Here is a 144,179-nt window from a genome sequence, read left to right as displayed (position 1 = left end):
GCAGCAATGTGAGGAAGGTATCACGAGGGAAATTGTCTTGGCCTCAGCATACCTTCCTTACAAAGACAGTTCTCCCCCTCCCTTGGAGGTGAGGAGACTGGTAGAGACTTGCCATTGGCAAGGTGATCAACTGCTGGTGGGGTGCGACGCCATTACCCACAACCTAGTGTGCAGCATAGACACCAACAATAGAGGTCAGTACCTTCTTGAATTCCTCTTAGCTAACAACTTAGAGGTCATGAATAGGGGCAATGAACCTACATTCAGGAACAGCAGAAGGGAAGAACTAATTGACATAACATTTGGTTCCATGACGATGGGTAGCTATTTCAAACAATGGCATGTGGTGTTGGCGCCATCCTAATCGGACCACATGTACATTAAATTCAAGGTTGAAATGGGAAGCAGACAGACCATGACTTATAGAAATCCCAGAAAACAGACTGGGAGCCATATAGGAGGGACCTTGACTTAGGCTTATCGGAAATTAAAACCACTATAAGGGAGCCAGTAGAATTTGAGGAGTTTGCAGAGGCTGTTGTTACCTCTGCCATAGTGACCTTATGTCAGGACAACTGCACAATCACGAGGAAGTGCACAAATAGGAGTGTTACTTGGTGGAACAAGAAATTGGAAACGCAAAGAAAACAGGTACGGAGGCTGTTTAATATTGCGAGACGTAAAGGACAATGGGCTAAATATTGGGAGACCCTTGTCAGTCACAATCTTGCAATAAGACAAGCAAAGGAGGCATCCTGGAAGGCATTCTGTGAGGAAGTGGAAGGCATGGCTGCACAAGCCAGACTTCACAAGATTCTCACTAGTGTACCAACTAATCCAGGAGGTACGTTGAGGAAGGAGAATGGGGAATATACAAAGACGGCACATGAGACGCTGGAATTGCTCCTCAAAACTCACTTTCCTCAATATGCTCTGCCGAATAACACAGACCAGTATGTGACCCTAGAGAGACAACGGTTCTCAGGCACTCGAAGAGAGGACTGGGAATCGGACAAGGAGTGTGTGAACTTCAACAAAATCCAGTGGGGTCTGGGAACATTCCAGCCGTTCAAGTCACCTGTCCCAGAGGGAATTTTTCCAGCTCTCCTGCAACAGGCAGTAGGAAAGCTTATATGAATCCTATGCAGGCTATTTAGGGTTAGCTTAGCAGTAGAAATCATTCCCAATGTTTGGAGGGCAGTGAAGGTTGTCTTCATTCCAAAGCCAGGGAGAACTGATCATACCAAGGCCAAGGATATGAGACCAATCAGTCTGTCCTCCTTCATTCTCAAAACAATGGAAAAACTGGTTAATGTATATTTTGGGGTTGTTGTTGTTGTTGCTGTCTTCAGTCCTGAGACTGGTTTGATGCATCTCTCCATGCTACTCTACCCTGTGCAAGTTTCTTCATCTCCCAGTACTTACTGCAACCTACATCCATCTGAATCTGCTTAGTGTATTCATCTCTTGGTCTCCCTCTACGATTTTTACCCTCCACGCTGCCCTCCAATACTAAATTGGTGATCCCTTCACACCTCAGACCATGTCCTACCAACCGGTCCCTTCTTCTTGTCAAGTTGTGCCACAAACTCCTCCCCAATTCTATTCAATACCTCCTCATTAGTTATGTGATCTACCCATCTAATCTTCAGCATTCTTCTGGAGCACCACATTTCAAAAGCTTCTATTCACTTCTTGTCCAAGCTATTTATCGTCCATGTTTCACGGCAATACATGGCTACACTCCATACAAATACTTTCAGAAACGTCTTCCTGACACTTAAATCTATACTCGATGTTAACAAATTTCTCTTCTTCAGAAACGCTTTCCTTGCGATTGCCAGTCTACATTTGATATCCTCTCTACTTCGACCATCATCAGTTATTTTTCTCCCCAAATAGCAAAACACCTTCATTACTTTAAGTGTCTCATTTCCTAATCTAATTCCCTCAGCATCATCCGACTTAATTCGACTACATTCCATTATCCTCGTTTTGCTTTTGTTGATGTTCATCTTATATCCTCGTTTCAAGACACTGTCCATTCCGTTCAACTGTTCTTTCAAGTCCTTTGCTGTCTCTGACAGAATTACAATGTCATCGACGAACCTCAACGTTTTTATTTCTTCTCCGTGGATTTTAATACCTACTCCGAATTTTTCTTTTGTTTCCTTTGCTGCTTGTCACTATACAGATTGAATAACATCTGGAAGAGGCTACAACCATGTCTCACTCCCTTCCCAACCAATGCTTCCCTTTCGTGCCCCTCGACTCTTATAACTGCCATTTGGTTTCTGTACAAATTGTAAATAGCCATTCGATCCCTGTGTTTTACCCCTGCCATCTTTAGAATTTGAAAGAGAGTATTCCAGTCAACATTGTCAAAAGCTTTCTCTAAGTCTACAAATGCTAGAAATGTAGGTTTGCCTTTCCTTAATCTATTTTCTAAAATAAGTCGTAAGGTCAGTATTGCCTCACGTGTTCCAACATTTCGGCGGAATCCAAACTGATCTTCCCCGAGGTCGGCTACTACTAGTTTTTCCATTCGTCTGTAAAGAATTCGCGTTAGTATTTTGTAGGCGTCACTTATTAAACTGATAGTTCGGTAATTTCCACATCTGCCAACAGCTGCTTTCTCTGGAATTCGAATTATTGTATTCTTCTTGAAGTCTGAGGGTGTTTTGCCTGTCTCATACATCTTGCTCACCATATGGTAGAGTTTTGTCAGGACTGGCTCTCCCAAAGCCGTCAGTAGTTCTAATGGAATGTTGTCTACTCCCGGGGCCTTGTTTCGACAGGTCTTTCAGTGCTCTGTCAAACTCTTCACGCAGTATCGTATCTCCCATTTCATCTTCATCTACATCCTCTTCCATTTCCATAATATTGTCCTCAAGTACATCGCACTCGTATAGACCCTCTATCCACTCCTTCTACCTTTCTGCTTTCCCTTCTTTGCTTAGAACTGGGTTTCCATCTGAGCTCTTGATATTCATACAAGTGGTTCTCTTTCCTCCAAAGGTCTCTTTAATTTTCCTGTAGGCAGTATCTATCTTACTCCTAGTGAGATAAGCCTCTACATCCTTACATTTGTCCTCTAGCCATCCCTGCTTAGCCATTTTGCACTTCCTGTCGATCTCATTTTTGAGACGTTTGTATTCCTTTTTGCCTGCTTCATTTACTGCGTTTTTATATTTTCTTCTTACATCAATTAAATTCTATATTTTTTCTGTTACCCAAGGATTTTCACTAGCCCTTGTCTTATTACCTACTTGATCTTCTGCTGCCTTCACTACTTCATACCTCAGAGCTACCCATTCTTCTTCTACTGTATTTCTTTCCCCCATTCCTGTCAATTGTTCCCTTATGCTCTCCCTGAAACTCTCTACAACCTCTGGTTCTTTCAGTTTATCCAGGTCCCATCTTCCTAAATTCCCACCTTTTTGCAGTTTCTTCAGTTTTAATCTACAGTTCTTAACTAATAGATTGTGGTCAGAGTCCACATATGGCCCTGGAAATGTCTTACAATTTAAAACCTGGTTCCTAAATCTCCTTCTTACCATTATATAAACTATCTGATACCTTCTAGTATCTTCAGGATTCTTCCATGTATACACTCTTCTTTTATGATTCTTGAACCAAGTGTTAGCTATGATTAAGTTATGCTCTGTGCAAAATTCTACCAGACGGTTTCCTCTTTCATTTCTCTCCCCCAATCCATATTCACCCACTATGTTTCCTTCTCTCCCTTTTCCTACTCTCGAATTCCAGTCACCTATGACTATTACATTTTCGTCTCCCTTCACTACCTGAATAACTTCTTTTATCTCATCATACATTTCATCAATTACTTCGTCATCTGCTGAGCTAGTTGGCATACAAACTTGTACTACTGTAGTAGGTGTGGACTTCACGTCTATCTTGGCCACAATAATGCGTTCACTATGCTGTTTGTAGTAGCTTACCCGCACTCCTATTTTTTTATTCATTATTAAACCTACTCCTGCAGTACCCCTATTTTATTTTGTTTTTATAACCCTGTATTCACCTGACCAAAAGTCTTGTTCCTCCTGCCACCGAACTTCACTAATTCCCACTATATCTAACTTTAACCTATCCATTTCCCTTTTTAAATTTTCTAACCTACCTGCGCGATTAAGGGATCTGACATTCCACGCTCCGATCCGTAGAACGCCAGTTTTCTTTCTCCTGATAATGGCGTCCTCTTGAGTAGTCCCTGCCTGGAGATCAGAATGGGGTACTACACTCCTGGAAATGGAAAAAAGAACACATTGACACCGGTGTGTCAGACCTACCATACTTGCTCCGGACACTGCGAGAGGGCTGTACATGCAATGATCACACGCACGGCACAGCGGACACACCAGGAACCGCGGTGTTGGCCGTCGAATGGCGCTAGCTGCGCAGCATTTGTGCACCGCCGCCGTCAGTGTCAGCCAGTTTGCCGTGGCATACGGAGCTCCATCGCAGTCTTTAACACTGGTAGCATGCCGCGACAGCGTGGACGTGAACCGTATGTGCAGTTGACGGACTTTGAGCGAGGGCGTATAGTGGGCATGCGGGAGGCCGGGTGGACGTACCGCCAAATTGCTCAACACGTGGGGCGTGAGGTCTCCACAGTACATCGATGTTGTCGCCAGTAGTCGGCGGAAGGTGCACGTGCCCGTCGACCTGGGACCGGACCGCAGCGACGCACGGATGCACGCCAAGACCGTAGGATCCTACGCAGTGCCGTAGGGGACCGCACCGCCACTTCCCAGCAAATTAGGGACACTGTTGCTCCTGGGGTATCGGCGAGGACCATTCGCAACCGTCTCCATGAAGCTGGGCTACGGTCCCGCACACCGTTAGGCCGTCTTCCGCTCACGCCCCAACATCGTGCAGCCCGCCTCCAGTGCTGTCGCGACAGGCGTGAATGGAGAGACGAATGGAGACGTGTCGTCTTCAGCGATGAGAGTCGCTTCTGCCTTGGTGCCAATGATGGTCGTATGCATGTTTGGCGCCGTGCAGGTGAGCGCCACAATCAGGACTGCATACGACCGAGGCATACAGGGCCAACACCCGGCATCATGGTGTGGGGAGCGATCTCCTACACTGGCCGTACACCACTGGTGATCGTCGAGGGGACACTGAATAGTGCACGGTACATCCAAACCGTCATCGAACCCATCGTTCTACCATTCCTAGACCGGCAAGGGAACTTGCTGTTCCAACAGGACAATGCACGTCCGCATGTATCCCGTGCCACCCAACGTGCTCTAGAAGGTGTAAGTCAACTACCCTGGCCAGCAAGATCTCCGGATCTGTCCCCCATTGAGCATGTTTGGGACTGGATGAAGCGTCGTCTCACGCGGTCTGCACGTCCAGCACGAACGCTGGTCCAACTGAGGCGCCAGGTGGAAATGGCATGGCAAGCCGTTCCACAGGACTACATCCAGCATCTCTACGATCGTCTCGATGGGAGAATAGCAGCCTGCATTGCTGCGAAAGGTGGATATACACTGTACTAGTGCCGACATTGTGCATGCTCTGTTGCCTGTGTCTATGTGCCTGTGGTTCTGTCAGTGTGATCATGTGATGTATCTGACCCCAGGAATGTGTCAATAAAGTTTCCCCTTCCTGGGACAATGAATTCACGGTGTTCTTATTTCAATTTCCAGGAGTGTATTTTACCTCCAGAATATTTTACCCAAGAGGACGCCGTCATTATTTAACCATACAGTAAAGTTGCATGCCCTCGGGAAAAATTACGGCTGTAGTTTCCCCCTGCTTTCAGCTGTTCGCAGTACCAGCACAGCTAGGCCGTTTTGGTTAGTGTTACAAGGCCAGAGCAGTCAATCATCCAGACTGTTGCCCCTGCAACTACTGAAAAGGCTGCTGCCCCTCTTCAGGAACCACACGTTTGTCTGGCCTCTCAACAGATACCCCTCCGATGTGGTTGCACCTACGGTACGGCCATCTGTATCGTTGAGGCATGCAAGCCTACCCACCAACGGCAAGGTCCATGGTTCATGGGGGAGAAGAGGCTAAGTAGGGTCACTCTACACCTGAACCAACACGCATACCAACCAGGTAAATCATATGAGACAGCTGTCCACCAACTCGTCAGGAAGGTGGAAAAAGCATTTCACTTCCAAGAAATATCCCTCTGCATCTTCCTGGATATCGAGGGGGCCTTCAGTAAACGACCTTCGATTCCATGGTAAGGGCAGCAGAGGTGCATGACATGGGGACCACTATATGCAGGTGGACAAGGGCCATGCTTAGTGGAAGGAGAGTACAGGCTACCAGGATGAATGAAAAGATGGTAATTAACACCGCTAGAGGCTGCCCATAAGGAAGAGTTTTGTCTCCTCTATTGTGGAATCTAGTGGTGAACGGACTCATTGATGAACTAAATTACAGACAATGCTTCTGCCAAGGATACGCAGGTGACCTTGTCATAGTAATAATTTGCAAATTCACTGACACAGTCAGGATTATGGCACAAGGAGAGTTGGACATTGTGCAAAAATGGTGCATTAAACAGGATCTGAGAGTTAATCCTAAGAAGACTGTTGTGGTCCCATTTACGAAGAGACATATTCAGCATGCAAGTTGGAATCCAAAGCTCTTCGATGAAATTCTACCTGTGAAGGGGTCAGTGAAATATCTAGGGGTAACCTTGGATGAGAAGCTAACTTGGACCCCTCATATTAAGAGTATCTGCTCCAAGGCAAAAAGCACTTTAGTGAGTACCTGGAGGGCTTGTGGCAAAAACTGGGGCCTAAGCCCCAGGAGTATGCACTGGATATACACCACAGTGGTTAGACCTAGGATTTCCTATGGGGCTATAGTGTGGTGGAAGAAGGTAGAACAGCGGGTTGCTGCTAAAGAGCTTGCTAAGGTGCAGAGATTGGCCTGCTTAGCCATAATGGGCGGAGTTAGCAGCACATCAACCGCTGGAATGGAAGCCATGCTGGATATGTCTCCACTTCACTTTTGGGTTAAGATGGAGGCAGCAGTTGGGGCATACAGACTTAAAACTGGCCAAAACTGGGTCTCATTCGAATATCCAGAATCACACACTAACATAGTGAGTGAGGTAAATATAGGTATGGCTGGGGAAATGCTCACCGACTATATAATAACTCCGAACTGCTTCGACAAGCCTTACAACATAATAATTGGATGTTGGGAGCAGTGGGAGAAAACAGTTCGACACCGTACGGGCGACATCGTTTGGTTCACCGATGGGTCGAAAACAGACCAAGGCGTTGGGGCAGGATTGTACGGGGTTCAGCCAAGACTGAAGAGCAACATCTCTCTAGGGAAACTGACCTTTGTATTCCAAGCCGAAATTACTGCAATTAGGGCATGTGTGGAGGAGAATATGAGTAGGTGCTACAATGACCGTAGCATCTACATTTACTCAGACAGCCAGGCAGCCCTGAAGTCATTGGCAGCTCCTGAAACAAGATCTAAGATTGTTGCAGATTGCCACAGTGCTCTGGTGGAGCTAGGGAGAAGCAATAGGGTGTAGCTAGGGTGGGTCCCTGGCCACTCAGGGATCTATGGCAATGAACAAGCCGATAGATTGGCTAAGATGGGGGCAAAAACTCCATTTATTGGACCGGAACGTGTCTTGACAATCACTAAGACTATGATCAAATTAGAACTATGGAACTGGCTTAGGAAACAGCACGTATGATATTGGATCAAGGTCCATAAACACAAACATGGTAAGGTAAAGATGCCCAAGCCATTTTTTAAAGGAAGCTCTGTAATCCTGGGATTGAACAGGAAAGAGATCAAACTCATGATTGGATTGGTGACCGGCCATGGGAACTTCAAAAAACACCTACACACAATGGGTATAACGGAAGAGGACCCTAAATGTAGGATCGGTGATGAGGGTGAAGAAACTGCATCACACCTCATCTTTGAATGCATGGGACTGAAGAAAAAAAGATACAGAATCTTCGGGACAACTAGACCTGAAGAAATTGTGTCTAACAAAAAAATTGGTAGAGGGACTCCTTGCAGTATTTAAAGGCACCAGTTGGCTTTACTAGATATACAGGGAGCGATACCGCACAATAAACCTAGTTTCAGTGCGGGCAGTGGCGGGTTAGACCTAAGATGTTTTAGCTGTCCTGTTAAAATCAATCAATCAATCTATACTCATTTTGTTTTTGTTGATCTTCATCTTATATCCTCCTTTCTAGAAATTGTCCATTCCGTTCAACTGCTCTACCAAATCTTTTGCTGTCTCTGACAGAATTGCAATGTCATCGGCGAACTTCAAAGTTTTTATTTCTTCTCCATGGATTTTAATACCTACTCCGAATTTTTCTTTTGTTTCCTTTGCTGCTTGTCAACATACAGATTGAATAACATCTGGAAGAGGATACAACCCTGTCTCACTCTCTTCCCAACCACTGCTTCCCTTTCGTGCCCCTCGACTCTTATAACTGTCATCTGGTTTCTGTACAAATTGTAAATAGCCATTCGCTCCCTGTATTTTACCCCTGCCACCTTCAGAATTTAAAAGAAAGTATCCCAGTCAACATTGTCAAAAGCTTTCTCTAAGTCTACAAATGCTAGAAACGTAGGTTTGCCTTTCCTTAATCTATCTTCTAAGATACGTCGTAGGGTCAGTATTGCCTCACGTGTTCCAATATTTCTCCGGAATCCAAACTGATCTTCCCCGAGGTCGGCTTCTGCTAGTTTTTCCATTCGTCTGTAAGGAATTCGCGTTAGTATTTTCCAGGCGTGACTTATTAAACTGATAGTTCGGAAATTTTCACATCTGTCAACACCTGCTTTCTCTGGGATTCGAATTATTGTATTCTTCTTGAAGTCTGAGGGTATCTCACCTGTCTCATACATCTTGCTCACTAGATGGTAGACTTTTTTCAGGGCTGGCTCTCCCAAGGCTGTCAGTAGTTCTAATGGAATGTTGTCTACTCCAGGGGCCTTGTTTCGACTCAGGTCTTTCAGTGCTCTGTCAAACTCTTCACGCAGTATCATATCTCCCATTTCATCTACATCCTCTACCATTTCCATAATATTGTCCTCAAGTACATCGCCCTTGTATAGACCCTCTATATACTCCTTCCACCTTTCTGCTTTCCCTTCTTTGCTTAGAACTGGGTTTCCATCTGAGCTCTTGATCTTCATACAAGTGGTTCTCTTTTCTCCAAAGGTCTCTTTAATTTTCCTGTAGGCAGTAACTATCTTATCCCTAGTGAGATAAGCCTCTATATCCTTACATTTCTCCTCTAGCCATCCCTGCTTAGCCATTTTGCACTTCCTGTCGATCTCATTTCTGAGACGTTTATATTCCTTTTTGCCTGCTTCATTTACTGCGTTTTTATATTTTCTTCTTACATCAATTAAATTCAATATTTCTTCTGTTACCCAAGGATTTCTACCCACCCTAGTCTTTTAGCTACTTGATCCTCTGCTGCCTTCACTACTTTATCCCTCAAAGCTACCCATTCTTCTTCTACTGTATTTCTTTCTCCCATTCCTGTCAATTGTTCCTTATGCTCTCCCTGAAATTCTGTACAACCTCTGGTTTAGTCAGTTTATCCATGTCCCTTCTCCTCAATTTTCCACCTTTTTGCAGTTTCTTCAGTTTTAATTTACAGTTCATAACCAATAGATTGTGGTCAGAGTCCACATCTGCCCCTGGAAATGTCTTACAATTTAAAACCTGGTTCCTAAATCTCTGTCTTATTATATAATCTGTCTGATACCTTCTAGTACCTCCAGGCTTCTTCCATGTATACAACCTTCTTTATGATTCTTGAACCAAGTGTTAGCTATGATAAATTTATGCTCTGTGCAAAATTCTACCAGACGGTTTCCTCTTTCATTTCTCTCCCCCAATCCATATTCACCCACTATGTTTCCTTCTCTCCCTTTTCCTACTCTCGAATTCCAGTCACCCATGACTATTAAATTTTCGTCTCCCTTCACTACCTGAATAATTTCTTTTATCTAATCATACATTTCATCAATTTCTTCGTCATCTGCAGAGCTAGTTGGCATATAAACTTGTACTACTGTAGTAGGCGTGGGCTTCGTGTCTATCTTGGCCACAATTTTTTTATTCATTATTAAACCTACTCCTGCATTACCCCTATTTGATTTTGTATTTATAGCCCTGTATTCACCTGACCAAAGGTCTTGTTCCACCTGCCACCGAACTTCATTAATTCCCACTATGTCTAACTTTAACCTATGCATTTCCCTTTTTAAATTTTCTAACCTACCTGCCCGATTAAGGGATCTGACATTCCGCGCTCCGATCTGTCGAACGTCAGTTTTCTTTCTCCTGATAACGACGTCGTCTTGAGTAGTCCTCGCCTGGAGATCCGAATGGGGGACTATTTTACCTCCGGAATATTTTACCCAAGAGGACGCCGTCATTATTTAACCATACAGTAAAGTTGCATGCCCTCGGGAAAAATTACGGCTGTAGTTTCCCCCTGCTTTCAGCTGTTCGCAGTACCAGCACAGCAAGGCCGTTTTGGTTATGGTTGCAAGGCCAGATCAGTCAATCATCCAGATTGTTGCCCCTGCAACTACTGAAAAGGCTGCTGCCCCTCTTCAGGAACCACACGTTTATCTTGCCTCTCAACAGATACCCCTCCGTTGTGGTTGCATCTACGTTACGGCTATCTGTATCCCTGAGGCACGCAAGCCTCCCCACTAACGGCAAGGTCCATGGTTCATGGGGGGGCTGTTACTACTGTTTACATAAATTCCATAAATGAAACCTCCTTTTGATTATAAAGCAGCTGCGCCACACATGTTCTAAAAAACAACAATCAAGAAGTTGTTTGCATTGTATACTTACACGAAGAGATGTTTTTATAACTGAGCAGATGTCTTCTATATTATTTGTGCGAACACCCGTTTCTGGATTCTTAAGTGTCACTTTGTTATTGACAGTAACACATTTTTACGACTTAAAGCAGTCGGAAATGACTGCCGCTCCTCGACAGCACTAAGCAACACCTTCTTTGTGCGACTCTGAAAATTTCTGAAGAAACACTTGTGGTTTCGTGTTACGATTCCTAAAAACCAATCTTCCAATTGTTATTATTATTATTAGTATTAGTATTAATATTTCTCTCTGATCAGTTTTCTCCTACGCAACATAACCTCCTCGATTTCATCTGTAACTCCGTTGTCACCAACTTTCTCACTTACTTTGAAACATATTTTAATACACACTTCTCTGCAGATAATTGTAGTTCATCAGTAATACGAAAGGATCTGCACTTTTTCACCCAGAGAAAGGTGAACTGAAGATATTTTGCTAGATTTGACTTGCTTCCTCCAAACCAAGAATTTCTGCGCATGCTGCAGACTGACTCTATGAACAATCTTTTTGTCGCTGCATACCAAAACATATGTACCTCTGGTACATTCGGCGATTTTCCGCTACTGGCAATAATCCATGAGACATTTGTCAGGTAACTACGTCGCCTTCGTGTTCCATAAGGACAAACTCCCTGTAACGAACAAATTCGCACGCCATGGCTCAAAGAACAATGGAGTGAAATCGAATTTTACGTTCAAAAGAGAGCTTTTTTTAGCCTGAATTCAAGTGTTTCAGATTTTTCGTTGGCTACTTACGAGAACACCAAATGCAGCATTAACATCTATGGCTACCTTCCAAGGTAGACCTCGGGCTACGCTACAGATTAGTCTGTCATCACAGGCAGTTGTTTTGCTTTCACAAAGACTAATAAAGTCACCTAACTAAAAGTCAATACCTGTAAAAACGTACATGCTGTCAGTAAACTTTACCTTGGGTTGGCGGAACATAATACCCATGACACAGCTCCACCTCTTTTCGATATACTCCGATCGGAAGAACTTATGCACCAGCAGAAGAAACTTGTTAATGGAACCTAAATCTGCCAGCACTTTTACGTGTTAAGGAGCCATCATATTTACATGGACGTGGACTACGTTATATGCCATTTTGTCAGCTTAACCTACATTTCATATTCACATTCGTTGGTTTCACCAACTCTCAGCAGACTGTTGCCTTCCAGCCTAAACTAGAGCTTGGGTTACGCTGCAGATCAGTCTGTCATAACAAGTAGTTGATTTGCTTTCGCATCTTTTTTTTTTCCCCAACTCAAAACCAAACTGTTGCCTTCCAAAATAACCTACACCTCCGGTTACGCTACAGATCAGTCTGTCACCACAGCCAGTTTCTTTGCTTTCACATTCGTTGTCTTCACAAACTCTCAACGAAACTGCTGCCTTCCAACCTAACCTAGACCTCGGGCTACGCTACAGATCAGTCTGTCATCACAGGCAGTTGTTTTGCTTTCACATTTCTTGCCTTCGCCACTCACAGCCAGACTGTTACCTTCCAACCCAAACTAGACGTCGGGGTACCCCACAGATCAGCCTGTCACCACAAGCAGTTGTTTTGCTTTCACATTCGTGGGATTCGCCAACTCACAACCAAATTGTTGCCTTCCAATGTAATTTGGCCATCGACCTAGGCCACAGGTCACAACAGAACTGCTAGGATTCTGCAATAGCAGAAAATAGCCGGTCGGCCATCCACTCACCGGAAATCATTCGGTACTAACGGTATTCGTAGTTCAGACGTGTTCATTAATAGTTATTTACATACAAAATCATTAAATTGGTGCACACAACTATAAAAACGCCCAGGACGAATGTTTATTTATATCATGCACGGTAATACCTACGAACGCAAGTAATTCGTATCTTCCAGCTAACAGGTCGTATTTCACTGTACAAATGCATGCCTCCAATTACCTGCCACCACCCATACAAGCACAACCGTTGCCATCCTTTGCGCTATGCCACAAACAAGAACAGCGCGTGGACGGCCTATTGTACAGTCAAAGTCTAACGTAACAGTCGTGACACTGTATCGTTTTTGTTACCATCTGCGAAAGGCAGCGCGCCAAGCGGCCAACAAGCTAAACTGTTGGGTTCAGCGAGATCGTGTGAAAGTAAATACGAATAGTAATTGTTTATATAAGTTTGTGGAATGGTTTTTAGAAACGGGAGTGTGTCGCGCAATAAACTGCAAACAACAAAAAGACCACAAGTGTTTTTTTTAGGTTCCCTAATTACCTTGGGAGGTATGAAACGGAACATTACAGGACATTTTATTTACAACTCCCTTCTAACCTACAGATATTTACTGAAAAATGTCGTTTTCTTTTAAGAACTACAAAATTGCTAGTGAGCAATAGAATAGCTGATCTTTCCTACAGAGACCTTGCATATACAAGATGGTCCAAATAACTCACGAAATAAGCATCAAACGAAAAAACTACAAAGAACGAAACTCGTCTAGCTTGAAGGGGGAAACCAGATGGCGCTATGGTTGGCCCGCTAGATGGCGCTGCCATAGGTCAAACGGATACCAACTCCGTTTTTTAAATAGGAACCCACATTTTTTATTACATATTCGTGTAGTATGTAAAGAAATATGAATGTTTTAGTTGGACCCCTTTTTTCGCTTTGTGATATGGGGCGCTGTAATAGTCACAAACGTATAAGTACCTGGTATCACGTAACATTCCGCCAGTGCGGACGGAATTTGCTTCCTGATACATTACCCGTGTTAAAATGGACCGTTTACCAATTGCGGAAAAGGTCGATATCGTGCTGATGTAAGGATATTGTGATCAAAATGCCCAACGGGCGTGTGCTATGTATGCTGCTCGGTATCCTGGACGACATCATCCAAGTGTCCGGACCGTTCGCTGGATAGTTACGTTATTTAAGGAAACAGGAAGTGTTCAGCCACATGTGAAACGTCAACCACGACCAGCGACATTTGTGGGTGTTTTAGCTGCTGCCGCGGCTAATCCGCTCATCAGTAGCAGACAAATTCGGCCAGGATCGGGAATCTCAAAAACGTCGGTGTTGAGAATGCTACATCAGCATCGATTGCTCCCGTGCCATATTTCTATGCACCAGGAATTGCATGGCGACGGCTTTGAACGTCGTGTACGGTTCTGCCACTGGGTACAAGAGAAATTACGGGACGATGACATATTTTTTGCACGCGTTCTATTTAGCTACGAAGCGTCATTCTCCACCAGCGGTAACGTAAACCGGCATAATATGCACTATTGGGCAACGGAAAATCCACGATGGCTGCGACAAGTGGCGGGTTAATGTATGGTGCGGCATTATGGGAGGAAGGATAATTGGCCCCCATTTTATCGATGGTAATCTAAATGGTGCAGTGTATGCTGATTTCCTACGTAATGTTCTACCGATGTTACTACAAGATGTTTCACGGCATGACAGAATGGCGATGTACTTCCAACATGATGGATGTCCGGCACATAGCTCGCGTGCGGTTGAAGCGGTATTGAATAGCATATTTCATAACAGGTGGATTGGTCGTCGAAGCACCATACCATGGCCCGCACGTTCACCGGATCTGGCGTCCCCGGATTTCTTTCTGTGGGGAAAGTTGAAGGATATTTGCTATCGTGATCCACCGACAATGCCTGACAACATGCGTTAGCGCATTGTCAATGCTTGTGGGAACATTACGGAAGGCGAACTACTCGCTGTTGAGAGGAATGTCGTTACGCGTATTGCAAAATGCATTGAGGTTGACGGACATCATTTTGAGCATTTATTGCAGTAATGTGGTTTTACAGGTAATCACGCTGTAACAGAATGCGTTCTCAGAAATGATAAGTTCACAAAGGTACATGTATCACATTGGAACAACCGGAATAAAATGTTCAAACGTACCTACGTTCTGTATTTTAATTTAAAAAACCTGCCTGCTCCAACTGTTCGTCTAAAATTGTGAGCCATATGTTTGTGACTATTACAGCGCCATCTATCACAAAGTGGAAAAAGTGGTCCAACTAAAACATTCATATTTCTTTACGTACTACACAAATATGTAATAAAAATGGGGGTTCGTATTAAAAAAAAAAAAAAAAACAAAAAAAAACGCAGTTGATATCTGTTTGCCCTATGGCAGCGCCATCTAGCGGGCCAACCATAGCGCCATCCGGTTTCCTCCTTCTAGCTAGACAAGTTTCGTTCTTTGTAGTATTTTCGTTTAACGCTTATTTCGTGAAATATTTGGCCCGGTCACGATCAATGGACCACCCTGTATACTCAACTACGTGAAGTTTTCTGCACTACACTTCTAGTCAGATCAATGTATGTGGAATGTAAAGAAACTTGTATGGAATACAGTATCTACATTATTTAGGCTGCCCAGAATTCGAAGAGAAAAAACAGGGACACGTGTGTTTGTACTTTAAACTTAACTTCACAACTATACTTATGCTTACTTTTCTAGTCAGTAATTGTGATATTTTGAAATCCATAATAGGCCTACGATTAGGCAGCAGCTGAAAAACCCGTAACAAAAATGCATCTTCGTGTTGTGAATTGGAAAGGAAAATATAGGTACGTTAAATACAAATAAAATTCTTTGCCTCAGAAATAAAAAAGTCTGATACATACTTTTTTGCCATAGTAAGTTGGACATATTTTCTGTATTATTTAGTCATTATTTTAAATAGGTACAATTTGTTAATAATAAAAACTGTACACTGTTACTAATCAGTAATCAAATATAAATTATACATTTCATCCTAAAACTGAATATTTTGTTTAACAGAAAAGTGTTAGGGCAAGCGAGTATACCTGCCAAACAATATTCAGTATGCACTAATGACAAATGCCGCATCGCATACATTATTCACAAAATTAGCTTCCAAATGGCTGCAGTACCGTTAGGAAAAATGTTTTAAGCGATATTTCTTTATATTTTCTTTGGTTTTGGTTTTTTATTGTCTTGAGAGCCATAAAGTGGAAGGTCGGCATGTTAGGGGCACTCGCAGTTAATACCTGCTTTCCGTTTCAACTTACCTCTTACGCTTTTTTTGGCGTAAAACGAGTGAAACCAAATGCGGTACGTATTGTGAAAATATGTATTATTTCTGTAACGTTCTACTGCTAGAAAATTTTGTTTTTCACATTTATTTAACTAAATGAAAAATATTATTGCGTTCATTTTGTTCCCAAATTAAAAACCGTGACTATTATGTACCCAGAATAATTTTCTCGGGACATCAGGACATTCTACATCTACATTCATACTCCGCAAGCCACCTGACGGTGTTTGGCGGAGGGTACCTTGAGTACCTCTACCGGTTCTCCCTTCTATTCCAGTCTCGTATTGTTCGTGGAAAGAAAGGTAGTCAGTATGCTTCTGTGTGGGCTCTAATCTCTTTGATTTTATCCTCACGGTCTCTTCGCGAGATATACGTAGGAGGGAGCAATATACTGCTTGACTCCTCGGCCGGCCGCGGTGGCCAAGCGGTTCGAGGCGCTACAGTCTGGAACCGCGCGACCGATACGATACATCCTGCCTCGGGCATGGATGTGTGTGATGTGCTTACGTTAGTTAGGTTTAAGTAGTTCTAAGTTCTAGGGGACTGATGACCTGAGACGTTAAGTCCCATAGTGCTCAGAGCCATTTGAACCATTTGACTCCTCGCTGAAGGTATGTTCTCGAAACTTCAACAAAAGCCCGTACCGAGCTACTGAGAGTCTCTCTTCCAGAGTCTTCCACTGGAGTTTATCTATCATCTCCGTAACGCTTTCGCGATTACTAAATGATCCTGTAACGAAGCGCACTGCTGTCCGTTGGATCTTCTCTATCTCTTCTATCAATCCTATCTGGAACGGATCCCACATGAGAAAACCAGGACTGTCCCGGCAAAATTGGGTCGTCTGGTCAGGCTAACATTATTTAATGTGCCAAATAAGCCACCACAATTACAGCCGAAGGAAAAACCGCACATACGAGATAATAAAAGGCTAAAACTGTTTTCCACCACAGAGGAAACCAATTGCACAATTTATTGAAACTGCAGGTGAGCCACAAAATTCATGAACTTTTACATATTCGCTTTTGATGCAAAAGTAATTACATTTACAGATATATTCGTGTATTAGAAAGTTGATTCAAGTATAAGAATGTGTGAACCATTAGACATCACATAAAATTGTTACGTGTCAAGGAAAATGCATATCATAATAAGAACAGGCAACAACAAATATATATATTTCTCATTAGGGCTGCTGATAAAATATCGATGTATCGGCATTTTTCCAAAAAGTATCAATATACAGAGGCGATATTATTTTCACCGATATATCGATGTCAAAGTGGCAATATCGAGCGCCGATATTTTTATTTTATATTATATTTTCTCGCAATTTTCTTTTGAAGTTATAATACAACATTATTAATACAACTAAAACCGCATGCTTGTTCTGAAAACTGGGCGTCGGTGTGCGGATACCGTCAGTCGTACCTAGCCACGAGCGAAGTTGAACCACCTAAAGATGTCGGACGGTTGCTCCGAGGAAACATTGTGGAATTTGCACGTGATCCGGCGGCAAACCCGTGAAGACTATTTACAACATTATTTTACTTTCCCTGTGTGAAACAGTCTTGCTACTTTTTGAGCTTTCCCTACGTCCAGTCTTTCTCTTTGAGTGTGTGAAGTAAGTATAGATGGCACAAAAGAAGTCCGATTGCACTTGGGGAATGGCGATGTGAATGGCATGACAAGATTTCCGGTGTGAAGAAGCAGCACACCATTTGTGTTAAAAAACAATTTGTAACGCAAATAGTGTGCTATTTCTTCATGTCAGCATTCTTCAAAAACTGTTGCCGAAACTGATGAACAAAAATCTAAATGGCAAGATTGGTCTTTGCGGTGTACGGAGACGTGTGAGGGGAAATGCTGACGTAATCGGTGCTCGGTGTTACCAACAGAAACTGAAACGTTTAGCTTCACCATGCAATTTTTAGGTCGCCCGCATTGGTAGTAATGAAGAAACAGGGAAGTCGACATGAAGACGTGTTCGGGACAAATGCGGTATGTGATGAAACTGAACGATGGGCCCATCGAATATCTTTTATTGTGCCACTTATATGCTGTTACCATTATTAGCAAAGTGGTTATCGCCAAACGTGGATGTGCATTGTTTTCCTCTCAGTTCCTGCTCTGAGAGGGATAGGCAAGCTGCTAGCTTGTTGACGTACAGAATAGCTAATAATAAATCAATACTTAAATATACAGCTCTAAAACTGCCAGTATATTTACAATGTTCAGCTGGTATTTTTATAGGCTTGTACGGCGAATTTCTTCCGTCGATAATTTGATATACCGATACTACTTTTCCATATGTCGAGGGCCGATAATTATATTTTTTAAACATAGATGTATCGGATGCCCGATATTTATAAAAATATCAACAGTCCTACTCCTTGTCCATGAAATATCTGTTTATATTCTCTTGCTTTAAGCGGCGTAAGCTGCAGTTGTAGACATATCAGAAAGTATTTCTTCATGAGTAAGTTGTAGCTTATGTTACTGAATCACTGAGATTCGGTTGTTTTCACTTTTCTCTCGCCACTATTCATGTCTTCTGATATTACACAAACTCTAGGAGGCAATAAATAAATAAACAAAATAAAATAAACAAATATTTCTTAGATTACCATCAAGTACAAATGAGAGGAAAAACAGACATTATCCTTACGACGCATGTTACTGTACTGTCCCACCGCTTCTAGCGCTAGTCTCACTCAAGTTGTCGAAAGGTAAAAACTTCCACAGAAGAAGGTGCATGACATCCATGGTCGTGACTGAATGCAAATAGCGTATAAACTATTTGCAGTAAGTATTAGATCGTGGTAAAGTTTGGTCACTTTGAATGTGAGGACATATTAAAGTGTAGCTCAAATTATTTTGATTCGTCAAGTTGAAACCTAAACACATTTGCCTTACGTTGAATTCCTTGTAACAGAATTAAGTGCCGATGAGCATTTATACAACTATTAAAAGTATTTAAATGTGTATAATTACATCGTGTTCCTATCACTTGTAGAGTATATACCAGTTATGGCGGTTATACGGATAATACCCGAAGGCCTTCTAAATGAAAAAGCAATCTCTGACCAAAGTATCGGTTATTTTGTGATTTACAAACATGGACCCAAAATTTCAAAGTTCATTCATCTGCGAATTAGCTTTTCCCAGAAACTGTGTTACATTACCGAGAAGAAGTACGTGAAACAGACTTCGTTTTTAGGACAGTATTTGTGCTGTCAATTTAATACAACATCCTCTGCAATAAATTTCACAGTAGTTTTCAAGCATCGGTAGGGCTACGAAATATCAGTATATACTGTGGTTTTAGCTGGGAATATGCTACTACTGCTTCAGTGAAGAAGAAAATTGCACCTAGACGGAGTATCAGACGTACGTACATTACTTCGCACCTAGTGCGTCGTGATGATCACTTTATTCTATGACAATGAAGATGATGAGGTGAGAATCGATAAATACAAATAACGTAACTTAAATCGTAGTTTCATCCTCATAGATCGATGCATGACGCGAAATTTATGCTTTCATTCGTTAGATGTATGTTTACATAATGACGCTATGAAACTGCTTTGCTTCTCGTCCAAATAGATATATTTCATATCATGCAGTAGTTCCGATGATAAAACACATCCTCGAATTAGCTTTGTTGTTGAACTGGTACCACAATCAACTGCCTCCTAATTACTAGAAATCTGGACGTTCCATTTAACTATCACCTCTTCTACGATCAAGGAAGTTATAAATATTAAGCAGATCTTTCTATAAAATTTTTGACTTGTGATAAGCACAGAGAGTTCCATTCCAATTTGGAGAATTAGTAATATACTTTTCAGCTGAAGAGCAGGCTATCTTTGAATGAGTCTGTCTTCGTCACATTACACACATGAATGTTTGTGGCATATTTAGGAATTCTAGTAAAGTCCTTCTTGGTAGAATGCTCTGTTGGCCGTACGTCAGATGCAAAGGCGCCCATGCCTGTGGAAAGGGAGAGGGCGCCCTCGCTCTCAGTGAAAGGAAAGAAAATATGCCGAATCAGGTGTCTTTCTTTCAAGAAAGCCATTTAAAAGTCGGTATTACGTAAAATTTTTAACAGAGTCTGACTTCTACAGGTTGCCAAGCGTCCTCCTAAATATTGAAAATATTCCGTAACCCTAGGTATACTCCCCCCCTCCCCCTCCCTACCCCCCCCCCCCCCTCCCCTGGAGCGGAAAAAAACAATCCCATGGACGCTCGTAGTGAAATATATAGCGTAATTAACACCAAATGTATACTTAAAAAAAAGAATCATACGTCATATGGTTTAATTTTTATATGCCGGTATTGCACTTTGAGGCACTATAGCACAACAAACCGAGAAGAATAGGTCGGCTCTTCGATGGATCTTTAACGCACTGTACCACTGAAACTGCATATTTGCGCAATAAGCAATTATAAATACGAAATCCACCAAATACGGAATGATGGAAACTGTGCAATCGGGATTGTGCTGTGCGATGTGCTTTTGTTACACAATCTGAACAAAGGACACATGATCTAGTTACTGAATTACAGCGAGCATAGCAGACGTGAACTACTCAGTCAATGGTAACGTGACTATTTCGTCGCGCGCCAACACAAATTAATACACATACAGCACAGAAATGGTGGAGCTATGGCTTCATATATAATTTTAGTTCTGCTTTGTTTTCGACAGAGCTATGGCTAGGCTAGAATGTGAGACGACGTCTTAAACTGGTGCAAATGAGGCAACTTTGCTACTCTTGTGTGCGAAAAATATATGACTCTTTCATTCCAAATGTTTCGTGGATTCTGTATCGCGATTTCCGAGGGTATTGTACTGCTTGGACGCAACAACAGAACTTATCCTAGAACATTAAAGAAGGGGGGAGGGGGGGGGGGGGACTGTGAGATTCTTACTAAACTATCTTAAATTTCATTATTCAAATTTTGTTTTCAAATGAAGTCGTAATTTATAGTTTGTACACTAGTTAATTACAATTATAAGGCCTTCTGTGATTTGTCACAAACAAAAGAAGGACAAATTGTCTGGTCTACACCATATACCGGCACATATATTGCTCAAAATGTTGGTGAGAACCACGAATTTGTACCAGCTGCAATCGTAAATTCTTGGAGGGTATAGTGACCTAGGATTAAATTATTTGGAGTGAAACAGTGACTTCTATATTCTTTGTTGCTACAAATACGTCGCTGTTGTTCTACGAGTAGCTTACGTTGTCCAGGAGTGTAGTTCTTTCCGATGTATTTTCGTAATATATCGCGGTTTCCTATGATTTTGTTAGGCTGGGACATAAGAGCACGACTTGGATTGGCAGAAAAATCTGGTTGTTGTGACAGACTGCCAGAGGTCTAGGTTAGGATGGAATGCAACAGTTTTGGTTTTGAGTTGGCGAAACCAACGAATGTGAAAGCAAACAATGTGGGTGTGGTGACAGAGTGATCTGTAGCGTAGCCAGAGGTCTAGATTCGGTTGGAAAGCAACAATTTGTTTGTGAGTTGGTGAAGCGAAATTTAGGAAAAGGAAACACAACACAGGCCGTGAAATCGAAGGAAATTGGCTGTTAGCTGGAATTCAGCGTTGGTCGAAATAATGCTTCCTTGAGCCCATTGAATTTCGGATCGAGGACGTATTCAGAATAATAAAATAAAAGACCCTCCCTGTTACGACGGCCGTCAGTAACTACTTCCGTTCATACAACACTCTATGTACTGAAGGTTTCCGGTATCTCAGCGTGAGTCGTAGTGTGCACTTCGTAGATATGAGAAATGGTTCCCTTCGCACACAGAACGTGGACAGAATGTTGCGTTGCGGGACATCAGAGGTGGTATCAGACGATATGACAGAAAGACCAATCACTTCGCCATGTTACATATCTGAGTATATGTTCCGTCGAGCACATGGCCAGAAAGAAATATTACTTCTCTTTTTTGTCGAATTGGGTAAACATTACCCGCACGGCGGAATTGTGATGCAATAATTCTTTCAAAGTATGCTCGAACTAGCGACTACAGTTCCCTGGCTTTCGGTGAAATCGGCGCTTTCAGTTTCCTACACATTACAGGATATTACAGCATTGCTTTGCTTGGTTCTGTACATTACATTAGAATATCTACTTCGTTTGCGTTTCATTCTCAACATTTTTTCGTCGTTTGTTTGTTCGCGCATTGAAAATGTGATAATTTGATTGGCTGATTACATAACGTGTAATGTGCTCTCATTCTGTGTTCTGATTGGCTGAGAGGTTCACGTTTCGTGTGCCCACACTTCGTGACAAAAGCAAATCGCACAGCGCACTCTCGATTTCACAGTTTCCGAAGTATTTGTTGGATTTCGTATTTATGCTTGCTTACTGTTTCAGTGCTACAGCACATTAAAGATCTATCCAAGAAACGTCCTTTTTTTCAGTTTGTTGTGCCATACTGCTTAAAATAAATGGTCTGTTCTGATTCATGCTTCAATGTAGTTAAAACAAGTAAGCCCTCCTCCCCCCTCCACCCCTCAAATGGAATGACGTTTTAATACCTACTCCAGGATGTCACTGTATTTTATAGTTATGCTGATAGAAAAATCTATGTTCTGTGTTTCTGAGTGAGTTATAGTACATTAAGTTTTGGACATTATCATACAATAATTCATTTGACGTGCTGAGAACCATAAAGCGCATCATCGTCGTCTGCAAGATTGTAGCATTTATGCGTGCTTCTGACAGCTGTTCGTTATATGTTGAGTCAGATTTATCTGTGCTGTAGGCCCACATTGAAATACGAACATTCACGAAAAGATGTGCCACTGGTTTTTCTTATATTTAATGAAATATGAGATCGACGACGGTGAGCTTTAGACTCTTATGGTTGTCAACTCCTCGGTTGTATTCTAGTCAAGTGAGCATGTTGGTAGCTGAATTTGATCACTTGCACAAATGGCAGTTTGTGTTTGTAGTTGGTTGTTCACTAAGTTTCGTTAACTCTGTAGAATCTTTTTGAGTGCTAAGAGAAAAGTAAATTACGACGAAAAGTTAGGCACAGGGGAACTAAGGCGTCCCAGACCAGATCTGTTGACTGAGAAAGTTATGAAATCAAATAAGCGTGACTATAAACAAACATTTAACAAAAAAGTGTACAATAAAAGTTTTGTGTAGGTGTAACGTAAGAATGATTTTCAGCCCGAAAGTTAATTCGTGGACTAATGCATGTATTAGGGATCTTGTACATTTGTCCGAAAAAATAAAAAAGCACGAAATCTGCTAATGACACGAAAATGTGAAATGGTGAGTAGCGAAAGGTTAAACATTATTTCGTTCGTGCCCTGAACTATACTTCATTACGGACGAAAAAACAAATTTCCACAGAAACAATTCTTTCATCAGTCAAGTTATTCATGTTAATTATTATTATTATTGTCATTACTATTATTATTATTTTTGGCAGTGGCTGTAGATTTAAAAATATGTTGATAAGCATAACCGTTAGACAACAGATGTTATTAATTCCACACTTTCAAATTTATCTAAATCTAAAAATTTGTGAACACCCAGAAGGCATACTCATGAGCTTCCAATGTGTCTTTGTTGCTGTAGTGTTCCAACCGTACAGTTTTTTATGTTTCTTTTTACATCTGACATGTATCATTAATTTTATACTTAGATGCAGCAGTAGATGGAGTGGGTGCAATAGTAACCAAAAGAGGCCTTCCAGATAATATACTTTTCTTCGCCTTGCATTACTGCTTTCTTCTGCGTTTGTTGGTTCAATAGGTGGCAGTTAAGATTCCTAAGGTGAGCATAAGCGCTTACATGTGTAAAATAGTTGGCAGAAAAAACTGTAATCTTCAAAATAAATTTTTAGATTTACTGGTAGTCACCTTCAGTGTCAATACGCTTTGTCGAACGGTGTTACAGTGAGTAGTTTCTGTGTCTGGAAGTCCAATTCTGCAAGACATGCTCAATACCCATCTACGACAGTCAGAATATCTTCACGTTGCTCAAAATCTTATCTGCGTCTACATGCTACCCTGGAATTCAGACTTAAATGCCTGCCAGAGGGTTCTTCGAATCACCTTCAGACTATTTCTCTACCGTTCCACTCTGTTGCAGCTTACATCTTTCTGTACGAGTTCTGATTCTCTAATTATATTACAATGATCATTTCTCCTTACCTGTGTGGCGACAATAAAATATTTTTGCATCCAGAAGAGAAAGTTCGTGATTGAATATACGTAAAAAGACTCGCCGCAACGAAATGCTCCTTTGTTTTAATGACTGCCATCCCAAGTCGCCTATCATATACGTGGCACTCTCTACCCTCTTTAGCGATAATACAAAACGAGCTGCTCTTCTTTGAAGTTATTCGATGTCCTCCGTCAATCCTATCTGGTAAGGGTTCCATACAGCACACCGGAACTTTAGCAGAAGACGAACAAGCGTAGTGTAGGCAGTCTCTGTAATGAACCTGTTGCATCTCTGAAGTGTTCTGCCAATGAAACGTAATCTTTGACTTGTCTTCCCCACATATTACCTATATGATCATTCCATCTTAAATTATTCGTAATTATAGTTCCTAAGTATTTAGTCGAATTTACAGTCTTGGGTATGTATGATTTATAGGGTAATCGAAATTTAACGGATTTCTTATTGTACTCATTTGGATGACCTTACTTTTTCCTTATAATGAGACCACGGCCACTTTTTACACGATTCAGATATCGTGTCTAAGTCATATTTCAATTTGTTTTGATCTGATGACTTTACTAGACACTAAATGACAACAGCATGTGCAAACAGTTTAAGAGGCCTACACAGTTTATCTTCTGTCCTTTATTTAGGTAGGGAAAGCAGAGGGTCTGTAACACATCCTTGGGGAACTCAGGATGTCACTTCTGTTTTGATGATGATGAGTCCCATACTTCTTTACGGAGCGTAGGGGAGCGATGCGGGAGACCCGCGCCGCCTTACTAGGCAAGGTCCTAGTGGAGTTGGTTTGCCATTGCCTTCCTCCGACCGTAATGGGGATGACGATGATGACGAAGACGACACAACAACACCCAGTCATCTCGAGGCAGGAAAAATCCCTGACCCCACCGGGAATCGAACCCGGGACCCTGTGCTCGGTAAGCGAGAACGCTACCGCGAGACCACTTCTGTTTTACTTGACGATTTTCCGTGAATTACTACGTACTGCGACCTTTATGAGGGTAAATCACGGATTCAGTCACACAGCTGAAGCGATACTTCATGGGCACGAGAATTAATTAGAAGTCTCTCGTGAGGAACGGTGTCAAAAGCTTTCTGAAAATCTAGAAATTTGGATCCCCTATCTATAGCACCCATTACTTCGTGTGAATAAAGAGCTAGTTGTCTTCACAAGAACGATATTTTCTGAGTCCGTGTTGACCGGGTGTCAATAGACGGTTACCTTAGAGATAATTCATAATGTTCGAACACAGTATATGTTCCAAAACCCTACTGTAAATCGACGTTAGTGATATGGGTCTGTAATTCAGCGGATAACTTCTATTTCCCTTCTTGAGTATTGGTGCAACTTCCCAGACCTTTGGTACAGATTCTGTCAAGCGATCGGTTGTATATTATTGACAAGTATGAGACTATTTCATCAGCATTCTCTGAAAGGAACCTTTTTAGTATGCTATCTGGACCGGAAGACATACCTTTATAAAGAGCTTTTTAGCTGATTCATTACACCAACAATATCTAATTCTAAGGAAAGCAAAATATGTACAGGGTGTACATAAAGTCCGGTAATACTTTCAATTATTTATTTCACAAGAACTAAACATTGTGCAGATGTCATACATATTGCATTTTGAAGAGAAACCCTGCAAGTTTTTTTACAAGTATTCGATAAGCGAACCACGAGTAACCCGGCAGACGTCAATGCGTTAATCGAATTCTTGCCATACTCTTCCTAACATGGTATCGTCGACTGTGGCAGTCACTTCCCGGAGCTCTGCTTCATCACGTGGTAGAGGCAGTACATTTACCAGATCTTTAATGTGTCCCCACAAGAAAAAAGTCACACGGGGAAAGATCTGGTGATCGGAGAGGCCATTTCATGAAACAGCTGTCCCCTTCTGTAGCACAGCCAATTCATCGATGCGGCAGCTCCGTGATCAGGTACCCACGAACATCACGATGAAAATGGGGTGGAACCCTATCCTGCTGAAAGATGAACAGAGTGTCCGATTGCATTTGAGGCATCAGTCATTGCTGCAACATGTCCAAGTAGGAACATCCAGTAACAGTGCTCTCAGCGAAGAAGAATGGCCCATACAGTTTTCGGCGTGACAAGGCACCAAAAACATTTACCTTAGGGGAATCACGCTCAAATTCAATGCATTTGTGTGGATGCTTTGTACCCCAGATTCGACAATTATACCTGTTCATTTTCCCATTAGTGAGATAAGTGGCTTCGTCGCTAAAAATCAATAATGCAATACCCATCCTCATTGTTGTTGGAGCTGCGAACAAAACTTAAAACGCTTGTCTTTGTCGTCGTCATTGAGCTTCTGCACTAGCTCCCGTTTGAATGGTTTCATAGAGAGCTTCTGTTGCAGGACATTCCACATTGCCATTGGAGCCATTTAGAGTTGACGAGACGCACCGATTTCTTTGTACTCCTTATGAATGTCTCTCATACGCACTCCACATTCACTTTACTCACACTGGGACGTCTGCTTCTCTTAGCCGGGCACAAGCAACCCTTCGTAACGAATTTATTGTGCCAGTGGTTAATGACCATCCTTGTTAGTGGCTTCTTACCGTGCTTGGTTCTAAACATCTGTTGAATAGCTGTAGCACATTTGTTTTTGTCGAACTCCAACACACAGAAAGCTCGCTCCGCCCCTGAACTCGCCATGTTTGCGACTAGCGCTGGCTATCGGCAAATTCCCAAAGTACACTGTGGCGGTTACATGAAAAAAATTTCCAGGGTTTCTCTTCAAAATGACATATGTATGATATCTCTACAACGTTTGGTACTTGTGCAATAAATATTTGATAGTGTACCTGGACTTTATGTACACCCTGTATTTAAACGTACGTATAACTGGAAATTAAGAGATGTTGAATGTAATGATTAGAGTGAATCTTCCGACGACCCGTACTTAAACTCGCTCAGTTTTACCATTGCCAAAGCAGTTTTGTGAACAGGTACAGTTTTTTTCTTTTCCAGTGTACTCCTATTCGCACGCATTTTCTCATCCACTTGATCTCAAAGAAACGCATGGAACACTCAAGCTGTTGTTTAATGCTGTGCAATCTAATCAGTTAACAGTATGTCTTTTGCATACGGTAAAGTGGCTCTGAGCACTATGGGACTTAATTGCCGTGGTCATCAGTCCCCTAGAACTTAGAACTACTTAAACCTAACTAACCTAAGGACATCACACACATCCATGCCCGAGGCACCTTTCGAATCTGGGACCGTACCGGTCACGCGGTTCCAGACTGTAGCGCCTAGAACCGCACGGCCACTCCTTCCGGCTTACGGTAAAGTACTGTTAATAGTCACTCCAGCAAGCTATAATCTAATTCGCCGTTTTTTACGCTTCTAGATAGTGATTTAAATGATATTTGGTTTCTGCAGTGTAATTTCGCCCACTGTAGCAAATCGGCGTCAGAACAGATTCAATTCTTTTTTTTAAATGATACTGATACCGAAGAAGTGCGCGTTTGCTGCTGATTTAGGTCAGTATTCAACAAATGCAGCATCCGCATTGCACAAACTTTTCTCATGGGTAATTCTTCGTGCAACATGAATCATGTTTCTTCATCTGATATGACTATACATTTAATTGTTGATTGCTTCTCGTCCACTTACGCACTTCTTCCATCCTTTCATGTATGGTAGAAGTTTTGGGGCTATCTTTCGCATTGCTCATCAGAAACGCACTGCACATTAGAGTTCACCCACCCGTTTTTTAAATATTAAAAACGAAGGAACAGATTCTTTATAAATTTTAATCATTATATAATCATCCAAAACAAAGAAACAGAAAACACGATTACTTTAACCTTTGCAATACCAAAAGGGGAACGTTGGGTACTTCCTGAAAATATTACAATCTAGTCAGTTACTTAATACCTTAAAATTTTGAAAAAAACTATTTTTTTTTATTTTAGTGAATTCTTCTGACAGATTCCATATACATTTTAACCCTAGCAATACCAATGCATTTTCCATAATGCGCATTACCAAGGGAGAGCTTACTTTATGCCCACCGAAAAGAATCGTTAATTGTTGTTGACTTATACTAACAAAATACTTTTTAAAGATTTAAAGATGTGTTTTGTAGTGTCCTCAACAAGAAAATATTTTTTGCACATTCTAAGCAACATGAGAAAACATTCAATAGCGTGTACTACTGATGAAGAGTTTATTTATGCTCATTTTAAAACAAATTTAAAAATGCTAATTTCATTATTTGTTGTCGACTTTTAATCACAACATAATTTTCAGAGAGATACTGATGTGATTGATTCGTAAGGTTTTGAATCTGAAAATAATGATTATGATATTGTTTGGAGAAGTGCCATATGCGACTAAGACTTAAATCTTTGGATTAAGTTTGACTGAAAAACTCAAAGTATTTTTGGAATCTGCGAGAAAAATTCATTAAAGGAAGTATATAATTTCTTTTCAAAATTTTGGAATATAAAGTAATTGATTAGATTACAATATTTTAGAAACGTGTGCATGAAGAATGCCCCCACCCCCCACCCACCCACCCTGGTAGTGCGAGGGCTAAATAAGTTAAACTTAACCCAAAAATTTATGTCCCAGTAATCTATGTCACTTTCTGCATTGTACATCGTACTCGGTATTTCGAAGTTCTGGGCCTTATTTACACATCAGTAGCTCTTTAAGAAGTATGCTCAGAGCAAAAGTCAACAACAGTGAACAAAATTTGCCTTTTTAAATTTTTTGTGGTGGTCATAAAGTCGGCAGAAAGCTATATTGAAAGCTAATTGTGTGCTAGGGCTGTTGGTGTATGTTGGAATAACCGTGCTGTGAGGCAGTCCATCAGCTAACACAAAAAGTATGAATCAGCATGAAATTTATGCAATGAGAGATAATTACTACTTGCAGTACAGGAATTAAAGCGTGAATTCTTGTTGAAACTAAACTGGTGTCATGAACAGTCTTCCACGCAATGTAAGAAAAATACGATGCTACGCACCAATACTGAAGTCACACAAAACATATTTGTAGCGAACTTGGTGCTTAAAGTAAGTCAATTGTTCAATTAACACACACACACACACACACACACACACACACACACACACACAGACAGACACACACACACACACACACACACACACACATATATATATATATATATATATATATATATATATATATATATATACCGGCCAAACTTTCAGGAAACATTCCTCACACACAAAGAAAGAAAATATGTCACGTGGACATGCGTCCAGAAACGCTTACTTTCCATGTTAGAGCTCATTTTATTACTTCTCTTCAAACCACACTAATCATGGAATGGAAACACACAGCAACAGAACGTACCAGCGAGACTTCAAACACTTTGTTACAGAAAATGTTCAAAATGTCCTCCGTTAGCGAGGATACATGCATCCACCCTCTGTCGCATGGAATCCCTGATGCGCTGATGCAACCCTGCAGAATGGCATATTGTATCACAACCGTCCACAATACGAGCACGAAGAGTCTCTACATTTGGTACCGGGGTTGCGTAGACAAGAGCTTTCAAATGCCCCCATAAATGAAAGTCAAGAGGGTTGAGGTCAGGAGAGCGTGGAGACCATGGGATTGGTCCGCCTCTACCAATCCATCAGTCACCGAATCTGTTGTTGAGAAGCGTACGAACACTTCGACTGAAATGTGCAGGAGCTCCATCGTGCATGAACCACATGTTGTGTCGTACTTGTAAAGGCACATGTTCTAGCAGCACAGGTAGAGTATCCCGTATGAAATCATGATAAAGTGCTCCATTGACCGTAGGTGGAAGAACATGGGGCCCAATCAAGACATCACCAACAATGCCTGCCCAAACGTTCACAGAAAATCTGTGTTGATGACGTGATTGCACAATTGCGTGCGGATTCTCGTCAGCCCACACATGTTGATTGTGAAAATTTACAATTTGATCACGTTGCAATGAATCCTCATCCGTAAAGAGAACGTTTGCACTGAAATGAGGATTGACACATTGTTGGATGAACCATTCGCAGAAGTGTACCCGTGGAGGCCAATCAGCTGCTGATAGTGCCTGCACACGCTGTACATGGTACGGAAACGACTGGTTCTCCCGTAGCACTATCCATACAGTGACGTGGTCAACGTTACCTTGTACAGCAGCAACTTCTCTGACACTGACATTAGGGTTATCGTCAACTGCACGAAGAATTGCCTCGTCCATTGCAGGTGTCCTCGTCGTTCTAGGTCTTCCCCAGTCGCGAGTCATAGGCTGGAATGTTCCGTGCTCCCTAAGACGCCGATCAATTGCTTCGAACATCTTCCTGTCGGGACACCTTCGTTCTGGAAATCTGTCTCGATACAAACGTACCGCGCCACGGCTATTGCCCCGTGCTAATCCATACATGAAATGGGCATCGGCCAACTCTGCATTTGTAAACATTGCACTGACTGCAAAACCACGTTCGTGATGAACACTAACCTGTTGATGCTACGTACTGATGTGCTTGATGCTAGTACTGTAGAGCAATGAGTCGCATGTCAACACAAGCACCGAAGTCAACATTACCTTCCTTCAATTGGACCAACTGGCGGTGAATCGAGGAAGTACAGTACATACTGACGAAACTAAAATGAGCTCTAACATGGAAATTGAGCGTTTCCGGACACATTTCCACATAACATCTTTTCTTTATTTGTGTGTGGGTAATGTTTCCTGAAAGTTTGGCCATACCTTTTTGTAACACCCTATATATATATATATATATATATATATATAATATAGTCACTATTAAGTTAAGCTGAAATTAATTTTCTGCTAATTTTCTGTGGTTGCGATCATACAGTCCATCCACTAAATCTTGATGATAAGCACATATATATTTTAAGATGTCTTGCAGGATGGAAGAAATTACTACTTATTATTTCAGGTAGAAGTCATGCTTTTGAACGAATATTGGCGTAATAAATGAAAATATTCTTGCCTCTATGATAAGTCTTAATGTATGTATTTTCTTGCATTTTTTAATCACATATATCATTTACTACAAATATTGTTGATGCACGAGTAAAAATTACGCGTCCTTTTTGTGTGAGATCTAAAACGTAAGTACCCTCAAGCGAGACTGAAACAAAAGTTGTTAAAAAAAATTGAATATTCCCAGACATTGTTCTTTTGTTACAAAGATAATTTTAAAAGCCTATCTTTGCTGTCTTCTGCGGCAATATTACACAACTGATGTTCCTAAGAGAGAGCTAAAATGTATTTTCAGGATCTGGAGCCTACTTACACATCAGTATCTCTCTAAAAAGTACGTTGCTAATATAATTCAAGAACAATTAACAGATTTAGTTTCTTTTTATTTTTGTTCGGGTGGGCATAAAGTGATCCGCCCCCCTCCCCTCACCCCCCACCCCTCCAAACTTGGTAATGCGTGTTGCACAAAATGCTTTGGTACTGGTAGTGTTAGACAGCTCTATAAGCAAGGTTATTTGGCAGTTCAAGTGGACCCTTCAGCTACGTTAACAGCCAACATGTATAAACACCTTCTCTAACAACTTTTTCCTTGACCCACGTCGTGTTTCCCTTTCAGGGCAGAAGAACAGGCGGCACCCGGCTAAAAGAGCGGCCGATGCTATACCAGAGGTTGAACGATGACGAACAGATACACCGTTTCTACGATTTCGGTGACGAACTCGGTCGTGGAAAATTTGGAGTCGTTATGAGGGTACGCGCACAACTCACCGGACTCTGCTGGGCTATCAAAGTCATCGAGAAGAGTCAGGTAGATCTGTCAAGTGCGGGCGAATCTGTGCTCACGTGCAATTTCCTGAATGTTAAACTAACTATCGAAATCAACACTGTTTTGCACTGTTGTCTTGGGGAAAGACACAAACATATGTTATAAATAGAGCTCGAACTTATACGAATATGTGCATGCATTTCTGCACTAATAATATGAGAAATATGCTCTAAAACCAGAATGAAATTTTCACTCTGCAGCAGAGTGGAAGCTGATATGAAACTTCCTGGCAGATTAAAGTTGCGTGCTGGACTGAGGCTCGAACTCGGGACCTTTGCCTTTCGCGGGGAATTGCTCTGCCATCTGAGCTACACAAGCACGACTCAGGACTCGCCTTACAGCTTTACTTCCGCCAGTATCTTGTCTCCTACCTCCCAAACTTCAGGAGAGCTTCTGTGACGTTAAAACATGCATAAAATATAATATACATTACTATAACTTTCTCAGATTTATTAATCTTCATGAAGTAATCCAATTAATTTCTAAAGACATTCATTGAGAAAATAAATATTTATAACATTGCCTCTCTTTCGATTACTCAGTCTATTTTAGTATTAGTCGTTTTTATTGCAATAAATAATTAAATATTTTTCTCGGTTTTCTGGAAGAATCGACTTCATTGTGTGAGTTAACATGTTTTTATATAAAGATAAAGATCACTCTACACGAAGCCACAGGGCGGTACCGAAAAGAGGCTATTCTCCTCGTAGCACCTTATTCACATTTCGAAGAGACTTTGAATCTGGATATCTTGCTTCAGTTTTTTCAATTTTATTTGGAAGGCACTTTCCTATTTCTCCTGGTACATCCCAGGCGACAGCTGTTTCTTGTACCTGCAGGGCAGAAGACAGAGGTCCCTTTTTTCTTCCAAATGTGTGATTGCGGCTGGGAGTTTGGTAAAACAGGCCGTAATAAACATTCATTAATTCTGAACGCACTTTTCATTGCAATGATAGACTGTAGTAAGGGTACTTGCTGCTTCATTCATTTCCATCACGTTGAGCACGTTTTCCACATATTCTAAATGCTCATTGTAATATGCCTGCTTCAATCCATGGTCCCCATCTTGCCATCTTGTGAGGATTGGCTTTCGGGGTAAACGAGTATCATGTATCATATCAGGAAATAAATTCACTCTTGATGACGCCTTCACCGACACCTTTTTCACACAGGAAATTAAATCATTTATTTCTGGAAAATTCACCCGAATTTCCTCTCCCAGTCAGTGAAGAGCATATGCTAAACAAATCGTACCAACTACCTTACGATAAAATACCCACAAAGCCTTAGCAGCCTTAATCATGTATTCTACTGCAGCAATTACTACGGTATCACCAAGAGTTTTCCTTAATTTTCTCCAGCAGGCCGCAAAACACGTAATGCAGCAGGAACAACCCTAGCAATCGTTGAATGGTTTGTTTCTTTCAGTACCCTGGAGAGAATGAAATGGGGCGTTCCTGGTTCAGTTTCCGTCATTTTTATCACGACGACCTTGGCAGTAAATCTCCCGCAAGAGTCAGTTATTTCATCTACAGTTAACCACAAGTTTGAGTCGATAATATCGTATCTTATTTCTTATATTACCCGAAAAGAATTATTTTATTGAAAATTAGTAAGCACTGTGTGTGTAATTTGGAGCCTCATTTTTGGAAGAACAAGTTTAAAAAAATTATGAAAGAATGTTTCTTTATCACAAACTAAACTAAACCAAATTCCATGGCACTCTAGGTCATATATAATTTTGTATTTTTATTTTAAGATATTTTTGTATAATATATTTAAAAGTTTTAAATAGTTGTGCACTCGAGGGTCCTTTGACCCACTCAGTCATTTCTTCTTGAGAAAGTGGTAATAGAATGTTGGGACAAAGTAACCTCAATGAGTCTCTCTGGAATATATATTCGAGATCATGAGAGGCAATTTAAGACTACTGTGCAGTATACATATGAGCTGTAATACACAAATCACTAAAATCTGAAAATAGCCACATTTCATTACTCATGTTGGACTGATAATCTTTATCAAATTATTCCATGGATAAAACAGTTTTTGTTTTTTGTTCTACCCATTTGCAGTAGGACTTTGTCTTTCCCATATAGTTCACATTGTCACACTCTTCAATCACCTCACTCCTAGTTCTGAAATATTCTTCTTTGTTGTACAAGATGGTATAATATTGCCAAGCTCCTAACTTATCTTTCAAAACTTTGTGGTGCTGGACGTCATCTTGCACATCAGAGAAACTTTCAGAATCATCATCAGATTCTAACCTCAATTCATCTTCATTTTGCGGTTGTTTTTGTGTGGACCAGAGTAATCCCACATTTTGCAAAAATGTGTTCCATTTTACAGAAGTGTTAAATATATTATCTACATTAAATTTCACACAAATGACAGTTATTACCCAGTAATGAGAGAATGCAAAGTTACACTCACTGAATTTTTAGCTTAACTGATATGAACCTTCTAGGTAGAAGTTATTGTGGTGTAATACTATTTATTTCAGAACTTTTTTGATCAAGATTGAGTCCAGTGCTATCAGCACAGTATTACTTCATTGAACTCACGATCTTCTACGTCGTTTTTTACGCACTGTAAATGTATGCTACCTTGTTTACTCCAAGTTAATGATGCAATTTTAGCGAGAAAAAAATTTAAAACTTTTTCTGACATATAGGACATACAGGAACCCAGCGTAGTTGCAATAACGTATGTAAATGAACGACTGATGTGGATAGATTTGACAGTGCCTAGCAAGAAAATTAGGATTGTGTCAGTATATTCGCATTGTGAAGGGACAGATCAAGATAAGATGGATAGTTTTTATGATGCACTCAGTGATGTAGTTGTTAGAGTAAAGGACAAGGACAGTGTTCTGCTCATGGGTGATTTTAATGCCAGGATTGGAAAGCGAAGAGAAGGGTATGAAAAGGATATACGTAAATTTGGAGAGGATATGGAGGCCAACAGGAACGGGAAACAACTCTTGGATTTCTGTGCCAGTATGGGCTTAGTAATCACAAACTCCTTTTTTAAACATAAGAACATTCACCGGTATACTAGGGAAGGCAGGGGAACCAGATCGGTAATTGACTATATAATAACAGATCAGGAATTCAGGAAGGCTGTGAGGGACACACGTGTATTCAGGGGATTCTTTGATGACACTGATCACTATTTAATCTGCAGTGAAATTGGTATTGTGAGGCCGAAAGTGCAAGAGTTCAGGGCCATATGTAGGAGGATAAGAGTGGAGAAACTTCAGGATAAGGAAATCAGGCACAAGTACATAACAGTGATCTCAGAAAGGTACCAGTTAGTTGAATGTAGTCAATTACAGTCATTGGAAAAGGAATGGACAAGGTACAGGGACACAGTACTAGAAGTGGCTAAAGAATGTCTTGGAACAGTAGTGTGTAAAGGTAGGATGAAGCAAACAGCTTGGTGGAATGACACAGTCAAGGCAACCTGTAAAAGGAAAAAGAAGGCGTATCAAAAAATGCCTAAATGCTATAACTCAGTTAGACAGAGAAAATTATGTTGAAGAAAGAAACAAAGCCAAACAGGTAATTGCAGCATCCAAGAAGAAATCTTGGGAAGACTTTGGAAACAGGTTGGAGACTTTGGGTCAAGCTGCTGGAAAACCATTCTGGAGTGTAATTAGCAGTCTTCGAAAGGGAGGTAAGAAGGAAATGACAAGTTTGTTGGACAGGTCAGGAAAACTGCTGGTGAATCCTATGGATTCCTTGGGCACATGGAGGGAATGTTTTGAAGAGTTGCTCAATGTAGGTGAAAATACGATCAGTAATGTTTCAGATTTCAATGTACAATGGGATAGGAATGATGATGGAAATAGAATCACATTTGAGGAAGTGGAGAAAATGGTCAATAGATTGCAGTGCAATAAAGCAGCTGGGGTGGATGAAATTAAGTCGGAACTCATCAAATACAGTGGAATGTCAGGTCTTAAATGGCTACACAGGATAATTGAAATGGCCTGGGAGTCGGGACAGGTTCCATCAGACTGGACAAAAGCAGTAATCACACCAATCTTTAAACATGGAAGCAGAAAAGAGGTATCTCTTTAATCAGCGTTGTGGGTAAAATCTTCTCAGGTATTCTTGAAAGGAAAGTGCGAGTATTAGTTGAGGACCAATTGGATGAAAATCAGTGTGGGTTTAGGCCTCTTAGAGGTTGTCAGGACCAGATCTTTAGATTACGGCAAATAATGGAGAAGTGTTATGAGTGGAACAGGGAATTGTATCTATGCTTTATAGATCTAGAATAGGCATATGACCGGATTCCTAGGAGGAAGTTATTGTCTGTTCTACGAGATTATGGAATAGGAGGCAAACTTTTGCAAGCAATTAAAGGTCTTTACATGGATAGTCAGGCAGTAGTCAGAGTTGACGGTAAATCGAGTTCATGGTTCAGAGTAGTTTCAGGGGTAAGACAAGGCTGCAACCTGTCTCCACTGTTGTTCATATTATTTATGGATTATATGTTGAAAAAAATAGACTGGAAGGGTAAGATTAAGATATGTGAACACAAAATAAACAGTCTTGCATATGCAGACGACTTAGTTGTGATGGCAGATTCGATTGAAAGTTTGCAAAGTAATATTTCAGAGCTCGATCAGAAATGTAAGGACTATGGTATGAAGATTAGCATCTCCAAAATGAAAGTAATATCAGTGGGAAAAAAATATAAACCGGTTGAGTGCCAAATAGGAGGAACAGAGTTAGAACAGGTGGACGGTTTCAAGTACTTAGGATGCATATTCTCACAGGATGGCAACATAGTGAAAGAACTGGAAGCGAGGTGTAGCAAAGCTAATGCAGTGAGCGCTCAGCTACGATCTACTCTCTTCTGCAAGAAGGAAGTCAGTACCAAGACTAAGTGATCTGTGCACCGTTCAGTCTTTCGACCAACTTTGTTGTATGGGAGCGAAAGCTTGGTGGTTTCAGGTTGCCTTATCTACAAGGTTGATGTTACGGATATGAAAGTAGCTAGGATGATTAAAGGTACTAGTAGATGGGAACAATGGCAGGAGGGTGACTACAATGAGGAAATCAAAGAAAAACTGGGAATGAACTCTATAGATGTAGCAGTCAAGACGAACAGGCTTAGATGGTGGGGTCATGTTACACGCATGGGAGGAGCAAGGTTACCCAAGAGACTCATGGGTTCAGGAGTAGAGGGTAGGACGAGTCGGGGCAGACCAAGGAGAAGGTACCTGGATTCGGTTAAGAATGATTTTGAAGTAATAGGCTTAACATCAGAAGAGGCACCAATGTTAGCACTGAATAGGGGATCATGGAGGAATTTTATAAGGGGGACTATGCTCCAGACTGAACGTTGAAAGGCATAATCAGTCTTAAATGATGATGATGATGATGATGATGATAGGACCAAGTTATCTACAAAGACCCAAAGTAACTCTACCTTACAGTACCTGACGGTATTTATGTGGATAATAATTCTCTTTAACAAATATGTGAGTAGAAAAACTTCACAATCAATTAAGAACAATAAATGAAAGTGACACAGAATGAAATGTCTGTTAATTTCAATGTGTGCCAATTGTCATCAAATTATTCACTTAATATAATCTGTTTTTTCGAGAAAAAGTTACACTTGTCAAATAATGCTGTTATTGTTATGGTGGTGGCGAAAAGCAAAGATGCAGCAGGAGTTGTAATATGTTTGCAATTTTTTTGATTAACTCAAGACTGTATAGTTTATAAAAGTTTGGTTTCCTCATCAAACCTAAGGATGTAAGGAATATAAAAAGTATAATGATAACAAAGGCATTATGAAGCCAATCATATATATACACATATATGTCTCATTTGTGTTCTTCATTATTGTAGTATGTGGGTCTGCATGTGAAGTTAGGAACAGATGTATTGCCAATATCAATTATTATTATGGAATCGTTGAATACAATGAGTAATTCTGTGCAAAATTACATATGAATTATTTGTTTACTTGTGTGTTTATCTGTAGTTTAGTTTTTCCTGGCATATTCATTAACAAAACTGTCCACCTGAAGGCGCCCACTGCCAAGTCAGTGGCTGTGTTTGTGACGACGGCGTTGGCAGTGTAGCTGTTGGCACTCCACCAGCCTTGGAAGTCATCTTGTTGTGCGTGCTGAATAGCTAATTTTTCTCCTTAACGGTACTGAGGGTCCATACCTAGGCTTTGCTGAAAATGTAGCCTCAGCCATAGAAGCCATGTTACCTCATCCATAATAGTCGTTTCTTATTTAGATGTCTTCTATAACACACTATCAATTTATTTTTTTCTTTTTGGCAAAATCTTGGTGCGTTTATATTCCATTTCGAACAAGTTATGCTCTGCAGCAGCAGGATTGTTCGGCTGTAAAACACAGTTAAGCTACTAGTGCACTCGGCAGTGACCATTGACTGTGCACATGATTTGACCAATGTCTTTCTGCAATAGCCGTTGATTTGGTAAAAAAAAACGCCCTAACATAAATTGAGATCGTGGACAGAAGACACTCTTAACCCAAGATTTTCTTAGTATCCATTCGATCTCTCTTGAAAACCGTCAATATATGATGCAAGTCCGGTCACGAAAACTGACAACAGCAGGGAGGGCGGTGTGCTCACTACATGCCCCATCATGTCCACATCCAATAACGTCTGTCACTTCAGGATGCTACACCGTATGGTCATGTCTTTGGGCTTCTGAGACCAGTTCAGACCGAGTCTTGGAACAAAGGCTGTGGTCACTTCTTTTCTCGCTCTTCTGTCTCTATAACTCGTGCTGCCATTGTGGAGTACAGAGTACACAAATCTGTCATTGGGGGTAACCATTTTTCCAAAACCATTTTGATGAACTTTTACACTTCAAAGAGTATCAATTGTAATTTTAGACCGTCTTATGATACCTGATATCGATTTTCAGTAGAAATCTGGAGTCCAATCTGTGAAATCACTTATTAAATGTGATATTGGCCAAATAGTACTGACATTTGAGGAAATGACCATACTGGAGCTATATATAAGCACCAAATTCAAGGTCATGGTGTTAGTTGTTATCCCACCCAAACCTCTAGGACATTTGCATGTGGTAAATTCAAGGTCACCATGTAATATGATACCAGTCATTTGTAAAACTAACCCCTCCCAACCACCCTCTGCCCACACCTCTTGTGTAACTGTATGATATAAAAATGGTGGTGGAGATTAAATTCGCCCATCCAGTGTTGGCATATGAGCACCAAATTCAAGGTCAGTGTCCCTCCATTGATCTAGGCAGTTATATGCCTTAAAAGTTGGAGGGCGAATCAAATCTCCCTCTCCTTCCCCTTTTCAAGGTGTGGCTTTTTTTTAAAATAATAATGCTGAGCAGTGATACTGGAAAAGAAGAAGGCAAGAAAGAAACTGTATACCGCATTTCATGACATTCTTTAAAAATATTTTTCGCGTTTTCTATTGCAGTTCTTCCATAATAGAGACTTTTTTCATACACTTATCATTTTGTCATACACTGTTTCAATGAAGATGATTTTACTTACATGGGAAGTGAAACGTGTATTTAATAGTATTGACTTCTACAAGTAGCAGAAGGTGGAAGGAACTAGGCACTGCACACACACACACACACACACACACACACACACACACACACACACAAACACAATAAACTCAGATGTGTGTATAGCACAAACATAAAACATATACAGTAAAGATAGTGCATACAGATAGTATCCAGTGGAATGAGACATACACATGCATGCACAGTTATTTACTCTATGACAAAAGATCAGTACTATTCCACATACTCTATCTACAAATAAATACCCATCGACTCTTTGCTCAATCACTCAACTGAATAGTATAAGTATGAGATGGTTTTGACCCAATCTTCACAAATGAACCATTCATCATCGTGTTTTGACAGACTGACTTTCAGCTGAAGTACAGTGTGCACCACATGATCTCACTATCAAATACTCAGTTCATGCACAATATGTATAGATTTAGACAGAGTACTGTCAACACCACTGGGCAAGCACTCCTTGTAAACCAACAATTATGAGAGCCATTGAGGCATCATGTCATACATCCTCAGCCCAGCTTTGGGTGGCACCTGTGGTTGTATAGTATGTGTACATTTCCTATCTAAGATCCAAAAACTCTACCATCTGTGATCCATCCACCTTGTCTTTAATTAGACCGACAACCTTTGTGTTTTGAAGCGTTATGCCATAAGAATTATCAGTTACATATTTAGGTATATCGAATCTGGTGGGGTGGTGCATTATTACTTCACAGGGGTTGCAGCCTTTCCCCCAATAGTTGGAACTGTCCATATCTATATAAAATAATTTTGGATCTACAAAATGAGTTTTTACGAACTTGTGATGAAAGTGGTGTGGATGGAGATTTGTTACGCCTGGTCTACATACACCTACTTTATAAGGTTTTGTGAACTCCATCAAAACCTTGGCCATCGCCATAACGATAAGTTCTTTATTGAAAATACTGGCTCATTTACAGTTTGGCTTGACAGTATCTCTTGCCTATATGCTAGCATATAACTACGTGAATTTCGTAACTACGTGCAAAATATCGCATTATTCGTGAATTTAAAGAAATCCGTTTCAAAATCACATGTCAGAAGGGCCCTCTTTTCGGTGTTAACAACAATAAAGTCCTTCGACCATCGTGACCGACTGAAGGAGATAGTGCCAGTGACTTTAATAACTTTTGTTCTCAAAGTGAGACACTGCTGGAGATTTCTGTGCATATCTCTTTTTATCCCCCAGCACCTTCATCAGCTTGGGCAGAGGGTAGGAGCGGAACCATTGTGAATAACTAGTCTCTCCTGACACAGCAGCAAATCACTGTGTTTCTTATACAAACTATAAGTATGTGCCAGTTCTGCCTCCACGACGTACATTATGCCAAGAATCCACAGTCATATCCTCAAATTCGCCCAACCTGCCGACTTCAACACATTGAAACCCTGCAGTCAGAAGATATTTGATGGTGTGGCCTTGCAAGTAGTTTACATCCAAGTATAAGGTGTAGCTCAAATCGTCGAATGCTTTGTACTCATCCCCACTCATTCATGGGTTATTTGCCTTGGCGCACCTATGTACATATCATCCAAGTCCCAAGCAAATCGCAGAGTTTAAAATGAGAAGCGTGTCAACATCAGTCATCAGTGTCAACAGTTCGATATTGATATCTTTTTTACGTGGCATCCCATGGAAGCCCTGACGCAGCGTAATAGAAGGCTGGTATGTTCTGTGCATATACTCTGGAACTTCTCAAAAATATCCGCAAGGAAGTGTACATCTGTGCCAATGTAAATTCTTACATACACCCCTAAAAGAGTTTCATTGAAATCCTGCCAACCATTCGCCACGTAAGACCATACTCTGCATCCATTATGGCATGGCCTGTAAGATTACCGTGGAATGTGGTTATGCTGGGTTTATTGAGTCTCTCCATTGACTGTAGATATTCGTATGGGAAGACACACTTCTTCTTCAAAAGTTGTAACTTCACATAATCAGGATATGCAGTTGTAACGAGCTCCATATCCTCCTGACACTTTGTTTGAGAAAGTTTCTGAAGTGGTGACTACATAAAACATAGTGAGTCCAGGAATCGAAGTGTTATTTTCTGATTTATTCACTTGGAAGCTGGAATGTATTTTTCAATACTTTCTAACAGGACACTAACTTGAATATTTCTCAAGCAAAAATCAGACAAATTCTCAACAAGCAAGCGAGCATCATAATCGCTCAAACTGTGCAAGATAACATGTATGTGTCACAGCAGTTGGTAGTTCAAATTTCATATGTTGTGTGCTGCACCATGAAACTTCCCTGTTAGGTGGCAGTAGTGTTGGAGTAGTTACTTTTCTATCCAACAGTAGTCCACAAACGAGTCAGTCAACTATGTTGTTCTCCTGGTGTATAAATTGAAGTGACAAGCTGGACCTGAAGCCTTACTGAGTCACTAAGAATATTATTCACAGACAGATGCTGAGTGATTTGGAGAAGTGATGGGTACAAGAGAGATTGGACGGTAATTATTAGGACAAGACTTATCAAGTTTTTATGCGCAGAGGAGGAACGAATGTTTTTTTTTTTCTTTTAAGGATGAAGCGAAACAGCCACCGACAAATATCTGCTTTAGAAGAGAACATGGTGAATGTGCTATTACATCCACAATTTCTTTGAATACAAAATTGGTGAGAGGAGAATCATATGAGCACACAACTAGATATGCGACCACATACGACACATGTTCTGTGAAACAAGGTTGGGATGCAGTCAGGTCACCTTCACAATACATCACAGGAGCTAGCAGGCACTCAAAATCTGCGTTTACTGCAAAGGTGCAAGGCTCTTGGTGGCGGATGTCCTTAAACTTTAAGAGCTTTTTTGCCTTGGTTGTCATTTCCACATGTACCGGTTCCCAGCTAGGGCAAACTGCCAGATGCTTTACTTAATATGCCCTCGAATTAAACAAGTAGAGACATCTAGGGCAATAATGCTACCTTGTTTTGGTGAACCGGTGGAAGGTAAGTGGGACATGTTTTTGACCCATAAATAGTGCTGTTTCTCCCCTTGGAGAACAAAAATAAATTCTTTGTGTGTGGGATACTGACTAGTTACTTTAGAATAGTTGAGGAGTTTGAGGAAGTTAATGTTTGACATATTTTTTTCTGTGCACTGTGCTTTTCTTTCTCTGGCTTTCTTACTTCTTCCTTCCAGCTGAAATGTGAACTAATATGCAGATTCTGGTTCTCTAATTTCGGTACATTCTGAAGTGTACCGGAGAGTGTGATGGTACCGAATTTCCTATCCTTACATCCTCAGCTGTTTGGTAAAATCTTGTAAGTTATGCATTTCTCATATAATTTCTTCTGCAAGATGGAAGTGGCTACACAAAACAAAATTCGCCATCCTCATCAACATATTGGACATTAATACAGGTCCGTTTGCCAGCAACATGCTCTGGAAGAGGGATAAAACTGGACCTCCCATTTACTGGTTCAAAATCATGTGAGTGTATGTTGAGGTGGATTACCGGCTGAGTGCTTTGCAAGACCCTCATTTCTGCATTTTGGAAAGTTAACCTAATATGACATTCAAACTAATAGAGTGGAACCGCTTAGCGATTGAGGTGCTCCACGACATCACACCATTTTATCTAAAAATATAGACAATGGATTTCTCTTTAACACCTAAGAGTGAAGAGTAATTGGATTTGCAGTATAGAACTACACTATATTCAATGGCAAGATACCACGCATCACTAGCGATTTTAAGGAGTTCCCTTTCGAGGAAGACACATGTAGACACATGCTTACGAAAGTGGTAGGGCATTGGTAGTCGGCAGCGGAGTTATTTATGTCAGTGTAAGAGATCCTGTCCCCAAAAGTGTCTGCAACTCCACAGTAATTTAAAGATGATGTATGACTAACATGGTGCTCACTGACAAGACAGGCGAGAGAACTGTTACTAGCCCAAGAATAGAAATCCCATTCAGCCTAAAACATATGTTTCCACATCAGCTTCAGAATGGAAAGTTAAGAGGAGCTGGAACGATCCACCTCCTACATTAATTTTAGCAAATAGAAGGAACATTTTTTCTAAAACCATTTAACATATTGCTCTGAAATTTGGACTACATGTTCAGTGAATTTTTTTCTATAAAATTATAATGCCATGTTAAGAAATATTTATTGGTTTTTGTTTTACAATTTTTTTAAACAGACGCTTATTTTACCTCTAAAATTTTGCACTTTTTCTTCCATAACTCTTGAGTTATACAATATTTTTTACAATTTGTTACAAAAATGAAGGAAAAGAAGTAAACAATATTGTGTATAAATTTCATTGATATACTGTGAGCAGTTTTTGAGAAAATGTTCCTAAAAGATGAAAATTTTAAAGTTATGGGAAATGGCTTCCTAAGTTTTTAATACATTCCTGCCCTATATGATGGATTATCAGCATCATCTTCTTTTTCCAGTGTTAGTTTCCTTTTCACTGTTCTTTTCTTCCCTTTTGCTGCATGTTGTAGGCTTTTGTCTCTTCTTCCTGCACCTCTTACTCTTTCTTCATCAATTAGGCGCATTGTGGAAATGGTGTTGTGTCCTGGTTGGAAACCTAAACGTTTCAGCACATCACATTTCATAATGGTTTCTTCATTGTATGTTGCCACTGCATCAAACACTTCAAAATGCAATGTTTTTAACTGTACATACACTCTTTTTGGAATCCTAATCCAAATTAAATTATTTACGCTTTCATTTGGATTTTGTGTTTTCCCATGTAAACGCTCTTTCAATAAACTTGGCTGTGATAAATCTGTGAATATGGGCTTAATTACATCAATTACAGCGTTTGGCAAACTGTTTTTGTGGGCATATTCCTTTCCTTATTGGTACTTTCACCATGAGTCATCACTTGTGGGACACAGTGGATGTTGTGGGTACTCATTTGTTGATGCAGTATAAAAAATAATGCCCATACTACTCTCCTCATACGCTCAATGCTTCTTGTATCTTGCCTAATTGCACACCCATAATACCTCTGCAATCTATCAATTGCTTCATCTGTCAATCTTCCTCTTCCTCCAAGGGTCTTACCATCACTATGCTTCTGGGCTCCTAATATCTGCTTTAGTTTGTGCAAGCTAGCCCTCATGTGCTTCTGCACATGTCCAATTCACTCCTGTTTTTTAATGTGAATTGCATTGCCATAAGGTTTGAGTTCCTCTATAAACTACATCCCTTAGAATGACCATCTCCTAGACAGTTAGTGTATCATACATTATACCACTCCTGTGATCTGGAAAAAATTGCTTTCACTCCCTCTACTTCCATCACTCCACTCGTGCTGTGAAAATTTGCTTCACAACTTTCACTATGTTCGTCCTTGGTATTGCCCTTACATCTATAATGTTTTGAGAGAATAGCAACATCAGTTACTTTGCAACTGTCTCCACTGGTAGCTGTCACAACTCCATTTAGAGATTTATGACCTCTACATTGCCATGATCCATCTAAAGCAACAGTTAAATCTCTACAACTCCCATTATCTGTCACAGCTTCTTCAACTGCTTTCTTCATTGTTGCTTGAGCAATATCTTCAGCAGAAGATCCCACGAATTCATTGTAAAATCCAAACTTGGTTGGTGGCTTTCGCAAGTTCATAACTCCACATAACATTGTCCCTGCAGCACTGCCCTTGCCAACGCAACACAAGCCATACACTAGCCTACCATTTATATCATGCACCTTCTTTCCACTATTACCACTACAAGGAGTACTGTTAGAATTAGAAAACGAAACTTCTGCAGCACGTTTGTTACACTTCAATGACATTTTATGTGCCAAACCAATGTGTGAAGTTATTTTAAATTCCAGTCCAGTCCTCGTTCTTTGCAAACTTGGCATAATGCATTATGTTTCAAAATACTAGAGAGCAACGAAATGTTAATTATTTTATTGACATAATTAATGTCACTTTCATTGTTTTCAAATTTTTCTTTGCTGTCACAAAGTTCTGTCACATTCATTCATTTGGAGCAGTTGGTGAAGCAGTCTGAGCAGCATCTCCCTATGAAACAACAAAAGATTTCTTCTTCCACTCATTGTGCCTTTTCTCAAACACTCGATTCCTCAAACAGGCCATATTGATAGCCACAAACCAAATACGTAAAACAGGTATGAGCAAAATTCGTCAAATATGCAAAAGTGAACAGCTAAACAACACAAAGCAAACTCCAAAAGTCAACACGCACAGTATGGCGTTTATGTTTACCGATATTAACAGTCATTTGCCACAGAGATAAAGCCATACAAATTTGGAAAACAAAACACTAATTCTGCAAAGATACCCTGCTTGCAAACCAGCGAGCGGCGCTGTCAGAGGTGACACACCAAGTCGCTACAACCGTTTATGCAGTGGGCCAACTTTTCAGCGATAAAAAACACACTTAGAATTCACTTAGAAGGGTGAAACTTGATTTGTTTTACTCAGAAAACTCCATATATTTTTATAATGAAAAAACCAAAAAACGTTAATTTTGTCATTTTTATCGTTCCGGCTCCCCTTAAAGGCAGTTGAATATTAGAATGCAGTGCTCACAAAAATTACAAATGTTGCTCGTCTCCTACAGCAACATGAGACAATTTCCAGACCATTTTCTTCAATATAGATTTATTCTTTTTGAGGTCATTTTGCTGTATGAGTTATTATCATCCATACTTCATACCAGAATTAGTTCTTCCTTCGCATTTGGGATAACACATTTAAAGTCCTCAAAAGCAACCCATAAACTTCTGAAGCAGGATACACACACTAATGCAGTCATAGTCACTTACAGATCCACCAATAAATTGTAAATTTGTGGCAAGGTGTTATGGGACCAAATTGCTGAGGTCGTCAGTCCACAAGCCTACACACTATGTTATCTAACTTAAACTAACTTGGAAAATACACACACCTATGCCTGAAACTCCGATGAGGGGAGCCACGCAGACCATGACAAGGCGCCTCAGACAGGGCGGCTAATTTTGCAGACCAGTAAGTTCAGATGATGATGAGGATACGTATGTTTTAAGGGTCTATGAGATTTCCACACTTCTGATGTCGTGGGTCTCGACACCATTCAGTTCTCGTCTGATTTCTGAAAACAGCACAATGTCTAACATGCAATGTCGATGTAAGACTTCCATCCTTCTTCACAAATTGTCCTTTCAAGCATGGGAGACTGTATCTCGGAATTGCTGTATGACCTTCATGTTGAACAAGAATCCTAATCTTATCATTATTATTAAATGTCACTGAAGCAAAAAATATCTGGAAGAAATGTTCCTAGAGAATGATTCTTTTATCATATTGAAGTGGAACTGGTATATTAAGTGACACCATTGTGTGGTTTCAATCAGATCAGTTTATGGAACATTTAATTCTACCATGTTATCCCATTGTGCTTTCACTATGAAGTGGTGTACTAATAGCTGTATACACCGTGCTTTAAGTAAAGATGTATCATGATTTCCTCACCATGTAAAATGACTCTAATCCTGTCTTGGTCCACAGTATTCAACTAGAGATCATCTAATGTCTGAACAGTCACTGGGATTTATAAAGTGTAGTTTGGTACCTCACTGATTTTATATCCTGGGTCCACTAGAAGGAAGACTGTGTGAATGACTCTGTCACTGAGATACAAATTTGGTGTAATATTACATTTGACACAAATTGTGCTAAGCAGTAGTATATCCATTCGTTGTTCAAACTCACAAATACTCTCAGAACTGTTCAGCAAAACATAACAAACCTAATAGTGCTCCTACTGAAACTTCCTTATTAAATCTTTGTTTTATTTCAGTTGCAAACGTATTAACATTTGTGTGTAACTTAAATCCTTTCCCTAATTCTTTATTAAATGCATTTAAATTGTGAGTATCATATGAACAAGGGGGTATTCCACAACATCATCGTTTTCTAGATTTATTTTATTGTTCTCCTTGATGGTATTAGTATTAGGAATTCTGTTGTATGTCTTCAATCCATTCCCCCTTGCTTCAATTTACTAGTGAAAAGTAGAGCAGACGATTATTCTTTTGAAGTCAGAGTGTACAATATCACATCTAAACTTAAACTAACACAGTGATGTCTGCGCTCCATGTCTTTATGCAGACACCAGGAGGAACATAAGGCAGAAATATCCACAAATATATGTATCAAAGCCTCGGTAGTGCGAAAATTATATAACACACAGTTATTGGTAAAGTAGCAGCATAATGTTTCAGATGGGGGTAAACCCTCAAGTGAGTCACCGCAGTAGATGCTATTCCACATTTTTTTTTTTAGTTTTGAAAACTGGTCGGTACGAGATCCTCTTACAACATCAAAATTTACGATCCCACATTCCTTAGATTTCCACTTCGTCTTTGGCCTCATGTTCCACCTAAACATTCCTTGAAATCTCTGAATGGTGAATTGTTTGACAAATTTGTAGTAGAGTTAAGAGAGGTTTTTTCTACGCAAAGTTCGTGTTCTTTCCTGTGCAGTCTTGAATGTAACCCTTTTCTGGTAGCAACAGATAGCATCATCCTATTACATCTTCGAATCTTTTCAGATTTTTCTTCTACACTTTGTGCAGTTTTCAGTGTTTAGGCTATGGCTGCTGCCCCTCCAGCTAAACACACAGGAGTTAGGAATGGGTAATTCCATTAGATGTCATAAATATTGGTAAAACGAAAGATCTTTAACCTATCTTGTTACCCTTTTCAGCTTCAAGATCATTTTAGCTGCTGGCAACGATGTTTCGATGCCGTTTTGTAAACGTCCTGTAGGTGTCTTGTTATTCTTCTGTAGCGTATGGCGAGCTGCATTTATAATTAGTCTGAAATTTTTACCAACACCAAAGTTCGATTTGGCATGCATTGCAGTATGTTGCCCTATGTTCGTTCTTCTGCACATTTTCATGACCTTATCAGCTAAACTGTGTTCCTTGTAGGCCTCGTCCAGCAAGTAAATTAGTAGTGGTGTATTTTGTAGCGATTCATTATTGTCTTCAAATACCTCCTGTAAAATTCGCCTCCATGGTCGGTTTGGAGACTGACTGTCTAGCGATTTGTCCCCATCTGCTGCAGTAGTTCCAGCAGCTGTACAATATACTTAACAGACTTTTCTGCTTTCACAGGTAGCTAGTTACTTTTGCAGTTTTGTTCCAGTTCTGCAGTGGCTATATCTATGGATGTGCAGTTCAGCTGGTAGCTTATCAAGAACACCGCTATCACTTCTGATGTGCTTCCTACCATTCGTGTTTTGCTACTTCACTGTCTGAGATTCATGTGGCCTGTTCTATACCAAACCATGAGTGTTCATGCCACTGTTGTGCGATCATAGGAAGCTAAGCCACATAACTAAAGACTTGTCCCTCAATGTATTATGACATGCTCTACGAGAAACACGTCAGGTTTAGAGGTTCTCTGTAATTCTTCTGTGTAAAAACTCCCAGCACTTTATTTAACTTCATCACCCTTTAAGATGTAAGTTGTTAGACTTGTTAGTTGCTCTTCTGAAACTAAAAAAGAAAGAAAAAGATAAATCCATTGACCAGTTTTGTAGGTAGGACTTATCAAACTCCGCCATGTATTTTAAAATGTGTACCAAATCAACTATATTAAATTTCTGTTTGCATAGATCCACCATTTTAATGCTGCTGTATACTGTACTTAGAAGCTCACTATCACAAACATCAATCAGCTTCATTTTTAGCGTATGAGGTTTAGTTTGGTTGTACTGGTCGGTTATTTTTGGGAGAGCAGCTACCCATTTATAAGAACAAAAAAGTTTAAAACGCAGTCAGATGTGATTTTTTGTCGTTCTGTTTAAACTATCCATAATTCTCGCTGTCATGTGGGAGAATATCGAGTAGTGGTGTATTCTGTAGTGGTTCATTACTGTCTTGAAATACCTGTTGTAGAATTCGCCTCCATGGTCGCTCAGGAGATTGTCTGGGTAGCCATTTGTCCCTGTCTGCAACAATTGTTCAAAAACCCATGTAACATGCTTTCCAGTCTTTGCTTTCACAGGTAGGGTCCAGGCGAATTTTGCATATGTATCTATAACCATCAAAGTACATTTGAAACTTTTATTCACTAATAAATACCGCCTTATATCTATGAAATCTGCCAGCCATAAATCAGCCAGTCCTCATATTATAACACTTCTATGCAGGAATGTAATGCATACTGGTTTGTGGAGGTCCCAGACTACTTTCTCCTTAATTAGTCAATAATGTATCTTTCCAAAGTGACTCATGTTTCGTTTGTTGGATTTGTATTCTCTGCAATCGCTGATGCCGTGAACAAACCAAGACATTTTATTATTTTATTGAGGTCATCGTGATATATATACTCCAGAGGTCTAATGTTCATTCTCTTATACTGAATGTCAACACCTTCATTTGTGCTACGTGTATGAGATAATGCAAGTCTAATAATATTCTTGCGTTTCCTATAATTCAGGCTTTGTATTCGTCCATCTCAAGTGTTGTTTCGCCTATGTAGGTTAGATTAGCCACATGTAATATTTCAGCACGTTTGCATATTTTTTTCAAGTACCTGTCAGGGTTAGAAGTTTTTGAGTATATTAGATCCTTTAAACCAAACTTTTTCTAATTATTTATCCCCAACCTGTGTTGTGTTCTTGGTTAAATGTATAGAACGCTTTCCCGGTTTATTCAGTTTACCACTGCTGACCCCATACATTACATCTATTTCTCTAACACTGCCATAGGTAATGTCATTGGTAACAGTATATCCTTGGTCTCCTTCATTTCCTCTATGGCCTCCATCTGTTCTGATTGAGGGTCGTTTAAGACTTTAGGTGTGTGTTTTTTAGGTGTCTGATAGAGAAATAGTAATTTCCAATGAATAGCCTTGTGTGTCATAATGATCTCGTGTGTTGTTGAGATGCTGTTGCGTTCTATATTAGATTAGAGATAGTACACAACTTATACAGTTTCACAGATTTATGCTTATTAATGGGATTTTCGTTTCATATGTCTGAAACTCCTTCAGTCTTGTCATTCTCTGGGTTTACTACATTGATTTAACTCAGAAAGGCTCTCATAATTCCTTCGTGAGCATTTCTTTCCTTAATATTTACAGCAGAAATTTGTTTCATATCTTCAAATGGTTCTTCGATTTTATGGACCTCTACAGTAACTGTTTCCCGATATGGCATATTTATTAAAAGCTGTAACACATAAATATGCTTTTGGATACTACAATAAGTGTCAATGCACTTAATAATTCAAGGGAATTACAACATGAAAGGACCTCCAAAAGGAAATAATAAATCATTGTTGAGCGAACAATCGAGAACTGCCGAACTGGCCACAAAATAAGAATAAAAAAGAAGTTATTGTGCTACTAGAGCTTTCGTAACCTAGGGGTAACGCAAAGTTTCCTAGCCACTTGATAGCTTGAAACGGCTGTAGTACTACACTAATTAAATCCAAGTCACAGAAGACAACAAAACAGACGATAAGCAACATTTTAACGTAGAGTATCTAATACAACGATTTAGGCACTTTCCAAAGAAGCTGCCATCACTGGAAAAGCTGCTTATTAATACAAGTCGTAGAAAAGGACTGACAATACTAATGGTAGGTAGCAGATGAATTATCAAGTGAGTTAATTGGTTGGTAGGTAGTAATCACTGTAATATCAAAATAAGTTACGTGCATGATACTTCATGCAGATGTTTCGTAATATACGAGTATGTCATCTTCCTGATTTTTGTAGATGACAAGATAAAAAAGATTTGTGTGTAAAACAGAGGGCACATAGTTTCATAGGAAATATGTGGGTATTTAATGCCATATACACACAAAGGATAAAACATATGAATAAATTATTCTTTCCCTCATTCTCAGTATTTAGAGTCTGTGGGCTGAGAAATATGCTTCGGAATTTATGCAAAGATAATGTGATGAGGACTTTTCTTTTATCTTGCTCTGCTTGATTACCGCTGGGAATTAGGAGTGGCTTGAATTTCTAATGCATATTATGAAAAGTATTTCACGTCAGAGCCTATGACACTTCATGGTAATACAAACGAGAACCACTGTATGAGAATGTAGCTTAGTTCCAAGTCATGGTAGTGCTATTGCAATCATATCATCTTTTTTACCTTGTCTTTCATATTTGCAATGTAGTTGATTATTGTCAATATAACAGTCGCTAGGAACTGTAAATACGTTTATTACAGGCTAAGAATCAAGGCATGAAGTTACTGGAACGAGAAATTAGAATCTTGCGCCTCATATCTCATCCAAACATTATTTACCTGGAGAAGGTCTACGAGACACCAAAGGTATTTATATAAATTAAAATTTCCTACTGCAGTAGTTACTGTGAAAGCAATCGATCCAGAAATTAAAGAATATATTGTATCCAGAGTCTATTACACTTTGAATTTCTGTGTATAATAAATTCTAATGAACATTATGCAATTTTAAGTAAACATAAAAAATCGAAATAAGAAGATAAAAATAATTTCCAGTTGAGTAAATGTACTGTGTATTATATTCCATGGAAGTTTTTATGTAACTGAATGGAGGTAACTTCTGTGTATAATTGTGTTCATTTAGATTTATGCAGATAGCTGTCAAAACAGAATCTGAGGCATTTGTGCATTTGATGAGAGATTTGTCAGTATTCTGGATGTAAACCAGTAGTATGATCTCACCTTCCTAAAAATTAATAAGCTATAAAATTTCTCTTGTTGGTTCATATTTTATCCAGAAGGTGTGTAAGTTATGGTGTTCACTCAAGCTGATGTGTTACGTAAGAGAGAGACATTATAGCTATGATTACTGGCCTCAGTTCTCCCACGAATGCAACGTCATGTGTTTGTAATTACTTAGAATAATGTAATCTTTGCGTTTTACATCTTTTGCATAAAAACTGGGCTGATTAGAACGGTGTGAGAATGTTTCTTGTTTTTCCACTATATAGCTGTTTCAACTAGGGCAATAGTACTGAAGTGACAGATGCCAGATAAACATGGGAAGGAGTAATAACAATGATTCTGTAATCTGAAATGGCTTAGCTTTGATATAGTGGGTGCTTGTTGGTAGCAGCAACAGCAGAGGGCAAAAAATTATCTGAAATGTGAACTTAGGCTTTAGAAAGTCAATGTAACATGAATTTGTTAAGTAGAAAAGTAAACCAATGTGGAACAGCTTGATATATATGTCATTACAAAGCACGCTGCAAAATACTAAAAACAGAAATCAAAGTAAATGACTAACCAGAAAAAGAAACATGATTTATGGAAATGAAGATAACATCAGATAAGGTTATAATGAATCAAGAGACTCGCAGAGCCAGAAGTGAGGAGAAGTAAATCACACATCAGTAACAAATCTGTGGAGTTTCGCAGAAGGGCTTGACATAACTGATACTGAAAAGATGGGGTTGTTGAGTTCAGTACATGGAACATCCGAGGCTAGCCATTACAAGAGAATTCAATAATATGAATATTTTATTAAACCAGAAGATATTTATTAATTGAAATCTAGTGGTTATAATAAAATATCAGTGAAGTTAATTAAAGAGTCTTTTTCTGAGTTTACTAACAGATAAAGTTGTCTATGTAATCAGCTGTTTGTCGCAGGAGAACTTCTCAATTGTCGGAAATATGTTGAAGTTAAGCCTCTATATGAGAAACGAGATAAATAAATGCCTTAAAACTTCTATCCAGTTTTACTTTTACTGCCATACTCTAAAACTTTAAAAAAGTTAGCATAAAAGTGGCTTGTTAACAATCTGACTACAAATAATCTATTGCCAAAGTCACTGACTGAATTTCTAAAGATGTCCAATACTGACAAAGCTGTTTACACATACAACGGATTGTGCCTAATTCATTAGACAATAAAATTACAGGCTACTGGTATATTCTATGATCTATCAAAAGCATTTAACTTAGTAAATCACAGTATCTCTTATGTAAGTTAGAATATTATGGTGTTACAGGAAACATCACAGAATGGTTCATATCGTATCTATGTTACAAGAAATAAAGGTGTCCCTAGTAAAGAGTCCTGTATGAAGCTACCCATCCCCATCAGACTGGGAACTAGTTACATGTGGTGTTCTACAAGGCGCAGTCTCAGGCCTTTTACTTCCTCTAGGACTCACAACTTGATAAAAAAATTTAATTGAGATGAGTATACCACCCAACTTCCGAAGCCTCTACACAATGTTGTAGTTATTAGGCATAGGTGATACAAAAATAAAAACTCTTGCATATGTAATCTGCTTTCGTTCCATAATCTCAAAAGAGTTCAGGTTTTTGGGTATCTTCCTTGTTGTTGTTGTTGTGGTCTTCAGTCCTGAGACTGGTTTGATGCAGCTCTCCATGCTATTCTATCCTGTGCAAGCTTTTTCATCTCCCAGTACCTACTGCAACCTACATCCTTCTGAATCTGCTTAGTGTATTCATCTCTTGGTCTTCCTCTACGATTTTTACCCTCCACGCTGCCCTCCAATACTAAATTGGTGATCCCTTGATGCCTCAGAACATGTCCTACCAACCGATCCCTTCTTCTGGTCAAGTTGTGCCACAAACTCCTCTTCTCCCCAATCCTGTTCAATACTTCCTCATTAGTTATGTGATCTACCCATCTAATCTTCAGCATTCTTCTGTAGCACCACATTTCGAAAGCTTCTATTCTCTTCTTGTCCAAATTATTTATCGTCCATGTTTCACTTCCATACATGGCTACACTCCATACGAATACTTTCAGAAATGACTTCCTGACACTTAAATCAATACTGGATGTTAACAAATTTCTCTTCTTCAGAAGCACTTTCCTTGCCATTGCCAGCCTACATTTTATATCGTCTCTACTTCGACCATCATCAGTTATTTTGCTCCCCAAATAGCAAAACTCCTTTACTACTTTAAGTGCCTCATTTCCTAATCTAATTCCCTCAGCATCTTCCTTAGCAAAGCTAAATTTTTGAAATCTAAATCTGTGTAATAAAAACTATTTGTGGTATGAACTCAAGAACATCGTTGAGAGACCTGTTCCATGAACTGGGGATGGTAATTATTGTTTTCTTAATGAAATTTACCATAAGTAACATAGCTTTCTTTCAGGTCAACAGCTTAGTTCGTGGAAATAGCACTAGGAACAAGAATAACTTTCACAAAAATTTTAAATCATTTACTTTGGCCCAGGAATGTGGTTAGTTATTCAAGAGCACACATTTTTAATAACATGCCAGCAGTCATAAAAAGGCTAACTATCTGTGAAGTTCAGTTTAACAGAACCGTGGCGTATTTAATGGTGGCCAACGGCCAACTCCTACTCTATTCATGGATTTCCAAAGAGCTCATCTGCTCTTTTTCAGTGCAGTGATGTGATCATTATAAAAGTGCACTGCGAACTGGTTATCTGTTTGTTGATGGATCACTGCAATAACATAAGAGTTATCCAATGCACATCTGTGTATTTTATAAGTTCGACAACAAGAGTCTTACTACCGTTTAAATGTAAATATGTTCAAAAAGATTAGACTTATTCCACATCTATGACGACCATTTCTCATAGTATCTGAGGCAGGATGTCAGCATCTTGCTTTTTTTGTAAAAATGAATTATTTGTTCTTATTTTATGACATGTTCTACATCTTTGATGACATTCTCACAACAGATCTACTGGAACGAAAAGTACATCCAAACGAATTTATAATTCTGTGTAACTCTTCTTCTACATCACCTTTCTGTTTGAGGTACAGAATATTGTCCATTATTGAATGGTTTATCGTGCTTTATCTTCAGTCTGTATTCCATCTCTTTCGTGATAACTGGCTGCTGATCTACCTCACCTTTCTGTTTGAGACATGGGATATTGTCCATTATTGAATGGTTTATCGTCCTTTATCTTCAGTCTGTATTCCATTTCTTTCATGATACTTGGCTGCTGATAGATCACTTTGTGATGTTTATATAATACTGCAGCTCGTTTCCTCCAAACATCTTCAGTCAAGTGTGCCCATCATATCGTCCCTATGTTGATTCCTCACATGCTAATCTGTCACTGAATATATTCACATCTTCCTCCTTTGTTTCCCTGCTTAGCTGCTCTACTGTAGGCTCCTTTTCAAAACATAAACCCACACACTTAGATCCTTCATCCACTTCTTCTTCATTACCTTCAACAGTGCTTTCATCAAAACTCATTATCACTCAGCTTCGTTCATCCAATCTATGCCTAAAACAATTGACATGCTCAAACCTGGCACTACTAAAAATATTATTCCCCCAACTATTTCAAAGGAAATCAGCATTCACTCTTCCATCTATTACCTCCTGCCACCTACACCATTTATGATCCTCACACAAGTCACTGGTAGACTGGGTAATCTGACGTTTGTGTTCAACATTTTTTCACATAGTTTATGGAATACAGCACACACTTCCTGTGTATCGCAAAGCATCAACATTTACTCCACACATCTTGCATTTAATCATAGACAAGGTTTCTCTGGACGTTTTACCATTTTCTTCTGTTTGTATCCTCTTAGATCTCCACTGTCATCATGTTTGATAAGTTTAAGTCTGGTCCTTGTAGCCTCACGCCTTCTGCTGTCTCATAATCTCTTGAATCCTTTTCTCTGCTCTTATAGTTGTGAAACTGATGAAAATTTCCACGAATCTTACATTGACGACTACTGAAACTTCTTCGTTATTATGGTAGGTTATTAAATTACATTTGTTGGTTCTTATTTCTCCCATAATTTTGCTTGTTTGTTTGTTTGTATTCCTGTGCTAATATTGATTCTAACTGCTCCAACATCACAATAAATGTGTCTCAGTTCTTAATCAGATTCCCAGATGAGTTTCCTTGCATCCTCTTAGATAATCTTCTCTTTATTGCACATTTCATTGTGTCATCATTTAGTAGTTGCTCTAAGGTCTCATTCAGTTCCCATAAATGCTTGGAAAATTTTTTCAAGGTACCCATTCATGTATTAATAGATTTGTGATGTATAGCTCTTCAAGTATTGTAGACTGACAACTCATGGACCAGTATTTCTTCAGAAATTTCCACTTGAATTAAATGTAATTAACATGTTTTTCTTTCTTCTTGACTCCCATGTGAACGCTTTTCCCTTCAGCCTGTATACTGTGAACAGACTTTTGTCTGTATCTTTAAAATACGCTGAGAAAACTTCTTTTAATCACTTGGTAAGTAATATTTGGTACAATTCCTCTTTTGGTTTACACTTCCGCCCCATGTTAGACTGGGTGTAGCTATTATAACTGTTCGCTGATGTAATACTGTCAAGTTTGCATTGCTAGTTTTACTATCAGTCACTCTGAATTATTCTGCAGTTGTAATTCTTCCTGTAGGTGGTTACTCTAATAGTGATATTGCACCCTTGTTGAATCTCTGTCACATCTTTAATCTCTTGGTCATGACTGCCTCAACTTTTTGAACCTGCTTCTCTAGTACATCTTTTACTTCCACAACATTTTTCTTAACTTTTCCTGCACCATTCACATGCTATTGTATCTTCTTGGAGTTGTGACCAAACAAGGTTATGAAGGAATTAGCACATTGGACTCAGTCAGGAAGATGATGATTCAAATCCATGTCAGAACATCCAGATTTAAGGTTTCTATGATTTTCCTAAATTGCTCCAGCAAAGGGAAGGCTGGATCTTTGAAGGGGCACAGACGATCTCCTTCCCCAGCCTTGATAAAGTTCAAGCATGTGCATCAAGTAGATATAGTTTGTCTTTGTGGCTCAGTTTCAAAGCAAATGAAAAATCGTGTAATTTCAAGTAAATATTGCTGAAAATAAATCAAAATTACATGGAAAACTTTTGCTGTGTTTTTCATAAAATATCAAGAAACCACAACAAGAAATAGTTATTACATATGCACAAATAAAATTACTCGTTTTTTAACCCATTTACATAATTTTATGCTCGTTTTACTGGAATATTTCCATGACTTTTTCCAATATTCTCACTACTTTGAAGTTTATTCAGACTTTTTCGAAATTATTTTATGGTAAATTATTCTTCTACTATTTTGTAAAATTTTCGACCGTTTTCCACAATATTTACTTGAAATTTAGCGATATTTCAAATTCTTGGAAACTGGGCCAAAAATTTTAAACTACATATCCTCAAATAGTTATTTTTAAACGAAAAATAGCTAAAATATACTGGGCATAACAATTGTTATATTAGAGATGCAATTTGATCAAATTTACTAACGATTGTGGTTTTTTCTTTCTTTGTGTCTGAGTTGAATACTTCCATCTTCAAAAAAATTCAAAATCATACCCACTAACTAATTTCAAATATCTGTTTGGCAAAATAGTTTTAATTTATTATTGATCTCCATACAAAATATTTAGATAATCAGATTCATTAATGTTGTCTGAAAGATATACTTCAGCTCATTAATTTTCTTAAACAATTTTTCACTATTATACTGCTGAGCGTTTTACTTGAAGACTCCATTTATGTGACAAAATTATTAATTAGAATATTTGAATATAAAAAAATGTTTAAATTAAATAAGTAAATTCATTCAGTAAGGAAATATAAAATAGTATTTTTTCTAGTTATTTTTTTGCCATAATACTTTCTCATTTTACTTACTGCATCAAATTTGGCTAAACTTCCAAGCTTTCAATGATATCCACCATTCTTCATGTGCAATAAGATGATAGTTGATATCATCAAAAGCATGGAATTTTATCAAAATTTGTCACAGCAAGTGAATCATCGGATTTTTATAGAAGAACTCCGCCATGAAAAACTTCGTAGCCATAAATTTTTTGTTATAAATTGACTCAAAAAATAACAACAAAAAATGAAAACTAAAAATTTATACAGCTGAAGAGATCGATTTGTTTCATAATTTGGATATCGTCAGTTTATAACGAAAACTGATAAATCTAAAAAACTCTTTTTTGATGTGATGTTGAAGAATATAAAAAATTAAGAAAAGATCATAATTCTAAAGACTTAATAAGAAATCCAAATTCTCAGATAATCATCTATGTTGCACATAATATGTTTTCCCATACATGTTGTGTATACTAGTGTACCAGCTGTTATATTAGCACTGAAACTCAACCATAATTTCATTTTCATTTTTTGTGTCATTACAACATTTTTCCATGTGTCATGTAATGACATAAACAGGATAATATGTTATAAAATCATATGGATTTATATCAGTATTCCCTTTTAATTGTGTAACTCTTTTAGAATCACAAAATGAATCATAAGCTTTCAAAAAATTATCTGGTGACTCTAAATTTCTTATTTCTTATTTACATTTTTTCAAATCAAAGGTACTTATTTTTTATCGCTTAATTTTGACATTTGATACATAGATATCAATTAATTTCTTATTAAATTTTCCATCACATGTTGGATAATCTGTACCATCAGTTGCAACAATTTTAAAATTCATGTACAGAGTTTAATTACAACAACATTCATTTTAATTCCTGCACCTTTATTACAAATATTTAAATTATTTTGACCTTTTCCATTCACATGGAAAGAATAAAACTGATAGCTCTCAGTCTTGTTCATTTATAGAGAAATTTATTAATTCACTTCTAAAATAACTGATACAGCAAAACTGTTGAAATCAACCAAGTTAACATTTTCATCATTAATATTTGTTTTTAAATCCTCAATTTCATCATGAATTGAAATAAGTAAAGGATAGTTTGGTTCATAAATTATTGGAGCACAGAATTCAACATCAGGCTTAAGTGAAGCTCTAATTTTTTTTCGTTGTGAAAATAACCATTATTTTTAGAGACTTTCCATCAGCTTAATTAAAATTAATATTAATCAATTCAAATTATATAGTTCCTTGAACATTATCTGCAACAATTTTGCCATTAAGTTGAATAATTTTATTCTTAAATCCTAATGCTTTTCTAATACAATATTTTATATCCATGTATATCACATCACTTTCAATAGTAATTCTATCCAAATTTTCATTTGCTTAAATGTATATATTTGGCTTTCTTTTAATGCAAGAATTAATATTTATTAATTCAAATTATATAATTCCTTGAATATTATCTGCAACAATTTTGTCATTAAGTTAAATAATTTGATTATTAAATCCTAATGCATTTATAATACTATCTTTTATATCCATGTATATCACATCACTTTCAACAGTAATTGTATTCAAATTGTCATTTGCTTAAATGTATATATTTGGCTTTATTTTATGAAAAAAGTTTTCTAATTCTTTGAACTCTATTGACCAATTTCTGTCTCCTTGTCACGACATAGTTTATTATGCACAATACAACAGTTGAAGATGGTGTTGTGTAAGAACCAACTAGTGCAAAATTTTTATAACTACATCTTATATGTACAGTTAATCTTTTCCTGAGAACTAATGAATTACTGAATTACCACTTAATTAAATTAAGTGACTCATTTATTACTAATACTTTATTACTAAGTACATGTAAACAAAATGGGATAAAATCTATGAATTTGAGAGAAGAAAAAATGAACATGGGAAACGCTTACCTAATTCAGTTTGATGCAAAGTAACTGAGCAAAGTGGATGAGAAAGACAACATTAATGATTGACAGTTATATTTGAGCTCCAGGATTGTTAAACTGGAATATAATCAATCATTTATATGTTTTTTCTAAAGGTATAGATCAAAAAAATTTCAATAATTTATAAAAAAAGTTTGAAAAAGTTAAAGAGACCACTGACAGATTCTTCAGCTTTGTTAGTTTTATTTAAAATAATGATGAAATTATACCATTTGAAAAGGGTGAAGATAATTCAGTTGTTTTATTTGATGATTTCATTCTTGGAAATCAAAATATACTTACGAATTTTTTACTAGTTGTAAATGCAAACTCATTAATGGTTTGCTTGTTGCTCTGGTGATCACTTGATCTGTCAACGTCTTATTCATTCAGAACATCTAAATTTGCAATCATCAGGCAATATGGCTTACTGACAGCGTCAGTGCCAAAATTATTTAGGCTAATAGTTAAGTATAAACTCTCCATTTTATTGCTAATGCATCCTGTGCTTCAGCAAACAGAACTGTGCATTTTATCTAACTAACCAGTAATTTGTACTGGTTTTACATTACTTAACACTTTTTGGATTACATCAGCATCCACAGGAGTCCAAACCAGCTTTCCTGTACCTGATGGTACGATATCATGGAAAACAATGTATAGCATAAATGTTCGCTGTTCAGATGGTAACACCTTTAGTGTACCTTGTGACATTGCCTCACTTGTAGTTGTTGTTCGCCATGGGAACATAGTTCCACTGAGTTCAACTGTATAGCAAGAAAGATCGATTTTTGCTTGATATTCGCCCAGAAAGTCTAGTCCGTGAATCGTAAAATAACCTTCACCGGCATGTGGCAACACTTCCAAGTATTGCCGGAAACTGTTAGGTCGAGTACTAAAGTTGATAAGTATTGCCCCTATTACTTCACATCATAGCCACCGGCTCTACATAACCTGTATATTGGAAACGTAGTCTCTTCCTGACTAAGACGTCCAGAGTAATGACTGACAAATTAGCATCTGTGTCTCCTGAAAATTTATGTATCTCACTTTCGATTATACGTAAGAAGCAGTATTCCATCTCTACACACATATGTACAGTGTTCCATTCTAATGAGAATGTTTTTCGACAGTCGAATCATTCCCGTTTGTGTTTAACAGACGCTATTTCTCGTAATGTTTCCGTTGATTCTTATTCCTGCAAATTCTCAATAATCCGGTTGGCAACACCACTTCTAGGGATGACACACGTTCACACCTGTAACACCTGACATGTTACTGTCGTTATGCCTTTCCATAGCACAATACCTATTTGCTCTAACGGTGTGGCGACCCAAATAGCTTCAGCTTCAGGATTCTCCATCCTGTGCATAACATTTCGGAGGCGACTACACAGTAAGACATCAGTGGAAGACCTATTTCTAGCTTCATGCAATGTAACTGCATCGGCTTTGGCTCTGTGTGTCAGCTCGTATGTTTGTGCTTCTATCTTCTGGATTCTTTCCGAAAATGATTTCACTGACTCATTCGTCTTCTTCATTAAGCTACTCAGTTTTCCTTTTTAAAAAATTTCGCACTGTTTTGCTTCCAGTAACATTGGCGCGAATCATCGACTTCCTCCTGGAACGCTCCTGCCTTACAAAGGACCTCATGATACACTATATACACTGATAAATCAAAACGTTATGACCAGTGCCCATCGCGATGTTGGATGTCGCCTGGTAGCATTGCGTGCACGTGACACGGTGACAAAAGTATGTTAGCGGAGCAGACACGGACGGGGATCACTTTAGCGTAGATATAAGCTGCAAAAGGGGAAATTCATTGAGATAAATGACTTTCACAAAGAGCAGATTGTTTTTACGCAGAGCCACTATTGTTGTAAGGTGGCGTTATTTTACATACCGCGTTTACATCCAATACGACAGAAGTAAGCCCACCCAATGATAGAAAAGACAGAGATTTTCACTCTGCAGCGGAGTGTGCGCTGATATGAAGCTTTTCTGGCAGATTAAAACTGTGTGCCGGACCGAGACTCGAACTCGGGACCTTTAATATCAGCGCACACTCCGCTGCAGAGTGAAAATCTCATTCTGGAAACATCCCCCAGGCTGTGGCTAAGCCATGTCTCCGCAATATCCTTTCTTTCAGGAGTGCTAGTTCTGCAAGTTTCGCAGGAGAGCTTCTGTAAAGTTTGGAAGGTAGGAGACGAGGTACTGGCAGAGGTAAAGCTTTGGGAACGGGGCGTGAGTCGTGCTTGGGTAGCTCAGTTGGTAGGGTACTTGCCCGCGAAAGGCAAAGGTCCCGAGTTCGAGTCTCGGTCCGGCACACAGTTTTAATCTGCCAGAAAATTTTCATATCACTTGTACGTTCTCGTGGCAAGTCTCCGCCACCAATAGCCAGTAGTAGATGAGGGAGAGGTACGTTAGGTTGTGAGCGTCTACGGAAAGATGTAGAATGACAGAGAAACTACTACTAGGTGTTTGATGGTTGGACGTCCATGACTCTTCACAGAACGTGGGTTTCGAAGGCTTGTCTGGTCTGTAAAGTAGGATGGATCGTCATCTATGCCATCTTTGCCGAAAATGCACAATGCTGGTGCACGCACAATTGTTTTGGAGCAGACCGTTCATTGTAAGTTGGTCAACATGGAGCTCCGGTGCAGATCACCCATACGTGTTCACATGTTGACCCAACGACAATGCCAGTTAGATTGCAGTGGGCCCGGGACCAGTGGGATTCAACAGTCGATCAATGGAAACGTGTCGGCGTTTCGGGTGAACCGCACTTTTGCTACATTAGGTCGATAGTCATCTCCATAAACGTCATCATCGAGGTAAACGGCGGCTCGATACGTGCAGCGCGCCACACATGCAGGCTGGTGAAAGCGGTGTTATGCTCTGGAAAACATTCTCCTGCGCTATGGTAGAAGTCGAAGGCATGCTGACAGCTGCGAACCACCTGCATCCCATCATGCTTGATATCTTCCGAACGGCGATGTTATCTGTTACCAGTGTGACTGACGGTGTCTCGAAGCCAGAACCGTGCTATAGTGGTTGAAATGGTTCAAATGGCTCTGAGCACTACGCGACTTAACTTCTAAGGTCATCAGTCGCCTAGAACTTAGAACTAATTAAACCTAACTAACCTAAGGACATGACACACATCCATGCCCAAGGCAGGATTCGAACCTGCGACCGCAGCGGTCACGCGGTTCCAGACTGAAGCGCCTTTAACCGCACGGCCACACCGGCCGGCTATAGTGGTTTGAGGTGCATTATAGAGAACACACGTTGATGTCTCGGCGTCCAAATTCGTCTAATGTAAATCCAATAGAACCCACCTGGGTCGCTATCGAGTGCCATCACCGTGTACACAAATCAGCGGCCCGTTATTTATGCTAATTACATGACCTGTGCGTAGACATTTAGTGCTACATAATACCACAAACCTACCAACAAACTGTTGGATCCCAAATACACGGAATCTGTGATGTATTTCGTTCCAAAGATGGGTAAACAAGCTATTAAGCAGTTGGCCATAATGTTTTGTCTCATCTGTGTATGCTTCAGCTTTGCCCATTAGCTGTACTCGTAAGGCTAAGCGCACGTGCGACGTGACTCAACACTACAGCATGATGCACATATTCCACGCTTGCCTCGCTGGTCCTGCACATATTGTGATGTGTTCACATTCTTTGCACGCACCAGTTAGTGATGCTCTGCTGAAACAATTGAAGAGCACCTACCCTGTAATCTTTCTCAAACGATTTTACAGAAAATGTTCGTTAAAAAGATTTTATTTTTGTGTTACTTGTAGTGTTATAATATATCAGCTCCGTCGCGAAGTGCGCATCATCTCGCTAATCGTTATACTTATTGTATATACCCATTTACGTAAAACACTGGGCATAATTCGAAAAGTTTGCAACGAAAAATGGTGGTCGCTATGATTTTGCATTTGGTGCATGTTTCACCATATGTTGCTGCATATGAAATTCAGCAACATACTAAATTTTTCTTTAGAGTTGGAAGGAGCTGTCTATCTGCCTGTAATCTCGAGAAAAAAGATCACACGAAGCGCATTCACTCCAGATCGCACGCCAGCGAGAAAGAAATATTCATAACATCCTTCATATCTCTTAAACTGCTCGAGACATCGAAATGAGTTTGTCAAATGACAGCACCCAAGGAGGAGAGCGTTTTGTGAAATTGTTAATACACGGAACGTTTTTTATCTATGGCGATTTGTCAGAAGTTATAGTTCTTATTTAATTTTTTTCACTCCAGCTAATGAAACGAGGGTTTCTTATTATGGAAATAAACATGAAATTTCTTCTCTTATGTTACCGCAAACCGACACAGTGAGGTTTTCTGCGAGCTGTTGGTCTCTCTGGTCGCCAATTGCTTTTTTAATGAGACACTGTTTCAGAATTTTGTTGCGATAAGTGCTGCAAGGTGAGTTCTGGAAGCTATATTGTGTTTTGGCAAAAGAAGCACAGTTAAACATGTCAACAAAAGGAATTTAGCTATTACTCTTAAACTGTAATATTTCCTCGAATGAGGAAAGGGTAACAATTCACACAAAAATAAATCGTCGATTCTGTTGCAATTTTGGTTGAGTCCTCTTAACCCATCATATTTTGAACACGAACGACTGGAATGGAAATTAACTAAGGGATTTTATTCCTGTTCTTCATCTGAGCAATATTAAAACAATGACGTGCGTATGCTCTGAGCACTATAGGACTGAACATCTGAGGTCATCAGCCCCCTAGAAATTAGAACTACTTAAACCTAACTAACCTAAGGACAGCACACAACACCCAGTCATCACGAGGCAGAGAATATCCCTGACCCCGCCGGGAATCGAACCCGGGAACCCGGGCGCGGGAAGCAAGAACGCTACCGCACGACCACGAGCTGCGGACCCCGTAGTACTGGCGGAACGTGTGGCACGCGGCGCTAGAAACTGTACCGGTTAGGGTCGCTATGATTTTGCGTTTGGTGCGTATTACACGATATGTTGCTGCGCATGAAATTTAGCTAACATGTTGAATTTTTCTTTACACCTTGGGGAAGGTCCGTATCTACCTTCGATCTCGAGAAAATGGATCCTATGTAGCGCGCTCCCTCCCGATCTTACACTCCCGAGAATGAAATATTCACAATGTCTTTCATATCTCTTAAACTGCTCGAGACATCGAAATAAGATTTTAGCAAATGGCTCAAATGGCTCTGAGCACTATGGGACTCAACATCTTAGGTCATAAGTCCCCTAGAACTTAGAACTACTTAAACCTAACTAACCTAAGGACATCACACACACCCATGCCCGAGGCAGGATTCGAACCTGCGACCGTAGCAGCCTCGCGGTTCCGGACTGCAGCGCCAGAACCGCACGGCCACCGCGGCCGGCTTTTTAGCAAATGGTAGCACACAAGGAGGATAGTATTTTGCCAATTCCTAAACACATGCGAATTTATTATCTATGGCCATATATCAGTACTTATACTTCCATTTTTATTTTTATCACTCCAGTGACAGTAATTTTTTTAAGAGTTATTTACGGCTAATGAAAGAAGAGTTTCCTAGTATGAAAATAAAGATGAAATTTCTTCTCTCATGTTACTGCAAACCGACACTATGAGGTTTTTCGTAAGCTATTTAGCTCTCTGATTGCCAATTGTTTAATGAGGCGCTCTGGCTCAGAATTCTATCGCAGTAGCTGCCGTAAGATGAGTTTGTGCAAATTATGCTGTGTTTTGGCAAAGGAACTGCAATTAACCTGCCAACAAGAGAAATGTGGCCGTACCTCATAAATGATGATGCTTCATCGAATAAGAAAAGGTTAACAATTCACACAAAAATAAATTGCTAAATCTGTTGGAATTTTGGTTGAACCCCCGTAACCCGTCTTATTTTTAACACTGAACGACTGGAATGGAAACTTACCAAAGGATTTTATTCCTTCTCTTGATCTGAGTAGTATTAAAATAATGACGAGAGTTCCCTTCAGGCGGAATGATAGGCACATGCCAGATGCTGGTTACCCACTTACGGCTTGCTAAACCGCCAATGTGTGATTCACGAATAAAATAGTTGTTATTGAAAAAAATAAACAATCGATCTGTCGCACAACACATTGGTCAGTGTATGGTCAGCAGCTGAGAATAATGTGCGCGATAGGAATGTGGAAGCTAGCCATGTGTGCCTTGTGAGTGGGAGTTCACATCGTTCGAAAAACATTGTCGTGAAAGTAGATGTGTCTTTGTCAGCAATACGTTTTAACAAATTAAATATATCTAATCACCATACTATTTCAGGATACTTATACTTTCGTAATGATGCCGACCATTTTTCTCATTTGTGTAGCCTGTTGTATAATTAGTTTATTAATGCTGATAATGTGTATGCAACCACTGAAATGGATTTTCTCGTCACGGCGAGCCAAATAAAACATCGTTATTCGTGAGGGCTTCTCCACTGTTTCTAGTTTGCAGTGGAAATGTGATGTCCACTTGTACATACTATAATGTTTCTTATTACGATAGTGAAGCTTCATATCTTGGACGCTTTGTACCAGAAGCTTAAAGGAGTCATGCCTGTGAAAATTACGCCTTTTCGACTTTTTGCAACAGATCGTAGAGATACGTCAGCATAAGAAGCAGCAAGTTGGTAACCTTGTTTTACTTTGCGGCCTTGCTTCTAGATCATATGGTTTTATAATATTCCTGACTTCCTTATTCACTATCCTCACGATGAATCGCCTGTCCTTTCTTACGATTTGAAGACATTGTGGGGGGCAGAAGATATAACCCCAGTGACTAATGGCTCACCAGTTATTGAAATGTGCATTGTTCATGACAAAAGATAAACAAAACTTAAGAACTGTACAGATATACAGGGCTACTACAAATGATTGAAGCGATTCCATAAATTCACTGTAGCTCCATTCATTGACATGTGGTCACGACACACTACAGATACGTAGAAAAACTCATAAAGTTTTGTTCGGCTGAAGCCGCACTTCAGGTTTCTGCCGCCAGAGCGGTCGAGAGCGCAATGAGACAAAATGGCGACAGGAGCCGAGAAAGCGTATGTCGTGCTTGAAATGCACTCACATCAGTCAGTCATAACAGTGCAACGACACATCAGGACGAAGTTCAACAAAGATCCACCAACTACTAACTCCATTCGGCGATGGTATGCGCAGTTTAAAGCTTCTGGATGCCTCTGTAAGGGGAAATCAACGGGTCGGCCAGCAGTGAGCGAAGAAACGGTTGAACGCGTGCGGGCAAGTTTCACGCGTAGCCCGCGGAATTCGACGAATAAAGCAAGCAGGGAGCTAAACGTACCACAGCCGACGGTTTGGAAAATCTTACGGAAAAGGCTAAAGCAGAAGCCTTACCGTTTACCATTGCTACAAGCCCTGACACCCGATGACAAAGTCAAACGCTTTGAATTTTCGGCGCGGTTGCAACAGCTCATGGAAGAGGAAGCGTTCAGTGCGAAACTTGTTATCAGTGATGAAGCAACATTTTTTCTTAATGGTGAAGTGAACAGACACAATGTGCGAATCTGGGCGGTAGAGAATCCTCACGCATTCGTGCAGCAAATTCGCAATTCACCAAAAGTTAACGTATTTTGTGCAATTTCACGGTTTAAAGTTTACGGCCCCTTTTTCTTCTGCGAAAAAAACGTTACAGGACACGTGTATCTGGACATGCTGGAAAATTGGCTCATGCCACAACTGGAGACCGACAGCGCCGACTTCATCTTTCAACAGGATGGTGCTCCACCGCACTTCCATCATGATGTTTGGCATTTCTTAAACAGGAGATTGGTAAACCGATGGATCGGTCGTGGTGATGATCATGATCAGCAATTCATGTCATGGCCTTCACGCTCCCCCGACTTAACCCCAAGCGATTTCTTTCTGTGGGGTTATGTGAAAGTTTCAGTGTTTAAACCTCCTCTACCAAGAAACGTGCCAGAACTGCGAGCTCGCATCAACGATGCTTTCGAACTCATTGATGGGGACATGCCGCGCCGAGTGTGGGAGGAACTTGATTATCGGCTTGATGTCTGCCGAATCACTAATGGGGCACATATCGAACATTTGTGAATGCCTAAAAAAACTTTTTTGAGTTTTTGTATGTGTGTGCAAAGCATTGTGAAAATATCTCAAATAATAAAGTTATTGTAGAGCTGTGAAATCGCTTCAATCATTTGTAATAACCCTGTATGTATCAGAAAACTATTATGTTCTAACGAAGGAGATGGACCACTCGTGTCACCATCGCGTCGTGTTCCAATTTGTGCGGCCGCACTTGAATCTGTTGAGTTACAAACACTGGCCCTGTGCTGCGCCGCGCCGTACGCGCTGTACGCGTCTCAATTTGCGCGTAGCGTAAGTTAGTCATATGCAGACATGTTTCATTCGCCCATCTGCACATTTCACCTGTTGGTAATACATCTCTAATGAAACCAGTGACATTCTCCATTATTGTTCCGGAAAAAGCCATTATTAAATATGCTGCTGTCAGATCGAGAAGAGGGGAGGGTGCACTTAACACGATCTTAGTTTCTACTGACCCTGACTGCAACTATTGCACCGCAGATTGTAAGGTTTCAGTTTGTTTACGCAGGTGTTTATTTTCCTACTCATACGTTTTTGGTCACCCTGTTAAAGCTCTGACAGTTTCACCTGTAGTAACAGCACATAATTCCACCATGTTGCGGGTTCTACTATTGCAGTTAGAAATTAAAGATGTGGGAAAACTACACTTATACTACACACAACAATACAATAAATTAATTCCTACGACAGATCATGACCAAACGTGATACTCAACAGTCCTGCACCAAGTGTCTAAAGCTTCTACAAATCTCACACGTAAGTGATGCTGACTTAGTGCATTGTCACTTATGTCCTGGTAAATTGCAAAATTTGCGTCTGACTGGGCTTAAATATATTTCCCTGGAATTTCCCCTAAACAGTAATAAGTCTGCTGGTTCCCGCAGTTTCACAGACGACACTCTGAGAGTGGAATTAATGTTCTTGCGCCTTGACAAGGCCACAAACAGCAGTACAGCCAGAAAGTCCAAAAGAAAAATGCACGCTCACAACAATGCATTTCAACAGGATGGAATTGTATATGGTGATGGTGATGCTGCATATCTGCTCTCGTTGTGATGGCAGCAGCCGATGTAAACACTTCTGACGCCAATTTTGTAGGGGCCTGGGTTGAGACCGCTGCTGTGCCAGGACCACAGTGTGTAGAGTGTTGTGGAGCAGGCCGGACAGAGTGCTGGGCACTAATGATGCAACATTAATGCAACAAGTATTTATTACGTTAAACCTCAGATATGTGTACACTTCTCTGTGTGCCAGGTAGATGGCAGAGCAGTACGTGCCCTCGGGACTTTTGACAATATCTCAGCACTCACTGACAGACGCCACCCTGCGGCGTCCTGGCCGGCCGCTGTGGCCGAGCGGTTCTAGGCGCTTCAGACTAGAACCGCGCGACCACTACGGTTGCAGGTTCGAATCCTGCCTCGAGCATGGGTGTGTGTGATGTCCTTAGGTTAGTTGGGTTTAAGTAGTTCTAAGTTCTAGGAGACTTTCAAGATTTTAAACATGGCTGCAGCAGCAACTGTTAAAATTCTTCACAATAAAGGATGGCAGCCAAAGTTGCAGGATAGAATTTTTTTTATTAAAATTCTTGACCAAGGTTTCGGTACATATAAATATACCTTCATCAGAAGTAAAACTTCTAAAATTACATCATGCACTGGAGAATAATAAAACAATTATGCCAAAAGGCGTCGTCAATAATTAAAATATCATCTCCATTTGTACAACATGTGTAATGGGCACAGGATCAAAGCGAACAGTTTAACAATGTTACTTCGCCTGTCGAAGGCGAAGTAACATTGTTAAACTGTTCGCTTTGATCCTGTGCCCATTACACATGTTGTACAAATGGAGATGATATTTTAATTATTGACGACGCCTTTTGGCATAATTGTTTTATTATTCTCCAGTGCATGATGTAATTTTAGAAGTTTTACTTCTGATGAAGGTATATTTATATGTACCGAAACCTTGGTCAAGAATTTTAATAAAAAAAATTCTATCCTGCAACTGTTTTTGGCTGCCATCCTTTATTCTAGGAGACTGATGACCTCAGATGTTAAGTCCTATAGTGCTTAGAGCCATTTGAACCATTGGAACCTGCGGCGTCCGGCTCAGATACACCCGGTGTTGGGTGGGTAGCAGGCTGCGTTGGCGATCAGCATAGCCCGTACAACAACCCTTGCTGCTGAGGATAGTGATTGCGTTTTTACTGTAGCACCCTCATATACACCTAAGTGCTGTACTTGGGTAATATCTCAGCAGCTCTGCAGTTTGTAGGGATCAGCAATCTTTACTCTTCTTTACGAAATTAAATTGTGATGTTAAAATGACATAATGTGGTCTCCACGTTGATGGCATGTTGCTGACTTTACGATTGAAGCCTCTCGCTCATGAGAGCTGAGGCGGTATGTTCTGGGTTTGTTCTGCTTTCCGCAATGTCAGTATGGTGCCTGTTTGTCGTTTTCATAGCGAGACAGGCTGTTGGATCAAAGAGAATCCTTGGCGGAACTTGGTCCAAATGGCTCTGAGCACCATGGAACTTAACATCTGAGGTCATCAGTCTCCGAGAACTTAGAACTCGTACTTAAACCTAACTAACCTAAGGACATCACACTCATCCATGCCCGAGGCAGGATTCGAACCTGCGATGTAGCAGTCGCGCGGTTCCGGACTGAAGCGCCTAGAACCGCTCGGCTACCGCGGCCGGCTTGGTGGAACTATCCACCACTAAACACAGGAGCGTCATTGAATGTGTATAATATTTCCATTCCCATTATAGTGAAACAGAAGGGCCTTGTCTCTTTGCAGAACCTGTACCTGGTGCTCGAACTTTGTACGGGCACTTTGGCGAAGGAGTTCTACGAGCGCCGGCCGTTCAGCGAGGCGGACACCCGCGAGGTGATCCGCAAGCTGGCCAGTGCGGTCGCCTATCTACACAGCAATGGTGAGCCGGCTGCACCTAGCATGTTCGTTAACTATAGCTTTCTGATATTCTAGACAGGGAGCTCCAAAATATGGGTCTATAATATTTCATTTCAAAATATCCTAATAAAAATTTCATAATTTTTGGATATGACAACTGGCTTTCTAGAGTGGTTAACCTTATTGGAGGAAAGCAACATAATCTCATATGACATATCCTTGCGATTCACTGTGCATGTTTTCACGTCGAGACACTTCCCTAGTGTCCAGACGAAGTGAAAGACTTCCAACGAAAGATTATACAGAGTGGTTGTCATCACAGAATTTAAAGAATACAACGAATTCCCTAAAGGCTTTTGTTGCTGTTATTGTTCCCAAAGATATTCTGACATGTAGCGTAAATTGTAAATACGGATGTATTTAGCAAATAGCGTGAGTGTTACTTGAAACCTGACTTCCACACATCTGTAGTGCATTAATATGATGAATGTAAATAAATGTTGTCAATTACTTTCTTTATAATCATTTACATCAAGTTTATTTAATTGTTGAATGGCAATGTTTCATATTTTTTATTTGTTCCATATTCATGACGACTATTTCACTTAGGGTCTTTGGAAGGAACATCACTGTGTCTCATTCTTTTTACAAATACATATTACAAGTTCTTGTTTTATGACTTGTTCTACATCCTTAAGGATCTCTTCATTACAGCTCTATGTAAAGAAAATTGAATCCGATCTAATTTATTTCTATGCTTTGTTACTCTCCGGATGGCTGTACGGTGCAACTCTATTAGTTCTACATCTCTCCTTGCTGAATGCATTGCATATGGTTTCGTAAAGAAGAGCTTGTGTCGTATCAGTTTCAATCACTTTTTTAATTTCTTACTACTCTAGGTTTACTGGCAAACTCCTGCATCTCTTGCTTCTGTTTGTACCTGTAGTAATGTTTTTTACTTTTCCCACTTTTTATTCCATGTGGGGTTTTCTCTTTCCTCTTCCCAGCCGTCTTCTTCGGCCTTCATTCCTTCCTCTAACATCATTTTAATACAATTTCATTTCAGCTGTATTTGTTTTACAAACAGATGTTCTTTCCTTGTTCTTCCAAGAAATAATACCTTCTTAATTATTCCTTTACTTGCAGTTCTAAAAATTCTTGGCCATGTTGAAATCTCACATTCAATTTATTTAATAATTCCACCCCCACAATAATGTTGATGTTGTCCTGTTTGTACTGCTGGCATTTCTATGCCATGATCACTTATCTACTCACTAATTTGGTCAACATGCTGTTTACACCCGAACTTAGTCACTGACAGTACTACTTAGCCTTCCTTCTCTGTCGACTGCTCCTAAAACGATTCAGACTTTGCCATTATCTCACTACCTGTGTGAATTGGACACTCCTGTTTTAGTCCTCCAAACTTTGCTCTCACAAAACCGCTGACAGTCTTCCACTTTCCCTCTTGCATATTCTCTTTTTCACACGTTCCTGTTCAAATCTTCATTTACCCACAGACCATTTTTCCCTTCTAGCATTGCAGTGTCTAATGGCCACTTCTTTCTTGTTTCTTCCAAAATCTTCACATCATTATCCAAACTCTTTCTACACTCCAACTTTTTGTATGATGGTTCCCTTTATTCTGATCCTTTATCTGATATATCTACTTACCCTAATTTTTCCTATATTCCTTGTTATCTGTGGTAAGATTCCTGATTCCTTTGTAGAAGTGTAAGGTTCTCCCACATGGTGTGTGGCACACTCCTCACTACAAATTCTATAGTTTTTTCCTACTTCGTCACCTCCTTCCCCTACGATTATAATAACGTTCTGCTCATTCTAGAAACTGTCTTACCATCTGACTGTAGCTACTATGCTATTGCAGCTGCCCTACTTTACCTCCACTCCTCACTTCATCAATTAGTTCATCACTGTCTTCATCAATTATTTTAGCACTTTCTTCATTATAACCCTGTTTATTCACAATGACATAAGTATATTTCACCTCATGGTTCTTCATTCGATCCATCATCTCTGGCATCATAAATCTGTCATCTGTCAGGTATTAGCCCACTTACATGCATTTCATCTACCACTTGTAGACTGTGAGTGTCATTCAATCTCTCCATAGCTAATTCACTTATTGTTTCCACATCGATCACATCCTTTTTATCATAACCCATTTTGATTAGATGCCACACCATGGCCTGTATCATATGGTCTTCCTGATTCAATTTATATTATGGTATGTTTCTAACATTATTTGCATGTTCTAAGAATAGAGAAGCGTCTCCTTCTCATACATCAAATTTCCGTCCAATTCCTGTTTTTATAAACTTCTGATTTCAATCTCACCAATGTTCATCCTTTTTTCTTCCACCATTCCCACCCTGTTATTCACCTCTTAACTCTTTCTGTTTCTGCACTCATCATTTCAATCATTTCTTCTAACAGTGACATCCCTTGTGTTGTTTTTAAATGGCATGCTTCCATAGCCTTCCTCTACATTTCTCTTTGTATTCATATTACAGTACTAACTACGCCTACAAATGACAATTTAGACAGTACAACTGTCCAGCTACAGGACAGGATATCACTGTCACAGTTCTCTGTTTTTCCACCACTGCCGTATCTCCTCAAGCCATAAGATGTAAATGGACTACCGTCTCTCGTATTAACTTTTGAATATTCTCTACATCTGCCTCTGAATTCTCCACGTTCTCTCATGATACTCATAGCTTCAATGGTCTCCTTCCTGTTCACAAGGGTTTTCGATGGAATTCCTTTCCTAAAATGTAATAATGATACCCATTATTGCACAATTCTTTTTGGAAAATCATGATTTGAACACAGCTGTTTTGTCATTTTATTAAATAATCAGTTACGGTCAGAAATGGCTCACCCTCAGGTGTCTATACACCTACGTGAAAAACACAGAAATTTCGGCACATTAAGAATTACAAAAACAGTCATAATATACTAATCAACATTCGTGACCTATTGAATACGCACAATAAACCATTAACTAGATCCAAGCAAATCGTAACTTCTAACATCCATCATGCCCTAAACCAACACGTAAAATCCAAAAATAATACTGCAGTACATAAAGCACATAGCAGGTAATGTGGCGAAGCACACGCCAACACTGAAGAGTCCTGTAATTTTCAGTCATAAAACACTGTCAAACATGATAGAATCACAACCAAAGATAGGGAGGGTAGTGTATTTAGGAGCACATGATTTTTTCCTGGTCGGCATTATAATCTAGTATCTGATTTTAAAATCACATGAAGGAATGCTCATTAACAACTACCATAAGCGGTTTCTGGAATTTCTACTATTTTTGTTGCTATGAGACATTAGGTTATTTTTGTGCAGCGTTTGTAAGTATTACGAGTTCTACATACTAATTTTTGTGTAATACATAACAGCTGTTTGTAGAATATTGGTATTTCTTCCATTATACAAAGTTATTGTAAGTAAAATTCCATATATTTTTACAATTAGTTATGTAAAGTCTGGATATAAGCCATACTTCGTCGCTTCTGCGCTATCTACTACCTCGAAATGGAAAAAGGCCCTCTACCATTAACACCTGATGAGTGCAAATGAACCGAGTTTCTTTAATGTGTGAACGACTGTACCTGTCTCGGAAATCGAAATTTGTGTAGTCGCCAATACCATCTATTTAAAAATGTTTTTAACTTCTTATTAGTTTTTGATACTACTTTTTCTATATTTGATTTCTTTTAATAATTATTGGTGTGTAATAGAGGAATAATGTAAGGCATAGACTATTAGATGTCCTACTGACAAACATTTTCTCAACTGCAACACTTTTAAATTTGAATAAAATATTTGATCGTGCGTACAGCACCATGTTATACCTTGGAAAAATTTTTCACGTTTGGACAGACCTTCCTTTTTTGGAGTAATTTTCGTAATTTCAGAAAGAAACTCTTATACACATAAAATGAAAGTTATCATTTCAAAACTGAATAAGAAAATACATTAAACTTCCGTTACAGCCCTGGCTAGAGGGGAAAGTCTGAAAAATTTTCGAATGTGCCGTTCGCGGGCAAGTGCTCTACCAACTGAGCTACCCAAGCACGACTCACGCCCCGTCCTCACAGCTTTACTTCTGCCAGTACCTCGTCTCCTACCTTCCAAACTTAACAGAAGCTCTCCTGCGAATCTTGCATAGCTAGCACTCCTGAAAGAAAGGATATTGCGGAGACATGGCTTAGCCACTGCCTAGGGGATGTTTCCAGAATGAGATTTTCACTCTGCAGCGGAGTGTGCGCTCGTATGAAACTTCCTGGCAGATTAAAACTGCGTGCCGGACCGAGACTCGAACTCGGGACCTCTGCCTTTCGTGGGCAAGTGCTCTACCAACTGAGCTACCCAAGCACGACTCACGCCCCGTCCTCACAGCTTTACTTCTGCCAGTCCCGAGTTCGAGTCTCGGTCCGGCACACAGTTTTCATCTGCCAGAAAGTTTCATATCAGCGTACACTCCACTGCAGAGTGAAGATCTCATTCTGCAAATGAATATTGTTTGAAATTAAGTCACAGGTACCAGCGTGGCAAATAACCTTCCTAACATTGACTCACTCATCAAATTAATAGGACTAATTGAAAGAATGAAGACATTATTTTACTAACAGGTATATTGAACTTATCATTTTGTCTAACCAAACAAAACTGGATATTACGTTATATCATTATCTGCTTGCATCCAATACATGAGGCCAGGAGCCTCCACAGCTTCTTCCAGCCACATGGATAAATTGTGGATGGCTTCAGAAGCCAGGTGAGAGCTGTCATTGGTATCAACGAGAGCACCAACTTGCAGGTGACTGCACCCTGAATGCTCGATAGCTGTAGGCAAGGTCTCCTTCATATCTCGGGTGAGGCCTCCCAGCAGACATATCCGAGTGCACATTAGCTTCTTTCTGGCCCTGAACGCTGTCTTCCTATGTGACTCCATAACACACCTAATGTTGGAGCTCCTGATAACTTGAAAACCCTGTGTGCCTACTGGGTCCTTGCTGAAGGAGCAGCCATCTGTCCGTTCATAAAGCAAATAGGCGAGAGCAGACACCCAGTCACCACATCCGTCCTCCATCTCGAGTGATGTCAACAAATTACCAACCGCACATTCCTTGTTGTGAGTGCAGATCCGTCGCATTGAGTAGAGTAGGGAGTGCCTTGCCAGCAGAGACCATGTGCGAAACAAGCGACACCTGAGGTGCTCCATGCGACGCTCCAGATTCCCCACCTCTGCTACACTCTGAGGCAGCAGCCTGAAGATGGCTGACTATAGCCAAAGGTGTAATCAGCTATTCGCAAGCTGTGGCCATCTCCTCCTGCATCCACACACAGCAGCCACATATCTTACCCATCCTAGCACGACGTAAGGAAGAATTAAAGTGTAGACGCACAGACAGAAACCTCGATATGCAACTGGTTACCCCCTGAAGTGTCAAAAATTGGAGCTGACGCCATAATGAGGTAGCTGGATGTTCAGAAGAAATGACAGCTGTTCTATAGACTGCCTGACTTTACAGTCATAAAAACACGAAGTTACACCTTTTAACACCTCGTAAATAGTATAACATATGCGGAATTCAAGAAATACACTACTGGCAAAACACAGAAATAGCTTAACACGTAACTTGCTGCCCTGCAGATGTATAAAAGTCGACAGCTGGAGCCCGACTGACTAGCTTACTAAGCTGGCTGGGTCTTTAAAAGAAACAAATGAATAACTACTGCACTGCAGACTGCCTGGATTTACACTTACAGTTACAGAAAGAGAGATGAGATTTCTTAAATAGAAAAACACGTACGAAATTTAAGAAATATATTAATAAAAAAATACAGAAAAAGCTAAATACTTATCTTGCCACTCTACAGGTGTTTACTAGACAACAGTTGGAGATTGAATGATCATACACATCGAAAAGACTTTTCTGTAGTATTTAAATATAATCTTTATTAAAAAGTTAATTAAAGACACGTGTTCATTTGTAGATGACGAGGATACAGGAACTTCGCACCTCTAGCGCTTTTGCAATAATATAGGTTTTAATGCAGCTGAATTCTGTAGCTGTACACATGCTATCTCACATACATGAGTATGTGTGTTTCTGTTCTCAAAGTATTCTAATATGAACCATTACATAACGAATAATTTTTTAAATACAAGTTACATCAATTATTTCAATAGCAGTCTTATTTGCCTTCCTTCCTCATTAATTATTTATCGTTGTGCTCACAATATTCGTACCACTTGATTTTGCTTAGAAAACTACTGGTTTGTGAGTTACATCTCGTAAGTACATGTTAGTATCATTATTCAATATTATTGTTTTTTTTTTCTTTCAAAGTCAAAGCATTATTGTGTTCTTAATGAAATCAGTTCAATTAATTAATGGAATTAATTTTTTCTATTCATTTATAGTTGTCTTTTCTTCAACACTAAAGCTTAAAGTGTGCTATACAACTAGTTTCTATTTAATGGACCAGTTACACCTGACTTACTATAATTTTCTACTTTACAACAATAGGTTCTGTTTTCTTTTCAACGATGGTACTAGAATCTTCTACTTAATACTAAAAAAGGCGATAATGACCTATCTATGTCGAAACCAATTGGTATTGATGTAATCCATTAAACTTTTCAGAAAATATTTAATTTGTGTTTGGTTTTCAGTAAATGTTACTTTCCTTCAGTGTCAAAAGCCCATGAAATAACTCAACTAGAAATTGCTTGGACATTCTTCCAAATTAGCCATTCATGTGGCCCACTCTGAAGTTAATTAATTATGCCCAAATAACAATAAGCTTGATTATTTATTTTATAGCTATGCTAATATCTCTTATAAAATTATGCAAATCCAGTCATATTATCATTCAGAACATTGTACAAATTCCCTTTGTACAAAACCGGTGCCACATTAATGTTACAACCCTGTAAAAACACAGTACACATCCTTACCCAATGTAATCATTTAATAAATGAAACCAACAGAATCCCTCTGTTGAATACACAAGATTTTATTCCAGTAATCTTAGTCCATAATTTTTCTTTAGGTTGAAACAGTCAATAATTTAGAAGTGTAATGTTCATCTATAAACTCATCAGGTGCATGACACCTTCAGTACCTTGGAGAATATCTCTCATAACAGGATGCTTCCAGGAAATGTTCTCTTTCCTCCAACATTGCCAATGCTGGCGTTATCATTAATGGTGGACTCTTTTATGTGAGCAAAATTCCAACCAGAAAATTAGTACTTCTTTGTAGCAAGATAACAGTACTTCCCTGCATAGAGGACAAAGGTTAGGAAGACTATAGTAATTATTATCAATAAATTTCTGCTTTCTTGTAGCAAGGAAAGAAAAGCTTCTTCCTTGCATAGAGCATGAAGGGTATTAAGAATATAGTAATTGTCAGTTCACATTTCATGAGTGTGCACATCTTCACATTTCTTTATTATACACCTTTAAAAGTGCTCACACCAAATAGACATCACAACATGCAAAACAGGTACCAGACCCTAGTAAGGGTGAAAAGGGTTCTATGACCACAGTATATTTATATAAGTAGTTATACATACAGTTCCATATAATTACATAAAAATTCAACTTCTAGTCCATTTTCTGCTACTCAGCTTTGCTGCTCTCCACATTATGACTACACATTCAGTTTCTTTCTGTCTCACCATCCCATACAGTTAACAGAAAAACATATTTTTCCTAGTGACTTTCTACGACATACTCTTAAATGTTGTCTTGTGAAACATTTATTCCTACCAAGTGCTCATCCCTAGTTTGAAGATGCTGGAGATACCTCAACGCCCAAAGAATTGAATAGATTTCCATAATATTTATTGTTTGCATATTCACATGTGTACTAAATATTCGTTTGAATTTTATTGACTAGTGGCATCACCGTGTGATACAAAACACTGATAATGGCAAAGTTTGTTTCATATAATGGATTGAATATTTCTGCTACTTTCTTGCACTTTATATTATGCCTATGAGTTTTAAAAAGAAACAAATCTCCCACTTTGTGTTGTACTGGATTACCATCTACCCACCTCTTTTTGCATTGCTTCCCCCCATTGATTAAACATTCCGTAATATCAGCTGTCTGTGCTTCTATGTTTGTTTCATGTAGAATCCTAACTTCCCATTTTACCATTTCAGGTGTGGTTCTACTTCAGGCCACTACCCTAGTACCTCCTTACCAGCCAGTTTCGTTGCTGAATGCGGCAGTTCATTCTACCTGCTTAAAATGTTTACAATAAGTTGTGCAATAATTTCTACACAGATGATGTGGTCCACACATAAGCCTTCCTGCTGCATATTCTTGTGGATGGTGTCTGTAAATTAATGTATTGTTTACAGTTTCACATGCTAAAATCCTTTAAATTCTGTTACATTAAAGTGTGATCCATTACTGAACAACAATTTTTTAGGTTACCCTACATACTTAAAATAATGGTCTCCTAATTTGTATATTATTATATTAGCAGTAGTTCTTTTCACAGGATACAGTTTTAGTAATTTAAACCAACATTCTTCTATCACAAAGACGTATGTCGATTCTCCCCAGCAGACCAAAAATTGCCAAAACTACCGGATGCAAAGTACCATCATGTGTGTCAGCAGGTGCTGCATGGAGCAAGTAACACTGCATGGACTGCCAAGGAGGGAATTAGGTACTACTAGATATAAAATTACATGTATATTTGGGCCAACTAATTTAAGCTTTTCATATATACAAGGAGATCCCTATATCTTTTATCACTGTTTTAAACAAATTCTTAAAATAATAATGTTTTTCCATACAGGGTACATATTTTTGGGACCAAAATGAGCATCGCGCAAATGCATTTACCATGTTAATAGTTCAGTACTATTTGTAGGTATTCAGATGAACTACTTATTTATTTTATTACTTTTTGTAACCTACAATGTTTTTTCTAGAACATGAATATTTTGCAATGGCTCTATGTACAACTTCAATAATTCATCATTTTATCAGAGAGGAGATAAAATATGTCAAAACACTGTGATATTCTTCCCTGTTTATTATGTTTTGAAAGATAATTAGCGAAATAACATCTTTCTTTTACACTAGATCAGTAGTTTTGAGTCCTGTCACAATATCTACACGGAAGTATTTGGGTGGTAGGCACATAGAAACTGCTTGATATGTGTTTCTTGATAAAAGGGAAATAATTGTCAGTCTTCTAATGTTAATCTTTTTCGAAATAATTTTCAGTGATACAACAGTCAGCATTTATTATATGCTTGCTTACAGAGATGTATACTGAGTCTAAGTTCACACTAACTTCAAACTTTACAAGATTTTCAACATCAGTGAAACTCATATTTTGGTCTTGAGTTTTCATTGGAGACTCTTGTAGGTTAATATTCCATTTCCCTCCTTGGCAGTCAGCTGCAGTGTTGGTAGGTGCATACAGCACCTGCTGTGAAATAGGGATGTCTGCTGATAAAATCCAACCACTGCACGTGACCTAAGGAGTACCTCAAAGAAAATTAACACAAATGTCTGAACTCAAAGAAAATGTCATATACTGGTACACAGAAATTACACATTTAAACATCTTTACCTTTGTAATAAGTTTAGTTATAGATGTGCATGCCCATTTTTAGGTAATGAAGGTATGGAAAACTTTGCATCTCTAATGCTAAAAAAGACAACACTGGTTAATAAATATGCAAACTGGAAATAATTTTAGTCCAGTTTGGCATCCAAAATATGAGTTAAAAGAATTTGTGACGGTTTCTGGTCTGTGATAAATTTTTTAAAGACTGAAAACCCACGAAATATTTGGACTTTTTTCGGTTTTTCGCTTGTAACTCGAAAGCGATATATTCTACAGAAAATTCCAAATACACCGCTTGTCACGTTGAATGACCTACTTAAAAATTAAAAATGATTAAGCCGTTTAGCCACAATTGATCGTCAAAGATCGGCAATTTTCACCAACTTGGTGGAAAAGTGACTTATGCTCATGTTTCAGTGTCGGTAATTCATAAACGGCTGCTCCAAATGAAAAATCTCGTTTATGAAAGTTGTAGAACATCCAATTCTGTGTAAAAAGAGCTTCTAAATTTTAAAATTCAGTCACTCCTATGAAAAGATACAAATAAAAATGTGAAAATATTCGTAGCATCACATTCCTACTAATACTTTTCTGGGAAGTCAAATTACTTTTTAACGCCAAATCATTCACATTCGTCCTAATATTCAAATTTAGCAACACTTATCAGGAGAATTTCAGACGTGGTTTGATTGACAACACTCCTTCATTCAAGGAACGTCCATCTAACAACTGCACCAGCCACTTGGTGTCTTATATAGGCGTTGCCGACCGCAGCGCCGTGCTCTGCCTGTTTACGTATCTCTGTATTTGAATACGCATGCCCAAACGTGTCTCTGGCGTTTCAGTATATATGTTACCAGCCAAACCCGATTTAAGGATGAACTAGTTTCTCCTATATCAAGATGGCATCTGTTCTTTCGGACATGTCCGAAAGAACAAATGCCATCTTCATATCGTTTAAGGCTAACCGGCTGATGACCTCCTTCAGTGCGGGTGCACACGATTTGCCTGAACTCTTACGGGGCCCGGTGGATTGTCTGCCGCGAGTAATGGGTATAATGGTAGGGGCACTACGAATGTAGTGTGTGGACTATAAGTTGAGAATGTGTGTCTCACGGAGAGCGTGCCGGTGATAAATCCCTGCAGTCGCACTATCCTCTGTGTCCTCGGTGGCTCGGATGGATAGAGCGTCTGCCATGTAAACAGGAGATCCCGGGTTCGAGTCCCGGTCGGGGCACACATTTTCAACTGTCCCCGTTGATGTATATCAACGACCGTCAGCAGCTGATGGTGTTGATTAAATTGTAATTTCATTTTAGTTTCTCCTAGGTCAAACTCGTTCATTCTGTTACCGACAGAATAAAACAGTTTAGCCTAGGTCGAATCGGTTTATACTAGTTAGAATTTACATGCTTTGGGATAAACTGGTACGTCCTAGTCTGAACTAATTTTGCCTAGTCGGGACGCATGTCGCTGCCTGAATCCCCGAATCATCTCTGGCTCGCCCTTCGCACCTCTCAACCGCTCTTCCCTCGCACTGTTCTTTGTTTTGAACGGTATTTTGTATCGACTAATTATTGTGAGGCGTTTCATCATGAATGAGCCTTCGTGTAGTAGACAAGCCAATCAAAAGCTGTGGAGAGAAAAGTTTCTGGAGGAAGTTTTGCAGAGCGAAAACAAAAAGTCTTGTCATTATAATGTGTTACCAGTAGACGAATAAGCGGATTTAGTCAAACAAGTAGAAGACGCGGAAAAGTTGGAAAAAGGAACATCATAACAAAAAAGAAGACTGAAACGATATGCTGTTTTGATAATTGGTCATGTGAAAAAACTCGTAGCCGAAATATCAACAAAATACGCCAATACCACAAAGGAAATGATATGCCTCTGTTTATCAATGTGTGATGTTTGTCGGCAAAAGAAGACAAAAAAGAAAAGTGGGTTAGTTTCAAAACCAATTCTCCATTCGGAAATGAATAGCAGTTCCCAAGTCGGTTTGATTGATTTCCAAACACTACCAGACGGGAATTTAAAATTCATTATTGTTTACTAAGACCATCCCACAAAATTTGTTCTCCTTCGTGCGTTATCATCAAAGTGGGCTGAAGAAGTGGCTTATCATTTGAATGACATATTCCTAACTGTAGGGGCGCCGTGCGTTCTTCAATCTGACAATTGCAGAGAATTTGTCAAAAATGTTACAACTGAACTCGCAAAGCTCTTGTCAGAACTGAAAATTGTGCATAGAAACCCCAGGCACAGCCAGAGTCAGGGTTCTGTTGAACGTGCCAACTAGGACATTGAAAATATGATAAGTTCTTGGTCAAAGGTGGTCGGAAGGATTAAGATATGTCCAATTCATGAAAAATTGAGCTAACCACTCTGGCATAAAACAATCACCTTAAAAAGCATTATTCGGTATCGAACCTAGAGTAGGACTTTCCACTTCCTCGTTGCCTCAAGAAATTATAAAGATGACCTAAAGAAGGCAATCGAAGACGACAGCAATACTGAACAGTACGAAGACAGTGATGATGATAACTTTGTGAAAATTGACACAAACGACATTCAAAATGACAGAAAAATTGCGACATAAAATTTAAAATACAAGCTAAAAGAATGAAAGCTTCCTCTGACAAATCCCATCCACTAGCTGACATTCGAAGCAACGTAACCATACCCATTCCAGATGTAAATAAAGCCAGAGGTGACATTCGAAACGTAACTGGAGTGATACTTCGAAAGACTGATGAGAGCCTCTACAAAGCTGGCACCAAACATGGCGTACTTCAAAGACATTAATGTAGGTATAATTTTATAAAAAATTTCCATAATTTTTTGTAATAAAATATTTGTTTTAACTTCTTTTTATTTTTTTAGAACTGATTTCGACGTCTGCATTCAGAAGTTTTTAAATGTGGGAGATATTAACTAGGATACTGAAATATCTTTAAGGGCTGCAGGCAGAAAACATTCTGTTGGATCAGGGTAAGGCTTTGTGAAATGCAGTTGCAAAAATTAGTAAATAAGCAAACTGCAGATAAAGTGATTTCTGTGGATGTATGTATGTAAGGTGATCTAGTGATGGATGTGAAATTGCTGATTAGTTAATAAATAACTTTAATGAATCATATTGACTATTTTATTTCTATTCCTTTATTCAGTTTGCTTTGTAAAACTTACAGAAGATACATACTAGGTTAAATTAGTTGTCAAATTAGTTCAGACTAGGATGTACCAGTTTATCCTAAAGCACGTAAATTGTAACTAGGATAAACCGATTCGATCTAGGCAGAATTGTTTTATCCTATCGGTTTGACCTAGCCGAAACTAGTTTATCCTAAAATCGGGTTTGGCTGGTAACATATATAATGTATTCCTATGATTCTACACAAATGATTAGAGTTACAAACTGTACATGAACTTTTACCATGTGTATTCAGTACGGCATAAAGCCTCCACACTCTGTAATCAGAGCCTTTAGACGTCTTGGCATGAAATCAAAGAGCGCTTGAATATCTCAACAATGCATCAGGAATGGTTGCAGAAGAAGCAAAAAGAACAAGTTGCCGACTGCGATATTCCAGACATTTTCGATGGGGGAAACTACAGGACGGGGCACCAGTGATGTCACCAGTTTTTCGGAGACGGCCTGCAAGTTTCTGACCATGTGTGGCTGAGCGTAGTCCTGCTGAAATATGGCATGTGGAGTTGCCTGTCTGAGTGGCAGTGCCTTCGGTTCTAGATCGCCCCTGATGCAGTGGTTTCCACTCAGTTTACCTTCAATATGTAGGACACATTGTGTGCTGTAGCCAGTGGCACTCCAAACCATCACAACTGCCTTTTGTCCGCTATGCCATCCAACAATGCGGTCTGCCTTATTGTGCTCAAACATAGTACCATCTAACACTTACATGGCCATCATTTTAGGACACACTGATGTAGTACTCGTCCGAAAACATTAAGTTTTACCACTGAGACTGCCAGTGACGGCATTCACAGTTCAATTGTAGTCTCAGCCGCTGTTGGTTTCTGGTCAGTGGAAGCCAACACAATGGCATGTATGCCACCATTCCAACTCTCAGCAGATGGCGTCGAAACATCGACGCAGACATGTCCATATCCTCTGCATTGCTTCAACGTCGACCCAACTCTGGGAATGTTGCTATTCTGTAAAAAAAAATGGCTCTGAGCACAATGGGACTAAACATCTGAGGTCATGAGTCCCCTAGAACTTAGAACTACTTAAACCTAACTAACCTAAAGACATCACGCACATCCACGTCCGAGGCAGGATTCGAACCTGCGACCGTAGTGGTCGCGCGGTTCCAGACTGAGGCGCCTAGAACCGCTCGGTCACAGCGGCCGGCGCTATTCTGTCATTTATGGCCAAATGGACAAGGTGGTGGTCATCCAGTGCTGTGGCACTCTGTGTGGTCCAGTACTTGCACTTCGCTATGTACAGCCCTCTTCTCTCCATTAGTCCCACAGGCACGTTTAAGTCACAGCGGGAGTGCCCAGAATGAACCACACTGGCAAGGTACAGCAAACTCACCCACAATGTTACTGGACAAGCACACGATATACTGTAGTGAAGGCACTTGACACTACAGCTACCACGTGATGTACGCAATTCCGATCACATATATGTAAGAACCTGATGAATGCAAGCTATGCTACGCAGCTTTTAGCTATTGAGCATACTGGCTGTTGTCTGTATCCAATATGTATGGGTCCTACGGAAACGTTTGATGGATTCGATACACAGCATTTCGGAGCATTTGGCAAGAAGAATGGTCTTGTTAAACAATATGTAAATTCGTTCATAAATTAACTTCTATGTTTCTCGTGCTGAAAGACGTCTGCCTTTAGTCATATTTTGCTTTAAATCGTGTTTCACACGTACGATACAGTCTGTGATTCAGCTGCACGACTCTTCTTTTCATATCCTTCCCATAGAACAGTGGCTACTTTGGCTTATCCTGAAATTTCATTTTCATTAACCTACCTGCTTATTTGGTCTATTTCTAGGTGTACTGGGTTTTCAAAGAACTTTAAAACGAATTTTCAGCAGCAACTAGGTATTTCTAGAGGAATCCATCCTATGATTTTCTGATATGTTATTACTCTAATAAACTATTTAATTGCTGTTTTGACACAGACAAACAACATGATTATCGAAGTTATGAATTGCATCATATAAGCCAAAGACCTTGCTGCAGTGGTAACAACTATTCGAGTCAACTCACTGAAGTTAAGTGCTGTCAGGCTTGGGTAGCACTTGGATAGGTCAGCGTCTGGGTCTGCCAAGTGCCTATGGGCAAGTGGGTTGCACTCAGCCCTTGTGACGCCAATCGAGGAGCTACTTAATTGAGAAGTAACTACACCGGTCCCAAAACCTGACAATGGCCGGGAGAGCAGTGTGCTGATCACATGCCGTTCTGTATCCGCATCCCGTGAGGCGTAGGGGATGAGGATGACACGGTGACCGGTCTGTTGTGGTCTTCAGTCCAAAGACTAGTTTGATGCAGCTCTCCATGCTAATCTATCCTGTGCAAGTCTCTTCACCTCCGAATAACTAATGTAACTTACATCTTTCTGAATCTGTTTACAGTTTTTACTCCCCGCAATACCCTCTAGTACTAAACTGGGAATTCATAGATGTCTCAGAATATGTGCTATCAATTGAACCTGTGGTGTGCGTACTGTAAAACCTTCGATACACACACCATCAGATTGTTTCACTTGTTGCTCTAATGAAGTAGGCGAGTGTCAGCAATATGTCTCGTGGTCTTATCGTGGCGTGTTTATCTTCTGCCGTTAGGTCAGACGATAGAAATGCCACTTGCACACTTAGAGTAGCAGATTCATGGTGACCAACTTTAAACAGAACTTGATTAATTTTCACACACATTTATTACAGTAATAAAAAATATAGACATTACGGAACTCGATTCTGGATGCTGTTTACAATTGACAATCTGAAGTTCCTTTGGTCTTGGTACTTTAATCTTATTCTCACATATCTCTGATACTTGACAAAGTGTCTATTAATTTATCAACATGGCTATGTACAGGAATATGATAATCTTATTAGGCGCAGACTGAAACTTGACTATAGACTGGTACAGACAAATGCAGACTAATGCAGACTGACTAATTGGAGGTCAGTATACTCGTTATAATACCTCGCGCGTTCAGGTATCACTGCGCGAGTGTGATCCGCGAGGAGAAAAGGTTCTACGTTAGCAGCAATCTCATTGGCTGCGTTACATATTAATATGCAGATCGGCGGAAGCAGAATTTGATCCGTCTCTAAGACAGCGCCATCTCGTAGTTCGGAGATGGACGAGCGCTGCGCCTGCGCTGTTGTGCTTAGCGGAGCGCGCTCTAATGGGAAAGTTGTGTACGCGCTGACTACGCGGAACTATGTACACAACTGAACCCTTCTTCTTTCATATTGTGTCACAGATTTGGATTTCTCCTCAACTCTTTTCAGTACCACATCATTAGCTACGTGATCTACCAGTCTAATCTTCAGCATTCTTCTGTAGCACTACATTTCGAAAGCTTCTATTCTCTTCTTATCTAAACTGTGTATCGTCCATGTTTCCCTTCCATGCATGCCTACAAATACTTTCAGAAAAGTATTGAATTTGCCAACGTCTGGAATTTCTTAGCTCTGGTATCAGGCACTTGCAACAATACAAAAGCTATGATGACCACAACTGACACTTGCAACGTACTGAGGACATTACACAGTGCCGTTAGTGGTTATACACATTAAGGCGACAAAGTCATGGGACAGTGATATGCACATATACAGATGGTAGTATCATCGTATACACGAGGGATAAAAGGGCAGTTCATTCACTGAGCTGTCATTTGTACTCAGGTTATTGATGCGTAAACATTTATGATGTGATATGGCCGCAAGACGGGAATTAATAGACATTGAACATGGAGAGTAGTTGGAGCTAGATGCTTGGGACACTCCATTTCGTAAACCGTTAGGGAATTCAATATTCTGACATCCACAGTGCGAAGAGTGTGCCGCGAATCCAGTTTCAGACATTATCTCTCATCGTGGAGAACGCTGAGGCCGATGGCATTCACTTAACGACCGAAAGTAACGGCATTTGCATAGAGTTGTCAGTGACAACAGACAAGCAAAACTGCGTGAAATAACCACAGAAATCAACATGAGACGTACGAAAAACATATCCTTTAGGATTGTGCGCGAAATTAGGCGTTAATGGGCTATGGCAGCAGACGACCGAAGCGAGTGCCGTTGCTAACAGCACAATATCGCCTGCAGCGACTCTCCCTGCGCTCATGCCCATATCGGTTGGTCCCCAGACGACTGGAAAACCATGACCTGGCCAAATGAGACCCGATTTCAGTTGATAAAAGCAGATGGTAGGGTTCAAGTGTGGCCATAAACCGAAGTTGTCAACAAGGCACTGTGCAAGCTGGAGGATTCTCCATAAAGGTGTTGGCTATGTTTACAAGGACTGGACTGGGTCCTCTGGTCCAGCGGTATCGACCATTGTCTGGAAATGGTTATGTTCGGCTGCTTGCTCCTAAACAAAGATGGAATTTTTATGGCAACAATACACCATATCACCGTGCCACAGTTCATCGTGATTCGTTTGGAGAACGTCCTGGACTGTTCGAGCGAATGACTTGGCCACCCAAACCGCCCGACAGGAATCCCATCAAACATTTACGAGACGTAATCAAGAGGAAGCATGGAGAGCTGCATCAAACCAGTTTCAGGACTGAAGACCACAACAACAACAACAACAACAATCAAGAGGAAATTTCACGCACAAAATCCAACACTGGAAATACTTTCGCAGCTATGGACGGCTATAGAGGCAGCACGGCTCAATATTTCTGTAGGGAACTTCGAACTTCTTGTTGAGTCTATGCCACGTCGATTTGCACTATGCCAGGAAAAAGAATTCGGACGCAGTATTAGGAGGTATCCCATGACTTTTGCCTTCTCAGTGTGTGTCAGTGTAACATGCAGGCTTGGCGAGCAGCTCCATTTATGTTCAAGCGTGCATTTTTTGCAGCATTTCCATGCTTCTGTCCCACCCCTGTGTGTATACATGGGACCTCCTCCCAAACTCCTCGATTGATTTCAACAAAATTTGGCACAGAAACAGCAAACTTCATGAATATCAGAAATGTTGGGTTTATAATCTCCTAGCTCCAACAGGAGCGCAGATACGGGCAAAAACGTGTCCTTCAGCATCTACAATGTAAACTGCCCTGCACGACAGGTGTGTTGTATGGGTATAGTATCGGCATGCTTTATCGACCTGCTTTTTAGGACAGCTTCCACATCTACATCTACATTACATCTACATTTACATCTGTATCTACATGACTATTCTGCATTTCACAAATAAATGCCTGGCAGAGGATTGATCGAAACATATTCAAGCTATTTCTCTACCGTTGCACTATCAACAGCACACGGGGAAAATGATCGCTTAAATCTTTTCGTATAAGCTCTGGTTTCTTTTATTTTATTACAGTAATCATTTCTCCTATGCAAGCAGGCACCATCGAAATATTTACACATTTGTAGGAGAAAGTTTGTGATTGAAATTATGTGAAACAGCTTCCTTCCATAGTGAAAAATGCCTTCGTTTTAATGACTACCAAGCCAAAACTTGTATCATGTCCGTGATATTCTCACTGGTATTTCGTGATAATACTAAACAAGCTGCTCTTATATGAACTTCTTTGATGTGTTCCATCAATCTTACTTTATGTGGATCCCACACCGCGAAAGAGAACGGACAACCATTGTTTAGGCAGCTTCGTTGATAGTTCTGCTGCATCTTCTCAGTGTGCTGGCAAAAATCACAGCCTTTGGTTTGTTTTCCCCCAGCGTTATCTATGTTATCGATCCTACTTAAGTTATTCGTAATTGTAACCTCCAAGTATTTAATTGAATCCACAGTCATTAGATACGTGTGGTTTGTCGTGTAACCGTTTTTATTATTCATGTGGATTACTTCATGCTTTTCATTATTTGGATTCAATTGCCACTTCTCGCACCATAATGATAATATGTCTAAATCGTTTTGCAGTTGATTTTGAACATCTGATGAGTTTATGAGTCGGTAAATTACAGTGTCGTCTGAAAAAAATCTAAGAGGGCTGCTAAGATTGTCTCCTAAATCGCTTATGTAGATAAGGAAAGCAGATTTCCTATAACACCTTGTTGAGGAGCGCCAAATATCACTTCTGTTTGACCCGACTACTTCCCATCACGTGCTATGAACAGCAACCTAATTGTCAGGAAATCGTGGATCCAGTCGCTCAATTGAGACGACACTCCGTAAGCACGCGAGGAATGGTGTCGCAAGCATTCTGGAAATCTAAAAATATTAAATCAATCTGAGATCCCCTGTCATATCACTCATTACTTAATGTCAATAAAGAGCTAGTTGTGTTTCAAAGTAAAGACATTTTTTAGAATTTATGCTGACTTTCTGTCAAAAAATCGTAGCTTTTGAGGTAAGTCAAATTGTTCGAACAAACAATATGTTCCAAAGTGTTACTGCAAATCGATATGCATATGTAATATAGCAGATTACCTCTGTTACCTTTTCTGAGTATTGGTGTGACCTGTGCAACTTTCGTCGAGCAATCACTATTATATAATTGATAAGCATGGATCTATCGTGTCAACCTACTGTGAAAGAAATCTAACTGGTGTACAGTCTGAACCGGTGGACTTGTTTCTTGCTTTTACTATGTCATTTAGGTTACTCCGCTGTGTCTTTCCACTCATATACTTCACATAAACCAGAATCTCTTCGGATTTTCTACTACATTTCGAGACAGAGTGACTTGTTGAAAGTACTAAAAGCTTCTCACATTGTAATTCACGCTAAATTATGAACATAAGCAAAACATCTCAAATCTTACAGATTTTGCGTTCTTCGAAATATGACGTTCCTTCAGAGGAAAGAAACGGTATTCCAGCTCCAGATGTGGACAGGCCCTGTACGGCAGGCTTGTTGTATTAGAGCAGTATTAGTCTGCCTTATCTACCTGCTTTGAGGAGCAACCTACACGTTAGGCACAAAAAGCTTTGAAACCCCTGACATACTGTGTCCTGCACAACAGATGTTTTATATGTCGCTGGGCAAAGCTGGCAGATGGTTGAAATGGATGGAAGAGGTGATGGACAGAGAGATGGATCAGGAGGGGGAGAAGGGATAGATGGGGCAGACAGAAAGAGAGACAGGAAGAGAGGGGGGAAAAGGGTGGATAGAGAGAGAGATGGGAACATGAGGAGATGAATAGGGAGAAGGAGGAGGACACAGGGAGCGGGTGCAGGATGACTAGATGGACAAAAAGTGGGGAAAGAGAAGGTGGACAGAGAGCTTGGGACGAAAAGATGATCTGAGAAGGGGGCAAGGAGGAGATGGGCAAAGACAGAGGCAAGGAAGAGGTGGGCAGAGAGGGGGACAAGGAGAAGACAGGCAGAGGGGGGGTATGGAGGAGACAGAGAGAATGGATGAGGAAACTGATAGGAGGAGGTGGGGACAGAGAGGAAAAGGCAGGCAAGAGCCGATGGACTAAGAGAGGAGAAGAAGGATACTGAGAGGCAGAGTGAGGAGGATCAAAGAGAGATCAGAGATCAGGTGGACAGAGTGAGGGAGGGGAGGAAGGTGGAGGAAGAATGTGGACAGGGAGAGGAGAAGGAGATGGGAAAAGAGATGGTGGAGGATGAGATGGTCAGATAGTGGGGCAAAGAGGAGATTGACAGAGAAGGTGGAAGGAGGAGATAGACAGAGAGGAATGGGGAGCGTGTGGACAAAGGGAGCAGAGGAGATGGACAGGAGAGATGAGAGAGGATGTGATAGATCGGCAGTGGAGGCAGGAGGTGATAGGTGGGGAGACAGAGAGCTATGGGAGATGGAAAGAGAGATGGGTGTTGGAGGAGATGGACAGAGAGGGGGAAAGGAGGCGATTGACAGGGAGAGAGGAAGGAGGAATAGGTGGTTTGAGAGGGGAGAAGGAGATGGACAGATAGAGGGTGGAGGAACAGATGGGTAGACAGGGGTGAGGAGGGGACAGACAGAGAGGGAGGAAACGTGTGCAGTACATGTGTGAAATGCTTAAGCAAAGCTGTGGGGAGATGTATGTATCTGAGATATCCTCCCAAAACCCTGGACCTCCTCTTCCTCCTCTCTCTGTCCATCTCCTCCTCTCCCACACACAATCGACTTGTAGTGAACTTGCGTGCTTATGGAATAGCGCCTCAGTTATGTGACTGGATTTGAGATTTCCTGTCAGAGAGGTCACAATTTGTAGTAACTGACGGAAAGTTGTAGAGTAAAACAGAAGTGATTTCTGACATACCCCAAGGCAGTATTGTAGGCCCTTTGCTGTTCCTTATCTATATAAACGAACTGGGAGACAATCTGAGCCGCCGTGTTAGCTTGTCTGCAGATGTCGCTGTCGTTTATCGACAAGTACAATCACCAGAAGCTCAAAACAAATCGCAAAACGATTTATGGTGCGAAAATTGGCAATTGAACCTAAATAACGAGAAGTGTGAGGTCATTCACATGAGTGGTAAAAGAAATTCAGTTACATGATAGATCAATCAAATCTAAAGGATGTAAATTCAACTAAATACCTAGGAATTAGAATTACAAACAACTTAAATTGGAAAGAACACATATAAAATGTTGTGGGGAAGGCTAACCAAATACTGCGTTTTATTGGTAGGACACTTAGAAATTGTAACAGATCTACTAAAGATACTGCCTACACTACACATGTCCGTCATCTTTTAGAATATTGCTGTGCAGTGTGGGATCCTTACCAGATAGGATTGACGGAGTAAATCGAAAAAGTTCATGGAAGGGCAGCACGCTTTCTATTATCGCGAAATAGGGGAGAGAGTGTCACTGAAATAGTACAGGATCTGGGATGGACAAATTTAAAACAAAGGTGTTTTTCGTTGTGGCAGAATCTTCTCACGAAATTTCAATCACCAACTTTCTCCTCCACATGCGAAAATATTTTGTTGATGCCTACCTACATAGGGAGAAACGATCACCATGATAAAATAAGGGAAATCAGAGCTCACATAGAAAAATATAGGAGTTCGTTTTATCTGTGCGCTGTATGTGATTGGAATAATACAGAACTGTGAAGGCGGTTCAAGGAACCCTCTGCCACACACTTAAATATGATCTGCATAGTATCCATTTGAATGTAGATGTAGAATCTGCAGACTTCATGAGCGCAATGGGGTTCAAATACTTATAGCTCCCGTGGGAGTAGAGAAAGGGGAAAATAGTGTTTTTTCAGACCCTGTCATACAGGCAGCCCTATACAACAGGCATTGTATGTGGAAGTCACATTGGTTTGCCTTATCGGCCTGACAGAAAGATTTGGGCAAGAAATATTTTTCTAGCTCCCAACATGTATGCTGCCCTGTATAGTGGGGGTGTTCTTTTGGAATAGTATTGGCCTGTCTTACTGACCTGGTTTGCAGTGCAGCCTACACATTAGGTGCAAAAAACGCTTATGAAGCCAATGACATATAGGCTGCCCTACACAACAGGCAATTTGTGGGTGTGCAGTCAGCCTGCTTCATCGAGCTATTTTTGCTGAGGCTGCATGTGCGGATAAAAGAGGGTATGGACAGAGAGAGAGAGAGCAGGAGTATATGGATATAGAGAAGGTTGGCAGGAGGGGATGGACAGAGAGTTGGGAATGGAGGGATGTATAGGGAGAGAGGGAGAAGGAGAGGAGGAACAGAGAGGGGGAGCTGGATGAGATGGATAGGGAGACAGGAAGTACAGGGAGGAGGAGATGAATAGAGACATGGGGTCAGAAGACATGGATAAGGAGAGTGGAAGGAGGAAATTAATAGGAAGAGGGGGCAGGAAGAAATGGATAGGTTGATGGGGATAGGGAGAGATGGATAGAGAGATGGGGACAGAGGGACTGGACGAGAGAAAGGCAGGAAACTCAAATGGGCATAGAGAGAGAGGAGGAGATGAACAGTGGGACATGGAGGAAGATATGGTTAGAAAAAGGTGGCAGAGGAGGTGGAGAGACAGAGAGAGTTGGGAGAAGGAGATGGACAGAAAGAGGTTGGAGGATGAAAGGGACAGAAAGATGGAGATGAAGGAGGTGGACACAGAGAGGGCAGAGGAGGTGATGTGTGCATTATATGCGTATGTATTCAATACAAATGGGAGTGATTCTGCAGGGAGAAGGCTTGTATATGTCTGTATGTGTGTGTGTGTGTGTGTGTGTGTGTGTGTGTGTGTGTGTGTAACGTGATGTGATTCATGACTTGTACAATCGTGGAATACTCTGTAGTATCAGGTACGAATACATCCTATCTTAGGAAAGCCATTGGCTTGACTCACTTATGGATTTCAACGAACAACCATGCACTGCGTTGTCACACTTTTGCGATGGATGCGCTGTCCCAGGAATGAATGGAAATAGCTCTGATCACCTAGTTCAGACAAACGTTTTTGGAGTTTTGTCATGTTTGTAAGGCAAATGCCATAACTGGAGATATCCTTCCAAATATTCCCAAATGCGATCTGTTCCGCTATCAATGAATCTAGTATTTGGCAAAACCTAAGTGTGGCTAGAATGGCCAGCCTCTTTAACAACCCACGCTGCTCTGTTCTTTGGGACAGACAATGAAACATATTTTTAAAATTTGCTGTATATTAAAGTATATGTCATAAGGACTGTTGGTAAAGATACTTAGTTTAATAAGTTTCCTTCGCCTATTTTAATTATGTTTATTTGGGGTCTAAATGCTGACCTTAAAACCATTTCTGTAATTATATTGCAAATTATCCTTCGAGGTTTATCTATGCATGTGGAAATGCGCAGGCATCGTGCACAGGGACCTGAAGCTGGAGAATATCCTGCTGACAACGAACCCGGACGACCCAGAGGACAAACTCTACATCAAGGTGACCGACTTCGGGCAGAGCGTCGTCCGCAGCGGAGTCGCCTACGACCAGATGCTGCACGAGCGCTGCGGCACCATGGCCTACATGGGCAAGTACACCCCCCTGGCTCCGTCTACACTGTACAGACTATCAGAACAAATACCGCTTACAGATGACGAAGCAACTCATGTGGATGCAGACGCTTAAGAACACATGATGTCTTCCTACTTACGTAATTAGTTTTATCGAATGGGACTCATCAAACTAACTGCTCTTATCAAAAATACACTCCTGGAAATTGAAATAAGAACACCGTGAATTCATTGTCTCAGGAAGGGGAAATTTTATTGACACATTCCTGGGGTCAGATACATCACATGATCACACTGACAGATCCACAGGCACATAGACACAGGCAACAGAGCATGCACAATGTCGGCACTAGTACAGTGTGTATCGACCTTTCGCAGCAATGCAGGTTGCTATTCTCCCATGGAGACGATCGTAGAGATGCTGGATGTAGTCCTGTGGAACGGCTTGCCATGCCATTTCCACCTGGCGCCTCAGTTGGACCAGCGTTCGTGCTGGACGTGCAGACCGCGTGAGACGACGCTTCATCCAGTCCCAAACATGCTCAATGAGGGGCAGATCCGGAGATCTTGCTGGCCAGGGTAGTTGACTTACACCTTCTAGAGCACGATGGGTGGCACGGGATACATGCGGACGTGCATTGTCCTGTTGGAACAGCAAGTTCCCTTGCCGGTCTAGGAATGGTAGAACGATGGGTTCGATGACGGTTTGGATGTACCGTGCACTATTCAGTGTCCCCTCGACGATCACCAGTGGTGTACGGCCAGTGTAGGAGATCGCTCCCCACGCCATGATGCCGGGTGTTGGCCCTGTTTGCCTCGGTCGTATGCAGTCCTGATTGTGGCGCTCACCTGCACGGCGCCAAACACGCATACGACCATCATTGGCACCAAGGCAGAAGCGACTCTCATCGCTGAAGACGACACGTCTCCATTCGTCCCTCCATTCACGCCTGTCGCGACACCACTGGAGGCGGGCTGCACGATGTTGGGGCGTGAGCGGAAGACGGCCTAACGGTGTGCGGGACCGTAGCCCAGCTTCATGGAGACGGTTGCGAATGGTCCTCGCCGATGCCCCAGGAGCAACAGTGTCCCTAATTTGCTGGGAAGTGGCGGTGCGGTCCCCTACGGCACTGCGTAGGATCCTACGGTCTTGGCGTGCATCCGTGCGTCGCTGCGGTCCGGTCCCAGGTCGACGGGCACGTGCACCTTCCGCCGACCACTGGCGACACATCGATGTACTGTGGAGACCTCACGCCCCACGTGTTGAGCAATTCGGCAGTACGTCCATCCGGCCTCCCGCATGCCCACTATACGCCCTCGCTCAAAGTCCGTCAACTGCACATACGGTTCACGTCCACGCTGTCGCGGCATACTACCAGTGTTAAAGACTGCGATGGAGCTCCGTATGCCACGGCAAACTGGCTGACACTGACGGCGGCGGTGCACAAATGCTGCGCAGCTAGCGCCATTCGACGGCCAACACCGCGGTTCCTGGTGTGTCCGCTGTGCCGTGCGGGTGATCATTGCTTGTACAGCCCTCTCGCAGTGTCCGGAGCAAGTATGGTGGGTCTGACACACCGGTGTCAATGTGTTCTTTTTTCCATTTCCAGGAGTGTAGATAGTGGCATAAGACTGCCAAGAATCAAAAACAGGAGACTATATTTACCATTTCAATTCCAATTGCAATTAATACCATCCTGTGCTGTTGCAGAGGATCTTTCAGCTTTTGTGTTAGTATGTCAAAATCTTTTTCGACATACTAACCCAAAAGTTGAAAGATCCTCTGTCACAGCTCAGGAATGGTTTTAATTGCAATTCACAGGACGGCAACACTGTTTAACGAAAGCAACCTGAAATGCGTAGTCTGAAGACAAACATGATACGTTTCTCGAAGTTCAGTTGACGATCACTGACGCTTTCTTTATAAACAAAATCATATCTTCCATAATCGTCAACGCATAAAATTTAATGCAGCTTTAATTTACATTAACAGAGATCCCCAAGCTGTATATGACTGAACCACAAAAATAGGATTTATGACGACCTCTGTTAAATTACAGCCGCTCATCGTATGTCATTTGTTCATATTTACGTAAACCCATTACTCACACCATTTTCAATAATACTGAAATGTTCTTCTGGCCGGCTATTGTGGACGAGCGGTTCTAGGCACCTCAGTCCGGAACCGCGCTGCCGCTACGGTCGCAGGTTCTAATCCTGCCTCGGGCATGGATGTGTGTGATGTCTTTAGATTAGGTAGGTTTAAGTAGTTCTAAGTTCTAGGGGACTGATGACCTCAGATGTCAAGTCCCATAGTGCTTAGAGCCATTTGAACCATTTTTGTTCTTCTGTTTCCGAGCTATGTATCTTGGTATAATAATGGATGAGAGCTAAAACTAGAATGTAAGTGTTGCACCTATGTACACGAGGGTGGACGTGTCATTTGATGCACTGGCTTCAGCTGACCTGAAGGAAGAAGCGATTATTGGATGCAATGTTTTGCATTATCAGCTCGTCAGCAAATACAACGCCAACTATCTGCCATAGTGTGTAGCGTTGCTACATCAGAAACACAGACAAAACTTCTGATTCTAGCATCCCAAACATATTGTCTGGAAGTAATCGCTGTTGGTGTAAGAACCACGTACCTATAAGAGGGGTGCGGGTGGGATTGAAAAAGCAGTGTAGCTCACGACGCGTAGATACCCATAATTTCCTCGTGAAGTATATGAGAATGAGAGCACTTAGAGACTTGCAACTAACTTTACACATCATTTCAAACCTTTCAGAAACTTTTTCTCGAGCTAAGCTTATCGCTTACTGTATATTCGCTGTTCACGCAGTAAAACTGCCGCATGAAGCATGACGTTATAGTTTATTGCTTCTTTAATACTAACTGCATTCGCGGCACATTTCGCAGTCATTATGCACGTATCCCATTGAATGCACTAGAAACATTGCATCATTTTACAGCGCTTGGTTCAGGAGATAAGACGCCATAAACAATGAGATGCGTGAAAAACTAATGCATCATTCAGGACGTTTAAATTTATTAGTTCGTTCCTACTAACTCTATTCGTAACACTTTTCGCAGACAGCATCCGCTGCTGAATGTATCTACAAAAACATATTTCGTTGTACGACACACATTTCAGGAAATTTGAAATTTGTGGTAAGGTCTTATGGGATCAAACTACTAAGGTCATCGGTCCCTAAGCTTACGCACTACTTAATGTAACTTAGACTAACTTACGCTAAGGAGTACACACTCACACCCATACCCGAGGGAGGACTCGAACCTACGACGGGGGGTGGGGGGGCTGGGAGCCGTCCAGACCGAGACAAGACGCCCTAGACCGTGCGGTGTAGCCGCGCGGCACATAGTTCAGGAAATAGAACGTAATACGCCTAAAAAACTGCCGCATCGAGTATAATGTTTTAAGTTATTACTTCTTTACTACCAACTCTATTCGCAACAGACTTCGTTGTCAGTAGCCACATATAACACTGGATGCATATCATTGTACAGCACATAGTTCATGAGATATGACGTCATAAACATTGAGCTGCTTAAAAATGAAACTGGAGGGCGAAGTTCACTAGACATACAGGTGAAATATGAGTACATGTACGTGTGAAATGTCTTAAATATACGTTAAAAACATGTGACGTGCGTTTGCCGGCAAACTTACGGGTAAAAATCACGTCCAAAACCCCTGGAACGAATTCAGTCAAATTTGGTACGCTATTAGTTACAATCTGGAAAGAAAGGCTGTAGGGCTGAGAACCAGTCTCTACTGCAGTGAGTGTGATAACGTGGAGAGAGAAGGGGGGAGGAGGAAATGGAGGGACAGCGTGGAGGAAGGAGGAGATACTGATAGGCGGAGGAAGAGATGGACACAGATGGGAAGGGGGCAATGAGCAGAGAGAGGGCAGAGGAGGCGATGGAGGGACAGAGAGAGGGACAGGAGGAGGTGGACAGAGAGAGGGGATGTAGGAGATGGACGGAGAGGAGGTGAAGTGGGAAAAAATGGAAATGAGCATATGGCATCGTGGACTGGGAGGCCTCTATTCGGGGAAGTTAGGCCGCCAAGTGCAAGTCTTATTTCATTCGACGTCACATTGGGCGACTTGGGCCTGGCAATAGGGATGAGATGATGATGAGGAGGACAACACAATACCCAGTCCCCGAGCTGAGAAAATCTCCAACCCGGTCGGGATTAGAACCCAGGCCCACTTGTATGGGAGGAGAGCACGTTGCCACCCTGCTAAGCAGGCGGACGGTGAAGTAGGAGATGGACAGAGACAGGGGGAAGGAGGCTAAGGACTAATAGTAGACTGGAATAAACACATACCTGGGCAATGCCAGGTACACATCTAGCAGATTATGCACATGAAATTAGTTTCAGAGCTACCTGACAGCTTTTTCCCGAAATGTTTTTAGTTGTCTCTTTAAGTCTTACTTTAAACATTTTCAGTTACACAAAGTCTTAATGAAGTTTTAACTGTCTGTCCCCTCTTCCTCTTTCTTATAGTCTATGTTTACTTTTAACTTCCAATTTCCTTCTCACTATAACTTTTAGGTTTACATCACAGCTACTATAACGAGACGAACTGAATTATTAGAATACAAATCGATTATGTGCTCTAAGAGGATTGCTAGCGATGTGGTAGGTTCTTGCACAAACTCTATTATCTTTGCCCAGTTACATACACCCAAGAGGTCTTGGCTATCAGTGCTTGCGGTTGCATGAGACTGTTGTAGCTATCAGCTGCTTCATATTACACCGCCTGACAAAAAAGTGAAACACCCAGAAAACATGATCTGATGTCGGAGGAACTTCGTACAAGTACGACGATTATGTTAACGACCAGAGTTGCAATATACTCTGTGACAGGTAGAATGGCCACCAGAGTGCATCAGTGTTGTTCGTGATTAGTGTCGTTTCCAGGTCTTGTATAGTATATAACAGTTGTGAATAGCGTCAGATTTTGAGTGATTAATGTGAAGGACACAGAGAAGCCGTGTACTCGGGTGAGATAGCGTTATTAGCACCAGACAGAGATTAAAAAGGGCCTCAGTGTGAGTCTCCATTACATCGACAAGTGCAAGCGCACAATATCCACTTTTGTTGGCCATTCATACGTGACAGTGGGCCAATGTTGGTCTGCGTGGGAACGTGGGGCAGACATTGTATTGTATTGTATTGTATTGTATGTTAACCGGGGACCTAGAAACGACGGAGTGGCTCCGTCCCCACTGCAGTCGCAGTGGTCTACAACCCCACGACGACTACCGCAGTCCACTTCACCCCTCTGCCGCCCCACACCGAACCCAGGGTTATTGTGCGGTTCAGCCCACGGTGGACCCCCCAGGGAATGTCTCACATCAGACGAGTGTAGTCCCTATGATTGGATGGTAGAGTAATAGTGGAGTACGCGTACGTGGAGAACTTGTTTGCGCAGCAGTCGCCGACATAGTGTAACTGAGGCGGAATAAGGGGAACCAGCCCGCATTCGCCGAGGCAGATGGAAAACCGCCTAAAAACCACCCACAGACTGGCCGGTTCACTGGACCTCGAGACAAGTCCGCCGGGCGGATTCATGCCGGGGACCAGGCGCTCCTTCCAGCCTGGAAAGCCGTGCATTAGACCGCGCGGCCAACCGGGCGGGCTTGGGGCAGACAAACTAATCGTCCTCTATCCCGTCAAACATGTTTCACAAATACAAGTTCATCGTAAACTCTTCACATTTGCCCCTGCCACCCGGAAACAAGTAATACGCTCCCTTCAGCATTCTGTGTCATCCCACACTACCAGTCGAATACTAGTAGTAGCCAGAGAAGGGAACTACCGTCCCATGCGTTACCTGCGGTTAACACCACAACACCAACATCTCTGTTTGGAGTGGTTTCATCACCAGGAAACATGAATGGTGTCACTTGCGGTCTGAGATGAATCCCGATTCTGCGTTATACTGGATGATCATAGCAGCTAGCGTGGCGGCGACCTGGGAAAAAATTATTCTCCCAACGTTTTGAGAGTTGCAACTATGTTGTTGCTCCTGGTGTCGTCGTCCGGGGAGTCATCGGGCATTACTTCAGATACTGCCTGACAGTGGTTATGGGGACAGCATTACGTCATGGACATCCTGCATCCTCATGTGTTACATCTCTTGTGGCTGTATCGTAGTGCCTGTTTTCAACAGAATAATGCTCGTCCACATATGTCATTCGTGTCCATAAACTGCCTGGTGATGCTGGAGTATACATGTGGTCATCAAGCTTCCCAAATCTGTCCCCAATGGAACACATGTGCTATCAGTTTGGACGTTAACTTTATCGCATCACCTGTATCCAGGATATCAAGGACTAGTTACAACACTTGTGGGTCAGCTAGCCTCAGGACAGGATACAACTGCTTTATGACATCCTTCCCAATCGAAGCAGCGCCTACCTCTATGCCAGAAAGGTCATAAGTTATACTGACAAGTGAGCTCGTATTGCAAAGTTCTTTATAAATTTGTCTCGATTTTATAATCACTGCAATAACATCACATATCCTCTCAACCCATGGAGTTATGTTTCGTTTCCTCCTCCTCTTTTGGGTGCTTCACTATTTCTGTCAGCTAATGTAAATTAAACAACTCTTAAAACATTTCTGTAAAATACGAGGTAATACGCACTTATCGAGAAACCAATGCTGTGATCAGATATAGTTGTCCCATAATAACCTTCAGCTGAAGAATTTCACACAATTGTCTTACTTTTGCAATTCAGTGTTAATGTTGTACATGGAAGTAGTTTATATTTATTTTCTAAAATGTTCTGTGGGAATCCATTAAAAACTATTACATAGAGTAAAGTATACATTAGAAAATTAAAAAAGAATATATACATTCTAGCATTAATATGAGGGTGTGCTAAAAATTAATGCTTCGGAATTTTTAAGCTTTTTAAATAAAACAGAAGTCATTAACATTCTACTTCTGTATTCTTCTGGTCTAAATATCTACAGCTCTCTGTTAATAGATGACTATGAATTGTAGCATGTAACATGGCGGTGTGTAAAGTAATTATGTCGATGCTTGAGAAATAGCATGCTGTAAAACAGTTTCGAATTACCCGCCAGGGTAGCCGAGAGCGCTAACGCGCTGTTCCCTGGACTCGGGTAGGTGCGCTGGCCCCAGATCGAATACGCCCGGTGGATTAACGACGAGAACCGATGTGCCGGCCAGCCTGGATGTGGTTTTTAGGCGGTTTTCCATATCATGCTAGGTGAATACCGGGCTGGTCATCATGTTCCACCCCTTAAACATTAACATGCCAAATCCGATTAACGATGGCTGACCCTGCGTAACTGCGGGACAAAGCTCAAGCGATAGCGAAAACAGTTTCGAATTCAAAGTGTTCATCACACCTGGAGCACCCTCTCCTTCAGCATGACAGTGCCTGACCACATACGAGCGCTGTGACATCTCCAGCTACCCAACACATTGGGTTCAGTGTCATCTGCCATCCTCCATACAGTCCTGGCTTGCCTCAATCCGATTTTTCATCTGTTTCCAAAGCTTAAAAAACACTTTCGAGGACTTCACTTTCATATTTATGAAGCGCTGCAAGCACAGGTGAGGTTGTGGCTCTGTCAACAAAGTCAAACATTCCTCAGCGACAGCATCAACAATGTGGCCTCTCGTTAGAAGTAATGTGTTCGTCGCAAGAGTGAGTATGTTGAGCAATAAATATGTAGAAGGGGGAGTAAAAATATAAAAAGTTAACAATGCTTGTTTTCTTTAAAAACCTTTAAGAATTTTCATTTAAATTCGAAGGTATAACTTTTCGGCACGCCCTCTTATATGTAGGATAATAATGGTACTTTAAGGAGATAATATAAAATACAGTTGAAACTTAATTGATAAGATTGATCTGTTCGCACATAAATCTTACGTAACAGAAGTTACACGCAACTTTGCGCACTTGGCTCTCTAAGCCTGAGAACTGTTGAAACTTCACAATACCGCCCGGGTGCCTACTCACTACAGAGCGACAGTAACTGTCGGTTTAGCCTCAGGCTTCGCACAGCATTAGAACATCTTCCGTTCCAGTATTAACTCTTTTCTATTACTGCTTCCAGTTTACTCCCACTCTTAATTTAACGAATTTCGTATAGCCACACCTTACTGACTGAATCACATTTAAATTTAATACGGATAATTCTCTTACATTGATTATTAGTGCCTCTGATCTCTTCCAGTACTTTCTGTAGATGGTTGCCTAAGGTGACCACAAATGGTCTGCAGATGCTCCCAGCTGCGCTGAGTAGAATAGATACTCATTTTCCCTTTGTAGTCGTTAAGGCCGACGATTACGAACAATCTCTCCTTAGCAGTGTCATCCACACTTGAAAAATGTCGTATACTATTGACCATCAACCGTCGCTGTGCTTTAAGTCTCTACGTTTGATTTCTCGATATTACATTCACTTGGCCTTACAGCCCTTTTGTCTCTAATTATTCTCTGCAAGTCTCAATCATGTATTAAGAGGTCTCACTAATGTAGTCTATGGATAGTCTCCGAGAACGACTGTGTTGGAAGTAATGGCAAGCAGACAGTTTTTATTTTTGGGAGAAATCTGTGGACTTCCTGCTGCAGCTCGTATGTGAGAGGAAGAGCCACGCTTACAAAACATTACAGACATCTACATAGCTGAAACACTCCCTTTCGCCCTGATGGTACCATGGACACATCCTGAAATGACCACCAAAAAGGCAACGAAAGCGTCGAGGACTCATCGTGATATATGTAAGTGAGAGCTTGGTCTGAGACGCGCACATATCACTAGGTAAAGTTCAAGGTACGGTTAACAATCTAGTTAACTGTGGTCTAAAAGAGCATAATAATCCATGTAGATGTTTCGCAAACCATCCTAGTAATATATCTATAGCTACTATGGTGCATTTCTCATGCCAGGCTGTATAGCAGACATAGAAAAATCCAGGATAACTTAAAAATGCAAGATCGCGGTGATGGTTTGAAATTAAAAAAATTAAGATGGTGGAACTAGAGCAGTTTTGCTTTGTAGTTCTATCCCCTCCCCTTCCCTTATCCCTTCCCTTCTCTCTTTCCTCCTTCTCCGTTTCTCCAGTAAATCAGAACACAGTATTAAAATATTTTAGAATGAGGAGTCACTTACTTGAACGGCACAAAAAATGCCAAAAACTTCGATGATATGCGGTATTCCCGAAAAAAATAAGCATCCCTAGAATTGCCTTCGTGTTCAAAGATATTTACCGCTGCATCACGTACACCCACATACTCACGCACTGTGCCCCCTAGCCTATACACACAAATACCTGCCCTCACCCCTCCCCCTCCCCCCCCACACATATATACCACTGCATTCCATACATGGAGTACCATACATACGTGCTCTCTTACAAAGTAATTAAGATGTCATGTGTTTTTACAAAAGTTTAGTTTAAATTTAGAAATTTTGGTTTACTTTTTCTTCATACACGCACAAACACATGCATGCACATGCACACACACACACACAGTCAACACACACACATACTGACAGACATACACACACACACACACACACGAAGTTTGTAGCATGAACTTAAAGTTTAAGCAGCATTAATGAATTTACAAAGTTCGATATCGTTACAATAGATGGTTCGAAGTACAGTGGATCCTCAAATTACTAATTTTCCACATAGAATTAGTTCTTTGCTTGTGAAGTGTTGCAACACTATCTCCATATCTAAAATACTTTTGACAGCTTTTTCGATAGTGCTTCACCTTTGCAAGCACCAATTCATCAGGCTGAAGATACTGCATCGTGCCCTAAACTATAAATATAGTGGATGATACTGATGGCAGTTATTGCGTTTTATTACACATGATGCGGTCTAGCGCAGATTAGGTAAAATAACGACTTTTGAAGAAGACTGGAAAGTTCAACAATTTGACTGTGGTTCCAAAGCTCTCTAAATCTTTTATTTCTCATAATCAACTACTAATAATACTAAAATCTTAACAAAATACGTGACATAAGAAACACACACCCACATACAACATGGCTAAAGAACAAACTGCCTAAATGAGATTTTTTATGGAAGAAAGAAGGTATGATGAACCTTTTTATAACGACGTATTTTTTTGTAAGAGCAAGAAAACCTTCTGCTATGTTTATACTCATCACATCACGGCCGAAGACGGTTCTGGAACTAGACAGAGATGAAACATCTCCAACGACAATATTTCTCAAAATATGAAAGATTTCCAGCACAAAACACACATGGCACTACCGTCGTATTTTAATTATTCTACAACGTTATAAGAAAATTCACGTGGATTACATTCTAACACTACTTTTAAAAACCTATAGGTTAAACTGCACTTGTTATTGGCCAAGATCAATTGTTGTACCACACTTTGCCAGCATAATGGAGTTTCAAATTAAATATTTCCACATCTCAAATGACAGTACTACTTATTAATATTAATTCAGCTCGCTTTTTGGCACTATTGAAATACAAGGTGCGACAATAAAGTAATGAGACTAATTTTCTTTGCAAAATGTGGCAACCCTGCAGGCTTGCGTAGGCACATCTTTGACCTCAGTCTATAAGCTGCTTCTAGTCCAAGCGGCAAATTGATGCAACTGCTCAGTCGTGAGTTGTGCTGTAATAAGTTAACACATGTTTGTGTCTCTCGTCACGGAAATGGAACCTCATAATATTGCGCAACGGTATTCCATTTCATTTTGCGTTAAATTGGGTGAAAACGCGAAGACAACTTACGGTAAGCTTCAGAAGGCTTTTGGAGAGGAGGTTATGTTAAGAGCTCAAGTTTTTCGTTGGCATAAAATGTTAAGTGAAGGCAGAACGAATGTTGAAGATGAAGCTCGCATGTCAAAGTCGAAAGTGAAATGCATGCCTGTGTGCTTCTTTGATTCCAAGGGAATTGTTCATAAAGAGTGGGTGCCTCCTGGATAAACAGTTAACCAATATTACTACAAAGAAATTTCAGAAAGACTTCATAAAAGAGTTCTTCGTGTCCGTGCCAACATTGCTGATAATTGGATTCTGCATCACGATAATGCGCCATCCCATACTGCTCTGTCAGTACACCAATTTTTAACCTCAGAACAAATTTCAGTACTACCACAGCCACCTTATTCACCAGATGTCGCTCCACGCAACTGTTTTCTATTTCCAAGAGTCAAAACGGCGGTCAAGGGACACCATTTTCAAACAACACAAGATGTCCAAAAAGCTGTGACGAGGGTCCTGGAGGATATTACAGATGATGAGTTCCAGAAATGTTACCGTCAATGGTAGAAGCGCTGGAAAAAGTGTGTGCAATCAGAAGGGAACTACTTTGAAAGAGACATCACTAAACTTGACTAAAACGCTAAGCAACATTTTTTTTCACGTCAGTCTCATTACTTTATTGTCGCACCTCGTAAGTTACAGGTTACTAAACGTTCAGTCTCTGTAATTCGCATCAAATTTATCTAAATGCATAATAATTGGTTCTATAGCATTGCAAAACACACATCTACTCATCTAACTTACAGCTTAAAGTACACTTGTAAATGAAAGTTACCAGAGTAAAGAATATTATTCACCACAGGTAAATTCCCCAAAAGTTCGAGTGATATAAAAGTCAGTCGAACTTTATAGTCACTCTGTGCCATGAATTAACTTCGTGTTGCAGTTCAAAATGTCACCTTCTGCTGTTCCAAGGTGGAAACTTGGAGGAAGCTGTACTCTTTTCATTCCCTCTACAGTATATTGTAATGGTGTTCCCTTATTAAAATAAGTCTGACAAAGCGATAGATAGAGATAGGAATACTACTGTGGTGTATAAATCAAATATATGACAGCGGCTGGTGGTGTGGGAGTGTGTCAGCTGCTGGGAAACTGTATTCCTTTCATTCCCTATATAATACACTGTAAAGTTGTTGCCTCAAACATTACAGAGAGACAAAGAGTTAGAAAGAGGAAATTTACTATCAGGTATAACTCAGAGAGATGAATTTTATTGGGGACTTGTTATTATCGTTTCAGGAGACACATTGTTCCAGTGTCAGAGGACAAACTGTTATAATTTCAGGGAAGAAATTGTCCAGGTTGTGGGGCAAGTTGTTAAAGTTGCAAGGCAAGGTGATATAGTTTTGAGACAAGTTAATGGTGTTTGGGGCAAGCTGATGCAGTTTTTGAAGGCAAGTTGTTACAATGTCAGGACAACTTGATTCATTTTATGTGTCCACACAACATCAAGAAATTACTTACAATATTTCCACATCTACCTTATTGATTGTACTACCTCCTCATTAAACTTCATCTCACATGTGTGAAAGCAACTTCAAAAAATCACATACAGTATTTCCACATCTGCCTCATCATCTTGACCATAAGTTGTAAATTTCATCTCACTGATTTATACGTAACAGGAAATTTCCTCTCTCTATCCCTGTCTGTCATACTTACTTTCCTGAGATAACAACTTTATAATTTCTTACAAAGTGAATGAGAGGAGTAGCTGAGACCGCCCCCTAACAGCAGCTAAAATCTCCCAGTAGTTGAAATCCCACAATATTTGATACTTGGTTATAGACTTTCATCATGGATATATCTACTAATCAAGTTTCCAGCACACAATGTAAAATTTTGTTGCGCAGAAACGTATAGCTTAATTTAACACATAAAAGTTCCAAATATTGTAGGCGCCCCGGTAGTCCAGGTCACTTACGTTGGACTGGATGCCGAGCGGTGACCTCTCCAGTTGTCAGGGTGCTAGGAGATGACTGTGGACGCGTCAGAAACGCCAAAGAAACATTATTAATTCATAACACCTTTATTCCTGCCGAGTACAATGTGGCGCGCGTAACACAGGCTGGCTGAGCTTGGTGATATCAATGACCTTCCCCGAGTGCTCGCTGACTCGTAGCGATGACACCAGCTCCGGGCCGCACCAGTCTTGCTAGTGCAGGGCCGTGTGCTGTGATGTAGTGGAGGAATGTCCTGATACCGTACTTCGGCCGCGCGTGGCTGGTGGCGCCCGACTGGCCAGCCGGCTCGGCTGCGGACAGCAGGCCGCTGCGCGTAGGAGGCTCCGGGTTGGAGTCCCGGCGCTGTGGCCACGAGAAGCGTTCTCGTAGTGCGGAGTGTTCTCTATCCCACCCCATCTTCTTCCCTGCTCCTCCTGGTGGCTCGTCCGCGGTGGACGGGCGGAACGGGCTGCAGTCTCCCAGTGTCGTCGGCTCACCCGGTTGTGATGGCGGATGCACAGGGCCTAGGCCCCGCACGATCTCGACGACGGCTCACTGATGTAGTCAGCATTGGTGGCGAGCGAGTCTGCCGCGACGTCTGCTAATCCTGGGTTGATGATTGACAGCGGCAGCAGAGAGGACCAGAGCTGGTACTGTCCCCTCACGTCTGCTGCTGGATGGGCTGCCCTTACTGCAACATCTCCTTAAGAAAGATTTACATGTCGACCACCGAGCTGATCGCTACGCAGCAACGCAGTACACATCTCACTGCAAGTATAACTGTGAGTGCCTTGTTGCTATCAAAGCTGGCGTATTTAAAGGAAGCACGAGCGAGGTCCTGACGTCACGCTCATTTGTAATGAACGCATTCGTTCCACTTATACTGCTGATTCATCTGTCGTACTCGCCCCTTAGGTGTTCTTGCGACAGAGTTACGTGTTGTTATGGCAGACTTACGCAAAGTTGTGAAATGCAGTACAGCTGACACTATACTTCTGCCTTACACTCTACGAAAGTTTCCGTCTAACACAAACCCGCGTGCTAAGCAATTCTCTCTCACCTGTTGTTTGTAACCAAGTCACTGCCCCCGCGTGACGACACATTCCGATACATGTGCAATCCTCTTGCCTCTTGGCTAACCTACTGCCTCGGGCTCTCGGCATAGGCAACGAAACTTTGACAATATTCCACGTTTTCACTCCTTACTATTTCGCGACACTACAATATTTTCGAAGATATCAGTAGTGATGGTAGTACATGGTTAGATACTTAAGATTTTCTTTTAAATAATAAATATAATATTCCTCTGGTGAATCAGAACAAGATTGCGTTGATGGAAGACAGATTTAATGGTGAGCTTATTATTATTTATGAGCATAAATGTATGCACTGGAGATCAAGTCTAGATGCATATAGTGCAGAAAAAAATGTGTGGAACAGTCTCCTGTTAATCATTGGCTATAGGCAATGTGTGTTGCATTCGAAGTTAAAATAACTGTGCAGCACGTAATTCAATCAAAACACCTTGTTATTTCTACTGTTACACAATATAAACTAGATTTATCTGCACAAAATGATAAATATCTTATACTTCTGGATGAGGTAAAAAATTTTCTTCGAGTCACTTCTGCATCTTTCTCATTTGGAATGTTAAAATTGGGTGGAAACCGCGTTCCAGACCTTCCCACCTTAGAAAAATCTTAGTAGGCATGAGGAATCGAAACTGGGTCCTTTCATACTGAAGACAGGACTAGTTTACCAGAGGTTCCGTACTTTGCCTATCCTATATGAGCCAGCGTGGTGTCTTCAGATGCCAGTCACTTAAGCACCTCAACGACTTAGATGTGTAAGGTTGTACGTATGCCAAAAACTGCTCGAATGTACTCTGACAGTAAGAGCAGGAGAGCTACTTTGTTGAAATAAAAGGGTGGAATCGATTGACTGATTTAACAGTACAACAGTTACACACTCTTCAATAAAATTTCGGGAGTGTACCCGCATAAATTCGACTTCTCCTTCTAATATTTCGGCTGAATACCAGCCAGCCATCTTCAGAGTGAGCCATAGTGACTGACGCTCCAGCACTTGCTCCGTTCTTTTAAACCCCCGGACTGCACCAATGCGCATGCGGCAACAGATATGCAAGCGCCATGTGTATCTGTGGTCACATGTGCAGAGATGCGGTCCGGGGTTTTAAAAGGACGGAGCAAGTGCTGGAGCGTCAGTCACTATGGCTCACTCTGAAGATGGCTGGCTGGTATTCAGCCGATATATTAGAAGGAGAAGTCGAATTTATGCGAGTACACGCCAGAAATTTCATGGAACAGACTTTGCGCCGCGAAAATATGAAGGTGCACATCAAGTACCTCTATGGGGAGGAGATGGTTTTCAGTGTTCGCCGGTTGGATAAGTTAGGACACTTGAGAGAGGCGCTAACTGAGCTTTTTAAGTTTTTTATTAAGCTGTCGTGACCATGGCGAATTTCCGAAGTTTGCCTCGTTAGAACATTTTGTAAAGTCGATTGCCATGAATAGGATAGTAAGGAAAGCTGGTGCTGCTATTGTTAAGGAGAGGATCCGTTTTACAATTGGACCTGATTTCGGAACAACTTTATCGCCTGCATCTAAAGTTATCTGTGGAGCTACCCTACAATCCATGGAACTGGACTGATCGTATAACGTGGGCCAAGTCATACTGGGTTCGTCAGGTAGCCACATCACGACAGACGGCAAAGTTTAGCCGGCTTGAGACGTCTTCGCAGCAGGAAACTGTTATTCGACGCTCCATCATTAATATGACGGATAAAGATTTGGAAGACGCTACGATGATGGTTTTATGTAAAGGACTGAACTTTGCACCCACGCCAAAGATTTTACCACTACCGGCTTTCATCAGCGCCGTTGAAGAAGCTGTTCGTTCTGTTTCTACGGAATCATCAGAAGAAATAAGATGCGAAACATGTCGAGCAGTTATGAAGGTTCGCCCACAAAGGATTAACATATCTGTGGCAGAGAGAGCTGCACTACGTAAGCTTCGCCAGGATACCGTAACGGTGGTTCTTCCAGCGGATAAAAGTAATGCCACTGTTTTAATGTCTCGTGACGACTATCATGATAAAATGAACAGTATACTGAGTGACAGCACATACCGGAAGATCAGTAGAGACCCCACCAACCAGATGGTAAGGAAGACTGCTTCGCTTCTGAAATCGTTCCCCTTCCCACCAGAAGTTGTGCGAAGATTGAAACCAAGTGGTGCGGTTCCTCCAAGGCATTATAAACGTCCAAAGATCTACTGGAATGGTGTTCCTCTGCGTCCGATAGTGAGTAACATAGGCTCTCCAACTTATGATTGTGCCAAACACTTAGCGTCGATGTTTAGACCTCTGGTGGGAAAATGCGCTCATTACATACGTAGCTCAGTCGACTTCATAGGCGAACTGGAATCACTCAGACTGAACAATTCTGATATGTTAGTCAGTTTCAATGTAGTGTCGTTGTTCACAAAGGTTCGTCATTCGGAATCATTGTTTCTCACTGGAAAAACATTCGCTAAAGAGATTTCTGCTTTGTTTAAATATGTTTTTACCTTGACATATTTTGTATTCAATAACGAATTTTATGAACAGACTCATAGTGTCGCCATGGGTAGCTCTTTTACGCCCTTGGTGGCCAACTTTATTTTATGGAGGACTTCGAGGCTAAGGCGCTGGAATTTGCTAGCTTGAAGCCCAGAGTGTTTTGGAAGTATGTTGTTAACACGTTTGTATTGAAGTCCCATGGCGAGGACAAGTCAAAATAATTTTTAAATCACCTGATATCCATCCACAGATAATTTCAGTTCACAATGGAAATCGAAAAAGATGGATGCCTTCTATTTTTGAATGTTTTGGTACGGCACAAAGTTGATGGCATTTTGGGACAAACTGTATACCGAAAACCGACCCATACGGATTTATATTTACTTGCGAATAGCTGCCACCATCCTTCGCAGATTATAAGTGTACTCAGAACTCTGGTACACAGAGCACACACACGTCATTGCTGACGAGAGCAGTCTGGAGGACGAGTTTCTACATCTGAGAAGAGTTTTAGAAGCCAATAGGTACTCTCCACAGCAGATACGTTAAGCTCTATAATTGAAACCAACAGTGTGTATAAGGAAAGCAGAAGAAGACATGGATTTTCTGCCATACATGGGAAGCCCATCGTCAAAAATAAAACGGATCCTCAGTAAGCACAAAGTGAAAGTGATTTTTCGGCCTCCACCAAAGACAGCAGCACTCCTGGGTTCTGTTAAAGATGATTTGCTGCTCTGGAAGCCTGGGGTTTACAAGATCCCCTCTGAGTGTGGCCGTTCATACATCGGATAGACGACACGTACAGTCCAAGATAGATGCAAAGAGCTCCACAGGTACACCCAGCTCTTACAACCCAATAAACCTATGGTGGCGGAGCACTGTATTGACCCTGGGCACTCTATTGTGTACGATGACGTCGAAATTTTAGCCTCGACTTCATCTTTCTGGGACTCAGTAGTCAAAGAAGCATTGAAATTCAGTTGTTGGTTGGACAAATCATGGAATCTGGCAATTTCTATAATAGACTCACACAGACGTCACGACAGGGCAGGTCGCAGTGATACATCAGTGTCACTGTGTGGATCGACTGTGCAACCATAGATCTAATTCCACGCTTATGTCATACCTCTTTGCCACTGATCAATGTCTGTGGCGCCTTGTGTATCTGTGGCTGCATGCACAGTGGTGCGGTCCACAGGTTTAAAAGGACAGAGCATGTGCTGGAGCATAATCCCCTTCCCCTCGCCTGAGGCACCTGTCTGGCCACAAGCCCTCCTCAGTGACCCAAATGTACACCTTCTCCTCAGCATCTTTTTTCCCTCCCTCACCGTCACCTGTGCCACTATCTATATCCGTCCTTCAGCTCCTCTCCCCAACGACTTCATTTCCCATGTTGACCATACCTTCCCCACCTCTGTGATTGCTGCCAACCTCAATGTCCACAGCCATGACCCTGCCACCCTTCGGCAGTGGCATCAGCTCCTTGACACCCTCCATGGTGACCTTGCTCCTCTCCTACAATACACCCATCCTGAAAGTAACTCCACCCCCAATGTTATTCTCACTTCCCCCAGCCCGCTTGGTCGTATCACCATGTACATGCTTGATCCCATTGGTAGTGACCACCTCCTCATCCTTTTCACTGTCTCCTCTGCCCGTGTCCCCCCTGCAGCCCCCCAACCAGCTCCCCCTCCAAAGACCATCCATGACTACCTCTGCACCGACTGGGATGCCTACTGGGAATCCATTGCATCACAGGTCAAAAGCCTCTCCCTCACCTTTCAATGTCTTGCTGACATCACCCATGCCTCTTCCTTCCTTCAGAAGACCATCACTGACGCTGTGGAGACCCATGTCCCTACCAAACTCATCCACCCTCACTGCCCTACACTTGCTCCTAGACTGTCCTTCTTCTTCGTGAATCCCACAGGCTCTACTGCTCCTTCCTCCACACCTGTGATCGGGATACACTCATAAGCCGCTGGCAATTACAGCAACACATCCGGAACCTCAACGCAGCAAAGAAACGCCGTAACTGGAGCCAGACATGCACATGCCTCAACTCCACCTTCCCTGTCAATTCCTCCAAGTACTGGTCAGCCTTCCACCACCTTACTGGTAGCCATCCCTCCCCACATTACCCTATCTTCCACGACGATCGCCCCTTCCCTGACAAACTCAGTAAGGCTAACCATTTTGCTTCCCACCTCTATGAAGTCTTCTTCATTCCTGACAATCCCCATTTTGATTACTCCCTCTTCCCCACCATCCTTGACCACATTGATACCTCTGTCCCACCACTCGCCCCTAGCTTCCAGTACTTGGATCAGTTACCCCCTCAGACATCAACACTCCCACCACCACACATGACATCACACTTGTCCTCCACTCCAACACTCCAAATGCTACACAGCCCATGGTCATGATGGTGTCACCTACCGCCACCTCAAGGAATCTCCCAGGCCTTCCTGGCTGTCCTTGCTGCCCTGTAAAATTTCCTCTGTACTGGCTTTTACCCTGACTTGTTGAACATTTCCCAAGTCCTGCTATTCCCTAAGCCCATCACACCCCCCCTCTGATACCTCTTCCTATCGTCCCATCTGCATCACCTCTATGCTCAGTAAGTTCAAAACCATCCTCTCCTGCCGTATTCACTGCTACCTTAACCTTCACCACCTTCCCCTTACCCAGTTTGGCTACTGGCCTTCCTTCTGAGCCAATGATCAGCTCATTAACCTTACCAATCTTCTTTCCCTCCAACTTAACTCCTATCACTCCACTATCTTTGTTTCCCTTGACCTCCAGAATGCCTATGACCATGTCAGGTCTCCTGGGCTCCTCTTCAAACTCCAGGCCCATGCTCTCCCTATCAATTTCGTCCTTCTCGTTGCTTCCTATGTCACTATCCACTATTTCAACTCCTGTACCTTCAATCAGTCTGCTGGTGTGCTCAAACACTCTGTCCTCTCCCCTCTCCTCTATCTCCTGTACGCTACTGACATGCCCAAGCCCCCCCTGCCTATTCATCTCCTCCAATTTGCTGATGACACCGCCTTCCTAGCACTTTATCGTACCTGTCAACAGTCACAATGTACCCTCCAAACCCACCTTGACCCGTTCACCACTTGGTGCAACCAGTGGTTTCTTCATATCAGCCCCTCCAAGATCCAGGCGATCATCATAGGCCACACCACCCACTCCTTCCATCTCCATGATTTCTGCCTCACCATTTATGACCATCCTATCCACCTCACCCCAACTCTCAAATACCTTGGCCTCACCCTTGACTGCCACCTCACCTGGACTCCCTGTCTGCTTACCACCCAACACAAAGCCCACAACAGACTCCACCTCCAGAAACTCCTGTCCAGCCAGACATGAGGACTGATCCTTCCACCATCCTTGACACCTAGAAATCCTTGATCCACTTCATCCTTTGTTATGCCAGCGTTGCTTGATTTCTGCCCCTCCCACGTTCTATAACGCCCTTCAAATCCTAGAGCGCCATGCACTCCACCTCGCCTTCCATATCCGCCTTCCATCACCCACACAAATCCTCTGTGACCTTATCCCCTGCCCCCACCTTCTCCTTTTCCTTGAACACATCTGCACCCTGTATATTGCCTGCCGACTTAATCCTCCACACCCTGATTTCCCCCATCCTCTCCACACCCAGACTGTTGCCGCGCCTTTACCGTTGTGTCCTGCCCTCTCTCCATCTCCATACCCTCCACCTCGTTTCCCAATGCAACTTACAGCACCTACCCCTGCCGGATGATGAACTTTGTTCTAACGTCTACCCCTCCTCCCAACTCTAATCCCACCTTCCTCCTGCCTCCTCCTCCAAACTCCCTCTCATCCCCCTCTCTTCTCCTAAGTGACTTTTCGTCTCCTACACCCCCTCCCTCTCCTGTGCTCCCCTTCAGTGTCTCTGCACTCCCTCCTGCCTTTCCCTCTTCATCTCCCGCCCTGCCCCTTGTTGAGCCTCCTGCCCCCTTGTTTTCCTCTTCCTTCCACCCCCCAGTCCCACCACCACACCTTCCTCTCCTCTTTTCCCCTCCTCTCTAGCCTCCTCCAGACCCTCGGCAGGTCCCTACCAACGTTTTTTTTTATTCTTCGTGAGTACTCCGTCGTTTCCAGTGGTTTTTTAAGTGTAGTGCTCTGTGTGATTTTTATCCTGTGGCCGACTTTTAACTTGTGTTTACCTCCAGTGTTTTTTTAAGTGCACTTTGATTTGCCAGCTGTGTTCTTTTAACTTTATAACGACTTTTTAACTGTCACCCAGTGCATGTCCCCAGTGTATATTTTAACCCCCAACATCTCCATTTACTGTGTTTTTCATGTCCCCCCTTTTTATGTAATCACCCTTTTGTATTTTTGTATAGACAATTGGCTGAAGAACAGTGGACTGTGTCGCTGCCAGCCCTCCTCTTCCCATATGGGGAGGGGGGATGAAATTACAATAAAGAAAAAAAACTAGAGCGTCAGTCACCTCGCCTCACTCTGAAGATGGCTGCACGGTATTCAGCCGAAATATTAGAAGAAGAAGAAGTCGAATTTATGCGGCTGCAAGCGCGAAATTTTATGGAACAGTCTTTACGCCGCGATTATATGAAGATGCTCAATTCCTCGCTTGTTGATGTAACTACAGTTTTAATTTGATCTGCATAATAAGTTACACTCATTACTTTCATGAATACATTAATCACAAAATTGATAATAATGCCAGAAAGAGAATGTTTACTTTAAAACTGAGCTTAGTCTTCAGTATCATAGTGTAAAACAACAAATCGGTACTGCGATCTCGGGACAGGAATTAATTTCATAAATAGCATTACTCCAAAAGTCAGAAAAATAAGAAGACACTCAAGAAAACGTTCAATTAAAATTTATTAGCACATTCAAAGTTATAGCATAAAACACAAACCAGTGCAGCAAGTTCAGAACACTGCGGAGACGAAAGACATCAACATTCACTCTGGGTATGACAGCCTATTAAAGTACAGAAATGCAATAATTATTGTAAATACAATATTTAGGAACGAAGATTCCCTTGGCAGGAGCCCGTATGTTTCCAACCAGAATAGCGCCGTTATATAGATCTTGGTACTCGAGTCCCAGTCCACTAGCTAACACAAGGCACAGAACATACCGCAATAGTTAACCTGAAACAGCTCAGTAGTGGAAACAGAGTGTGCTTTCAGATAGTAGCAGACGTTTCCGCTGGTGCAGCCGCCCAGTACACAGATGCGTTACTCCTAACATATGAAGTCTAGCAAGCCAACTGTTCTTCAATACATTACATACATAGAAGATCCATAATATTACAGAACAAACGTAAGTTATTGTGGATACCCGAGAACATAACCAATTACTAACACATATTACCGACCTACTCGTGACATCCGGTGTCTAATAAGCTAGATGTCCCATTACGACATACACTCATTCAAGTTGCACAAGATCATGCACCGCACATGAAATCTTATGGGGCTCCAGTGCCTACAATCAAATTGTTACGCACTGTATGGACGCACTGAAAAGTGTTCTGTGTACTTACAACACACACTCGTATAAGGTGCATAAGAGTATGCAACACACATAAAACCATGTGGGGCTCCAATGACTACACTCAGTTATTATGCACTATATCGACGCACTGAAAACTTCTTACCTAATTGCGTTATCGTATTTATAAGATTCCAGTACTTGCTCTAAATGAAGATTCCTTGCCACAATCAAATATACAGACAGCATAGCCACAATATAACGCCGTGCATCGGACGTTAACAGAACGTAGCTACACAATCGCCGAATTCATTAGCCACAGGTTTCCGTACCTCCTAACTGCTCCTCTTAGCACACTCACAATAACTCCATGCATGCGAGCGATCATCTAAACAACCCTTCTAAACACGCGGGCCAGCCGCTGAGCAACAGCTTCCTTCTTGATGACTGTGCTGACCAAACTCCACTAAGCTCACCGCTCACGCACGGATAAACACTCTCCATCCAGACAGAGAAACCACACTCGCCAGTGGAAAGGTTCAAGCAATGGCGTCAACCCTGAAACCCTAAGTGTTGTCGGTGAAGATAAAAACTGGCGTCTTCTGCAGCCCTTCATTATATTCTTAGCTGTATGACACTTTCAGTCACCTACTGTTCCTTCAGTTCACATACTTCTATACCGATGATATTGTTTCATGGCACAGGAAATTTGCTGTAATTTAGGGTAATTTGCAGTTCTGTCACAATCGGATATTACCCAAAACAGTGCTTAAGAGCAATGTTGCCCGACATAGGGTGCATTCTCCATTATCGGAATTCCATTTGAGACTTTTTTCACTGATTTCAGGTTTTCAGTCACTGTCGACAACGCTCTCTGGATTTAAAAAGATGAGAGCTTCCTAAAACTACCTTCTTGTCTGTTTATAATCCAACACGTCTAGGATTTCAGTTATGGTCCTTTAGAATTTTCCTGCCATATTGTCGTTTAAGAGCGCTCGGATAGATAGAAGTCACGGGTTATTTTCTTGGGTTAGGAGTGAATCATCCAAGTGGTCCCCACGATCCAACGGGCGTGGTTTTAACGTGACTGCTATGTTCGATAGGAGTCCCACAACTAGAATATGTGTCCACTCTGGCAAACCCTTATTTGCCTGGGTAAAACTGGTACAGATGAGGTGCTTCAGGAACCCCAAAGATCGTCCGCTTACGACTGTTCTGCCTTTACATGATCCCCCACCCCCACCCCTCATAGACTCGTAGCACACCTCGAGGCTGACAGCTATTTTATGGGTACCATCCCCATCGTTCTGGCTTTTAAACCAAGGTCATCACTTCCTGTGAGAACAACTTTCCTCCATCGCGAGCGTTAACTACTGTTCCAGACATCATCAAGGCGTACTCTCTCTCCAACATGCCAGCTATCTTATATTCATTAACTCACGAATGTGTATCGGCAGCGCATGCGCGTTATGGTAGTAACATCAAACAACTCGCAAACAGAGCTGCAGGAGGTATTTTCGACTAAAATAAAGAATTTCACTCTTGTGTAAGTGACCCCGAGAGTTAATGTCAGCACATTTTTAAAATATGCAGTAGTTAAAATTCTGAACTCCTTTTTTGAAAGAAAAGGTTGGATATCGCGATCCGTTACTCGTGTTTTAATTTCACTGACATATCCTTTCACCATTACAGACATACAGGATGAGCCCGACCTCCACTGACAAAATTTCGGCACATCCAGTCAAGGCGCGGACCACCGTGCAGCGTGAACGAGCCTGCGTTTCTCAATACTACAAAGTAAAACGTGACAACCACAAAAAAATGCTTTGCTTCGAAAAATGAGGTTTATTTCTGCTGGGAAACGTTTTTGTATACAGTTGTGCAGCAGGTGCATCACAGAGATCAATTTTTCCATGATCAAATACGAGATCGCTTATTTCGATACTCGTATGGTGATACACGTCATAATGCTGACACCAAAGTTCCTATCTAATGCGCACACAGCCTAATTGCATCGAGAACAGAGCACTTTAGAACCGCGCAGTATGTGCCTTCACATTACCCTGACGGCTGGAGGTAACCAACTACAGTGTGAAGCAACTCTGACGCCACCGTGTTCAAACCCCAACGTCCCATAGGGCCCAAGATATGCACTTCCGTATAGTGGGTTTCCTCTTCGAAAATGACCAGTTTGCCATACCACACAACATACAAAGCACTGTCACTGTTTTCTCTATACTTCCTGTTTATGTAAATGTGGTATTCGTATCCATTAGTACAAAGTAGCACACAGAAGACACGTTAATATTGAAGTTATCTCCTTTCAATCAGACATTTAAAGCAAGTAGTACAATGCAAATATACACGTCAGCTCCTATAGACATCGAAGCCAAAATCGGGTAGTGATGCAGGTCACTTTCGCAGTAAACTCTAATACTGATAAGTTCTAATGACCATAGAGGTCTTTATAAAATAAGTTACTCTTTGTGAAACGCACCTAGATTTAAAAGAACTAATTCTGCAGTTGAATCGTTCTTGGCAGTCACAGCAGAGACTCCTGTGTCCAGCTCCCGAGGTAATGGAATTGCGCATGTACTCGCACCAGTGCGACGTGTGGTCCATGGGCGTCATCACGTACCTGCTGCTCGTCGGTGACTTCCCGTTCACCGGCGACAGTCCGGAACAGCTCAGGCAGCGAGTACTCAACGACGAACTACGCTTCGGTCGTAAGTTACTATCAAATCTCCTCGATAGCTCAAAGTATGCCTTTAGTGTTAAACAGCAACAATCACAAATAATGGCCAGAACGTTCCGCACCTCGCAGGTTGTATCGGGTGATCAAAAAGTCAATATAAATTTGAAAACTTAATAAACCACGGAATAATGTAGATAGAGAGGTAAAAATTGACACACGTGCTTGGAATGACATGGGGTTTTATTAGAACAAAAAAAAGTTCACAAAATGTCCGACAGATGGCGCTGGACAGCAAAACGTCAGTGACTGCGCATGACAGTCGTGTATAAAAGGAGCTGTAATGAGAGAGAGAGTCAGATGCGCCAGCAGTCGCAGCATGTTGACGTTATCTGAAAAGGCGCTTTTAGTGAAGCTGTATTATCAGAATGGGGAATGTGCTAGTTCAGCGTTACGATCTTATTGCCATAGGAAGGGGATTCGAAAGGGTAAAGGTCCGTTGACAAATGCAGCTGTGGCGAGAATGATTTTCAAGTTCGAAGCCACGGGTTGTTTAGACGATAGACCCCGTAGTGGCCGATCGAGCAGAAGGCGTAATGCTGCTGAGACAGTTCAGGAAGAAATGGAGACTGTAGCGGGTTCGTCTATGCACGGGGAAGTCAGCGGCCGTGCAGTCGCACGTCGCACCGGCATTCCATACACTGCTGATTGGTTGGCACTTAAGCGTACCCTCCGATGCTAACCGTACAAAATCCATCGGCGTCATGAACTGTTACCTGGCGATTTCGTGAAGCGGAGGGCATTTGCGGTGTGGGCGTTTCAAAAGATGGCGAAAGATGACGATTGGTTGTGTCACGTGTTGTGGACCGACGAAGCTCGTTTCACGCTCCGAGGGTCTGCCAACGCCCACAACTGCAGAATTTGGGCTACCAAAAATACTAGAACTGTCGTGGAAACTCCATTGCACGACGAGAAAGTCACGATATGGGTTGGATTTACCACATCTACCGTTATCGGACCTTTTTTCTTCGAGGAAATGCGTGATTCTGGTTTTGTTAACTGCTACCGTGACGGGTGAGAGGTACGCCGATATGTTACAGAATCACATATCTCCAGTATGGCTGATAAACACCTGCTGGAACGTACGATCTTTATGCAGGATGGCGCTCCGCCCCATATTGCTAGACGCGTGAAACATCTCTTGTGCGCGTCGTTTGGTGATGATCGTGTGCTCAGCTGCCACTTTCGCCATGCTTGGCCTCCCAGGTCCCCAGACCTCAGTCCGTCCGATTATTGGCTTTGGGGTTACCTGATATCGCAAGTGTATCGTGATCGACTGACATTTCTAGGGATCCTGAAAGACAACATCCGACGCCAATGCCTCACCGTAACTCCGGACATGCTTTACAGTGCTGTTCACAACAGTAATCCTCGACTACAGTTTTTGTTGAGGAATGATGGTGGACATATTGAGCATTTCCTGTAAAGAACATCATATTTGCTTTGTCTTACTTTGTTATGCTAATTATGGCCATTCTGATGAGATGAAGCGCCATCTGTCGGACATTTTTTGAACTTTTGCACTTTTTTTTGTTCTAACAAAACCCCACGTCATTCCAAGAATGTGTGTCAATTTGCACCTCTCTATCTACATTATTCCGTGATTTATTCCGTTTTCAAATTTATACTGACTTTTTGATCACCCAGTATAATGGGCTATCAAAAAGATTCCGTTTGCAGCGTATATGCAACGTAGTGCGACTCCAATATGGCTGTGTAAGTACGGACGTGTAGGCAGTGGCGACGTTATTGCCAATGCGTCCAGACAAGACCAATGTACTGTTATTCCTTTCTTGGCTGCCAAAGGACAAACACCAGCAGACGTCCATCGGAGAATAAAGAACGTGTGTGGGCCAGCACGTCTGTCGCAGAAAACCGTTGAGGAATGGAACGCAAACGGGTGCTGCTTCTTTGTAATAATGCACGTCCCCATACCGCAAATGTCGTAAAACAGATGTTACGTCAGCTCAAGTGGGCGACACTCGAGCAGCCGCTCCACAGTCTTGATCTCTCCCCATACGATTATCGAGACTTCGCTCCCTTAAAAATGGCCCTGAAGGGTCGACGGTTGCTGCTGGACGACGATGTGCAGCAACAGTTACGGATTTCTTCACACAACAGGACACCGTGTTTTAACAAACGGATATCTTCAACCTGGTGCGTCAGTGGGATGATTGCCTCAATGCTCAAGGGTATTTTGCCGATTGGCATACCTATTCTGCACTCTGCGGCATTCCTACCGAAATTATTTGACCGCCGCTTCTATAAAACACAGTTATATGGGAAAGTAATTAAGATCGCAGGTAAATGGCGTCCACATGGGAGCAGCACAGCAACACTATCCTCTACTGTGACCTGGAAGTTCGTTACTACTCCACTCTCACTCACTAACGAACCATCAAATCATATGGAATGTGGAAACACGTATGAGCATTCTTCATTGAAGTCAAATGGCGTATACCACCATGTGAGTTTGTCTGAAATTTGGTGTGTCGTTAGACAGACCCTTGTGCCACAAAATGATCATTCCACAATTTTTTTAGCTCGAACGGGGCAGATTCTTCCACAGAGAAAGTGTGGGATAACGGTCTGTGGGCCAGGATTATACGCAGAGATGTCGCAAGTGACCGCATTGTAACCATCTTGTCCGCATGAAGTAACAGTCAGTACATTTTTATCTCCTCGATGATGCAGCTATTCAGCAATAGTGAGCATTTCAGTATCGACAACTCGACCACCTCGTGGGCCATTGTGCGAGTTTCGTTTTTGCACAAAATTAAAAAACTTCTCGGAATGCAGTAGGCTCGTCAATGCCGTTGCTACTGGACTGAGCAGCAAATTGTTTTGGTTATGAATAAACGCCACTTCAAACTGTTGTATACTGATGGATGCACATGAACAAGGGGACGTCAAAAAAGTAAGTTGTTCATTGTTATGGCAGGAGATGCAGCTTTCATTGAAGGTTGCACTACGCTTCAAAGTGACACAAAGAATCAGGTAATGGTTGTGAGTGGAGCAGGGAATAGTCCTGATAGGGACGGGGAATATGATGTAGGTGGTGAGCTGGTAAAGATAGCTACTCAAACTGGTGACACTAATGTGCATTTCGTGCAACTGTTTCAGCGTCATGATCGGCCTCATCTTAAAGCGGCTGTTAGGCGTGTTAACATGGGACTGGGGAGGGCCCTGATGGCAGAGGGCATGGCTCACACTGCAGTGGTGCCAGTTGGGTATGTCAATAGATCGGGTTTCACTTGGCCTGCACCACAATAGCTATGGGAAGTGCAAGCTGACATAGCTTATAGGTGACACTGTAGTGGATGGTGGTGGGATCACTCATCGAAAAATTCCTGTAGTAGTTGGTGTTAGAGCTGTACCTGTTTTAGACTGAAGTCAGCCGATAGGTACACCTGTTTAAAGGAAGTTCCTCTAACAAAGGAATCACCTTCAGAGGAGGTCAGGTATTGTGTATGTGTATGTGAAGCACCACAGTACTTCCCTTAAATTAAATGCTTAACAAAACTACGCAGCGCATATTAGATAACGCGAGAAATAAATTAGCCCTGTGTCATTCAACCCAAGATTGGGAATATTTACATATGAACTATCCCTTTTACGGACTTAATGAAAAATTATGCATCTTAAAAAAACTATTTTTAGTGAAATCCAATGAGTCGCTCCATCACCCTTAGGAATGGTATACAGATCTTATTGATGGGTGGTACTAGAAACTTGAAAGAAAGGTAGTATGTTTGATGAATTTCATTTATGATTTTGAACAAACAAAAAGTAGCACATTTAACATGTTTCATCAACACTGCTGTCTGAGTGGTGGCTATAAGCAAGATTTGCTTAAAAATCAACTTACTTAATTGGTTGGTGAATGTTTGCATAGCAAGGGGAAAGAAGTGGAACAACCTGACAGTTTTCCTACTATTCATTCCCGAAGGAATATGATCTTGCTCATCAACAATAAATGTATATTATAAAATTAAAGTTGGCATGTTGTTGTTGTTGTGGTCTTCAGTCCTGAGACTGGTTTGATGCAGCTCTCCATGCTACTCTATCCTGTGCAAGCTTCTTCATCTCCCAGTACCTACTGCAACCTACATCCTTCTGAATCTGCTTAGTGTATTCATCTCTTGGTCTCCCTCTACGACTTCTACCCTCCATGCTGCCCTCCAATGCTAAATTTGTGAGACCTTGATGCCTCAAAACATGTCCTACCAACCGATCCCTTCTTCTAGTCAAACTGTGCCACAAACTTCTCTTCTCCCCAATCCTATTCAATACCTCCTCATTAGTTATGTGATCTACCCACCTTATCTTCAGCATTCTTCTGTAGCACCACATTTCGAAAGCTTCTATTCTCTTCTTGTCCAAACTAGTTATCGTCCATGTTTCACTTCCATACATGGCTACACTCCATACAAATACTTTCAGAAATGACTTCCTGACACTTAAATCTATATTCGATGTTAACAAATTTCTCTTCTTCAGAAACGATTTCCTTGCCATTGCCAGTCTACATTTTATATCCTCTCTACTTCGACCATCATCAGTTATTTTACTCCCCAAATAGCAAAACTCCTTTACTACTTTAAGTGTCTCATTTCCTAATCTAATTCCCTCAGCATCACCCGATTTAATTTGACTACATTCCATTATCCTCGTTTTGCTTTTGTTGATGTTCATCTTATATCCTCCTTTCAAGACACTGTCCATTCCGTTCAACTGCTCTTCCAAGTCCTTTGCTGTTTCTGACAGAATTACAATGTCATCGGCGAACCTCAAAGTTTTTATTTCTTCTCCATGGATTTTAATACCTACTCCAAATTTTTCTTTTGTTTCCTTTACTGCTTGCTCAATATACAGATTGAATAACATCGGGGAGAGGCTACAACCCTGTCTCACTCCTTTCCCAACCACTGCTTCCCTTTCATGCCCCTCGACTCTTATAACTGCCATCTGATTTCTGTACAAATTGTAAATAGCCTTTCGCTCCCTGTATTTTATACCTGCCACCTTCAGAATTTGAAAGAGAGTATTCCAGTTAACATTGTCAAAAGCTTTCTCTAAGTCTACAAATGCTAGAAACGTAGGTTTGCCTTTTCTTAATCTTTCTTCTAAGATAAGTCGTAAGGTTAGTATTGCCTCACGTGTTCCAACATTTCTACGGAATCCAAACTGATCTTCCCCGAGGTCCGTTTCTACCAGTTTTTCCATTCGTCTGTAAAGAATTCGCGTTTTATATTTTGCAGCTGTGACTTATTAAACTGATAGTTCGGTAATTTTCACATCTGTCAACACCTGCTTTCTTTGGGATTGGAATTATTATATTCTTCTTGAAGTCTGAGGGTATTTCACCTGTCTCATACATCTTGCTCACCAGATGGTAGAGTTTTGTCATGACTGGCTCTCCCAAGGCCGTCAGTAGTTCTAATGGAATGTTGTCTACACCCGGGGCCTTGTTTCGACTCAGGTCTTTCAGTGCTCTGTCAAACTCTTCACGCAGTATCTTATCTCCCATTTCGTCTTCATCTACATCCTCTTCCATTTCCATAATATTGTCCTCAAGTACATCGCCCTTGTATAAACCCTCTATATACTCCTTCCACCTTTCTGCCTTCCCTTCTTTGCTTAGAACTGGGTTTCCATCTGAGCTCTTGATATTCATACAAGTGGTTCTCTTCTCTCCAAAGGTCTCTTTAATTTTCCTGTAGGCAGTATCTATCTTACCCCTAGCGAGACAAGCCTCTACATCCTTACATTTGTCCTCTAGCCATCCCTGCTTAGCCATTTTGCACTTCCTGTCGATCTCATTTTTGAGACGTTTGTATTCCTTTTTGCCTGCTTCATTTACTGCATTTTTACATTTTCTCCTTTCATCAATTAAATTCAATATTTCTTCTGTTACCCAAGGATTTCTATTAGCCCTCGCCTTTTTACCTACTTGATACTCTGCTGCCTTCACTACTTCATCCCTCAAAGCTACCCATTCTTCTTCTACTGTATTTCTTTCCCCCATTCCTGTCAATTGTTCCCTTATGCTCTCCGTGAAACTCTGTACAATCTCTGGTTCTTTCAGTTTATCCAGGTCCCATCTCCTTAAATTCCCACCTTTTTGCAGTTTCTTCAGTTTTAATCTACAGGTCATAACCAATAGATTGTGGTCAGAGTCCACATCTGCCCCTGGAAATGTCTTACAATTTAAAACCTGGTTCCTAAATCTCTGTCTTACCATTATATAATCTGTCTGATACCTACTAGTATCTCCAGGATTCTTCCAGGTATACAACCTTCTTTTATGATTCTTGAACCAAGTGTTAGCTATGATTAAGTTATGCTCTGTGCAAAATTCTACAAGGCGGCTTCCTCTTTCATTTCTTCCCCCCAATCCGTATTCACCTACTATGTTTCCTTCTCTCCCTTTTCCTACTGACGAATTCCAGTCACCCATGACTATTAAATTTTCGTCTCCCTTCACTACCTGAATAATTTCTTTTATCTCGTCATACATTTCATCTATTTCTTCATCATCTGCAGAGCTAGTTGGCATATAAACTTGTACTACTGTAGTAGGCATGGGCTTTGTGTCTATCTTGGCCACAATAATGCGTTCACTATGCTGTTTGTAGTAGCTAACCCGCACTCCTATTTTTTTATTCATTATTAAACCTACTCCTGCATTACCCCTATTTGATTTTGTATTTATAACCCTGTAATCACCTGACCAAAAGTCTTGTTCCTCCTGCCACCGAACTTCACTAATTCCCACTATATCTAACTTTAACCTATCCATTTCCCTTTTTAAATTTTCTAACCTACCTGCCCGATTAAGGGATCTGACATTACACGCTCCGATCCGTAGAACGCCAGTTTTCTTTCTCCTGATAACGACGTCCTCTTGAGTAGACCCCGCCCGGAGATCCGAATGGGGGACTATTTTACCTCCGGAATATTTTACCCAAGAGGACGCCATCATCATTTAACCATACAGTAAAGCTGCATGTCCTCGGGAAAAATTACGGCTGTAGTTTCCCCTTGCTTTCAGCCGTTCGCAGTACCAGCACAGCAAGGCCGTTTTGGTTAATGTTACAAGGCCAGATCAGTCAATCATCCAGACTGTTGCCCCTGCAACTACTGAAAAGGCTGCTGCCCCTCTTCAGGAACCACATGTTTGTCTGGCCTCTCAACAGATACCCCTCCGTTGTGGTTGGCATGCGAGTCCAAAATCAAATGAATTATGAGCAGAGCTGATCAAGGAGTCAACTGCCGGAGCTGAGCTGTGCTTTACCGTGTCAATCATATGTGCGTTGTCGTCGTATCTGCGACTGCTGGTGTGATGGAACACCTCATTTGCTGCATGACGGATCCGTCTGTACAGACACATCTGGTGGTTGGTGGCAAAAATACGACTAATTCTACCTTCCGCTGAAATAAGTACCGAAAAATCCCTCTTCAAATTTACGTTAATAAGGACGAGAGTATGTGTCCATTCCAATGCAAAACCTGCCTTTAAACTTTCAAACAACCTATCACGAAGTTAAGGAATATTTCAATTTGTGTGAATAAAGTCAGAAGGCCTCAGTGCAGTAAAATAAGTTATTCTGCGTCATGCTCATATCGAACACGCACTTAGAGTGAAGCTCTCCTATTTGGCCTGGGAAGCACGAAGTATTCTTATACTTTCAGAAATGTGAACCACACGTCCGTCACCTTTCATATTTAATGACAAATTGTGATCTGACAGAGCATAGGCTAACATAAATCTGTCTTCTTGGCTGAACGCTAAGGCAGAAGGTCATTCCGGAATTGTAGTTTCAAGTGGAAGTTGTTCATTACCTCACATCAAACAGAAGTTTTCCAGCAGTTAGACGAATGTTTGACGTGTTGGGACTGAAAACATGGTAAACCGACCCGTCTGTTGTCAGAGTATCGAGAGTGTCTAGAATAAAGAGAAGATGTGAGACGTATATCTTTCGGTGGAAATTACGAAAACTCGTACCCCCATTATCTTTCTATCTGTTCCATTAGTCTTTTCCAATCACAGGCCTGAGCGCCGCAAGAGTCTCCTTACTACCAAAATGGAAAACGAGCCATATACTATCGAACGCTTAGTTGCAGTCTTTTGGCATAGGTGAGGGACATGACAGCCACCCCTCTGATGTCACAACACTTCCGCCAATAGGAATGGCGCTCTCTGTTTCCCACGCTATGGCTTGGAGCTAAGAAAAAAATAAAAACATTTAGGTGTGAGAGGTGGGTGTCTTTCTTATGTGTCCCGTGTCCGCATTTTCTGATGATTCCAATCTGTCGCCGCAGTTGTCTTCTCAGCACTGAGAAAGAGAGCGGAGTCCTTCTCTAACTCAGCGGAGGCAGTGAAATGAAATTTAAAAGCATGTTTTCTGTTTAGCTGGCTCTGAAGCCAATTGTAAGTTAAGGAAGGGAAAAAAAACTTTTCCTGTGCGTCCTTGGTGCCGTGGAGAGACGTTAGGCCGCACCCCAGCGCCTGTCTGGCTCGGTGGCAGCGTGCCCGGCTACCGTGAATAATGCGTGCCTTGTCCTTCTCCACTCAGCTCTGACAAGAGCCTCCTACGCTTATAAGCTGCCCCAAGTACATAGTAATCGCAAGCTACAATAAGAATTAAAAAAGATGATATATACAAATGACATATACGAAAAACAAAATGGATGCACAGTTATTGTTTACATATTACTGATTCGATGGAAATCGGCATATCTCATTTTTAAGGTAGCCTAATAGCGAAAGGCTATTTACAATGTGTACAGAAAGCAGATGGCAGTCATACGAGTCGAGGGGTATGAAAGGGAAGCAGTGGTTGGGAAGGGAGTGAGACAGGGTTTTAGCCTATCCCCGATGTTATTCAATCTCTATATGAGACAAGCAATAAAGGAAACAAAAGAACAGTTCGGAGTAGGTATTAAAATCCATGTAGAAGAAATAAAAACTTTGAGGTTCGCCGATGACATTGTAATTCTGTCAGACACAGCAAAGGACCTGGACGAGCAGCTGAACGGTATGGACAGTGTCTTGAAAGGAGGATGTAAGATGAACATCAACAGAAGCAAAACGAGGATAATGGAATGTAGTTGAATTAAATGTGGTGATGCTGCGGGAATTAGATTAGAAAATGAGACACTTAAAGTAGTAAAGGAATTTTGCTATTTGGGGAGCAAAATAGCTGATGATGGTCGAAGTAGGGAAGATATAAAATGTATACCGGCAACGGCAAGGAAAGCGTTTCTGAAGAAGAGCAATTTGTTAACATCGAGTATGGATTTAAGTGTCAGGAAGTCGTTTCTGAAAGTATTTGTATGGAGTGTAGCCATGTATGGAAGTGAAACGTGGACTATAAATAGTTTAGACAAGAAGAGAATAGAAGCTTTCGAAATGTGGTGCTACAGAAGAATGCTGAAGATTAGATGGGTAGATCACATAACTAATGAGGAGGTATTGAGTAGAATTGGGGAGAAGAGGAGCTTGTGGTACAACTTGACTAGAAGAAGGGATCGGTTGATAGGACATGTTCTGAGACATCGAGGGATCACCAATTTAGTATTGGAGGGCAGCGTGGAGGGTAAAAATCGTAGAGGGAGACCAAGAGATGAATACACTAAGAAGATTCAGAAGGATGTAGGCTGCAGTAGATACTGGGAGATGAAGAAGCTTGCACAGGATAGAGTAGCATGGAGAGCTGCATGAAACCAGTCTCAGGACTGAAGACCACAACAACAACAATAGGCTATAAAAAGGGTAATAAAAACGAATTAGACATTAGAAACATCATGTTAAATCCGTGAGTTTCTCACTTATCCTAGGCGAAGACAGGTGGAATATACTCAAAATGTCGTCCCCCTTTCCCCTCCTCTAGTACGTAACTTGAACATCTGGGAATTCACGTACAGGTTTAAGCCACGACGTCAGATTGAAGTTCCACTTTCGGCAACTTTCGCTATTTTTTACTAATTAGTAGTATTATAACACACAACAAATACAACGAACACAATCTGACCTGAAGATTGTGAAAAAGTGTACAGTGGGTAAACCAAATGAAACTTTCGAATTCTCTTAAAACAGCACATAAAATCTAATGGCAACGATGCATCTCTTAAACAACAGGAAACTGAAATTTACATTCATTTGAAAAGTCAGCCAGATTCACCTATTAACAGATTTACAGACTACAATGTTTCTCGATAACTTCTGTCAAATTCTTCCAAGAACCAACCAAAAGTCGTCGGTACAATAATTGAATTTTAAAGTTACATGTACCTTACGAGATATTTAAAAAAATTAATTTTAATTTTTACTTTCCGTATTACTTTTACTTCTTGCTATTTATTAGTAGCATAGGAGGGTGGGTTCAAAGACGGGAAAACATCAAGCGACACATCACTTCTCTTTATAGGATAAAGCTGTAGCTGACAAGTAACAATTATCTAGTATGAGCTCAGGAGTATAATGTTACAACTGAAGCAAATGGTCGAAGCAAACCCCTACTCCCCTCCCTCACAGAAGCACCACCCAGATCATATACCTTGGGCAATTCCGCAACTCCTCGATTCAAGGTCACCCAGGTGAGCCCCCATCCTATCTGCGCATCTGAGGCAACTGTCTGTGGTACGAGATGTAACCCAATACAGGTCACAGAGTTGTTGCGCACGTGTGTGACATAAAATTAACGGGAAACCGCTTTCATCCCTCTACCTCTCTCAGCCAGTGGAAAATCATTAAGATGACAAGAAACTCCTTTCTTGCCCCAATAGCATCCGGCCAATAGAACCACATTAAAATGACGACAAACCCATCATCATCCTTTACAACTAGAAAAACTGCTACGCCTCTTCATTCGAGTTCTCTGCACCATAGGGAGAGGTTTTTTATAAACAAATTATTATTAACAACAGTTTTTTTCTATAGGTCAAAAGTGAAACGATCAGGAAATAATAACAATCATATAACAAGTTAACTTATGATTTTTTTATAACAATTTACAAAACAATTTCTTACAATAATTTTTGTTACTTAGTAACCATGTTTTTCAAACTTTCTTTGTGTTTCTATTTACAAAGATATTTTATAATAAATACTTTTTCTAATAACACATAAAATCTTGAAACTGTCAGGTATGTTTATATACTAAAAACTAGTAAACAGAACATCTCGAAATACTACCTTTCCATTGAATTTGCACTTAGTGGTTGGTTTTCTCTCACTATATATACAGTTTTTACATTTTTAATCATTCCTCTCCGAACATTTATACATAGATTATGTGGGTGTGGTGTGCATACTGTAAGACCTTCGGTACACACACCATCAGATTATTTGACTTGTCACTCTAACGAAGTAGGCGAGTGTCAGCAATATGTCTTGTGGTCTTATCATGGCGTGTTTATCTTCTACCGTTAGGTCAGACGATAGAAATGCCACTTGCACACTTAGAGTAGCAGATTGACGGTGACCAACTTTAAACAGAACTTGATTAATTTTCAGACACATTTATTAAAATAATAACAAGCATAAAAATTACTTAACTTGGTTCTGGATGCTATTTACAATTGACAATCTGAAGTTCCTTTGGTATTGGTACGTTAATCCTATTCTCACATATCTCTGATACGTGACAAAAGTGTCTATACATTTATCTTCATGGCTATGTACAGGAATATGGTCATCTTATTAGGCGCAGACTGAAACTTGACTATAGACTGGTACAGACAAATGTAGAACTCGTGCAGACTGTTGCAGACAAATGCAGACTGACTAATCGGAGGTCTGTACACTCAATATAATAGCTCGCACGTTCATGTATCACTGCGCGAGTGTGATCTGCGAGGAGAAAAGGTTCTACGTTAGCAGCAATCTCATTGGCTTCATTACATATTAATACGTGGATCGGCGGAAGCAGAATTTGGTCCATCTCTATGGCAGCGCCATCTCGTAGGGAGGAGACAGATGAGCGCTGCGCCTGCGCTGTTGTGCTTATCGGGGCGCGCTCTAGTGGGAAAGTTGTGTACGTGCTGACTATGCGGAACTATGTAATACAAAACAGTGGGAAATAGGGACTAGCAGCATCAGGTGAAGAGGAGCCAGAAACACACACAAAGACACACACACACATATATTCATAGTCAGTCTCAGATGAATAATGTAAGAGAGGGCGCCTCTCCCAGCCTCACAAACTTACAATTTCTTGTGTGGTAGTCGACGAGTTCGAGCGTGAACCACTGGTCCTGGGACCTGGCATGATTAAAATATAATGCATTGTTGAGTGCTGTACAGGTTGTAGTGTGATCTTCAGGAACTATTTGAAGAGTCTCAAATAGAGAGAACCGCCTATGATCATGTGTATGGCGCTGCTGTCCACACAGTGTAAACGTCCAAGTCTAGATAAGGTTGTGGTTGTGTCAAGAAGATGGAGGGGCACAGGTCCAATAGCATACTGCAAAATAATAAAAATGTTTCTCCAAAAATGGGGGAATACTACATCTGCTACAATCAACTCCCACACAAAGACATGATGAAAGCTTAAGTTCGGTGAAAGTGTGACACACCCATATGTCTTAACTGTGGTACCATTGGCAGCTATCAGGTAACAGTCATCACCCCTGCTGCGAATTACTTGAAAACACAGATACATCAAACGTCGCCACCTGTGTCCATTAGATGATAGAATTGTGTACAGTGTTCCATTACAAACAAACAACCTCTTTCATCTGGTAAACCAGTTGTCGTCATTACTGATGTCTGGGCACGTTTCCCATCTCACATAGGGAGGAGCATTTTCGAGCTTCAGAGCTACATCGTTTGTTGCACCAACATATCTTCATAGCTAAGCATCTCCTTGGCGAATGGTGCCGCTGTGACCGGTGACTGCAATATTATATTTGAACAGCGGAGGCTTGTGAAGTAAACTCAACAATCTGTGCTTATAACAAGGTGAGGGAATTGCCAGATTGTGGGCATATGGCTACAACACATGTGGATGAATATAACTCTGTGCTGCAGTCTGCTGGTTTTGCTGAAGCGCTGAGATTGTCAGCACATATGGTGACACTCAGATTTTCTGTGGAATATCATCATTAACTGCATTGCTTACCAGGGTCTATAGGTGGCGCAGCAATTGTGTAGGAGTGGGATCACCTGACTTTTCTGTTCGGTGTAACTTTTCTAACCATTTGACTCCAGATTGAGACAGGCGACTGATTAGGTCAAAATGGTAGCACGTTGATAAATACCTGGTGAAGAGGCCGAAATATGCTTCACTTTCGTGGGTGTGTCCTCGTTGAGAGCAGCGATGACATAACTACTCGGTCTACAACTTTGCTTCCGCCGTTTTTTCTCGAAGTTCGGGGCTTTATTGTAAAAACTTTACAAAAAAAATTATGACTCGTAGTATTGACCATCGCTGGCCACTACATTCTCCCATCTTTCGGATAGCACACGAATCCAGTGGTGCAACAACTGGCGGTTTTGTGGGGATCTATGAATCGATTCAATTTTGCACTTGTTCATATGATCGGAAGCGCTAGTCAGCCAGACTGTATGCCATTGATCGAAAAAGGTGGTAGTCAGAGAGAGCAAGGTATGGAGAATACGGCGGGAGGGATAGGACTTCTCATTTCAACGTCTCCATGTATATTTTGAGGGGTTTTGCGACATGGAGTCGAACACTGACCTGCTGCAAAATTACCTTTACGTGTCTATCGCTGTATTGTGGCCGTTTGTGTTTCAGTGCTGGGCTCGAACGTATCAACTGCTTTCGATAATGATGTCCTGTGACTGTCTTCGTCTGCTTCAGTAGCTACGAAAACGTTCTGTCTTCCACCGCCATGCCGGTCTTCCACTTCAAAATCACCGTTCTTAAGGCGTTGAAAACACTCTCTGCACGTTCTTCTACTAATAGTTCCCTCACCATTGGTCTTACCCAGCATTTTAAGAGCCACAGCCGCAGATTTCTTCATGTTAAAGCAGAAAATTAAAACTTTCTGTAAACGACGAGAAATGGGTACGTAAGTTGACGCCCTTAATCGAGAATAACCTTATGATGCAATCACAAATCGACAAATATTTTATGGCATTATATTTACAGATGCCTAAGTTTAGTGTATTACACCTATGACCAATCACCTGAACCCCACTTGCCGCTACTGCTGTCTATTGCAAAGTTATAGACCTAATATATTTGGTTTCTTCAGAAGTTACGTACCCTAACATGAACTGGTTTGTGAGTTGTGCTACGACAGAAGAAGATTTTGTTGCCAGAATGGTGGAGTTTTAACTGTTATGTGGCTGAGTAGTGCGTTTGTAGGCATGTAAACTGGCAGTATCGGATTCTGAATCATAGGTAACTACAATTCAGTACCAGTACGTGGTTGATGCACGTCATGGTTGACATAGTTGTTCTGTATTACACAGTGGCGTTGCTCGAAGAATGTGTGGAAACCAAAAATGCTGTGGTTTTAGTATAACTACTTTATTAATAAAATTTAAGTACGCACAAACACACCAGTGTGTGAATAAATCGAGAACATTACAGGGGCAAGAAAAATAAATATGATAACAGAGAATAAACGAAAGTAAGAATAAACGAAAGTAAGCGATAATACTGCAGCACATATTTATTTAATCATGTCTTTATTGCATTTCAAAGTAAAGCATAAAGTAGTTGCACCCTTCTACTTTTCAAGATTAGCCAGTCAGTATTTCAAATACGTAGATTTGCCGTTACCTCCAAGAGTAGGAAGCAGCACTAAGTCTGCCTCAAAAACTAGCACCTCCTACTGTCCTTCCAATTGAATACAAAGGAATATAAAAGTTATTTTTGATGTAGATGCCTCGGCTCCTTTATCAAGACCGAGTACATAGAGCGGCATGTCACTGACTGCCCTAGCCATGAGCTGGTGTGTGTGGAAATGCCACCAAGGAAAAAAAGTTCTTAAAGTTCAAGAATGTCCACCACCAGGAGCAATCCCCTTTGTTATATATGCTGACTTCGAGTGCCTCCTGGCTCCTATAGAAGTTGTGAATGTGGCCCCCGTGTCTCTCATACTGCCTTCATAGAAGATGTGTACCATATGTGCTCATATGACTCCAACCTAAACAAATTCGAATCATATGTTGGGGATAATACTTCGAGTTGGCTGCTCACTGAGCTCGAAAAACTCACATTGGAAGCTGATTGTTTTTATAGTGACAATATTCCCATGACCAGCTCGCAGGGGAATGATGCCTTATACGAGCTGGCATTGACTGCCGTATATGTGTGCTGTCTTTCGATAGAGAAGCAGAGACTCCATGTAGAAACCATTGTCGTTCTACAGGGAAGTTCCATGGTGCAGCTCACAGTGCTCGCAGCTTGAATGCCAACTGCCATGGCACAAACCCATCTTTCGCCACAATTTAAGTGTGTACAGTGCCCACCTTCTCGTTCAATACTTGAGTGATTTTGGGGTGAAGGGTGATAAGGTCAGTGTCATCCCTGCCACCGTTTAAAACTACATTTCGTTTCCATAGAGAATCGCACCAAGAGTAAGGCTCTGCTTCATGGATTCGCTTCATTTCATGTCCACGCATCTTCAGAAACTTGCTGAGACAGTGTGACAGGAGGATATGCATATCACCAGAGCTGCATATTCTGATGGTGGAGAGTTTCAGCTACTGACGAAGAAAGCGGTCTTTCCTTACAGATATTTGGATTTGACGGAGAGACTCCACGAAACCACATTGTCCAACATAACTGCATTTGCCAGTATATTAACAGGCACTTCTGTAAGAGAAATGGAGTATGGCCATCACTGAATGGCTGGCAGGAATCTGGCAGATTGATTCAAGGAAATATGCTAGACTGTACATAAACACTGATATACATACTATCGCAGACATTTCCAAGAAATTACAGAATATATGCCTGGACACATACTGTCTGGATCCTGCTTTCTATTACACTGTGGCTGGGCTTTTCTGGAATTCAATGTCAAACTACTGACCAATGCTGACATGCTGCACTTTTTAGAACATGGGATTGGCAGGGACTTTGCTAGTGTATAGCCAATAACCCAAGAATGAGCAAGGAAGAATGCAGGCCATCTGACAATTTCAGTTACATCGTTTACTTGGACATAAACAACCTCTAACGGCATGCTATACCACAACTCTGCAGTTTGGAGGATTACGACGGCTGTCCAAAGAGAAACTTATCAGACTGGAGAAAGAAATCCAAAATGTGTCTGTGGATTCTGTTGCAGGATATGTACTGGACGCAGAACTGGCATATGCCACACATTTGCATGATGCACACAGGGACTTGTCATTGTTTCTGGAGCACCTAGTTCTGTGCAGTGGTTCTGTCCCCAGCTGATGATAACACTGGGGAGTAGGGAGAGACATATTCTGCAATTCAGACTCTTCCAGCGAGATCTCAGTTTGGGAACAGGAATTATTAGAATGACATACAACATCGCTATCAATCAGCGTCACTTTATGAAGGTGTACATTGATAAAAACATACAAAAGAGCCGTCTCTTGTTGTGTCCCTTATAGAAACATTTTTATAAATTAATAAATATTTCAGTTTTCCGGGAAACCGTGGGAAATGTTAGAAAATACCAAGAAATTTATTTAGTTTACCGTAGGGGTGGGCAGTATGACGCTACAGATTACATCACCACCCACACCAAATAGCCGGCCAGAGTGGCCGTGCGGTTCTAGGCGCTATAGTCTGGAGCCGCGAGATCGCTACGGTCGCAGGTTCGAATCCTGCCTCGGGCATGGATGTATGCGATGTCCCTAGGTTAGTTAGGTTTAAGTAGTTCTAAGTTCTAGGGGACTGATGACCTCAGAAGTTGAGTCCCATAGTGCTCAGAGCCATTTTTGAACCACGCCAAATTTTAAGCAGGCCACAATTTTCTATAAAGGGTTAGTAATTGTGAAGGTGATTAAGCTTTTGGTGTATTTCACGAAGCCTGTCTATGTTGTTATGTGTATTTTGGACCTCTTCAGATTCCACACGTACCGATTCCACTATGAGTTTGTGATGTCGAACTTCGCTGATCCCAAATCACTAAATTTTGATACAGACAGTTTCATCTATTCGGTGAATGGCTGCTATCGGTATGAAGTAATTAGGTTCAATCCTGAAGCATTCGACACACCTGGATATGCAGTCGATAATCCTTATTTGCTTAATATCTCAAAAAAGAGGGTTATTGGTCTGATGGAAGGTAAGGCGAATGGCGCAGGGATTGTGGAGTTTTATGGGACTTAGATCGAAAATTTATGCACACCTCATTGATGCAGTTGCCATCCAGAGTCAGGCTAAGGATAAGCATCGCTTGACCTCAAAGATTACGTCGATAAAAGATTACAAGAAGTGCCTGCTTAGGAGCGTTTACACCACTCCAAATATGACATGCACAATGGGCTTTCTATAATTCGGTCATGAGGTACACACTGCACTGTAGATGACTATTGTACAGTCCCATCATAATAACAAATAGTTCATCCGAGGCATGGGATTGGGAGCCTACCATACTCTCATTATTAGGTTCAGAGTAACTGATTATGTTGATTTGTATCTATTTCAGAAGACCTCAGTGTGGAATACGAATCATTTGTCATAGGTGTGTGTGTGTGTGTGTGTGTGTGTGTGTGTGTGTGTGTGTGTGTGTGTGTGTGTGTGTGTGCACCTGAATGCACATTATGTGTCTGTATGCAAATTGTGTACACTATTTCACACTATGTGTGTGTTTATATGTTGTAAATATTTATATGTGTTTGTATGCATGTGTGGTTTTTCTTTATCTGGTGCTGCTAGTCCCCATTTCCTTTATTCTGTATACAGAAGTGATCAGAAGGAAATGATTAAAAATTTAAATATTGTGTGTAGAATGAGAGAAAACCAGCCATTAAGTAGAAATTCAATAGGAATCGCAGAATTTAAGTTCTTTCTACTAGTTTTTAGTGTACATAATTACCTCATAGTTTCAAAAGTCATCACAATAAAAAACGTTTCTTGTAGAACAGTTTTTGTAAATAAAAACATAAAAAACTGAAATAATTGTTAATAAAAATTGTTGTACAAGATTTATTGGAAAAATTGTTGTTAATAAACTACAGGTTAATTTATTGTATCGCTGTTATTAGCTCCTGATTCTTTCATTATTAAAGTTTAGAGAGAAAAATATTGTTAACGTATAATTAGTTTATAACAAACATTATCCTCTCCCTATGCTGCACAGACCTCAAATAAAGAGTCCTATGCATCTGCTCTAGGAAGGGTACCAACAGTTTAAATATGTTACTATTGGCTGAGAGAGATAGGGGGTGAGAGCGGTTTCCACCAATTTTATATCACACAAGTGCCCAACAACCACGTGACTGATATCAGGTTATGTTCTGTATCACATACAATTCCTTCGGGAGTGTGGGTAGGTTGGGGTTTCCCTGGAGGACTGGAATACAACTCATACAACTTGCTAACTTGTATGGATTGGATTGTGGTTTCTCAGGGGGAGCAGAGTGGGACAGGGGTTACCTCGCCCACTTGTGTTAGGTGTAACACGATGCTCTGACTTTGAGATGAGATTGTTATCAGATGTCTTACTGGCACTAGATAATTACTACTTACCAGTTACAACATTATCTTATTGGCGGAAGTGATGTGTCGCCTTACGTGAGTCGAGATTGTTCTCAGATGTCGTACCGGCACTAGATAACTACTATTTATCAGTTACAGCATTATCTTATCACCGGAAGTGATGCGTCGCCTGATATTTACCTGTGTTTGTTTCTGTTCTGCTATCCTACTTTTAATAATCTTCCTCAAGTACACATATAAACGTACAGTCACAGTTATTTGAAATTGTAAGTTCAGGCTTATGTTTAATCTTTGGTCATTACAATATCTTTGTAAATTTCGCGCGTTATTAAAATGTTAAGTTGTCAAACCAATGAGACAGCACGGGGCGGAGAAGGTTATGAGCAAAGCGAAACGGATAGAACATGTAAGTTTAAAGATGCTGCCCTTTTAACACATGTGCACTTTTTTCTGCCAAAGATAAATAATTTTCTAATAAGTTGCTTTCGTTTCATTCTTCCTGTCTGCATAGGTAAGCAGAGTGCTCTCTTTTATACAGAAAATCACTTCATAACGGCCTAATATACAGAAACTAATCATCTCCATGTATAAAATGCAAAGTCCTGACTGACTGGTTGACTGATTCATCATCGCTCAACCCGAACCGCTAACGATAGAATCTTGACATTTGAGAAGCTGTGGAACTTCTACTGCAGGCGTCGTTTAGGAAGGGATTTTTCGAAATTCCAACCTAAGGGGTTTGTAATAGGCGATGAAGTTTGTTTTAAATTAAGCCAATTTTAAAGCTAGATATAGAAAAACCGGTATTTGGTTTCTCGGTTAAAAGTAAGGAAACATGTGTTCCAGCATTTTTGGAAATTTAACCCTATGGGGTTTTTTAAACTATGGTCTTTTTAAAATAAATATGTCATTATTAAAGAACAACCAAAGTAGTTTTAAAGCTACATCTATGAACAGTAGTATTTGACTTCTCAGTTACAAATAAAATAAATACGTGTTACAGTGTTTTTGAAAGTTCGACATCTATCGGGATAAAATGGAGGATGAAAGATTTTATGGAAACATTTCACTGTGCAAACATTTCTGAGGCTGAATCTGGGAAAATTTGTATTTGGCTTCTCTGTTAAAAATAAGACATATGCATGTCACTGTTTTTGTAAATTTAGCCCCTAAGGGGAGTGGAACAGCGGGTGACACATTTTATCAAAATATTTCCATGTGAAAGAATATTTCAAGCAAATTCTTTGAAAGATGGTGTTTGGGTTCTCGGTTAGAGATGAAAAAATACATGTTTAATTGTTTTTGGAAATTCAATTCCAAAGTGGTTGAAATAGGGTCAGACTGATCCACTGACTCAACATCGCCCAGACCAAACCGCTAAGGATAGCAACTTGAAGTTTGGAGAGGGTTTGGATCTTATACTGTAGGCATCGTTTAAGAAGGGACTGTCCAAAGTTCCACTCCTAAGGGAGTGAAATAGGGGATGAAAGGCGTTCTGAAAGTATGTCGCTATTAAGAGAATAATGAAGCTAGAACTATAAAACATGGTATCTGGTTTGTTAGTCATAAAATAAAAAATACGTGTTTCAGCATTTCTGAAAATTCAAAATAGTAGGAGAAAGCTTTTTAAAATAAATAATTGCAAAAGTAATAGTGAAGGATTTTTAAGGCTACATACATGATGATTCGTTTTGACTTCTCAGTTAGAAATAAACAAAATACATGTTTCAGTGTTTCTGGAAATTCAGCTGTTAAGTGAGTTCAATTGGGGATGAAAATTTTTAAGAAAATATTTCGTTACATTAAAAAAATCTTAAAGCTAAATTTATGAAAACCGGTATTATACTTCTCGGTTATATATAAAGAAATATGAAAACTGCTAAGGCAATATCTCCACAACAGTGCAAAATGCATGATTAACAAAATCTTTGGACTCCAACTACCAGAATCGCTTCTTGGTCAGATATACAATCGGAAAAGACCATGCTTATATGGTCATAATTAGAGTGAAAAGCTTAGAAGGTGTTACAATTTGTGAACAACATAAAAATTCTATTAAATACACTGAAGCGCCAAAGAAACTGGTATAAGAATGTGTGTTCAGATACAGAGATATGTAAACAGGCAGAATACGGCGCTGCAGACGGCAACGCCTATATAGGACAAGTGTCTGGCGCATTTGTCAGACCGGTTGCTGCTGCTACAATGGCAGGTTATCAAGATTTAAGTGAGTTTGACCGTGGTGTTATAGTCGGCTCACGAGCAATGAGGCACAACATCTCCGAGGTAGCGATGAAGTGGGGATTTTCCCGTACGACTATTTCATGAGTGTACCGTGAATATCCGGAATCCGGTAAAACATCGAATCTCCGACATCGCTGAGGCCGGGAAAAGATTCCGCAGGAAAGGGACCAAAGGCGAATGAAGAGAATTTTAATGCTGGGCCATCAACAAACGCAGCGTGCTAACCATTCAACGAAACATCATCGACATGGGCTTTCGGAGCTGAAGGCCTGTTCGTGTACCCACGATGACTGCACGACATAAACCTTTATGCCTCATCTGGACCCGTCAACACCGACATTGAACTGTTGATGACTGGAAACATTTTTCCAGGTCGGACGAGTCTCGTTTCAAATTGTATCGAGTGGATGTAGGTGTATGGGTGAGGAGACAACCTCATGAATCCATGGAACTTGCATGCCGGCAGGGGATGATCAAGCTGGTGGACGCTCTGTAATTGTGTGGGGCTTGTGCAATTGGAGTGATATAGGACCCCTGATACGTCTAGATACGACTCTGACTGGTGAATGTACATAAGCATCCTGTCTGATCACCTGCACCCTTTCATGTCCATTGTGCATTCCGATGGATTCAGAAAATTCCAGCAGGACAATGCGACACCTCACACGTCCAGAATCCCTACAGAGTCGTTCCAGGAACACTCTACTGAGTTTAAACACTTCCGTTGCCCACCGACCTCCCCAGACATGAACATTTTGAGGGTATCTGGGATGCCTTACAATGTGTTGTTCAAAAGCGATCTCCAAGCTCTCGTGCTCTTACGATTTCATGGACAACCCTGCAGGATTGATGGTGTCAATTCCCTCCAGCACCACTTCAGACATCAGTCGAGTCCACGCCATGTCGTGCTGCGGCACTTCTTCGTACTCTCGAGAATCGTACACGATATTGGGCGGGTGTACCAGTTTCTTTGGCTCTTCAGTGTAAAAAAAGCTCTGCAGGCCATCCACACTGTGCCAGTGAAGCAGCGGGCGCTAAGCTAGAGTACCAATAAAATAAATGTAGTTGAAATCAAAAAGTACCACCTCTTTTAATACATTTCTTTATTTGGTACCCACTATGAAGAAAGTGGCGAACAACTGAGTAGCTGAAATTGCGTGGGTTGAATAGCTGCTTTTAGTGCAAAATAAATGACATAAAATAAGCGTAAGGGCAGTATGAGATAATATACTACAACAGATATCTGTAGGGGTGTAATTCTCTACACTCTTAAAGAAGTAAATAATACGGATGTTTACTACTTCAATGAATAAATTGCAAATAATCCAGAAAGCAACGACCAAAGAAAAAGAAACCAATGTCATCTTGGAAAAGGTGGTGAAATTCAAGCGGTAATTCGTGTGTAGTACTTACAGTAGCTATGAAGTTAATGTAAATTTTAGTCGTTGTGAAGTCCATGTGCAACACATCACCGCCCCCGTCGGCTCAGCTTCCAGTTCCACCTCAGTGATAGAGTCGAGGAGATGCACATCGAAGGGAAGTGCATAACAACAATAATAATAATAATAACCGTAAATATTAAAAAGTTATTATGACAGCAGAGATAAAGTGGTAACGTGCCCAGATGTCATTCCAAAGCATATTCACAGTTATAAACTGTGCAGTCACATTCATGCGACCAACTGTCAAAGTCTGAATAACCATCTTTTTCAGCGCGAACCGCAGGAATACGTACAGGGTGAAGGTCGGTAAGGTTCTGAAAGGTGCCATACGACTCCAGTGTAGTGGCCGGCTGCGTTAAAGTTTCTCTGTTGAGGATCCGTGCCCAAATACCCGACAAAAGTGACCCCACAGATTCTCGTCTGGGCTTAAACCCAGGAAATTGGTGGTCAGAAGAGCATGGTAAAATTATTCTCATGCCCTTCAAACGACGCACGTGCACTGCGAACTGTGTGACACATTGGACTGTGGTGCTGGTAGAGGCCATTGGGACGAGGAACAACGAACTGCATGTAGGGTTGGACATGATCTACAACAATGAAACTTTCACTCTACAGCGGAGTGTGCGCTGATATGAAACTTCCTGGCAGATTAAAACTGTGTGCCAGACCGAGACTCGAACTCGGGACCTTTGCCTTACGCGGGCAAGTGCTCTACCAACTGAGCTTCCCAAGCACGACTCACGCCCCGTCCTCACAGCTTTACTTCTGCCAGTACCTCGACTCCTACCTTCCAAACTTTACAGAAGCTCTCCTGCGAACCTTGCAGAACTAGCACTCCTGAAAGAAAGGATATTGCGGAGACATGGCTTAGCCACGGCCTGGGGGATGTTTCTAGAATGAAACTTTCACTCTACTTCTTTCAGGAGTGCCAGTTCTGCAAGGTTCGCAGTTGAGCTTCTGTAAAGTTTGGAAGGTAGGAGACGAGGTACTGGCAGAAGTAAAGCTGTGAGGACGGGTCGTGAGTCGTCCTTGGGTAGCTCATTTGGTAGAGCACTTGCCCGCGAAAGGCAAAGGTCCCGAGTTCGAGTCTCGGTCCGACACACAGTTTTAATCTGCCAGGAAGTTTCATATCAGCGCACACTCCGCTGTGGAGTGGAGATTTAACTCTAGAAACATCCCCCAGGCTGTGGCTAAGCCATGTCTCCGCAATATCCTTTCTTTCAGGAGTGCTAGTTCTGCAAGGTTCGCAGGAGAGCTTCTGTAAAGTTTGGAAGGTAGGAGACGAGGTACTGGCAGAAGTAAAGCTGTGAGGACGGGTCGTGAGTCGTCCTTGGGTAGCTCATTTGGTAGAGCACTTGCCCGCGAAAGGCAAAGGTCCCGAGTTCGAGTGTCGGTCCGACACACAGTTTTAATCTGCCAGGAAGTTTCATATCAGCGCACACTCCGCTGTAGAGTGGAGATTTAACTCTAGAAACATCCCCCAGGCTGTGGCTAAGCCATGTCTCCGCAATATCCTTTCTTTCAGGAGTGCTAGTTCTGCAAGGTTCGCAGGAGAGCTTCTGTAAAGTTTGGAAGGTAGGAGACAAGGTATTGGCAGAAGTAAAGCTGTGAGGACGGGGCGTGATTCGTGCTTGGGTAGCTCAGTTGGTAGAGCACTTGCCCGCGTAAGGCAAAGGTCCCGAGTTCGAGTCTCGGTCTGGCACACAGTTTTAATCTGCCAGGAAGTTTCATGATCTACAAGGATTGATGCTTACTTGTGTTGATCCATTGCACCTTCGAAAATGACGAGATCATACAGGGAATGTCACGAAAACATTTTCCAACCCGTAACTGTAGCAGGGTGTTTGCTTCCACATGTTTCACGCTGTACACGCCATCGGCCATCTGTCCAATGGAGCATAAAATGTGAGTCATCTGAAAAGGGCACCAGTCGACACTCAGTGGACGTCCGATTGCGTTACTGGCGTATAAATTCCAGCCTTCTTCATTGATGAACAGCAGTCAGCATGGGTGCATGAACCAGACGCCTGCTGCAGAGACTCGCAAGTAGCAACTTTCGCTGAGGAGACACTGTTGGTAGTCCCTTGGTTCATCTGGGCGGTCAGTTGCTCAAAAGTTGCACGTTTGTTCGCCTGTACATGTCTCCGCAGCGACCGTTCACCGTTGATGGTGTACCACAGTTGCCTCGGCGCCGGTTTAGGATAGTGCCATTTTGCCATTCTCAGTATATTTTAGCTATGGTGGTACAACAGTATACACCAGAGCAAGAATGCACTTCGACGCTGTTTTACCTTAAATA

The 144,179-nt window shown here is 41.1% G+C and overlaps 1 protein-coding gene across 1 annotated transcript; it reads left to right on the top strand.

The window, feature by feature from the left end:
* The first annotated feature begins 51,815 nt into the window (after positions 1-51,815).
* LOC124788781 (serine/threonine-protein kinase 33-like) lies at positions 51,816-141,948 on the top strand. The gene is made up of 6 exons (XM_047256064.1): positions 51,816-51,905; positions 71,111-71,246; positions 94,793-94,967; positions 107,071-107,179; positions 119,359-119,542; positions 141,881-141,948. Exons 1-6 carry the CDS (start codon positions 51,816-51,818, stop codon positions 141,946-141,948), a joined length of 762 nt encoding a protein of 253 aa, XP_047112020.1.
* The last annotated feature ends 2,231 nt before the right edge of the window (positions 141,949-144,179 follow it).

This window comes from Schistocerca piceifrons, chromosome 3, assembly GCF_021461385.2.
Source record: "Schistocerca piceifrons isolate TAMUIC-IGC-003096 chromosome 3, iqSchPice1.1, whole genome shotgun sequence".
Lineage (NCBI taxonomy): Eukaryota > Metazoa > Arthropoda > Insecta > Orthoptera > Acrididae > Schistocerca > Schistocerca piceifrons.
This window is presented reverse-complemented; position numbering and strand designations above follow the sequence as displayed.

What these genes read in the sequence shown, in the direction of transcription:
- LOC124788781 (XM_047256064.1), top strand. Translation starts at nt 51,816, where the DNA reads ATGAAGTTACTGGAACGAGAAATTAGAATCTTGCGCCTCATATCTCAT. An exon ending in ACCATGGCCTACATGGGCAA is followed by an intron (nt 94,968 to 107,070) that starts GTACACCCCCCT and finishes TTATAATTTCAG; the next exon opens with GGAAGAAATTGTCCAGGTTG. An exon ending in CGACGAACTACGCTTCGGTC is followed by an intron (nt 119,543 to 141,880) that starts GTAAGTTACTAT and finishes TGTAAATTTTAG; the next exon opens with TCGTTGTGAAGTCCATGTGC.